Raw genomic sequence first — 134995 nt, 5'->3', positions numbered from 1 at the left:
GCTAGTGAAACCACTTGATGGAGAGGAGCACGCAAGACAATTCATGAACTAGATTTCAGGGCTTGAACTAGATGATACTTATGGCCCCTCTGCACGCTATGGATTCAACAGTATATCCAGAGCCACAGAATCATTTAGAGGAGGAATCAAATCAATGCTCACCAACCAGATGTGTTTTCTAAATCATCATCATTAGTTATTGAGTGCTTAATTATATGCCAGGCACTCTGCTACATAATAGAGCTGTATTATTGAATTCTCACACCCTAAGAAATAGAAAATTTTTTTCTATTTTAACGGATGAGGAAACTGAAGCTTAAGGGAGCTAAGTAAATGACATTCACAGCAAAAATACTGTAGAAACAGAACTTAAGCCAAGACTTTCTGATTGATCCCAAAGTCCGTGATCTTAATCACTACACCGTCCTTTGATCTGTGACGCTTATGGCATTGCACCATGAGACCAAGCATACCAGTGGCCAACTCCTACCTAGCCCCAGAGAGGGAATTTAAGGATGCACAGATGTTCTAGATTGTTTTAGAAATTTTCATTTGATTGTCACCAGCCAAATGAACCTTAAACCTTCAAATTTCTCACACTGAAGGATTAGTGAAAATACAAATCTTGGTTGAGGTTCTGGAATCAGAGAACCCAGAAAACAGGGGGGAAGGGATGAAAATAGAGGCATTCAAAGAAAGTTTTTCCACTGTATGTCCACTAAACTGTGAATCCTTTTCCCACCCTATTCCCAGGAAACTGGGTGATTTAATCTCTCAATAAACTGACGGCCCAAATGAAACACTCAAAGATACTGATATTTGGGTGTCCCCCAACAATATCACCCAATCCCCCTTCAATAAAGTCACCAGTGCATGAGTCTCAGTCATGCGTGCAGCACTGCTGATCAGTTTTTAGGGTGTCACTTTAAGATATGAATAAACAACCAAGAATCTCGACATTTCAGGAAAGTCTTCTGTACGAAAAAGATGGAAAGACAACAGAGAGAGCAGAATAAAACAAGCAAACAAATAAACAAACAAACAAAACCCCCAAAACTAGTATCTTCCAAGAAAAAAAGAAACAGAGAAACTATAAAAAAGAAAAATCAGAGAAAAAAGAAAGAGCTCCTAGAAATTTAAAAGATTATACTTACCCCCAAATTTTATGGAAGATTTGAAAAATAAAGTTAAGGAAATTTTCTAGAAAATATAACCTATCTATGAAGTCTAATAGCTAGGGGTGTTTCAGAATATTAAAACAGAAAATTGAGAGGAGGAAATTATTAAAGAAATATTTTTCTAAATTCTCATAACTCAAAAACATGAGTCTCCAGATTGGTAGGGCCAAAGGCTAAACTTCATGAATAAAAAGATCCCCACAGAAATAGTATATTATCATGAAATATAAGAATATTAGGCATACGGAGAAGATATTAAAAAGCTCCAGAGGGAAAACAAGCAAAAACATATTGCATTGAAAGGATTTAGGATCAGAATTGCATTGGTCTTCTAAATAGCCAAGCTAGAAAATAATGCAGGAATGCTTTCAAAACTCACAGGGGAAAATGATGGTCATATCATAATAATAGGAACTCTGGCTACTATTCCTAGCATCTTGCAGTGCTAGGAAGTAGGGAAGTGCTGGGGACGGGAGGCGGGGGGCGATCTACAATTTAAAGCTGTTAAAGGGACAAAGGAGACAACTGAAAGAGTTCCTAATGACCGGAGCTAGAACAATCTTAACAACAACATAAATAAAGTAGTACCGGATTATAACCCAAAGTAGATAAGGTATCTATGACTCCATACTGATATAATACATAATGGAATCAATACATACGTGGGGGAGGAGAGACAAATCTTCTTCACAGAAGAATTCCAAGTCATGTATGTAGATACACCCTCCTCAAGGAGGTGAAGCAAAACTCCCTTCCTCAAGTGTGGGCTGGACACAGTGATTTTCTCCCAAAAAAATACAGTACGGAGAGGGAGAAAAAAAGACCAACTTAACAGTGGAGAACCCTGGCAAACACTGCCTCAGGCAGGCAATCAAGATCATCGTCAACAGAGATAAGTCACGTTGATAGGATGCAAGATGTGAGATAAACGGCGCTTTACCTCTGCAGTCTCCTCCCAAGAACCCACAACCTAAGTCTACTTATGAGAAAAACATCAGACACAGCCCAACTGAGGGGCGTTCTACAAAGTATCTGCCGAGTGTTTTCTCAAAACTTCAAGGTCATCAAAAATAAGAAAGGTCTAAAAAACTTACAGCTAAGAGGAGCCTATGGAGACATGGTAACTAAATGCAATGTGGTATCCTGAATGGGATCCTGGAAGACAAAAAGGCCATTAGGTAAAAACTAAGGAAACTTTTGGACTTTGGTTAATAATAATTATCAATGTTCATTCACTAATTGTAACAAATACACCACACTAATGGAAGATGTTAACAATGGGGAAAACTAGGTATTGGTTATATGGGAACTCTCTGTATTAGCAAAACAATTTTTCTATAAATCTAAGCCTGTTCTAAAATACATAAAGTTTATTATTAAAGAAGTACATATATGTTTATTTTAGAAATGAAAATGCTACTAGTAATTTGGTATCTGGAAGGGGTCACACACTGGAAAAAAGAGACTAAGATTTGCTGTCTTCTCTTCCTAAGATGGGATCAGTGGACAGGCTTCAGGGAATTCACAAACATCCTAATATTGGATGGTTAATTTGTATCATTGTATTAAAGCATAGTATTCTTCAGGGAGGGGCAATAGCATTCCTAGATTCTCCATGTGGTTGCCACCTTTTTTTTCTATGTATGGCGTTTGCCTCTGGAGAAGCTGCTCTCCCTCTTTCCCAGTCAACAAAGTGCAGTTGGCATTGATTTTATTTGTGGTGATTGGCTCAAGGATGGACAGGTGACCCAAACAAAGCCAAGGATACACAGTCTTGTCACATTTACTAGAACTTTTGAGAAATAGGGACTCTCTCTGTTTTCCGCTGGTCTTTGAACTGTGAGGACATGAGCCTGAAGCCAATGTTACTCATCGTACAGCCAATGGGTGAAGGCTGCCTGATAAGAGAACCAATCAGGCAGAAGGCAAGTGGAGACATAGAGAAACCATGATTTGAGTCCCTGAATCAAGGCACATCAATGTGCCAGTAAATTCCCTTTAGGGCTTCAGCAATTTGTGTTGAGTCTTTTGTCATTTGGAATCAAAAGACCCCAAGTCTAAACCTAGAAGGACCTCTACATAGTGGTAATTTGGCTGGATGACTAAAGTTTTCCCAGTCTTAAGAGTTTACACTATTATCTGATCCAACCACGTGCCTCACCAAACACTTCACCCCAGCTAGTGTCTGCCACCTATTATATCCTAGGCATGTGGGAACTCTGCTAGGCTCTGGGCTCTGGGAGTAAAGACAAATAAGATTTGTCTTACCCTTAAGGACCTGATAGGTTCATAGATTTTACCCTTAAGGACCTGATAGGTTCATAGATTTTACCCTTAAGGACCTGATAGGTTCATCTTTAGGCAGAGGTGCTATTATCAGGTCCCATTCTACAGATAAGACCACAGAGGATAAAAGTCTTTTAAGTAATAGAAAGAAAATAGAATACATGTTTCCTGATAAAGGGGTCTTTCTGGTAGCCAGTAATTCCTCTCTGGTTAACTATAATCCCACTCATTCATTATTATTTCTTCATTTCGTCATCATTATAGCAGGGGTCAGCAAACTATGGCCCATTATCCATTTTTATAAATAAAGTCTTATGGCAACACAGCCATGCCCATTTGTTTACTTCTTGTCTATGGCTGCTTTCACACAGCAATGGCAGAGTTGAGTAAATGCAACAGATACTGTATGGTCCACACAGCCAAAAATGTTTACTATCTGGTCTTAACAATAAAATATTGTCAGCCTCTGAACTATATATTGAGTTCTTGCAATGTGCCAGGCTGCAGTGTTACACCAGCCATTCTTGTCCTCAATAAGCTCATGGGCTAGTGTTTCCTAGTGAGAGACAAGCAAGTTAACAGGCAATAAAACACATTTTGATAAGATGTGACAGGGAAAGGATGGAACACTATGGGAGTGTTAGGAAAAGATTCCTAGCCCAGTCTTAAAGGTGGAAGAAAAGAGTCAAGGACACTCTCTAAGTCTAGACCTAAAGGACATTGGAGAGGATTGGGGTGGGGTAGAAAGAATTTCAGGCAGAGGGAGGAGCCTATAAAATTCATTGGTGATAGCCGCAAGGCATTTCAGACTAACTGAAGAATTTCAGCTTTTCAGGTGTTTATTACATTATTAAAACTATTTAAAAGTGTATATTATAGTATTTAAAAATAAAAGCAGAACTTAAATGTTCTCTCCAAAAAAAAAAGTTAAAAAAATAAAACAGGGCTATGTGTAGACTAACAATGAGACCTTGTAGGGATCCAAGGATTTTGATTGGTGCATGTGTGTGTGTGTGTGTGTGTGTGTGTGTGTGTGTGTGTGTGTGGATTTCAATATGGCTGGACTTGAAATCAGGAGGAAGAAATGGAAGTGCCAAGTGAGGAGGCTGGAACACTGGCTGGGGTCAGATCACCAAGGGCCTGAAAAGCCACATGAAGGAGTATGGGCACCATCCTGAGGGCAAAAACCCATCTTTTTCTCTTTTTTTCTTTTAAATTGAAGTATAGCTGATTGCTATCTTTTGTGTATGATAATTGAACCTGAAAGTAAAACTTATTAAAAAAAAAGAATTTTACAATTGGGAGCATTTTCAAGAACTGACTAGTTGTAAGATCTTTAAATCTCCTCCAGCTTGTACAGCTTATGATTCTTGAGATCAGGAAATGGCTTTAGCCTGAGAAGGGGACTATTTTATGGGTTCTCTTAGTAGGAGAAGGGTAGCCTCTCCTGCTTATTGTCAACCATGAGGATCCACTCAGCAAGCTTCCTCTCACCCAGTGACCCTTGCATCAGCTTCCTTACTATCTATGATTTCCTGTGGGATGGGAAATCAGGCTGCCTGGATTTCATCTTGACCCCATACCAGCTGTGTGGCTATGAGCAATTTACTTAACCTCTCTGTGCACAATTACCCCTCTATAAAATGGAGTTAATAGTACCTACATGTTGGATTGCTGTTGAGTACTAAATGAGATGGTCCATGGAAAGCATTTAGCAGCGTACCAGGCAAATAATGAACACCCAACAAATGTTAATTATACAAGTAGCTGCTATTCAGGTAGTGTTGAAGGAGCACAGAAGGCAGAATGACCTGTTGCAGTGGATATCTTGTCATTGCCTGCTCAACATCCCTTCCTTTGTAGAATCATCCCTTCCTTTGTGGAATCAACCCTTCCTTTGCGGAACCAACCATTCCTCAATTTGTGTGGATCCAGTCCAGCATCTGAGTGGGTGGGTATAGCCAATCATTTTAACCCACTCCTTTGTAGGGACTAGTACAAGGCAAAGAAAATAGACCAGTTTACCTTGAGAAGCTAATTCAATCAGAGATGTGGAGATTCATGAATCTTGGAAAAGAAAGGCAAGTGAAAGATCATTAATTTACCATCCTTTCAAAGCCTGATACATGTGGCCAAGCGTCTGCTTGCCTACTTGCTTCCAAGTAGTCCATTCTACCTCCATACAGCCCTAGTTATTAGGAAAATGGAAAGGAATTAACATTCATTAAACTGCAGCTATGTGCTAAGTACTGCGTTGTTCACATATATCCCCAACCACAAACCTGTAAAGAAGTATTATCTTTTACACTACTTATGCAAGGAAAGAGAGATAGGAAACGTTAAAAAATTAACTCACAATATAGCTTTTGTTGTCTAGTATATTAGCTAGAGCTTCTTTGAGGACAAGGACAGAGGGTCACTCATATTACCCCAGAGAAGAGGGGACTCCTGACAAGGGCACTCATGGTCTGGAATGCCTACCCTATCAAGAACCTCCAAGACATCACCTGCTCTGCTCTTCTCTCAGGTGTCTCTTTCTGCTCAACTCTGAACCTCTCCCCATGACCAGTTTCCTCATGACTTCAGCTTGTTCCTGGTCCACATCACACACCCCAGACCCAAGCCCTCTCTGCGACCCTCAGTTCAGCTCTCTGAGTTGGTTGACTCATTCTCTCCGTTATAAATTCCACAGCCCTGAAAGAGAACTCCAGTTCCTCCATTTCTCATTTCCCATGACAGGCCTTAGGTTGTAGTTCACTGGCAGGTCTGTGGTTGGCACCCTAGGATCATGAGAAGAAAGACCCCACTGTGCAGAATACAATCATTCCATTTGCAATTTGAGCGATGAGGGCTATGAATGGGGTACAGTCCCTCAGAACTGGCTGGGGTGAAGCAGCAATGACTAAGAACTCTAACACAGATAAGAATTCGTATGTTTGTCACCAAAATAGTCAGCTGAATCACTTAGGAATTCATTCAAATGTGGGCAACAGAGAATCCAATTCACAGAAGCCTAAACTTAAAGGGTTTGTTTTTTCCTCTCATAACAAGACATCTGGGTGTAGGCAACCCACAGATTCAAAATTATCAAGGACCCAGGCTCTTTTCTTTCTGTTCTCTCTTATTCATCTGTCACAACATGGTCACAGTAGAGTTGATGTACCACTGAACGTCAGGTTCATTTTTGGGAAGGGGAAAGGAGAGTCAGAGGGTTCTCACGTCATTGTTCCGTGACTTTCATTGAGGAAGGAAAGACCTTCTAAGCAGTCTTCCTCTTATAATGTATTATCCAGAACAAGGCTACCAACCAGTTCTCAAATCCAACCTATGAGAAGTGTATGACTGGTTTAGACAAATCAGGGACATCCCCTGAGCCTGGGGTAGGGACTTAGGGTCTCTGAGATCAAGGGACACAGTAAGCTCATTTCCTGAAAAAGTAGTAGAGTTCTATTAGGAAAAGGAAAGGCTGTTAGTTGAGCAATGAACAGCAACTTCTCTAACAGAACACTCCTCCATGACAAGAGACCTGTATATGCAGCCCCTGCAGCTGGCCCATTGCTTCCAGTAGATAACATGTTCTTTTTGAGTCAATGAATGAATGAATGAATGAATGAATGAATATTTTGACTCATGAAAGAGAGAAACTCATACAAAGTAGAAAGAAGACCACAGTGGCTGTCAGGAGATACAAATATTTCAAAAATCTCTGTGAGACCTTGTCTCACCTCTCTGAACCTCAACTTATTCATCTGTAAAATAAGATTGAATAATCCATTCACCATAAAGTTGATTTGCGGATGAAATGAGACTACTTATGGGTAAGTTGTTTGAAATCATAAAGAATTAGGAAATATTGTTTCAACTTACAAGCAACGGAAACAAAGATAGGAGGAAACTGGCCCGAGTCAACAGGACTTAGAAATCATTCTTACAAGGGAGACCTCCACAAATAGAAAAGGAGAAATGGAGCCTGGCTGGGTACTCATTCTGATCACTTCAAAAAGTCATTGTTACGTTGATTTTGCCCTCTGAAGATGAAAGATGGTTTCCATCTGAATAATATGGGAAGTGCTTGTATGTTGGAAACCCAACGCTTATTTTCTGGCAAGTCCAGAACTTGGGTTGAGAAATTGAAAGTGGGCACATTAGATGTAAGAAAGAAAAAGTACAGCATCCAGCTCCCCCGGGGATTTCCTAGTTGGTCCAAATCTAGTGAAATCACTACTTCCAGGTTACACTGCGTTGTGGAACCACAGATGCATATAGCTGGCTGCCTGTGGCAACTGAGCTCCATTTGATTCCATAGAGCTTAGAGGTAGTTGTTTTTACAAATATTTCAGCTAACTTCAGGCACATGCTGAAGGAGCACGCCCCACCTCATGGTGTCAGATTCCGCCACCAGACTTGATTTGGCCAGTGTGTGTGGGCAGAAGTGTCATGGGTCACCTGCAGGTGGAAGCCTATAAGAATTGGTGTACAATTCACTACTTTCCCTCGCCTGAAAGGGCAACTGGCTCCAAACAGTGAAAGCTCCACAAGCCTGAGTCCCAGGGTGAGAATCACATCAAGCAGGAACCCCTCTCCCAATGACCCTCCATGGAAGCAAGCAGAAACAAGACGGTATTGTTCTAAACCACTAAATTGTCTCACTGCAGCATAATGTCATGTACCCTAAGGCCACCGCAGTGGTATGGAAACAGCAACAAGGAGGGGTTAAAAACATTCTTTGAAGTGAGCCAGTCCAGGATTGGAGGCACTGACACTTACTAGTCCCATGGCCTAACTCTCTACACCCCCTTAACCTTGCTCACGTTCGTCTATCAGCCTAGATTGGTGGTCTCAGATCTGGCTGCACCTTCAAATCACAGGAGGAATTTCAAATACATATCCAGGTTCTACACCAGACATTGTGATTTCATTGGTCTGGCGGGGGGGGGGTGGCTAAGCATCGGTATTTTTTTAAGCCAAATGCACAGCTAGGTTAGAGAGCTACTTGTCTAGAATTCCTTAATGTTATTTAACTGGTTCACCCTTTAACACTCAGACTGAATCTTCTCCAAAAAGTCTTCCTGAATCCAAAGTTCCCACTTGAGCTCCAGTAGCAACCTGGGCACGTGTGATCTCTGTAATTAGAACATCACATAAGATTATCCATTTCCACATCTACTTTCCAAACAGAATGTGACCTCCCAGAACACAGGGACTGTACTAAAATCTTCCTGTAGCCCCAACACCTAGATCCTGGCATCATGCTATATATCAAGGTATATATGCAATAAATGCTTATTTATTTAAACAGAGAAAATACCACTTGATTAAAACTAAGAAATGAATGGCAACCTCTGAGAAAACAGCTTTAATAGAATTTGGAAGAAATGACAACCGTTCTAAATTGAGAAGTGAATGTTAAAAGTTATTTGATGATGTTGTCTTGTCAAGAGAAATAGAAAGGCAGATGATGGTGGTCAAGAGAATGGGTCACTTTTAGGAAGGGGAAAAAGCCAATTTTGTAGCATTGGGAATGATATCTTTTAAAAGGAAAAGTGTGTTTCAACAGAAAAGTATAATTTTTGTTAGTCAAGGATTCAGAAATATGAGAAGGAGGAGGAGAAAAGAGCACAGGTCTACAAAATGGCAAAAATGGTTATTTCTATGTGGTGAGGTTTGGGTGATATTTTTTTCTCTTCCAGCAGGTGCTCAATAGGTACTTCTCTGTGTGAGTGAATATGTATATTTTTTCACAGGTGCAGAGTTGAGTTCATTGTACAGTTTAAGGCACAATATCATCTCAGGTCTGTTAAGCCTTCTCATATTTTCCCTTATATCTCCACATTTACCCCAATTTTTCTTTAATGTATTGTGTGTCATTGGATATATAAGTATCCTTGAAAGATGCATAGTATTGCTTTGTATACTTTGTTTCAAACTCACAAAATGTTTTGTTATAGATCTCATTCTGCTTCCTTGTTTACTCAACCCTGTATTCTTGAGCTCTGTGTTACCATATGTACATTTATCTTATAGTTTCTAACTGCTGCATAATATACCACTGTAGGCATATCCCCTATTATAGTCATCCGTTCTCTTAATGATGAACACCTAGTTTACCTCCAACTCCCGGCTAACACTAAAAACATTTCAATGAACAACCTCATACATGTACTGACATGGACCTGAGAAAGAGTTTTTTAGGGGTAGGTATCCAGACAAGGGATTGTTAAATTATAGGCTAGTCGCACACTTAATTTCAACACATACTGCCAAACCTCTCTCCAGCACAACTGCAGTTTTACTCCTACCAGATGTGCATGTGAATTTTGTTTCCCCACATCTGTGCTAACAATACAATCCTTCTATAATTTTTCCATGCTGATAGATGTAATGTGCTACTTTGTTCCCTTTGGATTTCTTTGATTACTAGTGAGTTTAACCATCTCTTCACTTACTGTAACTGTGTTTCCCCTTCAGTGTGCTGACTTCTCTTATCTTTGCCCATTTTTCTAATTGTTTCCTTTCTCTCTCTCTCAGTGTGTGTGTGTGTGTGTGTGTGTGTGTGTGTGCGCACGCGCATTGTCATCTTTGAACATTACAAGTGATTCCTTCTGCTCCATCATCCCTCTGCCAACTTTGTCGACTGAATATGTCATTGAACTGAAAACCTTAATAATGATATATTAAAACCCATCAAGCTTTATCCTCATGGCTTCTACCTTGAGAAGGTCTTATTTAAGAGTTCTTTTTCCACTCTAAAATTACTATAATATTTGCCTATATGTTTTTTCTATTAACTGTATAGTTTTACGTTTGAAATTGGTCTTTAATTCCTCTGGAGTTCACCATATATATGGTATGAGGTAGGGATTCAACATTATCTTTTCTATATAGTAAGCTAGTTTTCTCACTACTTCTGCTAAATGTCCATTCTTTCTTCAATGATTGGTGATGCCATCTCTATCATAAGCTATGTAGAATATTAGACAAATAGGTAAATATGTGTGAATGTGTTTGTGTTCTATGCTGTTTACTCTGATGCACTGGGGTTTCTTGTTCTTGTTGTTGGTGGTGTTGTACATTCTTTTTTATATCAGCTTTGTATCAGGACTTAATATTAAGAAGGGTGACTCTAAACTCTCCCACTTCCTTCGGTCTTATTAAAAAAATTTTTTTAACTATTTTATATTTTATACTTCCATGAAAATTCTAGATTCAATGGTTGAGTACTAAAAATGATCCTGTTAAGGTGGGTGGTGGGCAAAATGGGTAAAAGTGGTCAGAAGTCCAAACTTCCAGGTATAAGATAAATCAGTTCTGAGGATGTAATGCACAACATGGTGACCAAATTTAACAATATTGTATAGCTGAAAGTTGCTAAAAGAGTAAATCTTAAGAGTTCTCATCACAAGAAATAAATTCTAACAATGTAAGGTGATGCATATTAACTTAACTTATTGTGGTAACCATTTCACGATATATACAAATATCTAATCATCATGTTGTACATTTAAAACTAATACAATACTATCTGTTAATTGTATCCCAATAAAATTGGAGGAAAAAAAGATCCTGTTAGAGTTTTATTGATAAGCTTGAATGACCTGATTGATTAAGGAAGAAATGATATCTTAATAAATATTAAGTCATTCAGTCCATGAACGTAGTACATCAGGTTTTCTTGTGTTCCACGACAGAGTTTAAAATTTTTCTTCATACAGGTTTTGTGCATCCTTGATTAGGTTAATGACTACATTATACTTTATATACCTAATGTGATTTATATCTTATATTTTCTAGACAATTATTGCTGAGATAGGAATTGCTGTTGGCATCTTAGCTACTTTCTATTTTGCATTCAATTAACATGGTTTACTTTTTTTTTAATTTATGAAACAAAAGGGGGAAAAAGAACACACATGAAAAGTATGGCTTTGTAGGAATGAGGCTATTTCTTCTTCTATATCAGGAAGAGTGACACAAGAAAGGTCAAAGAAATAGGGAAATGTAGTGGATTAATTGAGGGAAGTTGATTAGTTCATTCCTCAAATAGAAATAATCCTGATGGGTTCGAACTTCATCCCTTGAAGAAAGAAAATACCTTTCTGTTAGAAAAACCCAGGTCAGTCATTGTGTATCAAGGAGTTACTGGGGCAACAACCCTTTTCAAGAAGAGTTGCATAATACAAGAACTGAACAACTGAAACTTTAGAGCAAAAAAGAAAACTAAGATCAGAATGAAACCTAAACAATACCTCTTCACCTACCTCCTCATCTATAAAACGAGGAGACTGTACTAAACGATATCCAAACTTCCTTCTACTTCAAGTCTCTGAAAATATTCCTTTCAGAAAATGAAACTTGGGAGTGAAAAAATAATTTTAAGTGCAAATTAATCTCCTCAATTGACTTTCCTATTCTATTGTTTTTTCTGGCAAAGAGACTTTGAGAAGAGTTATACTTTCTTTTTTTTTAATTTAATTTTATTTCTTTTTTTATACAGCAGGTTCTCACTAGTCATCAATTTTATACACATCAGTGTATACATGTCAATCCTAATCACCCAATTCATCACACCCCCACCCCCACCCCCCCGCCACTTTCCCCCTTTGGTGTCCATACGTTTGTTCTCTACATCTGTGTCTCAATTTCTGCCCTGCAAACTGGTTTCTCTGTACCATTTTTCTAGGTTCCACATATATGTGTTAATATATGATATCTGTTTTTCTCTTTCTGACTTACTTCACTCTGTATGACAGTCTCTAGATCCATCCATGTCTCAACAAATGACCCAATTTCGTTCTTTTTTATGGCTGAGTAATATTCCATTGTATATATGTACCACATCTTCTTTATCCATTCAACTGTCGATGGGCATTTAGGTTGCTTCCACGACCTGGCTATTGTAGCGCTGCAATGAACATTGGGGTGCATGTGTCTTTTTTTATTTTTGGCTGTGTTGGGTCTTCGTTGTGGTGCGTGGGCTTCTCGTTGTAGTGGTTTCTCTTGTTGCGGAGTATGGGCTCTAGGTGCATGGGCTTCAGTAGTTGTGGCACACAGGCTTAGTTGCTCCGTGGCATGTGGGATCTTCCCAGACTAGGGCTTGAAACCATGTCCCCTGCATTGGCAGGTGGATCCTTAACCCCTGGGTCACCAGGGAAGTCCCAACATGTGTCTTTTTGAATTATGGTTTTCTCTGGGTATATGCCCAGTAGTGGGATTGCTGGATCATATGGTAATTCTATTTTTAGTTTTTTAAGGAACCTCCATACTGTTCTCCATAGTGGCTGTATCAATTTACATTCCCACCAACAGTGCAAGAGGGTTCCCTTTGAGAAGAGTTATTCTTTATGGGAAACTCAAGAGGAATAAGTTTAGTACATGTGACTGCACAGAGACAATTTGAGAATGGATGCTTGGGGAGAGAACTGGATTATTTTTATTGCTGTCATTGAGGCTGGTTACTGAACTGGCTCCTTCCCTTTCATCAGCTCTACCCCCACTCTAATACTGAAGCGCTTTTCAACAGGGTCTATGTATTTTAAGAGTTTTCTAGCTTGGGAAGAGAAGAGGCAGATGGAGAAGTGAAACCTCTGGAGTTGCATTGTTGAAGAAAGCTTGTTCTTTCAGACCCTTTCCTGCCAAATTTTACTCAACGTTCCTCTTTTGTGAGGTAAGACTTTTTTTTCCTTCATATTCAAATAAAAAAATATTTGTGACAAAATACAAAACCCATCACTGGAGTATCTTGAATAACAGGTATATTTTTTCACTTAGATGAGCTCCATGCCTCCACCGATACAGCAGGTCCAATACCCTTACCAACATCTCCAGTGTAACTTGGAAAAAAACCAAAGTTATGCTTTTGAAGAACAGTAAATCTTAAATCAAATGACCATCTCAAAATGCAAAAATATGGTTTAGAAATAGGTGGAGATACAAATAAATTATTAAAAACAAATGCAAGACTATTGCTAGTAATAACACAAAACTGAAAATAACCTGAGTGGAACATGCCATTGAAATGAAGAGTTAGACTGAATCATCCACATAAAGATTCAGCAACCATTTACAGGAATGTTACAGGTGTATCCTTATTGATGTAAAATGATCTCCATGATAGAAGTGAGGAAAATGACTCATGATTGAGTGTGACAATGGAGATACAAATGGTTATGCACAGTCTTAACCCATTTTCTAAGAAGAAACACACACATACAGAGACACAAGCCTGAAGTGATATAAAAGATGTTAACAATGCCCTCCTCTGAGCAGAGGGAACAGGCGATTTTTGGTTCCTTTTCCCTTCATAATCTATATTTTCAAATTTTGTGTAACTATTAGCTTATATTCTTGTATTAAAGCAAAAGATTCAAAAAGAAAGAAAACAAACCAAAGACAAGTGAGTACTGGAGACACATGGCCCAGTCTCAGCATGTCACAAGCCTAATAGAAAAGTCAGAGTAAATCACCAAACTTTGTTCACGCCTCAGTTTCCTTACCTGTAAAGTAGGAAGAGCTGTCTTCCTCTGGCACAGAGTTTTTGTGATATCAAAACATCCTCCCACAAACAATTAGTAATAAGTTAAACATACGTTTGCTGTGAGGCTCAGCAATTCCACTCTTAGGTATTTACCCAAGAGAAATGAAAACACGTCCACACAAAGACTTATGCATAAATGCCCACAGCATTATTCTCAGTAGCCAAAAACTGAAATATTCATATATTCTAAAATTCTAAAATGCTAATCATCAATAAAATAAAAAAGAATAAACTACCAATACGTGCAACATGAATCTCAAAAATATTATGCCCGGTGAAAAATCTAGACTGAAAAAAAAGAAAAACCATGTGACAGACAGCAGAGACAGCAGCTCAGTAGATCAGTAATTGATCAGTTGAGGCTGGAAGTATGGGGAGGGGACAGGTATTGCCTGCACAGAGGTACAGGGGAACTCACTGGTGTGATGGAAGTGTCTGCATCTTGAATGTGGTGGTGTTTACGTAATTGTATGCAGTTGCCAATATGATATATGCTTAAGATGAGTGCATCTTATTGTATGTAAATTACACCTCAATAAAGCACACAGCAGAACTTAAGAAAAAACACTATCCAATACAGTATGTGAAAATCTATTATGAAATGTAAACCTCTATAGAAATAAAGGAATTTTTCTTAACGGCACTTCTATTAAAACTAAACAAAGTACAAAGAAACAACGTTGGAATGCATTCAGCTGATGAAAATTTCCCTTTGATAAACGGCGGAGTGTATATAAGCAAAGAGAAAAAAGAATTGCTATCTGTTCCTTTGATTTCTTTTAGCTGTGTTAAACTTTACATAACAGTTCAAGGGAAAACATATATCCTATAAATTACTTTAATACTGTTCTCTGCTAAATACATAGTTGGAAAGTAGAGGGAAGAAAGGAGAGTAAGAAAAAACTTCCTCAGCTTCAGCCCCAAATCCTGCCATTGGAAACCTAGCAAAACAGCTATATTAAATATTTGGAAAACCTTCAAGTCCACACTTTGCATTTCTAATGATACTTTGGAGAAACTAAGTCTGAGAATTGTTCATTCCTTGCCTAAAGACACATGCCAACAGGTGGTAGAGCTAGACTTTACTGGCGGGTTAGAGCGTGGACACCGGGTTACCACCTCACCTCAAACAAACGCTCCCAATAAAAATACAGTAAGAGCCAACGCGGGAATGGTGAGAGGTCTGGGAGGAGGAAGTTCTTTGGAAATAAGAAGTGGGAAAGGTGGGGTGGCTACATAAGGACAAGAAGCCCAAAGGGGAAATAGCAAGGTGCTGGAAGTCACATCCTCTTTCACAGCTGTGGCCTAGCTGGCCTCTGATGCCCCTTACCATGGCATGGGGGAAGGGTACCCTCATGACACAGTCTGGACTGTGCCTAGGGTGACCGTCCAGTGTGTCTCAGTCATGGGGTGGGCATTCATGTGCTGAGGGCTCCCTGAATCTCTGGGTTGAAAAGAAGCAGATACACGCTGTTTTACATGTTGTATCTAATGTGCCTTTTGCCTCCTTTCCCAGGTTTCTGGGCTTCTAATATAAAAACACACTGAACCCAGCCAGGCGTTCCATCTATGAAGAAGGTGGTATGAAGGAGCTGAGGAAGCCACAGAGTTTTACATCCTCTTTACACCATTCTATTTCTGGGATGCTTTTTGAAGATAATTTGCATTAATTTAATATTAGCATTATTACAAAGCAATGCGTGATCATTAGGTATCTCTCTTTCCTTTATTTCCTACAAAGGAGAACAGGACAAGTAGCTTATGATCCCACCACTAACTGATAGTGTTGTGCTGTAGATCCTGCCAATCATAATCACCCAGAGCATATATATGCCCTGGTGACCAGCTTTTATCAGTTACCACACCATGAACATGTTTCATAGTCTCAAATTTTAATTTAAGCCCTCTTTTATGCATATTTTTTAATGTCTTCAGGATTGGCTGTACACTGTAAGGATATGTCATAATTCATTTAAATAAGTCTCCTTTACTGGATAGTTAGGTAATCCCTCCAAATTTTTAGCTATGAGAAATAGCACTTTAAGAACATGATTTATGAAGTATATTTTTTACTTTAATAAATAGAATAATTATTTGTACTATTTACATACATAGTCTTCCATGGCAATGTTAAAGTTACCATTTTCTTCAAACGCCCCTCAAAATAATACAATTTGCCTTCCTATTTTTTAAGAAAAATATTGAAATTGGATCTAATCAAGCATTTGGCTCTAACTTCCAGTTTATAGGGAATGAAACAATCTGAAAAGCCCACAATGTGAGACATCTCACAGAACAAGCCATCTAGTTTTTCAACAGGTCAGAGGCATGAAAAAGGGAGAAGTCACTGTTCTAGATGACAAGAAACTTAAAAGACAAAACAACAAAATGTAACCTAAGGGTCTTACTTGAATATATATTGGTTTGAATCACTCAATTATAAACAGGTACTTGAGAGAGATCATTAAAGAAATATGCACTGATTTTAAAGAGTTACCACTAATATCTTAGGTGCAATAATGGTAATTACACACAAAGTTTATTTTATATTTTAGAGATGTACACTGAAATACTTAATAAGTAAATGGTCATCATTTTAAAAAGTATCCTTGTCCCTAAAAATGTCTAGAACTAAGAGCAAAGAAATGGAAATTACAAAAATGAGTCAAATGTCAATCAGGGGATTGAAAAATATGACAAATAAAATAACTGAAATAAAACCTAGATGGATGGGCTCAATATTAGAGTGGAGATAACAGAGGAGAGAAGGAGAGAACTTGATGACAGATTAATTTACCCAATATGAGTAACAGAGAGAAAATAGATTGAAAAATAATTCTCTAAGAATCTGAGAAAGCCTCAAACAAGGGAAATTAAAAAATAATTCCACACCAAGAAAAATCATGGTCAAATTTCTGAAATTACAAAGAAAAAAATCTTGAAAGCAGCTAGAGAGGTATGATGTTTATTTATGGAGAAACACCAATTTTAGTGACAGAATTTATCATCTGACAGCATGGAGGCCCAAAAAAGTGGTACAATATTTTGAAGTGATAAAAGAAAACAGCTGTCAAACATGAATTCTGTGTCTGCCAAAAATACTTCCAGGACCAAGGGGGAAAATAAAGACAGTCTCAGATGAAAGAGAATCTGTTGCTAGGAGACCTACCCTAAAAGGATAACTTACAAAGTTGTCTAAACAAAAAGGAAGTAATAAATGAAGGTATATTAGAATATCAGAGAAAGGAAAGATGATAAGCAAAAATACTGGTGAATACAACAGGCTTCACTTCTTCTGTTGTTTTACAAATCATGTTTAAGGTTGAACAAAATTTATAACACTATCTGCTGTTGTTCTTAACTTACATAGAGGAAATATTTCAGACAATTATATTAGAAAAGAAGAAGGTTAAGGAAGTTCAAGTTTGTACACTCAAACTGGTAAAATAATGACACAAGTAGACTGTGATAAGTTATGCACGCATAATGCAATACATAGAGAAATCACTAAAACGCTATACAAAGAGACACACTCAGAAACACTATAGAGAATTATCACTACTGAACCCCTCCCTCCCCATGGCCTGAGTGAGCAAGAGTGCCCGAATCAGCCGCTGCTTTAACCCCTTCTTGTCTAGGTGGGGAACACACGTCTGTGGGAGACCTACATGCAGAGGCGGGGCCAAAACCAAAGCTGAACCTCAGGAGCCGTGTGAACAAAGACGAGAAAGGGAAATCTCTCCCAGCAGCCTCAGGAGCAGCAGATTAAATCTTCACAGTCAACTTGATGTACCCTGCATCTGAGGAATACCTGAATAGACAACGAATCATCCCAATATCGATGCAGTGGACTTTGGGAGCAACAGTAGACTTGGGTTTGCTCTCTGTGACTGATTTCTTCCTGATTTTTATGTCTCTCATAGTTTGGTTTTTAGCATGTGTTACCATTGGTGGATTTGTTTATTGGTTTGGTTGCTCTCTTTTTAATTTTTTTTTTAATAAATAAAAAAATTTTTTTCTAACTCATTTTTTTCCTTCTTTTTTCTCCCTTTCCTTCTGAGCTGTGTGGCTGACAGGGTCTTGGTGCTCCAGCTTGAGCCTTTGAGGTGGGAGAGCTGAGTTCAGAACATTGGATCACCAGACACCTTCTGGCTCCATGTAATATCAATCAGTGAGAGCTCTCTCAGAGATCTCCATCTAAACGCTAAGACGAGCTCCACCCAACGGCCAGCAAGCTCCAGTGCTGGATGCCCCATGCTAAACAATTAGTGAGACAGGAACACAACGCCACTAACTAGCAGAGAGGCTGCCTAAAATCATACTAAGTTCACAGACACCCCAAAAGACACCACCGGATGTAGCCCTGCCCACCAGAAAGACAAGATTCAGCCCCACCCACCAGAACACAGGCACCAGTCCCCTCGCCCAGGAAGCCTACACAAGCCACTGAACCAACCTCAACAACTGGGGGCAGACACCAAAAACAATGGGAACTAGGAACCTGCAGCCTGCTTAAAAGAGACACCAAACACATCAAGTTAAACGGAATGAGAAGACAGAGAATTATGCAGCAGATGAAGGGGAAAGGTAAAAACCCCCCAGACCAAGCAAATGAAGAGGAAATAGGCAGTCTACCTGAAACAGAATTCAGAGTAATGAAAGTAAAGATGAAACAAAATCTTGGAAATGGAATGGAGAAATACAAGAAAGGTTTAACAGGGACCTAGAAGAACTAAAGAGCAAACAAGCAATGATGAACAACACAATAAATGAAATTAAAAATTCTCTAGAAGGAATCAATAGCAGAATAACTGAAGCAGAAGAACAGATAAATGACCTGGAAGATAAAAGAGTGGAAATAACTACCGCACAGTGGAATAAAGAAAAAAGAATGAAAAGAATTGAGGACAGTCTCAGAGACTTCTGGGACAACATTATACACATCAACATTTGAATTATATGGGTCCCAGAAGAAGAAGAGAAAAAGAAAATGTCTGAGAAAGTATTTGAACAGATTACAGTTGAAATTTCCCTAACATGGGAAAGAAATAGTCAGGCAAGTCCAGGAAGCACAGAGAGTCCCAGGTGGGATAAACCCAAGGAGCAACATGACAAGACATATATCAGTCAAACTATCAAAAATTAAATACAAAGAAAAAATATTAAAAGCAGCAAGGGAAAAATAACATGCAAGGGACTCCCCATAATGTTAACAGCTGATCTTTCAGCAGAAACTCTGCAAGCCAGAAGGGAGTGGCAGGACATATTTATAGTGATGAAAGGGAAAACCTACAACCAAGATTACTGTACCCAACAAGGATCTCATTCAGATTCAATGGAGAAATTAAAACCTTTACACACAAGCAAAAGCTAAGAGAATTCAGCACCACCAAACCAGCTTTTAAACAAATGCTAAAGGAACTTCTCTAGGCAGGAAATATAAGAGAAGGAAAAGACCTACAATAACACACACAAAAAAACATTTAGGAAAGTGGTAATAGGAACATACATTTCAATAATTACCTTAAATATAAATGGATTAAATTTTACAACCAAAAGACATAGACTGGCTGAATGGATCCCAAAGCAAGACCAGTATATATGCTGTCTACAAGAGACCTACTTCAGACCTAGGGACACATACAGACTGAAAGTGAGGGGTTGAAAAAAGATATTCCATGCAAATGGAAATCAAAAGAAACCTGGAGTAGCAATTCTCACATCAGACAAAATAGACTTGAAAATAAACACAATTACAAGAGATAAAGATGGACACTACATAATAATCAAGGGATCAATCCAAGAAGAAGATATAACAATTGTATATATTTATGGACCCAACATAGGAGCAACAAAGTACATAAGGCAAAACCTAACAGCCATATAAGGGGAAATCAACAGTACCAACATAATAGTAGGGGACTTTAATGCCCCACTTTCACCAATGGACAGATCATCCAAAATGAAAATAAATAAGGAAACACAAGCTTTAAATGACACACTAGACAAGAAAGACTTAACTGATATTTATAGGATATTCCATCCAAAACAACAGAATACACTTTCTTCAAAGGTGCTCATGGAACATTCTCTAGGATAAATCATATCTTGGGTCACAAATCGAGCCTTGGCAAATTTAAGAAAATTAAAATCATATCAAGTATCTTTTCAGAACAAACACTATGAGAATAGATATCAATTACAGGAAAAAATGTAAAAAACACAAAAACATGGAGGCTAAACAATACACTAATAAATAACCAAGAGATCCCTGCAAAAATCAAAGAGGAAATCAAAAAATACCTAGAAACAAATGACAATGAAAACACGATGACCAAAAACCTATGGGATGCAGCAAAAGCAGTTCTAAGAAGGATGTTTATAGCAATACATTCCTACCTCAGGAAACAAGAAAATCTCAAACAACCTAACCTTACACCTAAGGTAATTAGAGAAAGAAGAACAAAAAAAAAAAACCTAAAGTTAGCAGAAAGAAAGAAATCAAAAAGATCAGATCAGAAATAAGTGACAAAAGAAATGTGGGAAACAACAGCAAAGATAAATAAAACTAAAAGCTGGTTTTTGAGAAGATAAAAAAATTAATAAACCATTAGCCAGACTCATCAAGAAAAAAAGAGAGAAGACTCAAATCAACAGAATTAGAAACAAAAAAGTAACAACTGACACTGCAGAAATACAAAGGATCATGAGAGATTACTACAAGTAACTATGTGCAAATAAAATGGATAACCTGGAAGAATTGGACACATTCTTAGAAAAGCACAACCTTCTGAGAATGAGCCAGGAAGAAACAGAAAATATAAACAGAACAATCACAAGCACTGAAATTGAATCTGTGATTAAAAATCTTCCAAAACAAAAGGCCAGGACCAGATGGCTTCACAGGTGAATTCCATCAAACATTTAGAGAAGAGCAAACACCCATACTTCTCAAAATCTACCAAAACACAGCAGAGGTAGGAACACTCCCAAACTCATTCTACAAGGCCACCATTACCCTGATACCAAAACCACAAAATGATGTCACAAAAGAAAAAAACTACAGGCCAATATCACTGATGAACACAGGTACAAAAATCCTCAACAAAATACTAGCAAACAGAATTCAACAGCATATTAAAAGGATCATACACCATAATCAAGTGGGGTTTAATCCCAGGAATGCAATGATTCTTCACTATATGCAAATCAATCAATGTGATACACCATATAAGCAAATTGAAGGATAAAAACCATATGATAATCTCAATAGAAGCAGAAAAAGCTTTCAAAAAATTCAACACCCATTTACAATAAAAACTCTCCAGAAAGTAGGCATAGAGGGAATTTACCTCAACATAATAAAGACCATATATGACAAACCCACAGCAAACATCATACTCAACTGTGAAAAACTGAAATCATTTCCTCTAAGATCAGGAACAAGACAAGGTTGTCCACTTTCAACAAGTGGGCAACAAGGCAACAAGGTTGCCCACTTTCAACACTATTATTCAACATAGTTTTGGAAGTTGTAGCCACAGAAATCAGAGAAGAAAAGAAATAAAAGGAATCCAAATCAGAAAAGAAGAAGTAAAACTGTCGCTCTTTGCAGATGACATGATACTATAGACAGAGAATCCTAAAGATGCTACCAGAAAACTACTAGAGCTAATCAATGAATTTGGTAAAGTAGCAGGATACAAAATTAATGAACAGAAATCTCTTGCATTCCTATACACTAATGATGAAAGATCAGAAAGAGAAATTAAGGAAACACTCCCATTTACCACTTCAACAAAAACAATAAAGCACCTAGGAATAAACCTACTGAGGGAGACAAAAGACCTGTATGCAGAAAACTATAAGACACTGATGAAAGAAATTAAAGATGATACCAACAGATGGAGAGATATACCATTTTCTTGGATTGGAAGAATCAATAGTGTGAAAATGACTATACTACCCAAAGCAATCTACAGATTCAATGCAATCCCTATCAAATTACAAATGGCAATTTGTACAAAACGAGAACAAAAATTTCACTTTGTATGGAAACACAAATGATGCCGAATAGCCAAAGCAATCTTGAGAAAGAAAAACGAAGTTGGAGGAATCAGTCTCCTGGACTTCAGACTATACTACAAAGCTACAGTAATCAAGACAGTATGGTACTGGCACAAAAACAAAAATATAGGTCAATGGAACAGGATAGAATGCCCAGAGAAACACCAACGCACATATGGTCACCTTATCTTTGATAAAGGGGGCAAGAATATACAACGGAGAAAAGACAGCCTCTTCAATAAGTGTTGCTGGGAAAACTGGACAGGTTCATGTAAAACATTAAAATTAGAAAACTTCCTAACACCATACACAAAAATAAACTCAAAATGGATTAAAGACCTAAATGTAAGGCCAGACACTATAAAACTCTTAGAGGAAAACATAGGCAGTACATTCTATGACATAAATCCCAACAATATACGTTTTGACCCACCTCCTAGAGAAATGGAAATAAAAACAAAAATAAACAAATGGGACCTAATGAAACTTCAAGGCTTTTGCAGAGCAAACGAAACCATAAACAAAGCAAAAAGAGAGCCCTCAGAATGGGAGAAAATATTTGTGAATGAAGCAACTCACAAAGGATTAATCTCCAAAATATAAAAGCAGCTCATGCAGCTCAATATCAAAAAAACAAGAAACCCAATCCAAGAACGGGCAAAAGACATAAGCAGGCATTTCTCCAAAGAAGATATACAGATTGCCAACAAACACATGAAAGGATGCTCAACATCACTAATCATTAGAGAAATGCAAGTCAAAACTACAATGAGATATCACCTCACAGCAGTCAGAATGGCCATCATCAAAAAATCTACAAACAATAAATGCTGGAGAAGGTGTGGAGAAAAGGGAATACCCTTGCACTTTTGGTGGGAATGTAAATTAATAGAGTCACTATGGAGAACAGTATGGAGGTTCCTGCAAAAACTAAAAATAGAATTGCCATATGACTCAGGAATCCCACTACGAGGCATATTCCCTGAGAAAACCATAATTCAGAAAGAGTCATGTACCACAATGTTCATCGACAGATGAATGGATAAAGAAGATGTGGCACATATATACAATGGAATATTAGTCAGCCATAAAAAGAGACGAAATTGAGTTATTTGTAGCGAGGTGGATGGACCTAGAGTCTGTCATACAGAGTCAGAAAGAGAAAAACAAATACCGTATGCTAACACATATATATGGAATCTAAAAAACAAAAAAATGGTTCTCATGAACCTAAGGGCAGGACAGCACTAAAGATGCAGATGTAGAGAATGGATGTGAGGACATGGGGAGGGGGAAGGGCAAGCTGAGATGAAATGAGAGTGGCTTGGACATGTATACACTACCAAATGTAAAATAGATAGCTAATGGGAAGCAGCCGCATAGCACAGGGAAATCAGGTCAGTGCTTTGTGACCACCTAGAAGGGTGGGATAGGGAGGGTAGGAGGGAGACACAAGGGGGAAGGCATATGGGGATATATAGTCACATATAGCTGATTCACTTTGTTATACTGTAGAAACTAACACAACATTGTAAAGCAATTATACTCCAATAAAGATGTTAAAAAAAGAAAGAAAGAAAAAAACACTATAGATAAATCAATTCTAAAAAATGTTCAAGTAAGCCACAGAAGGCAAGAAAAAGAAAATAGAAAGAGGGCTCTCTTGGTGGCACAGTGGTTAAGAATCCACCTGCCAATGCAGGGGACATGGTCGAGCCCTGGTCCGGGAAGATCCTACATGCTGCGGAGCAACTAAACCCGTGTGCCACATCTACTAAGCCTGTTTTCTAGAGCTGACGAGCCACAACTACTGAAGCCCGCATGCCTAGACCCCGTGCTCCACAACAAGAGAAGCCACCACAATGAGAACCCTGTGCACCACAACAGAGAGTATCCCACAGTCGCTGCAACTAGAGAAAGCCCACAGCCAGCAACCAAGACCCAACACAGCCAAAAATAAAATAAATAAATTTATTAAAATAAAAAAAGAAAAACAAAGAATTGGAAAACAAATATAAAATGGGAGATTTAAACAATTTTGTAGCCTGTGGAAGGAAAAACACATTCACAGACAGATGGACAAAATGAAAAGGCAGAGGACTTTGTACCAGATGAAGGAACAAGATAAAACCCCAGAAAAACAACGAAATGAAGTGGAGATAGGCAACCTTTCAGAAAAAGAATTCAGAATAATGATAGTGAAGATGATCCAGGACCTCGGAAAACGAGTGGAGGCAAAGATCACAAAGATGCAAGAAATGTTTAACAAAGACCTAGAAGGATTAAAGAACAAACAAACAGAGATGAACAATACAATTACTGAAATGAAAACTATACTAGAATGAATCAATAGCAGAATAACTGAGGCAGAAGAACGGATAAGTGACGTGGAAGACAGAATGGCAGAATTCACTGTTGTGTAACAGAATAAAGAAAAAAGAATGAAAGGAAATGAAGATAGCCTAAGAGACCTCTGGGAAAACATTAAACGCAAGAACATTCACATTATAGGGGTCCCAGAAGGAGAAGAGAGAGAGAAAGACCAGAGAAAATATTTCAAGAGATTATAGTTGAAAATATCCCTAACATGGGAAAGGAAATAGCCACCCAAGTCCAAGAAGCACAGAGAGTCCCAGGCAGGATAAACACAAGGAGAACCATACTGAGATACATAGTAATCAAACTGACAAAAATAAAGACAAAAAAAATTATAAAAGCTACAAGGGAAAAATGGCAAATAACATACAAGAGAACTCCCATAAGATTAACAGCTGATTTCTCAACATAAACTCTGCAAGCAAGAAGGGAGTAGCATGACATATTTAAAGTAATGAAAGGGAAGAACCTACAACCAAGATTAGTCTACCTGGCATGGACCTCATTCAGTTTCACCAGAGAAAACAAAAGCTTTATAGACAAGCAAAAGCTAAGAGAATTCACCACCACCAAACCAGCTCTACAATAAATGCTAAAGGAACTTCTCTAAGTGGGAAACACAAGAGAAGAAAAAGATCTACAAAGCAAACCCATAAAAATTAAGAAAATCGTCATAGGAACATACATATAGATAATTACCTTAAACATGAATGGATTAAATGCTTCAACCAAAAGACACAGGCTTGCTGAATGGATACAGAAACAAGACCCATATATATGCTGTGTACAAGAGACCCACTTCAGACCTAGGGACACATACAAATTGAAAGTGAGGGAATGGAAAAAGATCTTCCATGCAAATGGAAATCAAAAGAAGGCTGGAGTAGCAATACTCATATCAGATAAAATAGAATTTAAAATAAAGAATGTTTCAAGAGACAAGGAAGGACACTACATAATGATTAAGGGATCAATCCAAGAAGAAGATATAACAATTACAAATCTATATGCACCCAACATAGGAGCACCTCAATACATAAGGCAACTCCTAACAGCTCTAAAAGAGAAGATCAACAGTAACACAGTAATAGTGGGGGACTTTAACACATAAATTACACCAATGGACAGATCATCCAGACAGAAAATTAATAACGAAACACAAGCTTTAAATGACACAATAGACCAGATAGATTTAATTGATATTTATAGGACATTCCATCCAAAAACAGCAGATTACACTTTCTTCTCAAGTGCACACAGAACATTCTCCAGGATAGATCACATCTTGGGTCAGAAATCAAGCCTTGGTAAATTTAAGAAAATTGAAATCATATCAAGCATCTTTTCCAACAACAACACTATGAGATTAGAAATCAATTGCAGGGAAAAAAACGTAAAAAACACAAACACATGGAGGCCAAACAACATGTTACTAAAAAACCAAGAGATCACTGAAGAAATCAAAGAAGAAATCAAAAAATACCTAGAGACAAATGACAATGAAAACACAATGATCCAAAACCTATGGGATGCAGCAAAAAACAGTTCTATGAGGGAAATTTATAGCAATACAATCCTACCTCAAGAAACAAAAATCCCAAATAAACAATCTAACCTTACACCTAAAGGAACTAGAGAAAGGAGAATAAACAAAACACAAAGTTAGTAGAAGGAAAGAAATCATAAAAATCAGAGCAGAAATAAATGAAATAGAAACAAAGAAAACAATAACAAAGATCAATAAAACTAAAAGCTGGCTCTTTGAGAAGATAAGCAAAATTGATAAACCTTTAGCCAGACTCATCAAGAAAAAGAGGGAGAGGACTCAAATCAATAAAGTCAGCAATGAAAAATAAGAAGTTACAACAGACATGGCAGAAATACAAAGCATCATGAGTCTACTACAAGCAACTCTATGCCAATAAAATGGACAACCTGGAAGAAATGGACAAACACTTAGAAAGGTATAACCTTCCAAGACTGAACCAGGAAGAAATAGAAAATATGAACAGACCAATCAAAAGCACTGAAATTGAAACTGTGATTAAAAATCTTCCAACAAAGCAAAGTCCAGGACCAGATGGCTTCACAGGTGAATTCTATGAAACATTTAGAGAAGAGCTAACACCCATCCTTATCAAACTCTTCCAAAAAAATTGCAGAGGAAGGGACATTCCCAAACTCACTCTATGAGGCCACCATCATCCTGATACCAAAACCAGACAAAGACACTACAAAAAAAGAAAACTACAGACCAATATCACTGATGAATATAGATGCAAAAATCCTCAAAAAAAATACTAGCAAACAGAATCCAACAACACGTTAAAAGGATCATACACCATGATCAAGTGTATGGTTTACCCCAAGGATGCAAGAATTCTACAATATATGCAAATCAATCAATGTGACACACCATATTAACAAACTGAAGAATAAAAACCATATGATCATCTCAATAGATGGAGAAAAAGCTTTTGACAAAATTCAACACCAATTTAAGATAAAAATTCTCCAGAAAGTGGGCATAGAGGGAACCTTTCCTCTAGGATAAGGAACAAGACAAGGATGTCCACTCTCGCCACAATTATTCAACATAATTTTGGAAGTTATAGCCAGGACAATCAGAGGAGAAAAAGAAATAAAAGGAATACAAATTGGAAAAGAAGTAAAACTGTCAATGTTTGCAGATCACATTATACTAAACATAGAGAATCCTAAAAATGCCACCAGAAAACTACTAGAGCTAATCATTGTATTTGGTAAAGTTGCAGGATACAAAATTAATGCACAGAAATCTCTTGTATTCCTATACACTAATAATGAAAGATCAGAAAGAGAAATTAAGGAAACAATCTCATTCACCAGTGCAACAAAAAGAATAAAATGCCTAGGAATAAACCTACCTAAGGAGGTAAAAGACCTGTACTCAGAAAATTATAAGACATATGAAAGAAATCAAAGATGACACAAACAGATGGAGAGATATACCATGTTCTTGGATTGGAAGAATCAATATTGTGAAAATGACTATACTACCCAAAGCAATCTACAGATTCAATGCAATCCCTATCAAATTACCAGTGGCATTTTGTACAGAACTAGAACAAAAAGTCTTAAAATTTGTATGGAGACACAAGAGACCCTGAATAGCCAAAGCTGTCTTGAGGGAAAAAAATGGAGCTGGAGGAATCAGACTTCCTGACTTGAGACGATGCTACAGTAATCAAAACAATATAGTACTAGCACAAAAACAGAAATATAGATCAATGGAACAGGATAGAAAGCCCAGAGATAAACCCATGCACCTATGGTCAACTAATCTATGACAAAGGAGACAAGGATATACAATGGAGAAAAGACAGTCTCTTCAATAAGTGGTGCTGGGAAAACTGGACAGCTGCATGTAAAAGAATGAAATTAGAACACTCCCTAACACCATACACAAAAATAAACTCAAAATGGATTCGAGACCTAAATATCAGACTGGACGGAAGAACACTCTTTGACATAAATCACAGCAAGATCTTTTTTGATCCACCTCCTAGAGTAATGGAAATAAAAACAAAAATAAACAAATGGGACCTAATGAAACTTAAAACTTTTGCAAAGCAAAGGAAACTACAATCAAGACAAAAAGACAACCCTCAAAATGGTAGAAAATATTTGCAAACGAATCAATGGACAAAGGATTAATCTCCAAAATATATAAACAGTTCATGCAGCTCAATATTAAAAAAACAAACAACCCAATCCAAAAGTGGGCAGAAGACCTAAATAGACATTTCTCCAAAGAAGACATACAGGTGGCCAAGAAGCACATGAAAAGCTGCTCAACATCACTAATTATTAGAGAAATGCAAATCAAAACTACAATGAGGTATCGCCTCACACCAGTTAGAATGGGCATCATCAGAAAATGTACAAACAACAAATGCTGGAGAGGGTGTGGAGAAAGGGGAACCTTCTTGCACTGTAGGTGGGAATGTAAATTGATACAGCCACTATGGAGAACAGTATGGAGGTTCCTTAAAAAATTAAAAATAGAATTACCATACGACCCAGCAATCCCAATACTGGGCATATACCCAGAGAAAACCATCATTCAAAAAGACACATGCACCCCAATGTTCATTGCAGCACTATTTACAATATCCAGGTCATGGAAGCAACCTAAATGCCCATCGACAGATGAATGGATAAAGAAGTTGTGGTACATATATAGAATGGAATATTACTCAGCCATAAAAAGGAACGAAATTGGGTCATTTGTTGAGAGGTGGATGGATCTAGATACTGTCATACAGAGTGAAGTAAGTCAGAAAGAGAAAAACAAATATATTAATGCATATATATGGAACCTACAGAAATGTTAGAGATGAACCAGTTTGCAGGGCAGAAATAGAGACACAGATGTAGAGAACAAACGTATGGACACCAATGGGGTAGCGGGTAGGTGGTAGGGGGGTTGGTGGTGGGATGAATTGGGAGATTGGGATTGACATGTATACACTAATATGTATAAAATAGATAACTAATAAGAACCTGCTGTATAAAAAATAAATAAAATAAAATTTGAAAGCAAAGGGAGACAGGCTTTAACATATCAATAATTACATTAAGTGAAAACGGTCTAAATACATATTTTTAAGAAGAAAGATGGGAAGAGTGGATTAAAAAACATGACCAATTTATACGTTGTCTACACTTCAAATATACAAATATAAGCAGTTTGAAAATAAAAGGATAGAAAAATACACTGTTATGGGCTGAATTATATTGCCCCAAGTCAATGCTGATGTTCTAATCTGCAGTATCTCATAATATAACGGTACTTGGAGATAGGGCCTTTAAAAAGAAACCTAAGTTAAGAGGATCATTTGGATTGGCCCTAATCCAATATGGCTGGTGTCCCTAAAGAAGAGTGAGTTAGAACAAAAAATACACAGATGGATGACCAAGTGAAGACACAGTGAGACTTTGCAGCCATCTATAATCAAAAGAGAGAGGCCTCAGAAATAAACAAACATGCTACTACTGGGTCCCAGACTTCTAGCCTCCAGGATTGTTAGAAAATAAAGTTCTATTTTTTTAGCCCCCCAGTCTATATTTTGTTTTAGCAGCCCTAGCCAACGAATATAGATACCAAGCAAATACCAATCTAAACATTAATCAAAGAAAGCATGTGTTGTTTTAACACCATCACATAAAGTAGACTTCAGACCAAAGAATATTACCAGACACGAAAAAGAACATTATATAAAGATAAAAGGGCCAGCCCAGAAAGACACAGTAATCCTAAATGCATATGCATCAAACAGCAGAGCTGCAAAATATATGAAGCAAAAACTGACTGAACATAAAGAAGTAGAATATTTCACAATTATAGTTGGAGACTTCAACACCACCTCTCAATAACTGAAAGAATAACTAGACATAAACTCATCAAGGATACAGAAAAATTCAACAACACTATCAGCCAACAGGATGTAATCAACATTTATAAAACCCATAAATAGCAGAATACACATTCTCATCAAGTTACTACAAAACACATTTCAAGACAGACTATATCCTAAGCCATAAAACAAACTTCAACACATTTAAAATAATGGAAATCATATAGAGTATGTTCTCTACTCACAGTGGAATCAAACCAGAAATCAATAATAAAAAGATAACGGGAAAATTTTCAACCACTTCAAAAATAAACAACAGACTTCTAAATAAACCATGGATCAAAGAAGAAGCATCAAAGAAATTAAAAAATATATTGAGCTGAATAAAAATTATGTCAGAATTTGTGGGACACAGCTAAAGCAACATGAAGAGGGAAATTTATAGAAATTTTATGCATACGTTAGAAAACAGGAAAAAACTCAAATTAGTAATCTAAGCTCTAAACTCAAGAACGTAGAAAAAGATGAGAAAAGGAAACCCAAAGGAAGCAAAAGAAACCCAAGCCAAAAGAAGGAAGACAATAATAAAGATAGGAATTGAAATCAATGAAATTTAAAACAGAAAAACAATAGAGGAGATCAAGGAAACAAAGAGCTGGTTTTTTGAAAGGTCAACAAAATTGAAAAACCTCTAGCAAGACCAACCAAAAAAATAACAGAAAAGAAACAAATTGCCAATAACATAAATGAAACAAGGGCTATCACTATAGGCCCTGTAGCCACGAAAATGATAATAAGAACAAACTAAGAATAACTTTACAGAGATAAACAGATAAACTTGACATTAGATGAAATGGACAAATTCCTCAAAAAACACAAACTATCACAACTCACACAATTTGGAATAGATAATTTGAATAACTCTACAACTATTACGGAAATTGAATTCATAATTTTAAAATGCCTCCAAGGGACTTCCCTGGTGGCTCAGTGGTTAAGAATCTGCCTGCCAATGCAGAGGACATGGGTTCGATCCCTGGTCTGGGAAGATCCCACATGCTGCAGAGCAACTAAGCCTGAGCGCCACAACTACTGAGCCCACGTTCAACAATTACTGAAGCTCATGCCCCTACAGCCCATGCTCCGCAACAAGAGAAGCCACCACAATGAGAAGCCTGCACATCACTACGAAGAGCAGCCCCTGCTTGCCACAACTAGAGAAAGCCTGCGTGCAGCAACGAAGACCCAACGCAGCCAAAAATAAATAAATAATTAATTAAATATTTATTTATTTATTTAAAAAAATGCGGGCTTCCCTGGTGGCGCAGTGGTTGAGAATCTGCCTGCTAATGCAGGGGACACGGGTTCGAGCCCTGGTGTGGGAAGATCCCACATGCCTTGGAGCAGCTAGGCCCATGAGCCACAACTACTGAGCCTGCGTGTCTGGAGCCTGTGCTCCACAACAAGAGATGCCGCGATAGTGAGAGGCCCCCGCACTGCAATGAAGAGTGGCCCCCGCTTGCCACAACTGGAGAAAGCCCTCACACAGAAACGAAGACCCAACACAGCCAAAAGTAAAATAAAATAAATAAATAAATAAAAGAAATGCATTCCATTAAAAAACAAATACCTACAAAAGATTTACAGGCACAGATGATTTCACTGGAGAATTCTACCAAACACTTAGAAGAGAATTAACATCAATTCTACATGATCTCTTCCAAAAAATGAAAGAGGAGGGAACATTCCCAATTCATTTCATGAAATTGGTATTACCCTGATACCAAAACCAGGTAATGACTACAAAAAGGAAACCACACTCAAGAGTACAGATACACAAATCCTTCATAAAATATTAGAAAATACAATTCAGCAACATATAAAAGGAATTACACATTATTACCAAATGGGGTTAATTTCAAGGGTGCAAGTCTGATTCAACATTAAAAAATCAATGAATGTAATCTACCAGATCAATAGGCTAAAGAAAAAAACTCATAAAATCACATCAATTGATCCAGAAAAAGCACTGGATAAAATTCAACACCCATGTGTGAATAAAGCTCTCAGACGTGTAGGAAGAGAGGAGAAATTTCTCAACTAATAAAAAGCATGTACAAAAGAAAAAAAAATCCCTACAAATAGAGTCATACTAAAGGGAAAAGGCTGAATTTTCCCCACTAAGATTGGGAAGGAGGGAAGAATGCCTACTCTCTCCATACTTATGCTACATAGACCTAAAGTTCTATCCAGGTCAATAAGGCAAGACAAGGAAACAAATGATATACAGATCAGAAAGGAAGAATTAAAACTGTCCCTGAGAACCCTCTTGCACTGTTGGTAGGAATGTAAATTGATACAGCCACTATGGAGAACAGTATGGAGGTTCCTTAAAAAACTGAAAATAGAACTACCATACAACCCAGCAATCCCACTACTGGGCATATACCCTGAGAAAATCATAATTTAAAAAGAGTCAAGGGGCTTCCCTGGTGGCGCAGTGGTTGGGAGTCCGCCTGCCGATGCAGGGGACACGGGTTCGTGCCCCGGTCTGGGAGGATCCCACATGCCGCGGAGCGGCTGGGCCCGTGAGCCATGGCCGCTGAGCCTGCGCGTCCGGAGCCTGTCCTCCGCAACGGGAGAGGCCACAACAGTGAGAGGCCCTGCGTAACGCATAAAAAAAAAAAAAAAAAAAAAAAAAAAAAAGAGTCATGTACCACAATGTTCATTGCAGCTCTATTTACAATAGCCAGGACATGGAAACAACCTAAGTGTCCATCAACAGATGAATGGATAAAGAAGATGTGGCACATATATACAATGGAATATTACTCAGCCATAAAAAGAAATGAAATTGAGTTATGTGTAGTGAGGTTGATGGACAAACAGTCTGTCATATGGAGTGAAATAAGTCAGAAAGAGAAAAACAAATACTGTATGCTAACACATATATATGGAATCTAAAAAAAAAAAAAAAGTCATGAAGAACCTAGGCTCAGGACAGGAATAAAGACACAGATGTAGAGAATGGACTTGAGGACACGGGGAGGGGGAAGGGTAAGCTGGGACGAAGTGAGAGAGTGGCATGGACATATATACACTACCAAATGTAAAACAGATAGCTAGTGGGAAGCAGCCACATAGCACAGGGAAATCAGCTTGGTGCTTTGTGACCATTTAGAGGGGTGGGGTAGGGAGGGTAGGAGTTAGATGCAAGAGTGAGGGGACATGGGGATATATGTATACATATAGCTGATTCATTTTGTTATACTGTAGAAACTAACACAACAGTGTAAAACAATTATACTCCAATAAAGATGTTAAAAAAACAAACAAAAAAAAACCTGTCCCTATTTGTAGATAACATGATTGATTATCTATGTAGAAAATCGCAAGGAATCTTAAAAAAAAAAACCTCCTAGAACTCCTAGAACTCATAAGTGAGTTCAGCAAAGATGCAAAATACAAGATAAATATACAAAAATTGTTTTTATTTCTATACACTATTTTATTTCTATTTACTAGCAAGGAACACAGAGACACCAAAATTTAAAATATACCAGTTAAAATTGCTCAAAAAAGAGAAATAGGTGCAAATCTAACTAATATATATGTGTGTATATGTATGTGTATATATATATATATATGACTTGTATGCTGAAAAACTACAAAATGCAGAGGAAAGTGATCAAAGAAGATTTTAATATATTGAGAAATACACTGTGTTAATGAGTTGGACAACATAGTAAAGATGTCAATTCTCCTTCCCCAAATTGATATATAGGTTTAATACAATTCTTATCAAAATCTCAGTAATATGTTTGTAAAAATGAAGATTATTCTCAAATTTACATGGAAAGGAACTAGAATAGTTGAAAAGATTTTGGAAAAGTAGAATAAAGTGGGAGGAATTAGTCTACCCAATCTCAAGATTAATTACATATCTACAAGATTAATTACATAGCAAGATTGTGCAGTATGGACAGAGGGATACAAACACAGACCATTGGGACCAAATAGAGAACTCAGATATCTGATTAGGGGTTAATGTCCAAAAAATATAAAGAACATATAATAACTCAAAAGCAAAAAAACCAAATTTTTAAATGGGCAGAGGATCTGAATAGACATTTTTTCAAAGACATCCAAATGGCCAACAACTACAGCAAAAGAAGATTAACATTACTAATCATCAGGATAATGCAAATCAAAGCCACAATGTGATATCACCTCACACCTGTGAGAATGGCTGTTACCAAAAAGATAAGAAATAACAAGTGTTGGAGAGGAGGTGGAGAAAAGGAAAACCTCGAGCACTGTTGGTGGGAATATAAATTGGTATGGCCACTATGGAAAAATGTATGGAGGGTCCTCAAAAAAATTAAAAATAATAAAACTAACATATGATCTAGCAATTCTACTCTGGAAATTTATTTGAAGAAAAATGAAAACACCAATTTGAAAAGATGCTGTTCACTGCAGCATTATTTTCAATAGCCAAATATGGAAAAACCCAAGTCCATCGATGGAGGAATGTATAAGAAAATGTGATATATATCTACATATAACTGTGATATATACTACACACACACACACACACACACACACACACACACACATGCACACGCACACACACACAAACACACTGGAATACTATTCAGCCACAAAAAAGAATGAAATCTTGCCATTTGCAACAATACGGATGGACTTTGAAGGCATTATGCTAAGTGAAATATGTCAGAGAATGACAACGTATGATCTCACTTCTATGTGGAATTAAACAACAACAAAAACAACAAGCCAAGCTCACAGATACAGAGAACAGATTGGTGGTTGCCAGATGTGGAGGATGGGGGACAGGAGAAATGGGTGAAAGTACAAAAGCTACAAACTTCCAGTTATAAAATAATTAAGTCATGGGGATGGAATGTACAGCATGGTGACTATAGTTAATAACACTGTACAGTTTATTTGAAAATTCCTAACAGAGTAGATCCTAAAAGTCCTCATCACAAGAAGAAAATTATTTTCTAACTGTATATGCTGATGGATGTTAACTGGACTTATTGTGCTGATCATTTTGCAATATATACAAATATTGAGTCATTATGTTGCACTCCTGAAATTAATATAATGTCATATGTCAAGTATACCTCAATAAAAACAAATAGAGGACCTAGAAATAGACCCACACAAATATGTTCAGTGGAGTTTTTAACAATGGAGTAAGTGCAATTCAGTGGAGGAAAGATAGGCTTTTCAACAAATGGTGCTGGAGCAATTGGATATCCATAGGCAAAAAAATGAACTTTGCCCTAACGTCACACCTTATACAAAAATTAATCCTGGGGATGCAGCTGTGGGAGTGGAAAGGAGGTGATGGATTACAGAGACAATGAGGGGATATAATCCACAGGTTGGACTAATTGTTTACAGGGGATGGATTAAGAGCTTTAGGCAGGAGTGAAGCAAGAGGGAAGAATCCAGGATGAACTTGGTTGTTGGACTAGAAGTTATTTGGGAGAGTGGGGCTAAAAGATGATATGTCCAGATCTGGACATAGAAAGCTCCAGCTGCCTATAAGATATCCTGGTGGAAAAGCCCAGTCAACAGTTCACAACTGGGCCTAAAGCTCAGGAAAGACATATGGCTGTACTAGAGATCTGGGGGTCGCCAGTAAATAGGGAGAGGATAACAAGAAAAAGGCAAGCAGTGGATTGAGTCCTGGGAACATTAACACTTAGGGAGATAGAGAAAGAGGATCCAGCCACAGGTAGTAAGAACAAATGCAGAAGGATAGGAAGAAAATCAGGATAAATGGTACCACTTCCTGAGAGCAAAAGGGAAGAGAGAGTTGTAAGAAGCATGGCTTGGTCAGTGGGGTCAAATGCTACAAAGAAGTCAAATATGATAAGAATTGAGAAATAGCCACTGCACTAACATTGAACTTTTGCTTGATGGCTTCAATGGAGGAGTAGAGCCAGAAACCAGTTGCATTAATTTAAGGAGTAAATGGGAGGCAGGGAAGTGGACATTTGGGACAGAAAAGTTTGGCTCAGATATAAAGGAAAGAGGAAGGGGAGTAGCTAGAGATTGTGAAGGCATTAAACAGTCAAGGGAAAGTTGTTAGGGGGCATTGTTTGTTGTGCTCACAGGCAGAGGGGACGATTCCAATAGAAAGCAGAAGGCTGGAGATATAGATGAGACTGGAATGCACATATATCAAGATACCTTATAAAATTCTCACAGTCATGGCTTTTGTTCAAAGCCTGAACTAGGTGCTTTTCCACTAAGATCAGAAACAAGGTAAGGATACCCCTCTTCTTTTCAACATCATACTGGACATTCAAGCTAATGCAAAAGGACAAGAAAAGGAAATAAAAGGTATACAGATTCAGAAGAAAAGCAAAACCCTTTGTTCACATGACATGATAGCCCATATAGAAAATTCCACAGAAGTGACCAAAAAAAATCATGAAACTAATAAGCGATTAAATCAAGATTGCAGGATACAAGGTTAATATCCAAAGTCTATTGTTTTCCCAAATAACAGCAATGAAAAATTAGAACTTGAAATTAAAAACATAATACCATTTATATTAGCGCACGTGAAAAAATACTTAGGCTTAAACCTAACAAAATATGTTAAGATCAATATGAGGAAGTCTACAATATTCTGATGAAAGAAATCAAAATTGGGCTTCCCTGGTGGCGCAGTGGTTGGGAGTCCGCCTGCCGATGCAGGGGACATGGGTTCGTGCCCCGGTCCGAGAGGATCCCGCATGCCGTGGAGCCGCTGGGACCATGGGCCATGGCTGCTGAACCTGCGCGTCCGGAGCCTGTGCTCTGCAATGGGAGACGCCATGGCAGTGAGAGGCCCGCGTGCCACAAAAAAAAAAAAAAAAAAAAAAAAAAAAAAAAAAAGAAATCAAAATTAAATAAATGGAGAGCTAGTCCATGCTCATGGATCAGGAAGCTCAATATTATTAAGATGTCAGTTCCTCCCAACTTCATCTGTAGACTCGATGCAATTTCAATAAAAATCCCAGAAAGTTATTTTATGAATAATAACAAACTGATTCCAAAGTATATATGGAAATGCAAAAGACTCAGAATAAGTCAACACACTATTGAAGAACAAAGTCAGAAGATTGATACTACCCAACTTCAAGGTTTATTATAAAGCTACAGCAATCAAGACAGTATGCTACTGGCCAGAGAATAGAAAAATAAATCAATGGGACAGAATAGAGAGCCAAGAATGAGAACCACACAAATAAAGTAAAATTCTATTTGACAAAGGAGCAAAGATAATTCAATGGAGAAATGATTGTTTTTTCGATAAATGGTGCTGGACTAACTGGATATCTACCTCAAAAAAATGAATCTACATGCAGACCTTATAACCTCCACAAAAATTAACTCAAAATGGGTCATACTCCCAAATGTAAAACACCAAACTATAAAACTCCTAGATTATAACATAGGAGAAAATCTAGATGACGTTGGATAGGGGAATGGCTTTTTAGGTACAACACCAAAGACATGACCCATGAAAGAAAAAAATGAGAAGTTGCACTTCATTAAAATTAAAAACTCCTACTCTGTGAAAGACACTGTCAAGAGGATGAGAAGACAAGCCACAGATTGGGAGAAAATACTTGCAAAAAAACATATCTGATACAGGACTGTTACGTAAAATATACCACGAACTTAATACTCAGCAATAAGAAAATGAACAACCTGATTTAAAAAATGGTCAAAAGACCTAAATAGACACCTCACCAAAGAAGATATACAGATGGTAAATAAACATATGAAAACATGCTCAACATCATATGTTATTGGGGAATGCTAATTAAAATGAGACACCACAGCATACCTATTAGAATGGTTATAATCCAACACCAATTGCTGGTAAGGATGTGAAACAACAGGAACTCTCATTCATTGCTGACGGGAATAAAAAATGGTATAGCTATTTTGGAAGACAGTTTAGTAATTTCTTACAAAACTAAACAAACTCTCACCATACAATCCATCAATCGCGCTCATGAATGTTTACAGCAGTTTTATTCACAGTTGCCAAAACTTGGAAGCCACCAAAATATCTTTCAATAGGTCAATGAACAAACAAACTGAGGTACATTTAAACTATAAAATATTATTCCACAATAAAAAGAAATGAGCTATGAAGCCACAAAAAGAAACAGAGGAACCTTGAATGCATATTGGTAAGTGAAAGAAGTCGACCTGAAAAGCCTACGTGTTGTATAATTCCAGCCACATGAAGTCTCAGAAAAGGTAAAACTATGGAGTCAAAGGTCAGTGGTTGTCGCAGGTTTGGGGGGGGAGGAAGGAATGAATAGGTGGAGCATAGAGCAGTAAATAGGGCAATAAAACTATTCTGCATGATACTGTAATGGTGGACACGTGTAATGATACATTTGTCAAAACCTGTAGCATGCAACTCACAAAGTGTGAACTGCAATTTAAACTATGGACTCCAGTTGATAATGATGTGGCAATGCTGGTTCATCAATTGTACCAAATGTACCACGCTTGCGAGAGATGTGGATGGTGGGGGAGGCTGTGTATTGTGGGGAGAGGAAGGCGGCCATATGGGAACTCTCTGTACTTTCCGCTCAATTTTGCTGTGACCCTGACACTGCTCTAAAAAATAAAGTCTATTGAGAAATATGCGAAACATTCATCATCCAAGTATCTTGTTTAGGCTCCTGCAGGTGCAGGAACCGCCAGACAGAGCATACCCCATGTCAGCAGTTGAGAACACAAAACAGAGAAGGTTACCTTAGAGCACTTCCTCAGAGGCCAAAGGGGACTTTCTTCTTTGCTTATTTTTACAACTGGTGGAAGAAAACATTTAGTTCCTCGGAGGCCCAGGGACAGTCAAACGAGGCAGCTGTGGGCCGGCTTTCCGAGAAGCCTTACAAAAGCATGGCAGCATCCAGACTTCCTGTTCCCAGGGCTGCCATCAACATCATGCCATTGCCAAGGAAGCCAGATGGAGGACAGATCAGATGGCACCCGGCGTCGTGCCCTTTCCCTACCTGGTCGTTCACCTGCCCCAGCCCACTGTTGATGTGTTCCTGTTTTGGTTGTATCTTTTAAGCTTTTCCAGAGCGCTTGTCACACACAACAAGAAAACATGCTGTCACATTCCCTCTCCAACTCTCTCTAGGTCAGTGGTTCTCAACCTAGGCTACACATTGAAATCATCTGGGGAGGCTGAAAAGGCTAACACTACCTGGGCCCCACCTGCTGAGATCCTAATTTGATTGGTGTGGAAATGGGTTCCCACGTGATTCTAATTTGCAGTCAAGGTTGTAAATTACTAGTCTCAGCGGGTCTGTGGGGCTTACACAGACTCCTACACTCCACCCAGTCATAGGAAGGGGGTTGTTTCTGGTTTCAGAGACATTCTTCCATGCCCCATCCCATCCCCAGCACACACAAGAAGGCTCTAGGAAACATTCTTTCAGTCGATGTATTCACTAATCGTCATGGATATGTATTGAGCACATACTATGTGTAAGCTAGATGCTGGGAAACTACATACACTTCCCTCAAAGAGCTCAGTATAAGAACATCATCAACCTAAAGACCTCTTATACAAAGGATTAAGTTCTAGGGTCACTATCTAAGGTGACAGTTTGTAGAGATTCAATTTGACAAGTCTCTGCCCTGGCTCAGGGCTCTGTCAGCCAGAAGGAGGAGGAGGCCTCTTTTTAATTCACCCAAGGTACCACACATGCTAGCTGGGGTGCTGGCCTCATGCAGAAGGACCTGAGTCAGGCACTAGCACCATGCCTGGTGCATGGGAGGTACTCTGTATTATTCATTGAGCGACTACAATGGGCTGCACAGAAGCGTTCATAAGAGGGATTAATTCTGTCTACAGGGATGAGGTTGAGAAAGTATGAAGAGGTAACAGTTGAACTGAACGTTGAGGAATGGCATGCCTGGTGGGGAGACAGGAGACAAGCATCCCCCCAAGATGGGTTGAACTACGGAGTGGAGAGTGGGTATCTGAGGCATTTATATCTGCTGGAGCACTGCATGGAGGGGCTGCATGAAGCAAGCAGACAAGGGAGAAGTTGTGAAGGGCTTATGATGGAGTAGGGACTTGTACCTACTGGGGAGCAGTGGGAGGATTTTCATCTCACATGTAGCACAATCAGACCTTGGTTTCTTCGATTACACTGGTAGCCACGTGGAAAAGAACGTAACCAAAGACTCCGACTCAGAGTTGCAAAGGCCCTTAGGAGCCTTGAGAATTCCCAAGGGAAATTTAAAGTTAGATCCCCAGGAATTCTCAGGATTCGACTCTTCCTCCCTCAGCCTCCATACACCCTGCTCACACTCTACACCAAGGCTACTAAAGGCTCCATCTGGGTTTTTGTTGGCTATTAGTACCTTTGCAGTGGGTGCAGCAATGGCTTTGTCTATACTTCTTCAGATGATCTGATGTGATCAAGAGTCAAAGAAGAAACAGTCTTGAGAGGATTTGTATCCTGAGACTGCCCCCATCAAAGCTGTTCACAACCAACTGACAGAAGACCTCGACCAGCGGGAGAACAAATGATAAATTTTGACGAGTATTCCATTCCTCCTAGAGAGCGCTAGGAATCTTGAAGAAACACTTCTGCACAACCAGAGAGAAAATATGCTACCCTACATTTCTTAGGGTGTTTTAGGGACTCAAGAGTGAGCAATTTCTTTTACCCTCAAAAGCCCATCAGATACCCACACAGTCTAAATATAAAGTTGTCATGTTCATTTCATGAAATTTACTGCTCACATAAGTAGAAATGGAGGATTATTGCATGCTCTTCTTTCTACATATTCTTTCATGAATTCTGAATGTTTTTGTTGAAATGTAAAATAATTTTTAGTAACTTATCTTCTGTAATTTAAACCAACAAAAAATAAACTCCTAGGGCCCACCTCTCTTACTGAATCAGAATCTCTAGGAGCAGAGCCCAGGGATCTGTATTCTAAGGAGCTCCCAGTTGATCTAACTCATTGCCTCCCTGACTTCAGGCATCTACATAACCTTTGCCATATTCACAGTGCCCTTTTGCTATTGTTCACTCAAGTTGTTTTAGGTCAACTTTAAAATTGTATTCATCCTAAATAATATCCATTAAATCACAGTTTTGATGCATCGTGTTCAACAAATGTACATTAAAACACCTAACTATTTAAAAAATCCATTGTGGACTAGCTGAAGGCAGCCCCTGCTCCACCCCACTAATTCAAAGCTGTAAGTTTAGGAAGAGTGGGTTCAGCTGCGTCCGGGCCCATGTGATTCAAACTTTGGAGTCTCTTCTTCCAGGACCCCTCTTCCTAGGCATGGGTGCCCTCACACAGCCCTGTGGAAAGCCCCTCACTGCCAGGATGCACCCCTGTCCTTCCCCTCAGGTACCCTCTCCTGTCGCTCCAACCAAACTGGCTTTTTATATCTGAACTTTGGACGGTATCACTACAGCACGTTAATAAATGTTAAAATAAAATTTGCAGGTTCAACCCCTAGTAGCAAAAGTGCTTTGTTTTCCAAGAATGGGATTCTTCTCAAACGGATATGTTCATACAGCCCTTTGCAACAGCACCTAAAAACGGCACCCGTTTCTCCAGCTTCATTTCTTTTCAATCTTCCTCACTCACTCTGCCTCAGCCACACTGGCTTTTTTAGTCCTTGGAACACACCATACTTTCTCCCTCTTAACACACAAGCTTATTCCTACCTCAGGGCCTCTGCATTTGCTGGATTTCTTCACGTCACTGCCACCTACACATTCTTTCGGTTTCAACTCAAACGTCACTGCTTTCCCAGAGGCAGCTCCTGACCAACTCAGCAAAAGTTACACCAATTCCCCACAAGCGCTCCCCTCCAGGCATCCTCTATCACACCAGTTTTCAACCAAGGGTATTATTGCCTCTCAGGAGACGTTGGTAACGTCTACAGACATTTGCAGTTGTCACTACCTGGTGGGCACAAGTGTTCTCTAGTGAGTAGAGGCCGGGGATGATGATAACCAATCATATAATGCACAGTACAGCCCCCTACCACAAAGGGTTATCTGGCCCCAAATGCCATGTTTGAGAAGTTCAGCTCTACCGGTGTATATCTTTTTTTCCTTATCATTACCAGCACCAGAATTGATGGTGTGGGGTTTTCTTTCCTACTGAATTGGAGCTCCTTGGGAACTGGAGTTCAGCGCTGTTCTCTGTTCCACCCACAGCACCTAGAGGAATGTCAGGCACACCTGACTCTCAAATCTTGCCCCATTTGCCCTTGTCCTGAGAGTCCACAGCAAGTTGAAGATGGCTGGCCTTGACTAAATGATGAGAATAAGAAAACAAGTCAATTTCCAAAATGAAAACAAAAATGTGTTTTATTAATGAGTGTACGTACAAATCAAGCTCATGATGAGGAGTCCCTCACACTTGCATGTACTCACAAAATTATCTTCACAGCCATCAGTGAAAGATTGGTTCCTCTACTTTTAAAGATGTGCAGAATTTCCTAAGTTCAAATATATAGCTTTAATTATACCAGTGTCCTAAATCCCAAGATCGACTATAGACAATGAAATCTCGATGGTCTCAAAAGATCAAAAACAAAAGTAAATTCATTATATAAAATTGGCACTTTTACAGAAAAGAATTTAATAATAATTTACCCAATATTAACCAATTTATTATTTACCCAATATTACCAATTTAATAATTTTACCAATTTACCAAATATTACCAATTTAATAATAATTTACCCAATATTAACTTTTCAAAAACAGAAACATTATTCAGAAAAATAATAAAAGGTACCATATAGCAAGAGACTTATGAATGCAACACTGTTGAAATTATTTACTGAGCACTGATGCTAGATCTATCACTACCAACTCCACATACACACAAAAGAAAACTTTGCATTTCTGTAGTGTTTTTCACTTTTATTTTTCTCACAAAGAATATGTCATTGGAATTACCACTATACACCAATGTGTTTGGAAATAATTCTGAGGTGTAAAAAAAAATTAGCACAACATTGTAAATCATCTCTACTTCATTAAAAAATATATTAAAAACTTAGGCATAAAGAATGATTTATCCTAATGTCATTCAATGTTACTGGTAAGAGTTAGGATTAGAACTCAGGTCCTATCTCTAATTCTGTGTACCATCTGCTTTCTCCCAGGCTCCCCATCTTGTTTCACAGAACGCTACTGGGTATGCCAGTAGTCATGGTGCTCAGGGATTTTAAACAAATTTTGGAAATGCTGGATTGAATAAAGTTGATCAAATTCCCATAACCTGTAATGTGTCATCACAAAACTCCAGGAAGGATATGGAGAATAGAGCACGCATCAAAAAATTCAAAGCCCCACAAGCCACAAAGCAGGTAACAAACGTGAGCCTGCAGGCAAGGCAAGGGCTGGGGGGGGGGGGGGGGGGGGGGGGGCTGAGGGATGTGGTGCCATCTAGTGGGGCCCTGGCTGCATAGGGATGCAGTCCGATGTTGTTAGCTCTTTCAAGAGAAGTTATACATCTTGACATTAATTTGAAATCACTATGGTTATGCATATTGTCTTGAATTTTAAAAAAAAATCCCTGTAGTTGGAACATAATTTTTTAAACTAGATAAGTCTGGTCCCACTTGTGAAAACTAGTATACAATGTTTAGCAATCTTCTTTGCCCCATAACCTTTATTCAGAGGTCCTATTAATTTCCCAGAACTCCGCAGAAGTGTCAAAAACATTACCTTCAAAAACAAGCATCCAGCCCTCATGGACCACTTTGGTGTGAGTAGCTCTGAACACCTCCCAAACAACTCAAGCATGAGTTGTTTCAGGGTTTACTCAAATTGAAATTAATTTCCAGTCTTGTTAACTGTTCATGTAGAAATGCTCCTAGTGACTAAAAATATCTTTACCGTTAGCCTTTCTCTAATTTTTCTGGAAAAACCAAAAATTTAATTGAGCTGTGAAAAAGATATAACACAGGAATTGATTCAATATGAAAAAGACCCTTTATCCTTCCAAAACAATTTTAAAAATCAAAGTGGTTTGAGGACAACTTAGCATTTCGGTTGAAACTGGTAACACTCTCAAACAACACTATTATATTTGCAAACTAGCTTTTCTAAGTCAGAAAGCCTCTTTTACTACTCCCTCCCCCTCTTTTTTCCTTTTATTTCCACCCTGCCTCATTCTAAAAATTACATCAGAGAGTCTGCCAGTTGTCTACATAAGTGCCTAGAACTGTGGCACCAATGTAGCCAAAACAGCATAAATCATATGGCAATTGATTTTCTTCCCCTGGTGTCTCCATGGTCCACTCACTATGCCAGCTTCTTCTAACTGCTAAAATACCCATCCTGGGCCCAGGGAAAGCACTTCTATTTCCAGAGCCCTGAGAAACCAGATATACCTATAATGGCAAAATCACATTCACTTCTATTTTCCCATTGTGTAAATAAAAACCTGTACGCTCCCGTGATTTGAAATCTTTGGGGGCCCTAATGAATATAACATTTGAAGTGGCTTGATTAAAAAAAATTACAATCATGAAATGCTTCCAAGTTAAGTCCTTTAAGTCCCAAATTGGATTTGTTGATTCTAAGTGGTATTCAGCTCTTCTTGACAGCTTTGGTAACTGAGGTAGTAGTGTTTATTCTGTCTCCCCAAGGAGAATTCTTGATAGAAAACAGGATTCATAGGGTCTAAAGAGAATGTACAATTCTAAGGAATAAATTTCATGTTTTGGAGAGAGCTCTGCAATGACCAGAAAGATTGAGCCAGTTTTAGTATAAAAAATTAGGACAATGTTACAGAGGTTGACGGTACACAGATGAGCTAGACTCACTCTACCTAATATCACCGACTGGTTGGAATGCCATGGGAAACTGACGGAAAAATTGTCCTGCTTCATGAAAGGACTCTGGCACAGTGATATCTGGTCACTGTCTTCCACAGTCAAGGGCATAACGCCTTAGAAGGCCACTGGATCCATGACTTAATGAAGGTCATCAATAATGTAGATATTGTCTTCTGCTCGGACAGGCTTCAGAGCTGCATTTTTCAAAGCTCCAATGTGAGAGTCCCTCAACGGAATCACACTACAGAAAGAATAACATGAGTAAGAGAAAAGCAGACCACTTTTCAAGTATGAGCAGTACACTTGTTTATGTTCAAGCAAGATTGGGTATTTGCATTTCCCAGAACCCCATTCACACAGCCTATGAAATAAATACAAGCTTTCAGAGTTGTGAATATGAAATTTCAGGAAAGTGTTTAATAAGCAGGTAGAAAACCTCAGCAGTAGTTTCTAAAACCTCAGACTGGTCTCCTTCTAGAGTCTCATGTAATAGAATACAAAAATTGAAAATCTAGGGACTTCCTTGATGGTCCAGTGGTAAAGAATCTGCCTTCCAATGCAGGGGATGCAGGTTCGATCCCTGGTCGGGGAACTAGGATTGCACATGCCATGGGGCAACTAAGCCTGTGTGCCAGAACTACTGAGCATGCAGGCCTCAGTGAGAGAGACCTCATGCTGCAAACTACAAAGCCCACACACTCTGGAGCCCATGTGCCACAACTAGAGAGAGAAAACCCATACACCACAACTAGAGAGAAGCCCATGCACTGCAACAAAAGATGCCACATGCCTCAAAGAAGATCCCATGTGTCACAACTAAGACCCGATGCAGCCAAATAAATATCTTTAAAAAAAACAAAGAAAGAAAATCTAAGAAGACAAACATCAGACATCAAATTGAAGTACTAAACCAGTATACATATTCTCAAAGATGGCTTGGAAATGGTTTGGCTAGTGTTTTTCCAGCTGTGAACTGTGACCCTTTAGAGAGGGTTATTAAATCTATTTAGTGCTCTATATCCTGTTTTTAAGATAAATATATATAAGTATACAAAATATCAGAGCATACTGGTATAGTTAAATAGTATTGTTTCATCAAAGTGTATACTAGATCATGGAGTCAAAAATCTTACCATGCCTTAATGGTCAAAATCAGAAAGCCATGGGTTAAATGACTTTTATAACACATATGCTCACACATCAATATGAATAGGTCATTTGTGGAGTTTTGATATTGCTACTCTTTTATAATTTGTAGTGTATATAGTTACTATTTTTTATTAGTTAAGCCTACCCAGAAATGATATGAAATGTACTGCATCTTCATTCAGCTCTGATCTTTAAATGGATTAGTCACACATGTATGGAAACCATTTAGGTGTCAGCAGCTCAAAATGAGTCAATGTGATATAGGTGCACCAAAAATAAATTCATGGGGAAATGCTCATTTTTGGTTTTGTTTTGCTTTGCTTTGCTGTATTATACAGTATTTCCTACAATAAATATTTTCTTTTCTAATTAGGTGACAAAAAGTGAAACTTTAAAAAAATGTTAACAGCAAAAGGACAAAAATAAACTAAAAGGATGCTATCTTTCATGCTTTTCTGCCTGTAGGGAGTATTTTTTTTCTTCCATTCCTGGAAGCAGATAGTCAAAAATTTCTATAAGTATGGGTTTTGGACTCTAAGAGACATAAGATTGAGTCTTTTACCTGCTGTGCGGTGTGACCTTGGATGTTACTTAACATCTCTAAACCTGTTTTCCAATCTGTAGACTAAGAATAATAATAGTGCCTATGAAGGGTTTACAGGTTCACTGCTGTGAAGGGCATGACTCCAATGATAAAAGCCAATGTTTATGGAACACTTGCAATATGTTTGGCATAGTTCAAGGCATGTTCTGTGGATTGGCTCATATGATTAACTCAGACATAGGAAACACTATGTAATAACATCCAATGAAAGAGAACTAGGAATAACATCTGGCAGCTTAAGAGGGATGGATTTGGAATCGAAGAAAGACCTGTTTAAAGCCCAAGCTGGACAATCACAGAAAGACAGACCAAATGAAAAGGCACAGGACCATGTCCCAGATGAAGGAACAAAATAAAACCCTGGAAAAACAACTAAATGAAGTGGAGATAGGCAACCTTCCAGAAAAAGAATTCAGAATAATGATAGTGAAGGTGATCCACGACCTCAGAAAAAGAATGGAGGCAAAGGTAAAGAAGATGCAACAGATGTTTACCAAAGGCCTAGAAGAATTAAAGAACAAACAAACAGAGATGAATAATACAATAATTGTAATGAAAAATACACTAGAAGGAATCAATAGCAGAATAACTGATGCAGAAGAACGGATAAGTGACCTGGAAGACAGAATGGTAGAAATCACTGCCACAGAACAGAATAAAGAAAAAAGAATGAAAAGAAATGAAGACAGCCTAAGAGATTCTCTGGGACAACATTAAATGCAACAGCATTTGGATTATAGTGGTCCCAGAAGGAGAAGAGAGAGAGAAAGGACAAGAGAAAATACTTGAAGAGATTATAATCGAAAACTTCCATAACATGGGAAAGGAAATAGCCACCCAAGTCCAGGAAGTGCAGCAAGCCCCATACAGGATAAACCCAAGGAGAAACACACCAAGATACATAGTAATGAAATTGGCAAAAATTAAAGACAAAGAAAAATTATTGAAAGCCACAAGGGAAAAATGACAAATAACATACAAGGGAACTCCCATAAGGTTAACAGCTGATTTCTCAACAGAAACACTGCAAGCCAGAAGGGAGTGGCATGATATATTTAAAGTGATGAAACGGAAGACCTACAACCAAGAATACTCTACCCGGCAAGGATCTCATTTAGATTTGATGGAGAAATCAAAAGCTTTACAGACAAGCAAAAGCTAAAAGAATTCAGCAACACCAAACCAGCTCTACAACAAATGCTAAAGGTACTTCTCTAATTGGGAAACACAAGAGAATGAAAGGACCTACAAAAACAAACTCAAAACAATTAAGAAAATGGTCATAGGAACATACATATTGATAATCATCTTAAATGTGAATGGATTAAATGCTCCAACCAAAAGACACAGGCTCGCTGAATGAATACAAAAACAAGACCCATATATATGTTGTCTACAAGAGATCTACTTCAGACCTAGGGACACATACAGACTGAAAGTGAGGGGATGGAAAAAGATATTCCATGCAAATGGAAATCAAAAGAAAGCTGGAGTAGCAATACTCATATCAGATAAAATAGACTTTAAAATAAAGAATGTTACAAGACACAGGGAAGGACACTACCTAATGATCAAGGGATCAATCCAAGAAGAAGATACAACAATTATAAATATATATGCACCCAACATAGGAGCACCTCAATATGTAAGGCAAATGCTGACAGCTATAAAAGAGGAAATTGACAGTAACACAATAATAGTGGGTGACTTTAACACCTCACTTACACCAATGGACAGAACATCCAGACAGAAAATTAATAAGGAAACACAAGCTTTAAATGACACAATAGACCAGATAGATTTAATTGATGTTTATAGGACATTCCATCCAAAAACACCACATTACACTTTCTCCTCAAGTGCACATGGAACATTCTCCAGGATAGATCATATCTTGGGTCACAAATTAAGCCTCAGTAAATTTAAAGAAATTGAAAGTGTATCAAGCATCTTTTCCAACCACAACACTATGATATTAGAAATAAATTACAGGAAAAAAATGTAAAAAACACAAACACATGGAAGCTAAACAATATGCTACTAAATAACCAAGAGATCACTGAAGAAATCAAAGCAGAAATCAAAAAATACCTAGACACAAATGACAACACAAACATGATATCCAAAATCTATGGGATGCAGCAAAAGCAGTTCTAAGAGGAAAGTTTATAGCAATACAACCCTACCTCAAGAAACAAGAAAAATCTCAAATAAACAATTAAACTTACATCTAAAGGAACTTGAAAAAGAAGAACAAACAAAACCCAAAGTTAGTAGAAGGAAAGAAATCATAAACATTAGAGCAGAAAAAAATGAAATAGAAACAAAGGAAAAAATAACAAAGATCAATAAAACTAAAAGTTGGTTCTCTGAGAAGATAAATAAACCTTTAGGCAAGCTCATCAAGAAAAAGAGGGAAAGGACTGAAATCAATAAAATTAGAAAAGAAAAAGGAGAAGTTACAACAGACACCGCAGAAATACAAAGCATCATAAGAAACTACTACAACAAACTCTATGCCAATAAAATGGATAACCTGGAAGAAATGAACAAATCCTTAGAAAGGTATAACCTTCCAAGACTTAACCTGGAAGAAATAGAAAATATGAACAGACCAATCACAAGTAATGAAGTTGAAACTGTGATTAAAAACCTTCCAACAAACAGAAGTCCAGGACCACATGGCTTCACAGGTGAATTCCATCAAACATTTAGAGAAGAGCTAACACCCATTCTTCTCAAAATCTTCCAAAAAAATTGCAGAGGAAGGAACACTCACAAACTCATTCTATGAGGCCACCATCACCCTGATACCAAAACCAGACAAAGACACTACAAAAAAAGAAAATTACAGACCAATATCACTGATGAATATAGATGCAAAAATCCTCAATAAAATACTAGCAAACAGAATGCAACAGCACATTAAAAGGATCATACACCATGATCACATGGGATTTATCCCAGGAATGCAAGGATTCTTCAATATATGTAAATCAATCAATGGGATACACCACATTAACAAACTGCAGAATAAGAACCATGTGATCATCTCAATAGACGCAGAAAGAGCTTCTGACAAAATTCAACACCTGTGTATGATAAAAACCCTCTAGAAAGTGGGCATAGAGAGAAGGTACCTCAACATAATAAAGGCCATATACCACAAACCCACAGCAACATCATTCTCAATGGTGAAAAACTGAAAGCATTTCCTCTAAGATCAGGAATAAGACAAGGATGTCCAGTCTCGCCACTATTATTCAACATAGTTTTGGAAGTCTTAGCCACAGCAATCAGAGAAGAAAAAGAAATAAGAGGAATACGAATTGGAAAAGAAGAAGTAAAACTGTCACTGTTGGCAGATGACATGATACTATACATAGAAAATCCTAAAGATGCAAAGTAATCCTTACCAAATTACCAATGGCAATTTTTAAAGAACAAGAAAACTACTAGAGCTAACCAATGAATTTGGTAAAGTTGCAGGAAACAAAATTAATGCAAAGAAATCTATTGCATTCCTATACACTAACCACAAAAGATCAGAAAGAGAAATTAAGGAAACAATCCCATTCACCATTGCAACAAAAAGAATAAAATACCTAGGAATAAACCTGCATAAGAAGGTAAAAGACCTGTACTCAGAAAACTGTAAGACATTGATGAAAGAAATCAAAGATGACACAAACAGATGGAGAGATATACCATGTTCTTGGATTGGAAGAATCAATATTGTGAAAATGACTATACTACCCAAAGCAATCTACAGATTCAGTGTAATACTTATCAAATTACCAATGTCATTTTTTACAGAAGTAGAACAAAAAATCTTGAAATTTGTATGGAGACACAAAAGACTCCAAATAGCCAAAGCAATCTTGAGGAAAAAAAAAAAAAAAAAAAAAAACAGATCTGGAATCAGACTCCCTGACTTCAGACTATACTACAAAGCTATAGTAATCAAGACAATATGGTCCTGGCACAAAAACAGAAATTTAGATCAATGGAACAGGATAGAAAGCCCAGAGATAATAAACTCATGCACCTATGGTCAACTAATCTATGACAAAGGAGACAAGGATATACAATGAAGAAAAGACTGTCTCTTCAATAAGTGGTGCTTGGAAAACTGGACAGCTACATGTAAAAGAATGAAATTAGAACACTGCCTAACACCTACACAAAAATAAACTCAAAATGGATTAAAGACCTAAATGTAAGACCGGACACTATAAAACTCTTAGAGGGAAACATAGGAAGAACATTCTTTGACATAAATCACAGCAAGATCTTTTCTCACCCACCTTCTAGAGTAATGGAAATAAAAACAAAAATAAACAAATGGCACCTAATGAAACTTAAAAGCTTTTGCACAGCAAAAGAAAGTATAAACATGATGAAAAGACAACCCTCAGAATGAGATAAATATTTGCAGACGAATCAACGGACACAGAATTAATCTCCAAAATATATAAACGGCTCATGTACCTCAATACCTAAAAAACAAACAACCCAATCCAAAAGTGGGCAGAAGACCTAGATAGACATTTCTCCAAAGAAGACATACAGATGGCCAGGAAGCACTTGAAAAGCTGCTCAATATCACTAATTATTAGAGAAATGCAAATCAAAACTACAATGAGGTATCACCTCATACCAGTTAGAACGGCCATCATCAGAAAATCTACATTACCATATGGCCCAGCAATTCCACTACTGGGCATATACCCAGAGAAAATCATCATTGAAAAAGACACGTGCACCCCAATATTCATTGCAGTGCTATTTACAATAGCCAGGTCATGGAAGCAACCTAAATGCCCATCGACAGATGAATGGATAAAGAAGATGTGGTACATATAGAGAATGGAATATTACTCAGCCATAAAAAGGAATGAAACTGGGTCATTTTTAGAGACGTGGATGGACTTAGAGACTGTCATACAGTGTGAAGTAAGTCAGAAAGAGAAAAACAAATATCGTATATTAATGCATATATGTGGAATCTAGAAAAATGGTATAGATGAACCAGTTTGCAAGGCAAAAATACAGACACAGATGTAGAGAACAAACATATGGACACCAAGGGGGGAAAGTGGGGGTGGGGAGGGATGAATTGGGAGATTGGGATTAACATATATTCACCAATATGTATAAAATAGATAACTAATAAAAACCTGCTGTATAGCACAGGGAACTCCACTTCGCTGTACAGTAGAAACTAACACAACATTATAAAACAACTATATCTCAAAAAAAAAAAAAAAAAGTCCAAGCTGGACCAAATGAAGCAGGCTATTTGGATTTGGAAGTAGGCAGAGGTTTCCTACCATTACAGACAGGTGTTTGGGGAAATGACTACATGAATGCATATAAAGAGGATTTCACTTTCCCTGGGCAGTGGGGTAGATTTGCAAAAAATTCAAATGCTATGAGGCCCAACAACTAATGTAAAGGAACAGAGCAGGCTGGGTATATTACAATGGGGATGGTGGGAAGGGTGGGGAGCTGGAAGTACGTGCCTCAGCCTGTGCCTTTGTATGTCTTCAGCCTGGAGTCATCTTCCTCCAGATCTTTGCAGAACTGCCTTCTGCTCTGTTGGGGCTCACTCACATAGCCTATTGCCTTGCTCTGTATTCCCCATGGCATTTCTCTGCAAGTTCTAAAAATACCCTGCTTATTCATTTATACATTTCTGTCTGTTTTGTCCATCTCTTTGGAATTTAGTAGGCATTCAATAAACACTCAATAAACAAAGCCCTGAATGAAATCAAATAACAAACCAAACAACCCATTCAAATGTCCCATCAAACAAAATCTGCAATTTAGTTCTCTTGCTCTAGCGGTCAGGTTTGAGGTACTGTTTCTGGAGCAGTTCTGGCGCAATTCCAGGGAAATACAGAGATGCTAAAAATACCACTGGAAGGTTGGACGGCAATGGAGGTGTCCTATATACTAGATTTTTCAGGATCCAGAGTAGAAAATGGAGAGTTCAGAAGGAAAAGAGAGGGAGAGAGAAATTATCCTTATTTTTACTAGAGTAAGAATATCAAAAAGCATTGACACAAACTTTCAACCTTACCGTAGTAGCTCCACCTTGCTACTCAGGCAAAAATATCCTAAATTGGGGAAGAAGTGAGAGAAAATTAAACATGTAAGACACAGAGTTCATGAGATTTCTTTTCCAAACAAGTACATTATTACTGTTATTACTTTGATATGAACAAAATCTGTACAGACCTCAGAAGCTGAAAAAATTAATTTACAAGAAAATATTTTTAAAAAGAAGGGGAAAAAAACCAATCTGGACCCTCGCCTGATAACTCCAGGTAACTTTTTTTGAATCTGTAGGAGCCAAATAAGCCCCTTAGTATAAAGTATCTCATGTTTACTAATAGTTTAGTGTATTCACCCACACATCCCAACTTACTTTAATGCAATTATATTTCACTGTAAAAAAAATGGGGGATTGTGTTTCTTCCATAGGTGACAGGTTTTACACACACGCACACTGGTGGAAGGAGACCAGGAGGCCCTGGATGGCTGCCTTGTGAACCCCTTTGTTCTACTCTTAGCCCTGAAATCATGTATCCCTCTCAATGTCCCATTTGCTTCTTCTGTTAAGTGGGTGTTGTAACACCCTCAACAATTTCACCCCCTATAGCGCCAAAACTTGGTTCTTGAGGGAAGGGGGAAAGGAGGAGTGAACACATCTTATATATTATAATGGTTTGCTGCCTTCCAAACCCCAACTCTACCCAATCATCACTTATTTCTCCATATTTAATTTCTCCTATGGAGAATTTAAATATCATGTTTCTCTGTATGGGACAATAATTTTAAGATAAAGAAAAAATAAAAAAAGAACAAGGTAAAAACCAAGGAAGTTATGTGAAATTCAAATCATGTGGTGTGTAGGGCTACAGGTAGTTTGGCTCAAGAAAACTCCCGCAGGCACAGTCCTGAGGTGACTTACTTTTGCTAATCATGAAAACCAAAAATGTGAGCAATGATACCAAGGCAGCAACACAGACTCCAATGTAGACTCCCTCATTGGTGCTCATCCATGGATCTTGTGCCAGCGTCACAAGCTAAGGAAACATCAGCAGATCAAAAAAAAAAAAATCTTCTTAGAATTATGGGTAGAAAACATTTCTGAAAATAATGTACACAGACACACTTATCTTTATTGGCCTTTGGCTAGTTCCGGATCATGAGGGGAAGACCAAATGATTTAAAGTTATAACCATGTGGTGAAATTCTAAGACAATTTAGAATTCAAAATGTATTTGGGGATGGTAGAAGTGTTTTTATCTCTTGCTTGTGGTGGTATTTACAGAGGTGTATACATTTGTCAAAACTCAAACTGTACACTTCAAATCAGTGTGCTTTATTATATGTAAATTATACCTATTTTTAAAAATTAATAAGCTATTTTCATAAATAATCCTCTTATGATATTAAAAAAGAAAACAACAATTTTTGTTCCTATATAAGTTGACGTGGTGGTGTTATCTCAAGCTATGTGAATGTGTTCAATTATTAAAATTGGCCCTTGATTACAAAACTTTTTTTTAACTAGAATTCAAGATTCCATCTACGTATTTATAAATGGACTTGAAAGTAGATGCTCATATACGTGGCCCTGCTTAACAATTAAAATGTTGCACAACTGGAAAGAAATACAACTTTATTTAAATCTCCTAGTATGGTTCGCAAGGGATCATCACCTCCCAGAATGAAACCGAAATACGCCATGCATCCTGTTCAGCCCCTTTACATAACTTAACTCTAATCCTAAAGAGGCCCCATGGGGTAGGTATTTTAACAGAAAGGAAGTGAAGATCAGAGAAAAAGATTAAGTCTCAAATCTCTTCCTGCATAAGAGCTTAATCTCTGGAGTCAAAATTCCAGCTCTTTTACTTAGTTGCTGTGTGACCCTAGACATGTTATTTATCCTCTCTGAACCTCTGTTTCTCTGTCTCTCAAATGCAGGTTAAATAGGGTTCTTGGGAAAGATAATTTAGGTACTTCCTGATCAACACTATGAGGAACACAAAGGATGGTGACTTACAACATGAGCTGTCCTTGCTTAAAGGGGGAACAGCCAGTGTCTTGGGAGGGAAAAGCTGTGTAATTACCTTACTTGTGGGGGGTAAAGTGGTTACATGGAACATGGAGTTACAGGAAGCAGGCTTTGCTTCCTTTTTAAAAATATTATGTTACATGAAAACTGCAGTTTCATTTTAGAATGTGCAGCTAAGCATAAAGAAAGGAAAACAAAAATCAACCATAATCCCAACATCTAGAAACAGCCACTATTACCATTTTTCATTACATACTCTTCTAGAATTTTATCCTAGTGTTTTTCTTAACGGAAGCAGTTACTATATTCAATATATACTACAGTATATACACTACACACACACAGATACACACACACACACACACACATACACACACACACACATACACACACACACACACACACACACACACACACACATACACACATTTTTTGGTCATGCTGCACGGCATTCGGGATCTTAGCTCCCCAACCAGGGATCGAACCAGCACCCGCTTCATTGGAAGCGCAGAGCCTTATTAACCACTGGACCGCCAGGGAAGTCCCTACACTATTTTAAAAGTTAGTTTTTTCATTTAACAATCAACACTGTCTTCTCATGTCAGTAAATGCACTGCAGTGACAACATGCTTAATGGCAATAAGTGGGCATGCTTAACTGACTAAGTAATTAATCCCTTATTATTGAACATTTAGGTTGTTTATAACATTTTCATGAGTATAAATAACAGCAAGGAACATCTTTTCTTATACATCTTCACGTATTTGTTCAATTCTCTCCCTAATATGGAGTTCAGGAAGTTGATTTACTGGGTCGAAATATATGCTGCTTGGTTTCAGGATACCTGGGAGACACCTTGACATCTTCAGAGTCAAGACACAAAAAGCCCACGATTTTGCCTGTTGTGAACTTGCTTCTACTTGCTGCTAAACATACCTGTCCTGCCGGTAACTGAGGTAAAGAACAATCTCATCGTTCAGAATGTTTGTTTCTTTTTTTCTTAATCCAGCTATAACAATATAACAGTCATTTACATTGTGGCAGTTCTGCTATTTAACAGGCATATACAAATTCAGCACATATCCATCAGATCGATCAGTGCCCATACCATAAGAGTTGTTAAAATCTTCAATATCATTCCTATGTACTGGTGCTCTCGTTGTCACTAAGGTATGTAACATAAGGCCGTTTGACCTCACACTAAATAACCCCACTTTGCCTGAGCTTGAATTTCACTTACAATGGCTATGCTGCAACTTCTCACCAATTGTGATCAGGATGACGCTCATACCTGAAGCTCTTTAGGTTTGTTGGTTCGAAGAATTATTTGCACATGGTAAAAGGAAAGTTGGTTCACCCAAGGGAGCCGAAAGTAAAGGACCTATTGATAAATTCTTCTAACTTAGAAAGATGAGGTTTTGATGAACATTATAAGAATAAAGTCCCTAAGATTTTTCTCAATCTAACTGTGGAAAAAGTATGACAACATCCTACAGAATCACAAATTTTTTCAAGATGTTAGGACCTTAATAAGTCATCATATGGGGAGGTTTATGCATAGAAAGACTCAGAAGTGGCCTCAAAATTTCTATATAGGAGGACAATTGGGCTGGAAAAGGATATTAGGGGGCCTATGTTTAAGCAAGCACACTTTCATTTATATAATACTTTTAGTTGGGATGGCCCCCATTCCACCACATCAATTCAAAGCGCGTTACTTCTCTAACGATCACTGAAGCCGTCCTTGGTATGTAACGTTAATGCACGATCCTTGAATTAATTCACTCGTTTTTTCTAATTTTCTGGGCAGGAGAAAGTCTGTAGTGTGTGTGTGTGTGTGTGTGTGTGTGTGTGTGTGTGTGTGTGTGTGGAGAGAGAGAGTAAAATATCACTTTTCAGGTATTTCTGACAACTAGTGCATCTATATAAACTTTTTAAGTTAATTAAAGCATCCCTATTTAAGAGTCAAATTCTTTTCTTCCTTTATTTGAAATGTGTGGACTAGTCTTACAATAACAATCTCTAAATGTAACTTGCTTCCAGGGAGACATACAAGTGAACCTGGCTAATAAAGTAGGAAGGAATATGCTTACAGTTTGATTGTTATGCCAAAGGGCATCTGGAGACTGGGTCACAGTGCCATACCCATCTGCTCAACAAGAAGGAAAATGAATTAGAAAGACAAAAAGTATTGAATTTTCACTGCAAACACCAAATATATTCACATTGCCTTCTGGTAATGAATGAAAAGTTGAATAATCATATAGCTAAATGCTGTAGGCTTGCAAGAGTTATACCAAGTTACTAACATTTATTAATTTAACCTGTAAGGTTGTGCTTCTTAAACAGTTTTGTCATGGACCCTTCCAAAATGAACCCTTTTTTTTTCTCTCTGTGGAAAAAAATGCACGTACACAGAAAGTTTACCTACAATTTTAGAGGAGCCATAGTGGCCCATTATCAGAACTAGGTTAAAAATTGCCACTTAAATTTATGTAATTAATATTTTCATGACAGCTAAGAAGCTGCCAGTGAGGACGCTCAGAGGCCATTGCACATCCAAAGAGCAGAACCACCCCGTTCAAAATAGTTGTTACATTGGTTTTATATTCAAGATGTGTGTGAAATGTACTACGATATCTGAAATAGGTGGCATCCAACTCCTACATTATATGCCACAGTGCCTAGACATTGTTGCAGAAGTGCTTTAGAAAATACGTTATATCAGCCCCAAGGCCAAAGTATCTTATACTACCTAAAACCCCAATATAAAAGGATATCATGCCTTAAAGTTTTGAATATCCAAATTTTAATAGTGTTTAAAAAATCTCGTTTGTCATACAGAATATATACTGTTGGCCCTCCTAAGCAACTATAGGTCAAATACAGGTTTCTCTTTTTACTGACCACTTTACATCCTTATACCAATTTTTTAAACCCCATTTTATAGATGAGGAAACAGATCTGAAATGGTTAAAGTTTCCAACTCTAGTAAAAGACAATAGCCTCAGCTCATAACCACCACACACATTGCATTCCCATTCGGTGAAAATACTGCAGGTCTTACGAATTCCCTAACTACTGACAAAGTTATAAAAATGTCACTGTCTGGGCTTCCCTGGTGGCGCAGTGGTTGAGAGTCCGCCTGCCGATGCAGGGGACGTGGGTTCGTGCCCCGGTCCGGGAGGATCCCACATGCCGCGGAGCGGCTGGACCCGTGAGCCATGGCCGCTGAGCCTGCGCATCCGGAGCCTGTGCTCCGCAACGGGAGAGGCCACAACAGTGAGAGGCCCACGTACCGCAAAAAAAAAAAAAAAAAAAAAAAAAAAGTCACTGTCCAGTGGCAATGAAACTGGACTAACTATATCCCCCCAAATTTTTATACTTTACATTACTGTGTCTACATTTTATTCATTCCGACACTACTTCTTAGAGAGCCAAAGACAATATCTACAGTCTAGGCTCTGTGTATGACTTGTGTTATAACCTTAAGTAAGTACTTCAGGTACAGAATGGGTGATGTTGCAAAACAGCATAAAAAATAAATAAATAAAAACAACATGGAGTTGAGTCAGATAAAACTTGACTTCAGTGCTGACAAGGTCCCTTGGCAATGTGACCTTGATCAGGTCCTTTGCATATACATTTATGTATGTGTGTATGTATATGTATATATTTATATTTCTAGCTGGGGTAACCTTGAACTACAAGTTGTTGATAGCACTTGTCTGTCTCATAAAGTTGTCACATTAGAAGATGCACTAAACACCATATTAGACAAATATCAGCTATTACTATTATGTTATAATGAAAGGAGCAATAGGGGGAGGAACACAGTGCAATGGACTTTCCAAACATCATGTCCTTCCTTCCTCACAAACACGCAAAATGAGGAATGCAACAACTGCCCATGGGCACGCAGCTAGTAACTGGCAGTTGAATTGGAAGCTATCAATCCCCAAAGCAGAACTAAAGAGCCTCCCCAGTCTGGCAATGGCAGTAAGGAAGGTCTGCCCTGAAAGAATTAAATGAGGTAATATATGACAGTTTGCTGGCACATCCATCTGTCAAAAGGTGGGTAGCAGGCCATATGATGCCCAAACTTCCTTCCAGATTAACATTCTTTGCTTTGTGAGGCTTTAACCCACGGAATTCTGACTGGGGCACTGTAAGGATTTGGCTGGACAGCCTCACAGACACTGACAAGATGGCAGCAGTCACAGAAGTCATGAGGACACAGCTGCTCCAATGTCTGTTCCATTCTGGAAAGCTCTACCCTGATCAGGTTTTAGTGACATATTTTAGAGAACGATTCTCCACTCCTACTTTCTTCTTCCTCATCACATAAAAGTGTGGGTTGCAGCTGCTCCTACTGCTGTTACTTTGTATTTTGATCTACTTTCACTTTGTTTCTGTGCCCGGAAACAGTTCACACTAAGGAGTCCACTTTCAAAACCAAATGTCACCATTAGCTAATCCCAAGTGAATTGGTCCCTCTCTGAGTTTCACTTTGGCTCCATTTTAAACTAACCAGCTTGCAGGAATGACTGGCAAAAGGTAGGCCATACTGGGGGTCCACTACAGACTGGCAACTCCTGAGCACGATGACATGTGCACGAGGAGTCTTGCAAAGCTTGACCTTGTTTGGATGTATCACAGGCACAAGGACACATAAGCTAGCTCTGCATTACAAAGGGGTTCTGCATGTGGCACTCCCCAAATTTACCACCATAGGTAACAGAGGTGGCTGGTAAAGGTGACAGGACTCAGCATCACCTTTCTCCATCACAGGAAAGACAGGTCAATCTTACATCTCAAAAGAATATGTACCTACCCAAATTGGGGAGAGTGGGGAAGACTTTTTTAATTATTAATTAAATTAATATTTAATTCCTTGAGGTCCCTTTAAGGTGACAGTATTGTCCAATGTCTGAGTCTTGGTAATGAGCCTCAAAGCAATGTTCCTGGTACCTTGGCTCCTTCTGCAGTGGGGTGGAATAGCAGAATCTCAGCGGGGCATGCCTCTTTGGTGCCAGTGTCATGTGTCCTCAACCGATCTCAAAGTGTCCATGTGAAATGAAAACTTGACAAGGCAGAAGGGGAGCCTCCTGGCTCTACATAGCCTCTGGGTCTTAGAGGAAGCATAAACACAGGTGACCAGTTTGGTCCGGACCAGCGTAGTTTGGATTTAAGTGTTTTAAGGCTCTGGCCCAAGGGAGTAAGCCCAATACTAAGTTTGAAGTCAAAGCTGGTTCATTTAATTTAGAAAAATACTGATATGCATGTGGATGTTCCCAAATCATATAAGCTGTCTATGCCGCTCAGTGGTATGTATTCTGGACATAAGTAATAGTCATAATTGCCACTAAATCTATCACTTACCTTTTAACTGTGTCCCAAGATCTTTATCTCATTTAATCCTTGCAAGAATTCTACAAAATCAGTAACATTCCATCCATTTTACAAAGGATAAAAACTGATTCAAAGAGGGTAAGACGTCTGTTCAAGTCGCATAGCTGACTGGAGTAGCCAGTGTTGGCAATCAAGGCAGATCTGTCTTATTCCAGAATATGTGTTCTTAACAATGTGCCGATGTTCATCAAAATTTGAAAGCTCCCAGGTGTTCAGGAAAGAAACGGAAGTTACCTGCTGAGCAAGAGTGCGATGGGGAGCCGGTTATATTTGTTTCTTGCTGTGTGGTGGGCTGGGTTTCCGCTCTCTGCGTAGTAGAAGATAAAGAAGCTACTGGAATGACAAGAATGGAAGAATGGTGTTCAATTTGTGGAGGAAAATTTCCACCCCCAAGAAAAATAAAAAACAAAACTAAAATCAGGAGTTACCCTTTGACTCTTTCTTAGAAAGTATTCAAGGATGGCCTTCAGGCAGTATACTGCCACATAGGTATTTCATTATCATGAATAAATCTGATCTAGAGAATGATCTGGAGAGCTTATCAATAGACAGAATTATTTCATTTTTTATACTCCTAGGATCCCCCTGGCCTACAACAGTGCATCTTATGTAGGACACCCAATTAAACTTTTATTCATACCAACGACGTTGCACTTTTGTGGACCAGGGCCTTGAGGTGGGCACTAATCCACTCTCCCCGCTTCACAAGAACCCCAATCTGGTTTTCCTCACCTTATTCAAGTTCCTAATTATCCATCTGCTCATCTTTCCAGGGAGATGCACACACTGACCAGCATGGAAAACATACTGAGAATATTTAATTCCTTGAGGTCCCTTTAAGGTGACAGTACTGTCCAATGTCTGAGTTTTGGTAATAAGCCTCAAAGCAATGTTCCTGGTACCTTGGCTCCTTCTGCAGTTGTGTTTTGGTCACTCTTTTTATAAGACTGATTTCCTGTGTTATCTGATTCATCTTCCATTTCTCACCAAAAAGCTTCACCAAGAGTTCTCAGGGTTATGTTTCCTTTTCCTTTCTTGAAATCTCTTCTTTATTTTCTATCAGACATTTCACTTTACCTGAGAGTTGACCACTTGCCTCTTAATAATATCTTTATATCCCTTCCTCTTAGAGCACCACAGAAAATCAGAGCAAGTTAGTGGTGCTGGCTGGACAAGAGTTCCCAAACCTGGGCTTTCCTCATTGCCTCTCACTGTTCTTTCTATTTCCACTCCCCCACCATGGTCTTCACATTTCAACATCATCTCTTCTCTTGTTTTGAACTGTCTTTTGTTTTTGGTGGGGTTTGTTTGTTTGTTTCTGCTTTCCTCTAATGCTCAAATCTGTAACAGGATGTGGCTCTCTTTAGGAACTATAGGAATTAAGAACAGGATGAATCAGAAAGTCAGATGATCAGTGTCTTCAGTCAACTTAAATCCATGCAAAAGACCTCTTGAGCTTAACTTCATCTGCTAGTTTGGGTCTTTGTGGTCATCTTTCTTTTCTCCTCTGCTCCTACAACTTTATATCCAACCAGTGCATGAATATTTTAGGCAACTAGCATGGACGGGGCACAGAGCACAGAGAGGGAATGGACGTAAAGATAAATTCCCCTGCCCTGGATCTGCTCCAGTGTTCACCTCCGTTCTATACTGTAAAGTTCAACTCTAAACTCAAACTCTTTAGGAAACTATCAGGATGCCTATGAGACTCAACTAATACTATCCCCCAGGAGGTCACATAAACCAACACTTTCCTTCTGAAACTCTGCTTTAAACAAAGGCCGTAACTTACACATGTTCACCAAACAAGGAGCACTAAGCCACCCGCCTCTGCAGGCACAAACTATTAAGAAGCTAAATCAATATTGAGAAAGTCAACAGATGCTCTAGTGTGTTCGCTGCCTGGAACAAAACTATTTTTCTTACAGTTTCATGGCTCTAAAATCCCAGTTTTAACCTAAAGACATCTCTTTAAAACTCAGTTCAAAGTCCAATCCGTCAGATCCCTCCTGGTTGAATACAGACATGGTCCAACGGGAATGAAGGGAAATCGATATGTTCCATCAGACTTTTTCGGCTAAAAGGTTGTGACATTTGTGTTACTCCTCAGGATCCAGAGCCACTTTAAAGTGCCAAAGGGTTGTGGAGGCTTTGAGAACCTCCACTAAAAATTTACATTTTTAATCCGAAAAATAGAAAGTTTGAACCTAAACATGTCCTCAGAATGGCAAGCTATTTCCCCAGCTTTAAGTCAAATTATTCTCCACTTGTATTAACCTAAACTTTAATCTAACATAAAGTTGAACTATGAACTATGTAGCCAGAATTGAAAAAACAAACGTGTGCACTCTAAATCCCGTAAGTCCTTAAATCTGATGTTTACTTTGTCATCAGTATAAATAGCATTGCTCTGCTACATAGACAAATTAAAGGATGCCAGAAGCAAAACTGTGTAAGTCACTGACACCCTGAAAAGACAGGGTAATTGTATGAAGGCTTTTCCAGTGAGAATGCCAGATCAGGACAAATTCATCCAAACATAAGCTCTCTGTTCATAATAGAAGGCAGCAAAGGCCCAACATTCAGATTAAAGGGGACAATCTTGACTCAGCCATTTTCTATTCGTATAACTGTCAGCACTGAACTTAGACTCTGTGCCTCGGTCCTCACAAATGTAAACTAGGATTGAATCACACCTACAAGGCGTAGGATTGTCATAAGAATGAAGTGGCTCTATTTACAATAGCCAGGACATGGAAACAACCTAAGCGCCCATCATCGGATGAATGGATAAAGAAGATGTGGCACATATACACAATGGAATATTACTCAGCCTTAAAAAGAAATGAAATTGAGCTATTTGTAATGAGATGGATAGACCTAGAGTCTGTCATACAGAGTGAAGTAAGTCAGAAAGAAAAAGACAAATACCGTATGCTAACACATATATATGGAATTTAAGGGAAAAAAATGTCATGAAGAACCTAGGGGTAAGATAGGAATAAAGACGCAGACCTACTGGAGAACGGACTTGAGGGTATGGGGAGGGGGAGGGGTGAGTTTTGACAGGGCGAGAGAGAGTCATGGACATATACACACTAACAAACGTAGTAAGGTAGATAGCTGGGGGGAAGCAGCCGCAAGGCACAGGGATATTAGCTCGGTGCTTTGTGACAGCCTGGAAGGGTGGGATGGGGAGAGTGGGAGGGAGGGAGACGCAAGAGGGAAGACATATGGGAACATATGTATATGTATAGCTGATTCACTTTGTTATAAAGCAGAAACTAACACACCATTGTAAAGCAATTATACCCCAATAAAGATGTTTAAAAAAAAAAACATTGTAAACAAAAAAAAAAAAAAAAAAAGAATGAAGTGGCTTAATACTTGTAAAGCAGTTAGCGTGGTTCTAGAGTAAACATTAACTTCACTGAAATCTTATACTCAAGTGTTGGGTGAGACTTCAGAATGGATTAAATGATCTCTATTCAGAGCTCCTTGTAAGGACAGAATCTCGTTCACCTGACCCTGTTCTGGCATTCCCTATTTTTCCTCATAAGTCTGTGTTCAACTGGGCCAAATCCCCACCATCCTCCTTAGATGTCCAAGATCAGTGGTCTGGCTTTTTTATTTCTATTTTTTTTTTTTTTTTTTTGCTATTAATGAATTCCTTTGAGAATCTGATAAAAAGCTATAGGGTCCCCTCACTCTGAAGATGCTTACACATACAAAAGGTGAATATAACATGGGACGGAGGCTCACAGATTCTGTGAAGCCAGGTTTGGAAGTCTGTTCAAATCCTTACCCCAGATTGCACTTCTGCCTTAACACAACACCCTGGATGGTCTATATCCTCCCTTTTAAAGCCTTCTGGGCTCAGAAGCACATCTGTTTACCTGGCTGGAGGTTCTCTGTGGGTGCTGGCACTGGGAGAGCAGAGGTAGAGGCCCTCGTTGTTGTTGGAGCAGTGGTGACCATCGTTGTTGGTAGAGCAGTAGTGGTCGTCATTGGTGGTGGAGTAGTAGTAGTGGTAGTTGGTGGAGTAGTAATGGTGATCGTTGTTGATGGAGTAGTATTAGTGGTGGTAGTTGGTGGTGGAGTATTAGTGGTGGTAGTTGGTGGAGTGGTAGTAGTAGTAGTCGTGGTAGTTGGTGGAGTAGTAGTAGCGGTGATCATTGGTGGAGTAATAGTGGTCATTACTGTTGTCGTAGGTGGAGCTAGAAATCAACATGAAAGCAAGGATTCATCAAGCAGCAGGAAACAAGAGTCGTGTGCTGGGCCTGTGCACCAACACAACCACTGGGACTGTCCCCAGGCAGAAGTGAGCACTTATCTCTCATGAACTCAGAGTTCTCCTCATTGGTCAACTAGAATATGTGACTGAGGAGGGAGTGAAGACATGTTCACAACAAGGAAACAGCTGCATTGAAAGGAGTATATATGGGGAGGTTTGGATATAAAAAAATGACACCTGGGATTTGTATCGAAGCCCTTTGAAAAGACTAGTCCCGCATATCAGATTTATGTATCTTCATAAATGTCAGTGAGGTAGGGAAAAAAGTCTAGAGCCCGAAGCCATGTTTGTCCTCAGTGGCGTGTGACTAGGACCTAAAGAGTAGTTCCCAAGAACCAGAATATTAACCAAACAAATAGCATTCCGTTCAGTCAGTCCTAAGGGTACCCTCCCAACAGACCTGCCTCCTAAATGTGGATTAATTCACACCATTATCAAACGCTAGATAACACAGATGCCTTGTGCATTTGGTTTGAAGGTGGACTAGACCTTTTAAGGTTCCTTCCTTCCTAAGGGATAATAACAAAAGGTAATGACTTTGTCTCTTTCCAGAGTCAGAAATGGTATAGGACTCCAAACCACTTACTGAAGTCCTCAGAGCTACCCAGAGAAAGAACTGCAACTAGGATTAACCCAAAACACAGTGCCTGGCACAAAAGCAGAAATTGTAGGATTGAATCAAGAATGTGTACTTTTTTCTCACCAGGCATCTTTTTTGCCCACAAGAAGTATTCTTAAATTTCAACTCTACTAATTATAAATTAGAAGCTCAAATCTCTTGAATAGGAGACAATTGGTGTGAAAACTCTTTTGAGGGATTGAAGTCAATTTAATTTGGAAACTAACTAATTTTTACCTTAAAGAAGAAAAACGTTTTTTTCAACAAATATTTAGGAGTGTCTATTATGTACAAGGCATTAGTAAATGTTTTAGGCTTTGGGGGTCCTGTGATCTCAGTGGTAATTGCTCAACTCTGTCAGTGTGAAAACAGCCATAGACAGTATACAAACTAATGGGTGTGGCTGTGTTCCAATAAAACTTTATTTATAAAACTGTTGGTGAGCCTGTTTTATAATCTGATCTGGTCCTAGGGCTACAGTTTGCTGACCCTGCTCTAACAGTGTAGTTAGAGGTTTTTAAGAAGAGTGCAATTCAATCCCCTCCCTTCAGTTTGAGATCAAATCTAGAGAAAAAAGGAAGCAAGCAAAAAAGTCTGATCAAAGGCTATAAAAAGGAAGAAACCTAATTGGCTTGTTTAACTAATGTGTCTTCCTCAGTGGTAAGTATTTTCTGAGGAAGAATCTAGGAAACTAAGGGTAGAGGAGCTGCTGAGGAAGAGCCCTAACGGAAGGTTGAAAAGTAAGCTGATTCTGTGAAAAGGGCAAGAAAACTTAAGCAAAAAATTGGATTGGAGGCAGAGTCACTTTGGCTCAGTTACGGACCCGTTTCCCACTGGACAGAGCAGTGGCTTTGTAAATATTCATCTATTAAAGAATTTCCAAGCCCTCTAAAAGTCCCCTACTGGGACCTCCCTGGTGGTGCAGTGGTTAAGAATCCACCTGCCAATGCAGGGGACAAGGGTTCGAGCTCTGGTCTGGGAAGATCCCACATGCCGCCGAGCAACTAAGCCGGTGCGCTACAACTACTGAGCCTGCGCTCTAGAGCCTGCACGCCACAACTACTGAGCCCGTAAGCCACAACTACTGAAGCCTGCATGCCTAGAGCCCGTGCTCCGCAACAAGAGAAGCCACCGCAATGAGAAGCCCACGCACTGCGATTAAGAGCAGCCCCACTCTCTGCAACTAGAGAAAGCCCGTGCGCAGCAACAAAGACCCGACACAGCCAAAAATAAATAAATTAAAACAAAACAAAAAGAAACAAAAAAGTCCCCTACTAATTTCTTTCTCTATCCTTTTTAAAAAATATTCAGCCAGACCAATCAGATAATTTCACAACTCCAAGAATAATCTCTTCTCCACACGTTGCCTCGTCACATGTCTACAGCGCCAGCCTCTTTTGGCGTCCTTAAATTGCCTCCTACATATAGGTTCCCCAGAGTCAGCTATTTGCTGCATCAGAATTGACCTTATTTTACCTGCCTTTATAAAGGACACAAGCCAAGTACAAAAGTTGGGAGATTGCAATATCAAGTTCATTTAAATCAAAAAAGAGTCATAGCTTATGAAGGCCACAGGTATTGGATTCTGTTGTCAATAGAAGACTTTAGTGGGAGAAGATTCATTAGGAAAGAGCATCAGAAACCAGGAAATCCTGAAGAACCTGCTCCTTTCATCAAATGGCAAGAAAAATTAGGATGTCTACATCAAGATGGAAAAATGTAAACTTCCCAGATTTTTGGATTTTATGAAATTCTTAAAATCAACAGGTGAACGTTATTGAGATGCAAATGTTTTCATACTGCAATAAAGCCATTTTATTTTTTCAACAGTCAATTTAGTGATATGGTGTGAAATATGCTTCAAAAAATCCAAGAAAGGACAGAGGGAGGGGGTGAAACTATATAGGCTTATACAATGTATATGCAACAAGACTGAATCGATGATTGTTAAAGCCAAATGATACATCTACTTGACAGGACCTTATATTACCTATTTTATATGTATGAATTCTCTATAAGTCTTAAAATGTTAAGACAGGACACTTGAGAATTCTTCTAAGACATAACCTCAGAGAAAAGGGCAGTTCTTCAAGTGGAATAAATTTACCTCCATAAAAATGTTCACTATATTTCACTGTGGAACAGTGAATGCTTTTTCATGAACCAACTAGCATTTTTGAAGCACTGCTTTAGGAGATAGTTTGCTGACTGGGAAGATCTCTAGATTATGGTCTTGAATCAAGGTTAGTCTTTTTTTTAATTAATTTAGTTTTTATTTGATCTATTTTTGACTGTGTTGGGTCTTAACACTTCATTCTACACAAATAGAAGTTACTCTATTCCAAAAGTTATTAGAAAACAAGATTATAGGAACCTCCTCTTTCCCTAATAAAGGAAGACAGTTAATATCAAACAGAAAACTCTTATCTCTGGGAACCCACAGGAAGTAATCAAAGGAAGGAGGAAGACAAGCTCACCTGGCTTTATACTCAAGTCTAGGGTGATTTTTATATCATTGAACCACCCTCTCTTCTCAACACGGCAACAATACAAGCCACTGTCAGCCTGGGTTGCATTCTCTATGGTCAAAGACACATCCCCTTCGCCAATGTTTCCGTTTAGCTTATAACGTTTGTCCTTCTGAAAGGTGACACTGTATCCATTAGTCCAGATAATGTCACTTCCGCAGTGAGTTAAAGGACATGCCCCTTGGCCCCAGCACATGCTCGTGACTTCTCCACCATAGGTGCAGGGTAGCCTGACAGACTGACCCTCCACTCCAGTCACTCGTGGGTAAGACGTTACACCATCTGTAAATAAAGAGAAACCTGAGCATGAGGTCTCAATATTTTAACTTTAATTTCATTCTCATTTTTTTTTCTTTATATAGCTTCTTTGGTTTGTAATCATCTGACTATATCTTGAGTTTTAAAATTTAGTATAAGCATTTTTCTATGTTAACATATTCTTTAGCAGCGTTACTATTTACTAGATATATTTGTAGATAAAACATCATATAAACGTTTTTCTGTATTCAGGATTATTTCCTAATAGGAAAAGACTTCCAAGAAAGAAAGTATCGGGATAAAAGGCAGAAATATATTCAGTCTCTTGGTGAATATGACCAAATTTCTTTCCAAAAGGTTTGAAACAAATGATACTCCAGTAATGCATGAGTGTGTGTGTACTTCATCCTGTGTTTGACAGGTATCTGCTTATTTAATAGGTAATACATACATGCGGCTTTTCCTCTCCCTTAGATTCAATCACTGTCTCAGTTGAAATCTGTTTTAAAAAGTCTATTGCATTTAAAGTTTTGATTTTCAATTTTTGTTGCAATTTTAAAAATTGCTATTGCAAATAAAGTCACCTCACAACCCCTCTCTTAATTTAAAAAAAAAAAAATCAGAACTAATGTTTTACTTAAAGCAGCATTGACTAGAAGGCAGAAGCCTAGTAAACTCTTTAGAAATCAGTTCTTAGAAAAAAGGGTTTATAATAGTTTCAGGAGGAACTGAGGCTTATCATGCTTTACGATCAATCCAAAAAATTTAAGCAGGGATCCTTTCTCGTGAGTTGATGACAGCCCTGCAATGCAGGTGGTAAGGTCCACTTACCCAGGTGAAACCAAAAAGTCGGAGAATATTCGATCAAATACTAAATTTTGCCTCTTAAAAACAAAGAGGCAGGAAAACTCTCTCCTGTGGCAGTGGCTTAAAAAACCCTGAATTGCCAAATGCAGTCTGGGTGGTCCTTGAAAGAAATCTGAGATTCAACAGTTAATCATAGTTAGGACTGAGCTGTGAGTTTGGGAAATGCTCTGGGAATAAAACACTCATTGTTACATAAATTAAGAGTCTATATTTTTCACTGGAATTCTGATAATATTTAATTTTGCTTAATGTCATTTTTGGACTACAAAGGTAATACATGCTAATTATAAAAATTTAAGTTTTAGAAGTATAATTTAAAAATGTACTTTCCTCACATTCCCACCTCTAGAGATTGTTTTTAAAACTTAAGATATGTCTATTTCTAAACTTTTTCCCTATCTCACAGAATGTTTTGAATTAACATATTTTTCTTTTTAAATTTTTTTTTTGGCCACACCGGGAGGCATGTGGGATCTTAGTTCCCCAACCAGGGATCAAACCCTAGCCCCCTGCTTTGCAGTCACGGAATCTTAATCACTGGACTGCCAGGAAAGTTAAAATATTTTGTTTTTAAAAGAAATAGTTGCACATGGTTAAAAAAAATCAAACGGCACAAAATGGTACAATAAAGCACTCGTCTCCTTCCCACCCTATCCCCTTTTCTTCTTCCCGTCCCCTTCCACACTGTGATAACAACTGTTACTCTTTGCTACATACACTTGAGTAGTTCATGCATACACAACCATCTACCTACTCCTTTCTTTGGTTTCAACACAAATGGCAGCACATGTCATCCTCTACTGCATCATGCCTTGTTCACCTACCCATAGATTTTGTAATTCTTAGCACGTATGCAATTTCTTTGGTTTAAGGTGTCACCCTGGTTCTTTGGTCACTAGTTGACCCCATTACCTTCCAACAAACCCCAAGAACACCTACCCTCCCCCACCACACCCACACACACCCCATACTCCCCCTTCCTCAGCACTTCCAAAGAACAGCCCACCTATTCACTTACCTGTCAGAAGGAGTATGAGGCCCAGGATGGCTACCCACGGATGCATGATGGTATCGGCCTGAAGGAAAGACAGAGCACGCTGGTTGGTGTGCCCCCAAACCAGATGGTATCAGAACGAGTCTTAATTCTCAGATTGCAACTTCTCCTTTCACCCTGATGGGGGGAATCACATAAGACTACCTGCTGGAAACAAGACCATGCAAAGGCTTCAGGTCTGCTGGCTCCAGGTGACTGAGGGCTCTGCCCCTTCCAACAGAAAGGCAAAGGTGTCCTCTGAAGCAGTCCCCTCTTCCCCAGCTCCTTTCCTATACTTGGAGTCCAAACTGACTCCAGGTGCTGACAGAGGAGATAAGGGAGCAAACAGGAAGGAAACCAGAGGCCGGCTTAGCCAAGGACACCAGAGCAAAGACCAGACTTCCCGTGGCAAAGGTGCACTTACCCTTTGCCTCGAAGATGAGAGTCAGCTGGCCTTCTGGAGAGGGCAGGGGACTTCCTTCCTGCTCTGTGGCCACAACGGCTAGTCTCCAGCCTCAGTCAAATTGTCAAGTGCCCACTGATATAAAAACGCACAACATGAGAGTTGTGAGTTTCACTTTTCTTTGGGGACTTACTGAGGACCGTCTTTGGCCCAGGAGACTGCCTTTCAGAGAGTTCTGAGGAACCTCTCCCAAGAGACAGAGGTGGAGAGATAAGCATATATATGATTTTGGAGAAGTACAATCAGGCACACATCTCGGTAGAAGGTCGCCGCTGGTCACAAGGAACAGATATCTCAGTTAATGACTAGTGCTTTTCTAAGTACGGGAAGATGAAAGAAATTTGGATTCATAAAATTTTCTCCTGAAAACATCTAACTATCTGAAGGCCTGTTCAACCAGTTTTCCCAGAGCACAGAGTGCCATTCCTGATCACTGCCCTGAACTCCTTTCCCTGAACATTGAACATCAGGGACTACAGTGGCTAGTGACTTAACTCTTACAGAATCAGATGGAGAGTGACACCGTTTAGCTGGAGTGCCCCCTCATGGTTATAAATTCAATCATTATTTGGGAGGCAATTCAGGACCATTTTATCCCACAGTGCTAAGAATACTCTTTCCTCAGTCAGGCCAGGATTCTGTTGATCCTCAGTTTGCTATTATTGGACTAGGCATGGCTAATAGTAGCTAAAAGTCTCTGGACCACCTGTCTTACTAGTCTGCTATGGTCCAGGCAAAGATTCCCTCTTGTTGCTTCTTCCCATATCGAGAGTTACACTATTACAATCTTGAGTTCATAAAGAAATATATATATGTGTGTGTCAATCATTTCAAGTTGCCTAGTCATCATTTTTATCAGAGGTTCAGTCACACGTTTGGTAATGCAAGAAACAACAACCTTGTAAAATACGCAGAATACAAATAATATAGCTAGTAGCATTAACAGGGTCATAGGTAAATATTTAAGCCAAGAGCTTCCATTAGGTGCGGTCCAGTATATTCCCAGCTCATCTGACTCAGTCTCTCCTCTACCAATCGCTATCTTAAAAGTAATGAAATATTGGTGTTGTTCATAAGGCACCCGGCCTAATTTCCTAGTGTTATTAGGCTGACTATCCTTAGTTTAACTGTTCCCAATATAAGGGAGCTTTTAAACTTAAATGGCATAAATAGTCTGGTGATAGTCATATAAATCCACCCCATAACTGAACATAACTCCTAATAAATGGGAAGTTATATTCTTTGACTGAAATTTAGCTTGTTCTTATTGAGCTTGAGTAACTTTAAAAGAAAATTCATATGTATAGCCATGGTCAGAGCAAGTACCGTTGATTGGCCAAGTGAGAGGGTCCCATCTAGTAATATCAATATAGCTCAAACAGAACTATAACTTCTTTCTTCTAAAATAAATTTCCTAAGGGCCATCCAATTAGAACCTTGGAGAGGAGAAATTCACCAAGGTAACCCAGAAATATTGGATGTAGGTAATTGACCAGAAACCCAACAATTGGATTAATTTCTAAACTCTGTGTAGGATTTATGCCCATGATAGAGAAACATGGATTTATGCAAAAGTCCAAGAAATTATTATAAAGAATTATATAATTATATTCATATTTCTATAATTTTAATTGTATGATATTATTATCTAATGTAATTATTATATTGAAAACATGATAAATAATCATATGGGTCAGGTCTGGCATCTAGGAAGAGCCATCTACTTCTGATGTTGTCGTCTTCTTGTCTTGGTGTGAGTGCAGTTTCTCCTCTGTTTGAGCATTGTTTTAAGGTGAGTTTGAGGTCAGCAGTTCTCTCTATAGGCCAGTCCAGTGCAGGGGCCCTTTCTAAGTGGAAAATATGAATCCAAAAGTCAATTTCCTTCAGTCTTTCTGTGCATGAGCTAGTTAAGGGTGCCTGATAAGGGTCCTTCCATCTAGGTTGGAGAAAATCCTTTAAATGATGCCTTTTCCAATATGCATAATCTTCTGGTTATAGTTCATGGGGCATCTGATCTTCATCCAAAGATAGATTACTGTGATAGGCTTCAGAAACAAACTTAGAGTGTCCTTTTAATAATTCAGTTAAACTTTACAATAATGTAACGTTAACAACAGGGGGCTATCTGGTAAGTGAGTCTTAGGCAGTAAATACAGACCTCAGTTAACAACACTAGAATTTAATATCCACTGAAACATAATTTTTCTCTCAAAAATTACCCTGATTTCTATCAAATATAGCCAAATTAAGAGTAATTTGTTTGCAAAAATAAGTCTGGTTTCAATAAACTTGGCCTGATTATTTACATAAGTGTAACTGATCATACGGGCTTTTTTTTAAAATTGGCTTTGCTGGAACTTTTTATAAAGAATCTCAGATTGAATTTTTTAAAGGCTTCTCAAGGCCAGAAAAGCCATCCCATGGGCTTGCCATCAGATCCCACCTACAATATCTACAGATTTGGGTGAATTCCTCTCTTCTCAAGGTCCCAAAATATCTTCAGATTCCTGCATCTATCAGGAGGTGGCCTCCCTTATTCACTTGATAAGGCTGCTAGTAACATAAGGGTTTACAGTTTTGGAGGAATCAGGTAGAAAGAAAAGATATATGTTTCAGTTCTGCTTACGAAGGTATCATTTACCAAATTACTGTAAGTCATAATTAGCTTAAAGGGAAAGGTTTCCTTATATCTGGAAAACAGATTAAAAGGCAGTAATATTTCAGAAAAAAAATTATAACCATATTGATCAGTTCACTGAGTCTTATGTAATTTTCGATCTTTTGTTAACAGTTTTATGAAGAGTTTTACAAGCCTGTGCTTGTCAAAAGTCCTTTCTATGAATTTTCCTTAAGATGAAACATTTTTGCAAAGACATCAGAATCAAACAATAACTGTCTATGAATGACAAAGATTTTAAAAGGCATGGTTAAAGATCTGATTGCAAAAACTACGATGAGCTATCACCTCACAGCAGTCAAAATGGCTATCATCAAAAAATCCACAAACAATAAATGCTGGAGAGGGTGTGGAGAGACGGGAACCCTCCTACACTGTTGGTGGGAATGTAAATCGGTACAGCCACCATGCAGACCAGTATGGAGGTTCCTTAAAAAACTAAAAATACAGTTACCGTATGACCCTACAATCCCACTCTTGGGCATATATCTGGAGAAAAACATGGTCCGAAAGGATACATGCACCCCCAATGTTCATTGCAGCACTGTTTACAATAATAAAGACATGGAAGCAACCTAAACGTCCATTGACAGAGGAATGGATAAAGAAGATGTGGTACATACATACAATGGAATATTACTCAGCCATTAAAAAGAACGAAATAGTGCCATTTGCAGCAACATGGATGGACCTAGAGATTGTCATACTGAGTGAGGTAAGTCAGACAGAGAAAGAGAAATATCATATGATATCGCTTATATGCAACTCTAAAAAGAAATGATACAAATGAAAGTATTTACAAAACAGAAACAAACTCAGACATAGAGAACAAACTTATGGTTACCTGGGAGAAGGGTGGAGGGAAGGGATAGTTAGGGAGTTAGGGATTGACATGTACACACTGCTATATTTAAAAAGGATAACCAACAAGGACCTACTGTATAGCACAAGGAACTCTGCTCAATGTTACGTGGCAGCCTGGAGGGGAGTTTGGGGGAGAACGGATGCAGGTATATGTATGGCTGAGTTGCTTTGCTGTGCACCTGAAACCATCACAACATTGTTAATCGGCTTTACCCCAATATAAAATAAAAAGTTAAAAAAAAAAGATCTGATTGTGATGCAATTGGCAAAGAAATTTGTTTCATAACATTTTAAGATAATAATCAATTATGACTGATAGCATTTTACTAAGATATACCAGGTTTTTAGGAATTCCAATAATTTCTAGAATATCTATATTAATAACATTTCCCCCTAAAATATAGCCTAAGAATGTTTATCACAATTCATTTGAAATGCTTCCCATGTAATTTAACATACCAAATAAGCCTAATTAGTTTAATATTTCTCTGTTAAGGAGAGAAAACAATTCCCTTGAGGTATTCCAGGGCCTTTTGGAAAGCCTCAAAGTTAGCTAGAGGTCAAATATAAACTTCAATTAGAATGTGATCTTTGGGAAGTTTGCCAAAAATATCAAAAGACTTTAAAACACTTGGCATCATAGGTCACTGTGAAACAATACTCATTCACTTGATCAGGAGACAATAAAAGATTTCAAAGGCAAATACAGAAAGTTATTACAAATTACTTAAAACATAAAGAAAATTTACAGTCTGTTATAAAAAGCAGATCAATATTCTAAGAAAACACTCCCCTCTTAATACAGAAAAAAACAAAATCAGGTTTTGTACCATTTTACCTTTAATACTGAAATTCATTTGCTCAGTTAAATTTATTCTAATCTTAGTTCTGACCATACAAAAAAACTCGCCTCTAAAGTTTCTTATTTTTTCTCTCAAACCTTCTAAAATTTTCTATACCCATATTAATTTGTCTCTTCTTTCCCATTTAGAAATAACTAGCATTAGGACAAAATTATTTTCTTTTTCCTTAACAAAATACATTTCTATTTCTTACACCTTCTTTTTTCTTGCATACAAAGATGTTTTCCATATTAACTTAGTAGTCTAATTACATATATTAATTAGAATGCTCAACTTTTAAAAACCTTAATTTGTAGTGAAAACTAAGAAGTAAGCAATTAGGAACTGTCTTTTACATTAGCATTCTATAGATTGGCAAACTTTAAATACTACTTATAATTTCTAAGAAACATGTGATTTCTTAAAGAAAATGTCTCCAAATGTATGTGGCACCAAATATGTTTATTAATAGTCCTAAATCTCTTTAATTTCTCTGCAAAATGATGCCTATGTTCAGTAATTAATGTTCCAGTTACCTTATTTTATTTGGGAAGGACATCAATATTTAATAAATTTCCATCATTTAACTTATTTTAGCAAAATTCTAAAGTTTCAAGTTACCAAATATTTTCAAGTAGACTATTTTCAAGTAGACATTCCTAAAACATAATTATTTCTAAAGAGTTTACCTAAAAGTTCTTATCTCACTTACATTTAATAGACTTATAAAAAATTTCATCATACCAAGTTATTTTTCTTGCTGATAGATATAAGAACTTATTCTAGTAAATCTAGGTACAATAAAAGTATTATATTTATGTTGATGGCTCTAAAGACATGTCTATATTAATTAAACCAACAAGCTCTAACTTTTATAACAAATATTAATTTAATACTGAATATTTCCCAGTTCACATGAACCTAAAATTCATCTGGGCTAGTTTATTATATATTTCTGAGAACTTATATAAGCACTTAATTTCCTTTAAGTCAATTAAATAGAGCTCATTTACAAATTAGTTTTGGTAATACTCTCCAGAGGTAGAGACCTATCATATCTATAAGGCACACACAGACATGTAGCTTCATCTTAAAAACTTAGTCACAAATCAGTTATTACAATATAAAACTCACTAGTTTTTAAATAACAGTTGGAATAAGTTGTTTACTTGCTGGTATTTTAAAAAGCCTTTCCCCCTTTTTTCTCAGTTCCAGGAATTGAAGATGGTCTAGATAAGATAATGGATCCTGAGAGCGCTGCTAGAACATTTACATCTCAAGGCACAGGGAGAGAAATGCAAGGTTCTCCTAGAAGGACTTGTTCCCTTAGAGTCAGAATTCTTTAAAGATGTAGGCTGACATTCTGAAGCCCCTATTTTAGGAAAGACCTTAGGCCAGCTTCCCACCTAATCACGCAGTCCAGACTGCTCCAGTCTCTTTCAGCCAAAGTCCTCCAATATCTTTCAACTGGGTGGGGGTGGGGACAATTAGGGGCAGGTACTTATTATACACCACCAAATAAAACTCAGGATCATCCACCGATTATCAGGAGATCTGAGAACCAGAAAGGCCTACTCAAATTCATCAGGAGACGCTGAGGGGGCAGACAGACAGAAGGGCAATGGGTCCTGCTGGTACCAAGGGCTCTGGGTCCTAAGCTCAGGCAAAGGACAGAAGTCTGCTCTGCATCCCTTCATGGTCCTCAAAACTGTCAACTGAAACAAAAATGTACAATGTGCCCGTGAGTTTCTGTTTTATTTGGGGACTTAATGAGGACCAGGAGACAAGCCTCTCAGAGAGCTCTGAGGAACTGCTCCAAAGGAGGTGGCCTTGGGGGGAGGGGAGGTCAGCATGTTTGTGATTTTGGAGCCGTGCAGTCAAGCAGATGTCTCGGTAGAAGGTTGCTAGTCACAAGGGACAGCTATTTCAGTTAATGATTTTAGTGCTTTTCTAAGGTCGGAAAGATGAAAAAAATTTTGGATTCATAAAATTTTCTCTTAAAGATATCTATCTGAAGGCCTGTTCTGCCAGTCTCCACAAAGCATAGAGTGCCTCATTCCTGATCTCTGCTCCAAACTCCTTTCAGGGTGTGTTGAAGGTCAGCGACTGTAGTGGCTACTGACTCAATTCTTGTAGAGCCAGGTGGGGAGCGACATTCTTTAGATGACACAAGAATTAAGCAAAAATGCAAACCATTATACCTCACCATTCATGCTACAGGATGCAATGTCGCAGACCACATCTTACTGAGTGATATCTGGAGAATGTTTCAGGAAGCAGAGTCTGGACTAGACTTGGGTTCAGATCCCAGCTCTGCCACTTACAAAGCTGGGTATCCCTGTGGGTTATGGAGTTCCTCCAAGCCTTGATTTCTTCCTTTGGAAAATAGCACTAAAAATACTTGCTCTATCTCCCTCAGAGACTGTTCTTTATGAGCAAAAGGGCTGTGGGAGAACTTAAACTAAACTTAAATAGGCGCTAATACTAGCTAAGGTTTTTGGAGAATATACTGTGTAGCAGCCTCTGTGTCAAGCGCCCACATGAATTTAATCTTCACAGAACCCCTTAGGCAGGGGCTGTTATTAACCCCATTCATGGAAGAGGAAGCTGAGGCTTCCAGAGGTTAGATGAGCCTAGATTCCAGATGAGGGCTTCTGACTTTTGCTCTTAATCATTAAACCATACAAACAAGTATAAGCCTGGCTAGTGTTTCATTAACTCTCCTTCTGGTCTAAAGATTCACTAATTTCCTCTCAGGGAGGCACTGGTGCTCCGTTTCTAGGCTTCTCGCAGCTCATGACAGGCTTCCTGGAGAAGCTGACGATGACCTTGGCATCCTGTGGTCATGGGTCCTGTACTGCCCAGAAATGTGAACCCTGCTCTCTAGCATCCTCTGAACTCGGAAGAGGCCTAAAGCCTGATGCTGTAAACTGGAGGCCCAAAGACTATATCTGGCCTGCAGAAGTACTTTGTACACAGTGTTTAAAATTTTATTTCTTAATTAATAGCCAAAATTAAAAATCCAGAGAGCTCACGTGAGAACTCAGCTTTTTGTGTTTTGTGAAATAAAATGAGACGTCAGGGCTTCCCTGGTGGCACAGTGGTTGAGAGTCCGCCTGCCGATGCAGGGGACACGGGTTCGTGCCCCAGTCCGGGAAGATCCCACATGCCACGGAGCGGCTGGGCCCGTGAGCCATGGCCGCTGAGCCTGCACGTCTGGAGCCTGTGCTGCGCAACGGGAGAGGCCACAACAGTGAGAGGCCTGCGTACTGCAAAAAAAAAAAAAAAAAAAAAAGATGGCAACACACGGCCTGTACCACACTTTCACCTTAGCGCATGCCCTCTCCAGCTTGCCCCTGCACCAGCCCTGCCTGGGGGTGCTTCAGTCTCTCAAGAAGGCCTTGGTTGGAGGAGGCCCCTGCCTTAGACCTTCCTCCACCTACTTGAATACAAGCCCCCTCCTGTTGCTGGGCCTTCACACAGGCTGCCCCCTGAACTATTTGCTGAAAATCACCTCTTTCATAAAACCAAGAGGTATGACCATATGTCTTTAATAGGCCTCCTAGCTTTACGATGCCATGCACTTGAATTCAACTAGGTAACAAGAGGCATTCTCCCAAGGAATAAGCATATTTCTGGATACCTGCTTTCATCTTGTTCTCTGCCTTTATACACTTGGAGGGGACACTACTGACCCCACTTCAATCACCACCGAAGGTCCGGGGGAAAAATTCTGAAATGCCTCATGCAAAAATAGGTCACGCCTTATTCATTTGGGAGACAAAACATTTTATGGCTACTTTTGTTACACTCTCAGACTTGGCCAAAGCCCAGTAGATCAGTGATAAAAATTTTCTAATTTAATTCAATTCTACCACACTTATTATTAATATACTGAGGCTAACAGGGCATGATTCAACACACCAAGGATGAAAAAAATCCAGAATTGTGCAATCAGGCAGAGACACAGGTAAGTAAGCACCTAATAAAATTGAGCAGAATGATGTAAACGATAAATATATAATCAGACTCTGTCACTCCTCAACTTACAACCCTCCTATGTTTCTTTCAGGAAAAAAAAAATCTAACTCCTTACCCAGATTTACAAAGCCCCAGTGATCTGGCCCTTGCCAACATCTCAGATTTCTTCTACCGCTCTCTCCCTGCCCACAGGGCTCCAGCCACATGGGTTTTCTTCAAATGTATCCTTACTTTAGGACCAGTGCTTCTGCCTAGATCCCCATTCCTTCACCCCATCATTTTCGGATTTCTTCCCTTCATTCTGATTCCTGCTTAAGTGTCACTTTCTCAGACATTCGTCAGGTCCCTCTATCTAAAGTAGCCAACCAGTGACTGTTTCAGTTCTCTACACTTATTACCTTGTTTCCTGTGATATATATTGTATACATGTGTGTATGTATGTGTGTGTGTGTGTGTGTGTGTGTGTGTGTGTGTATGTGTGCGCATGAGTTCCATCTCTCTTCCCTCTTGTACGGTGACATCCAATAGAACTGTCTGTGATGCTGGAGTTATTCTATATGGGTGTCGTGCAAGCACTTGTAATGTGGCCAGTACAACAAAGGAATTAATTTTTTTTCCATTTAACTTGATTTACCTTTAAGTTTAAATAGCCAAACATGGCTACTGTGTTGGACAGCACTCAACACTAGACCATAAACCCTTTCAAGGCAGGCCTCCCCCTTCCATTCTCTGCTCTATCCCTGAAAACTTTTTAGGGACCCAATAGGTATCGACTGAATAAATTATGGAAGCGCAAAGGCACGGGGAGAGACCGTTCAATGACTGAGGGGGTGAGAGGGAGGAATGGGAGGAAATCTCTTTAAAAAGTGACATGTGAGCTTCACAGCTGGAGAATGGGGAAGGGGCAGAGGGTGTTTTAAGTGGAGGAAATGGTGAGCGAGCGCCAAGATGGGGACACAGAACCAAGGCTCTGAGATGTGAATTAACTGTACAATTCCATAGGATTGGATTTTCTGACAAGCCCATCTCCCACGAGAGCCCCCACTATGTCCTAAAGGCTCCCAAACAGCACAATGGATTTTTTTGTTTTTTAATTTGAGCTACTCAACCTCCATCAATCGCTACTCTTTAGAGTAATTTTGTGACCCTTAGAAAGATACATCCCAGTTGAGGCACAGGCTCAGGCAGCAAACATGAATTTCCAGCTGCTTACTCCACAGGAAAACGAGCCCCAATGCGGCACAGTGGGGTGATGGGGTCAGGCTCACCTCTGAGAAGGAATGCTGGGGCTCTTAGGGTGAGAAGCATGAGGACCTGTCAGGAGGCTATTGTAGTATTTCAGGAGAGAGGAGGGGAGAGCAGCTCAGGCTCTGGACGTTTCAAAACAGCAGGATTTCCTGCAGGGTGTGGAGTAGCAGCCTAAAGATGACTGCAAGCGATTTTGGCCTGAGCAACTGGAAAGACTGGAGGTGCCACCAGCTGAGACAGGGGAAGCTGTGTGGAACACAGTTTGGAAGGAAACACTGTGGATTTTGGACATGTTGAGTTTGAGATTTCTCAGACACCCAAGTGGAGACTGTTAAGAGTCCAGGAGAGGGGTCTGGGCTCAAGGTACATATTTGAGAGTCATCGGCATAGAAATGGGATTTTAAAGCCGTGAACCAGAGCTGATGCTCAGGGAATGCCCTCGGCTTAGGGACTAGGTCCTGGGGCCTTCTACAAAAGGTGGAGGTGGAAGAGGCACCAACACACACACAGAAGCAAACCAAGGAAGCAGGAGGAAAAGTAAAAAGTAAATGGGATCCTTGTGCAGCCAAATAAAGCAAGTGCATTAACAAAGAGGCAATGATCACGAATCAAACGTTGCAAAGGCAAAAGGGATGAGATGTGCCTATAGGACAGAGCAACAGGGAAATCATTAATGACCTTGATCAAAGCAGTTTCGGTGAAGAGCAGCTCAATGATTGTTCACTTTCCCTATGTATGTTACATCTCAGGAAAAAGGTTTAATGGAACGTGAAAGTCAAAAGAGAATTAAAGATTGAAGACAGGGAACTCTTTCAAGGTGTTTTGCATCCAAAAAATAATAATAATAAGGAAGGGGAAGTTTGGAAGTAGGGTCAAGAGAAAGTTTTCTTAAGATGGTAAAAATAACAGCATGTTTGTATTATCTGGAGATGACTCAGGGGAAGAAGAAGTATAGATTTGGGAGAGGTAAAATGTGTGGAGCAATAGAGGGACAGAATTCATAGTCCAATTAGGGAATGCTGCTTTGACATGACCAGGGATAGAACATCGGACTTGGGACTCAAGCATGACCATGTGGAAGCACTGAGCTGCCACTGGATGTAGGGGTCACGAAACCAAGACCAGCCCAAGCAGCCCACGCTCTCCAGCTACCTGCAGCTGCCGGCTATGGGGGCAAAGCCACATCTGAGGATAGCTATTTTTTAAACCTTCTCCAGTATCTAAATAATCCAATCAATTATCTTCCCCACCTTCAAGCATTTAATGGTTCGCCAAGGCCAAATTCCAAACTCTAAAAGCTGCCCACCTTCCCAAACTGGCCACACCCTTCTACGCCAAGCCTCACAAAACTCCAACCAAGTCAAACTTTTGTACTTGCTAATCTTTGCAAGGTCAAGTTTCTAACACATACAAGAATACTACCAAATCTGCAAAAGTCAGAAGCCAATACTAGGCTCCTCCTTCACATTTTACACATATTTTAAATGTACAAATCACAGACATCGATGAACAAAACTGCTAATATAGCTGTGCTCCAGACACACATACTCCTATTTCCATGATATTGTATAGCACCCATCTAACAGATGAGAGGCTCCGCAAATGGATGCATTGACTCTAAGTCACACAGCTTTCTTTCTTTCTTTTTTTTTTTTTGGCCCTGCCACGTGGCATGCAGGATCTTAGTTCCCTGACAAGGGATCGACTCCATGTCCCCTGCAGTGGAAGCTCGGAGTGCTAACCACTAGACCGCCAGGGAATTCCCCACACAGCTTTCAAGAGACCCTCAATAAGTATGTCTTCCTCCAAAGGTACCACTCCATTCTGCTGAGGTTTCTTTTTCCCCTCTGCTCCCCTCAGTGATGTCGCCCAGGAAAAGCTTCAACAATTCCGATGTGTAAGTCCATGATTCCATTTAAATGAGAACCTATCTCCCAAGAAACCCAAATCTATTTTATATGAGTTACCCCAATTTCTATTGGCTCAGTCATCATTGTCCTAAGACCCCATATAATACCGAGAAAGTTCAAGCAGCAAAGTTCCAGTTTTCTCTTCAGCATAAGTTTCCAGAGGATTTACTTACCAGTGAGTTAGGAGGTCGTTTTCCAGCTCCTCTGGTGGTCTGTCACTGATTCCTTCTCTTTTCTCTTTACGGATAAAGATGGAATTCTAGTCCTTATCTCTTAGCCACACCTTTACATAAGAATGTTGGGAAGTATCTTTAAAAGTCAAGCTTCTCCATTCTGTCAGTCTTTTTGCTGGATTTGATCCACTTGCTAAATAGATTACCAGGAGATCTTAGTGAGCTGGAATAGTATTTGTTCTCTGCTAGGCTGCTTTTATTTTTTATTGAAGTATATTTGATATACAATATTATATAAGTTACAGGTGTACAATGCACTGATTCACAATTTTTAAAGGTTATAATCCATTTAGAGTCCTTATAAAATATTGGCTACATTCCCTGTGTTGTACAATATATACTTGTAGCTTATTTTATACCTAATAGTTTATACCTCTTAATCTCCTGTCCCTATATTGCCCCTCCCCCTTTCCCTTTCTCCACTGGTAACTACTAGTTTGTTCTCTATATTTGTGAGTCTGTTTCCTTTTTGGTTGTATTGACTAGTCTGTTTTATTTTTTAGATTCCACATATAAGTGATATAATACAGTATTTGTCTTTCTCTGTCTGACCTATTTCACTTAGGATAATACCCTCCAAGTCCATCCATGTTGGTGCAAATGGCAAAATTTTATTACTTTTTATGTCTGAGTAGTATTCCATTGTGTGTGTGCGTATACGTATATATATATATATATATATATATATATATATATATATATATATATCAGCACACACACCATATCTTCTTTATCCATTCATCTGCTGATGGACACTTAGGTTGCTTCCATATCTTGGCAACTGTAAATAATGTTGCTATGAATATGGTGGTGCATGTTATCTTTTTGAATCATTGTTTTTGTTTTTTTTTTCAGATTTATACTAAGGAGTGGAATTGCTGGGTCATATGGTAGTTCTATTTTTAGTTTTTTAGAAACCTCCATACTGTTTTCCACAGAGGCTGCACCAATTTACATTCCCACCAACAGTGTATGAGGGTTCTCTTTTCTCCACATCCTCACCAACATTTTTTGTTATTGTTGCTCTTTTTGACAATAGCCATTCTGATAGGTGTGAGGTGATACCTCATTGTCGTTTTGACTTGCATTTCCCTGATAATAAGCAATGTTGAACATCTTTTCATGTGCCTATTGGGCAACTGCATGTACTCTTTGGAAAAATGTCTATTCAGGTTTTTTGCCCATTTTTTTTTTCTTTTTTTTTTTCTTGCGGTACGCAGGCCTCTCACTGTTGTGGCCTCTCCCGTTGCAGAGCACAGGCTCTGGACGCGCAGGCTCAGCGGCCATGGCTCACGGGCCCAGCCGCTCCGTGGCATGTGGGATCTTCCCAAACCGGGGCACGAACCCCTGTCCCCTGCGTCGGCAGGCGGACTCTCAACCACTGCGCCACCAGGGAAGCCCTGCCCATTTTTTAATATGGCTGTTTTTCTGATGTTGAGTTGTTTATATATTTTCGATATTAACCCCTTATTGGTCATATAATTTGCAAATATTTTCTCCCATTCACTATGTTGTCTTTTTGTTTTGTAATGGTTTCCTTTGCTGTGCAAAAGCTTTTAAGTTTAATTAGTTCCCATTTGTTTATTTTTGCTTTTATTTCTGTTGCCTTAGGAGCAGATGCAAGAAAATATTGCTATGTTTTATGTCAAAGTGTTCTGCCCATGTGTTCCTCTGGGACTTTTATGGTTTCCCGTCTTACACTGAGGTCTTTAACCCACTTTATTTTTGCATGTGGTGTTAAAGAATATTCTAATTTCATTCTTTGACATGTAGCTGTCCAGTTTTCCCAGCACCACTTATCGAAGACTGTCTTTCCTCCATTGTATATTCTTACCTCCTTTGTCATAGATTAATTGACCATAAGTGTGTGGATTTATTTCTGGGCTCTCTAGTCTCTTCCATTGATCTATGTGTCTATTTTTGAGCCAGTACCATAGTGTTTTGATTACTGTAGCTTTGTAGTATAGTCTGAAGTCAGGGAATGTGATTCCTCCACCTCTGTTCTTCTTTCTCAAGACTGTTTTGGCAATTTGGGGTCTTTCATATTTCCATATAAATTTTTAAATTGTTTCTAGTTCTTTGAAAGCTGCCATTGGTATTTTGGTAGGGATTGTATTGAATCTGTAGATTGCATTGGGTAGTATGATCATTTTAACAATATTAATTCTTCCAATCCAAGAACACAGTATAACTTTCCATCTGTGTCATCTTCAGTAGTTTTCCAAGTACAAGTCTTTCACCTCCTTAGGCAGTTTTATTCCTAGGTATTTTTAGTATTTTTGATGTAGGATGTTTTCAAAAGATTCAATACAGGTCTTAATTTGGGGTTGGACTCTAGGCCTGAAAAGTCATATGGACTTTGAGACTGTTTATACATGAAGGGACCTTTAACTACCTGGAGCCAAACCCCTTGAGTTATATGTGAATAAACTGAGAACCAAAGAGAGGAACAGAGAAAAAGACACTTAGAAGTCACTCAGGGCAGTTGCAAAAGTGAAAGCCAGGTTCTTCTCCCTCAACAAACATTATTTCACCAAATATTTATCGAGCACACCATACTAAGCAATGGAACATTCTAAGTAGACAAAGAAAACCCAGAGTCTCTACCCTTGAAAGTTTAGGAAAACAAGTCACCACCTTCAGTAAGAATGAAGTCATCATAGAAAACAAATTTAGGGTTACCAAAGGGGAAAGTGAGGGGATAAATTAGGAGTATCGGATTAACAGATACACACTACTATATATAAAATAGATAAGAAACAAGGATTTACTGTACAGCACAGGAAACTATATTCATTATCTTGTAATAACCTATAATGGAAAATAATCTGAAATATACACACACACACATACAATATATATATATATATATATATATATATATATATATATATATATATATACAGAATCAGTTTGCTGTACACCTGAAACTAACACAACATTGTAAATCAACTATACTTCAATTTAAAAAAAAGAATGGAGTCGAGCTACACTGTGCCCCAATACAATTTATATACCATGATATAAACTGTATATCAGCTATTAATACCATGTCCATTGATGCTTGGGGTTTTGAAGTTGTGAGTGACAAGGATGCCAGAAAATGGAATGTGAGCTGAGCTCCTGCTCACACAGCTAGAGGGCAGTGCCTTGTGTAAAGCAGAACATCTCCCCAAGAACTTATGAGATGATGGGTCCTTTTTCTTCCTTCCCAAAACCAAAACAATGCTTTCTACTTAAAAACATTGACAATAGATTTGTTTTGGGATGAAAACTTTCAGTTTTAGCCAGTGTGCCTTGCTGCAATAACACGTGATTGTGAGCCATTTCCTCTACATCCATTTTAGGGAAGATGGGTGGATCAGAAAAACATAATAGCATTGGGCTTTTATCAGACAGGGTTAGGGGAATTTTCTAAAGGACTCAGCAGTCTCCCAAACCAAGACCACTGCATGACTTGGGCACTAGTTGAACTCCTGTGCTAGTAGCAATTATTCAAAATGTATGCTGAGCTCTGTCAAAACCTTTGTCAAGGCACCCTGTTGGTGGTGAGCATCGGGACTTAACACAATGTTGACAGAACCCTCTGCTTGTTAACTATCTATGTTGATAAAGAATGTCAAATTTTTATTGGGACACTCACGTGGAACTATTTCCAAGAAATAGTAAGTGAAAAAAACAGTTCTATCTCGTGGGAACCCATTTTTGTAAAACACTGTGACAGAGTGACAGTGTATGTATATGCATATGTACCTGTATGGAAAAGTCACAGCAAAGATGTATGTGGATACCCATCAGACTATTCAGTGTCCTCTGTGGTAGGGAAACATGCTGAGGCAAGGGGGACTTTCAGTTGAATGCTATATATTTATGTATCATTTGAGCATTTTACAACAAGAATGTACCAATGTACTGCTTATATAATACACGTAAAGGGTTTTGACTAAAGAAAACAAAAACACGTCCCCAAACTGCAGGTTCTTACAAAAGTGGAAGTCTTTTACATTTGTGTAACATATTTTTCACAGCCTAATTACAACCATCCTTTTCTTGATCCCAGATAGACAAAAAAAAAAGCAATTTAAGTTGCCTAAAGCAACATTCAGACATCACCAAGCCTCCAGAAAGGTGAACGATTATAAAATAATGTTTTAATAAATATACAAGGGCTTACACTGCAAATCACATGTTTTTCTACAAAGTAGGAAATACATTGGGTCACTATATGCTTTTTGGAGGTCCGCTGTTGGAATCCATGTCACCTGCATCACTTAATTCATTCACCCAATTAATATTTATTGAGCATCTGCTATGTGCCAGGCTATCCTTATTCAATGAGAGTCAGCTGGAATTTTACAGAGCTAAATTAAAGAAGTGGTGAAGACAAGGATAGTATTTTCAGGAAAAAGAAAAAGAAATCACCAAAAACTGCTTTTCTGCATCACTCAGAATCTAGTATGCAGGTCTGCCAAAGCTTATTGCCTTTTATTATAATCATTTGCTTGGCCATCATGCTGTCCTGATGGACTCTGACTTCCTTGAAGGAAAAATAAATCTTTGTAGTATCTGTGGTGCCTGTATTGTGGCTTGAGTCTGTAGTACAGCAGGCATACATTCATTCATTCAATCCATCTACAAATATTTATTTGGCACCCACTACAGGTCAAGCGTTGCACTAGGTCCTTAAGATACAAGATAAGTGACAGTTACTTTCCAGTTGAGGGTTGGGGGAGACAAATCACAAAAATGTAAACAATTAGAATTTCAGATTCAAACAAACTACGTAGGGAATAAACTAGAATAGAGATGGGCAGGTTGGCACTTTTGATAGGGTGTTCAGGGAAAGCTCTTAGATGATATTTAAGATGATATTTCTCAAAGATGAGAAAGGCAGCTCTGCAAACAGTCTGAAAGAAGCATTCTAAACAGAGGGACACAAGTTCACTAAAAAAGGTGCTGGAACCAGAAAGAACTTGGTCTGTTCTAGAAGCAGAAAGGAAACCAGTGTTGATGAAACAACAAAAAAAGGAGGGGTTGGTGAGATCAGAAGAAAGTTCAGGCCCTGGTGGAGCTGTTGAAAGGTTTTAAATAACAGAGTATTTGAACCTGGTTGATGAGTTTTAAAAAAGAAAAAGAAAATACTTAGGCTGCTGTGTGAGGAGAACAAACTGTTAGGAAAGCAAAAGTGGAACTGGATGGATGGAATGGAGGGAGGGGAGTAGGGAGGGAGGAAATAAATGAGTGAATAAATATTAAATGTGACTACAAAGGAATAAGGCCTACGAGAGTCACTTGGCCTAGTTATTTTAGCTTAAACTGATTCTTAAGTCAAATTTCAAAAACCAAAACCAAATTACTTTGAGTGAAAGGAACACTGTTGAAATAAATTGCTTTCTAAAATGACTGCCTTGAGAAAGATAATATGCATTTAGTAATACACTGACTGGTATATTTGTTCAAAAATATACTACTGTTCTGAGGGAGACACAAGAAGGAAGAGATATGGGAACATATGTTTATGTATAACTGATTCACTTTGTTATAAAGCAGAAACTAACACACCATTGTAAAGCAATTATACTCCAATAAAGATGTTAAAAATATATATATATATATACTACTCTTCTATTGTCATGATACTTCAAATACAATCACATCTTTTGACACAGCATTTCCATATCCAGAATCATATACATTGGAAGTACACAAATGCACATAGGTTTTTGAATAAAGGATGTTCCTTGCAGCCTTATTTGAAATGGGGGGCGGAAAAAACCCAACTAAACATCTATGCATGCAAAAGTGATTTAATAGGTTACGCACATTTGTTCTACTTAATACTACATAGCTATCTAAGTAAAGGCTGTTGTCCCATTCTGACATGGAGCGATGGTCTTCTATAAGCAGTGGAAGAAATTACCGTGTGCGTGTGTGTGTGTGTGTGTGTGTGTGTGTGTGTGTCTGTATATGAGAGAAAAAATAGAGAACGGCCCAGAACTTTGCTAATTCTAGAGCCAATAGCGACATGTGGCTGTTGAGCACTTAAAATGTGACTAGTCAGAATGGAGATGTGCTCTAAATGGAAAACACTCACTGGATTGTGAAGACTTAAAATGAAAAACAACAACAACACTGTATTTCTACTGGACAGTACTGGCCTAGAAGGACTGTTCCTGGGGAGTAGGACTGGGGAGAAATTTTGATAGAGAGGACACAGAATAGGGACTTTCACCTTGAATTTAAACTCTATTTTTCAAAAAGCACTTAATTTAAAAATTTAAAAGCCAGTAGTAGGAATCCAAGCAAAATTTGTAGTTTAGTTAATAGTCACGTGCCAATGTTAAGATCTTAGTTTTGACAAATGGTACCATGGTTATATAAGCTGTTAACTGAAAAAACTGCTGAATACAGGAACTCTTTGTACTATCATTGCAATTTTTCGGCAAATCTCAAATTGTTTCAAAATAAAAACCTAAAAAAAAAATGGGAAACAAGCACTCTAACAAGATGTATTTTCTGCTTAGAGATTCTTACTCAGAGTCTCAACGTACTGTAAAGCAATTGGCTCCAAGTCAGCTTGCCCACCCAGAGTTCCTTGTAAACACATTTACTTGAAATAAGGCAGCTAGGATAACTAAATGTCATATTCCTTAGTTCTCACCTGAAATTCCATCTATTCAAAAACTCCTTTCTTCCCTGGTGGTTAGAAGCTGTCTGGTTGCTGCTTAGCTACCAGGAATTTTTGTTGGAGTAGGAGGCTTGCTGGAGAGAACAGGAAAGGCATCACCTCTCTGAGGACTTCACTGAGACCTGGGCAGCTGGCAGCTTTCAAAGCCCCTCACCATTGGCTCCTTGCTTCAGCCCTCAGATTAAGGTCAAGAGATTTTTGCTAAGATCTTGTGGTGAACTTTGGGATAAAGAAATGAATAAAAAATCTACATTATTAGTATGGCAACCTTCACCTATATTTTTACAGTTGTTACTTTTTACTTAAGGGTTTCCAGAATAAAAACTAAATTCTGCATGCAAGCGAACAGGAATGGCAAGTAAAACTGGGTAATAAAATTTAAAACAGATTCAATACAGATATATGGATATAAGGATATTTCAGAACTGACCAAAAGAAGATAACACTGCATTGGAGTGTGAAATATTTCTATTTTACACAAACTAGGTGTAAAATGCATGAAAAAGTACAATTTCAAAATGTAGAAATTACAAAGGACATGTCAACTTATCATGAAGCAGGTTGTTAAGTATAGACTATAAAGCTATAATAAAATATTTTCCAAAGGTGACCCATCCACAAAACAATTATATTAAAATAATGTGGGTATTTAAACAGATGTCCCAGTGCCACCACCACACCTGAATAGCTGAAATAACTTTTTTTTTCTTTAAACATCACTGCTTTCTCTGGAAAAAGAGTCACACCATAAGCAGAAGGAGTTTGACTAAGAATTTACAAAAGAAAACTACTACTAATAAAAGAGTGACTTGGAATGACCTTTATAATTAGTCAATACAACTGAAAAAAAAGATAGAGGATCTAGAATCCTGAAACTCGTATTGCTCCACTGCATAGGTTTTCCACTGAAAATAGGCCAAAATCTGAGCCCTCCTGAAGCTTGAGAACCCTCCAACCAAGTGTTCCAGCTGCGCCTCTCCTTTTTCCCACTTCCCAACTGAGCCCCAGAAAAGGATGACAAAAATCTTAAAAATTACAGCACGAAGGGCATCTCTACTTACCTCTAGAAAGACTTTCTCAGTAGAAATCTGGACAGAAAATTAATTTGTATTCAGTTTTTTTTTAATTCAAGCTTAAATGAGAATTAAATTTATATGGGACTAGGCATGAAGGGATGGCCCCAAATAAATTAATGACAGGTTAAACCACTTGGAATTTCTGCCTGGGGAATTCTAACACTAGAAGTGATAGGCAGTTAAAACACGGTAAGACCTTAATTTTTCAGTTTGAAGAGATCAAGGAGCCTCTTCTTGTACTGTGGGTCTCTATGGCAGAGCTCTGGGAGAAAAATCCTAAACACTTCTAAGAGCAAACCACACATTCAATCTTTTTACATTGTTTTTAATTAAGTGACCACTTGCCATCGCCCAGACCCTCTGGGGTAGCTTGATAGTTTGTTACCCTTTCTGCCATCTTCTGTATTACAAATAATTGATGTAGAGTGGATCCCACCCTGAAAACCAGGGTTCCAATCTCTGCTGGAACACTGTAGACACGTCTAGAGTGCTGGCGCACTCTACTGCCCACCTTGACCTTGAACTTAACTTATCCAAGTCTTAATTTCTTTCTATGAGGAGGAGGGTGGACAGGAAAACATTGCTACAGTATTTAAATCTATTTTTTATTACAAAAAATGGATAAAATAATTCAAATTATAGAAGCACATAAAAGTAAAAAGTGAAACTATCTTTTGACTATTTGCCCTTGTGGAATAACCATATTAATTTGGGAATATTCTTCTGGATTATTTAAAGGCAAAAAAAATTAGCATTAACTATATATACTATTCTAGAACTCTTTTTTCTTTTGACTTAGCAATATAGATTTCTCCTTTGACAAGTAACACAAGGTCTGTGAGAGTCGGGATCTTGTCTGTTTCCTTAACTGCTATATTTCTAGGAACTAAAACAGTGTCTGGCACAAAGCAGTCGACAAAAAATGTTCACTGAAAGAATGACTGACTGAATGAAATCATCCTTCCTGTCAGATCAATCAGAAGTTCTGTGGGGTCAGGGATGTGTCTATTTGGTCTCTCTCTATGATCCCAGCACCAGAGAACCTGGCACAGAGTAAGCACTTAATATTTGTTGAATTAGCAAAACAGCTCAATGATGAAACCACCTAATTTTTTTTACTTGTGCCAGTGTGCTGACATACCACAATAACCAATCATTCCCCAACTGATGGAAAACATCTCTCGCAAACACCATTGCAATGATCGCCCTTTTATATATATTCTTGTGTAAAGATTTTTGCAGAATAAGAATCCCTTTTGTGGGGGAATCATTAATCTGGTTCATATGTTTTCTGTGGTCCCTTCCCTCTAGAATTTCATAAATTTAAAACACTTAATTTTTCAGCTTGTTTAAAAGCTACTGCCTGGAACTTTGCAAACTGTTCTCCCTGTAGAAAGCCAGTGCTTCCCAATACTGCCCAGATGCAGCCCAAACACTGCAACAGACAGGCTGCCTGCATCCTTGGTGACCAACATCTCCTGCATGCAACGCAGTAGCAGCTCAGTCATCACCTGGGGAAGGCAGTTTTCAGGCAGCGACAGGTCCCTATTGTTGATTCATTCAGCAGAAAGGGGGAAAAAAGACAATAACACACTTCCAAGGGCCTGAGAGGGAAAGGATGCTGAGAAGAGCAGATGCTGGACAAGAGCAGAAAAGGGAACTTAGGAGTATTTTCGAGTTCCCCAACAAGTGAAGCTCTGTCTGAGCTCTCCAATGGAAAAGTCTTCCCAGAAATCTACCTTTCTGCTTCTTTAATTTTTTCACTCCCAAGATATTTAGTAAGTTTCTATCCGTATTATGTGTCAGAGCTGTGCCAAGACTGGGGAGGAAGCAAATAGGCAAGATAGACCTACTCTCTACCATCTTGGAACTGAAGCTTAAGGGCCATTGTCTTTCCATCAGGGGATCTGACAGGGACAAATACATATGGCTGGAGCCCTTTACCTACTTTCCACCAGGAAACAGAATTTGTGTCCCAGTCACTACTTCTTCTTTTGTGAGAAACACAGCTCAAGTTCTCTCCATGAATGGAGAAGTTGGTCAGAGATCTTTCCCTCTGAGTGCACCCCCAAGCAAAACCTGTCAACACACACTAAGCATACTTCCTCTTTCTCCAGGAGCACCTGCCACACCACAGGCCTTGCTGGGCAGTCTTCTTAACTTAAGCCAAGGAGAGCTGTGCACTGGCACTTACTGTCACAGAGTCAACATTCAAAGAAGCATCAACCTTGAGACTCAAAGGGAACCTTCAAGACCATCTACTCCTACTCCAATAGTTTCCAAACCTGCCACGGTTCACAGAGCTCTTTGAGAATCGGCGGCCCCTTTAGACTTCCTGTACCGAAAAAGACACGCACGTATCTCAGCACATAATTTCCCCTGTATTTTCAGAAGCTTCACGGACACACCATATAACTGAATATCTGGAATTCCAGAGACCCCATATTAAGAATTCCTACTCTCTATAAAAGCCCATTTGAGCTCTAATGCCCTGATTAGCAGCCTCCGAGTTGGGTGGCGGGAACACAGAGGAAATGTTGTGCCTGTCTAAGTACAATGCTGGTCCCAGTTCAGTCCTCGGGTGAGCTACTTATCTTTAGAACATGGAAAAACTCTGCTCGGTGGCCGAGGACAGAACCTCTAAAACCAGTCAGGTGAGCCATCTCATAGTTTTCAAAGAAGATAACACCAAACCCCAAAAGGAAGTGGTGAATCTGGTGGCGTTGAAAGACAACAGCCCAGGGGTTGTCAGGACTGCTGCCCACTGCTGATGGAGCAGTAATACTTGTATGGATCCTCCATTTCATATACATTCTCCTCAATGATATAGATGTTTTCCTCTGGATGTGTCCTCTCTCCTGCTGTATTTGCTAACCCCGAGGGAGGGAGGTTGGCCAAAGTGATGAGGCTGTGGAAATAAAGTGATGCAGTTGAGTTAAGCATCCCAGGCAACATGGAATAGAGTTAAAAGAATGGGCTTTGCTGAAGAGATAGCCACCAAGGCAGTATATGATCCTTGATCAGGTCCTGACTAGGCAGGGGAAACATAAAATAGTAATGAAAATAGTCTGGGGAATAACTGCACAAATTCAAATTAATCTGAATTTTCTTAGGTATAAAAATGTCATTGTGTTATCTAAGAGAATGTCCTTATTCTGAGGAAGTGCAGACTGAAGTGTTTAGGTGAAATGTCAAGATGTCTGAAACACCTTTACAAGTGGTTCAGAAAAAAAAATATGTATGTAAATAGAGAAACTGATAAAGCAAATGTGACAAAATATTAAACGACACGCTTAGGTGAAGGGTTCTACTGTTCCTTGCACTATTATTTCAATTATTATGTCAGCTTGAACAATTTCAAAAAGTAAAAGAAATGAATGTGTTATGGATCCAATGAGACTTGAGTTCGAATTCTGCCTCTGTTGCTTTCCACCCATGTGATCTTGGGTAAGTTGGATTTGCTTTTTTCATTTATTCATTCAAGAACTATTTAACGTGTTTATACTGTTCTACGCATCAAGAGATGCAACAGTGAACAAAACACAAAAATCCCCTAGAGGCTGTATATTAGTAAACTTTAGTGTCTCAGGGTCCTCCTCTATAAAATGGGAATAAGTACTCTATCTCACAGGGCTGCTGTAAGGAACGTTTATTCATTCAACCCTCAAATATCAAATGCATACTAAGAATTAGGTGTGTGCTAGGAGATACAGTTGTTAATGTGGCAGACAAGTTCCTAATTTTCTATGGAGTTTACATTTATAGGTGGAGATGAACATTAACCAAATAATTTCATAAAGAATGAATTATTGCATGTAAATATTACCTATTGATATTACCACATTTCAAGTTTCAGTTCTAATAAAGAATACTGACACAGAAAATATAAAGCCATTGATAATTAAATATTTTATTTGATCTTATTTGACTTTTTTACTGCAGACTATTTTGTCTTCATAACTATACGATCTAGATTTAGTCTAAAATTATTAGTGGTTTAGAGAATATGCAGTGGACAGAATCACTTTTTTCTTGAAAGTTTTTAGAACAATACCTATGGTTAGGCCTCATCCCCAAAGATTCTGATTTATTTGCTCTGGGGTTGACAATAGTATGCTTAAGTGCCCTGGATGATTCTAATAGGCAATCAGAGTTAAGAAGAGCTGGGCTGGGTTGTAAAAGCCCTGAGAGTAGATTCTGAGTTTCTTGTTCATGTCTATAAACCAGTGGCCACCCAGAACCCGGATGTAGTAAGTACTCAATCAGCTGAAGGGTCAGTTCACTGAAAAAGCCCTTTAATCAGAAATATATAAGCATTTCCTATCAATGGGAGACAAATTCTCTACCTTAACTTTAGGACTAAAGAAGCTAGAGGGATTAGGGATCAAGAATAAAACCGAGCAGCATGTTAAATTTGCATTTCATAAATCTAGGCCTAAAGCAAAAAGGAAGTAGTAAAACTTTAGATCCCAAAGTCTCAGGGCAGGACTTCTAAGAGCAAAGATCAAAGCCCAAATTAGAGTAGGAATATCCAAGATTCCCACCTTCCACTACTGCACGCATTATTCTTACCTTAAATTTTGTATCTTCTCTTTGCTATCAGAATACCCTAGGTAAAAAGGCGAAGAAAAGTCAATTTAAAATGCTTTCATAAAGTAAATGAGATAAATAAAATGAGCTAACTGGAGGCAAAGATTGTTTAGGGAAGTCTGGTCTACCTATTAGATTGAATTAAATCAAACCACTGATATGCGTCTTGATTTATTACATAAACTATGCTGAAAGTAATGAAGGTGCATTTTTCATATTTAACAAATGTAGGGAGCGCCCACTACGTGTCTGGTAGTACGCTAAGCACCAGGGACACAAAGGTGAACTATAAGCCCTGACATCATGAAACTTGTCTTCTAGTGAGAGAGGCATTTAAGAAAAAAAAAGTAAGTGGGAAAAATAAAATAATTTCAAATTGTGATGTAATAGAAAGAAAAGTATTGCAGCAAAATGGATGGGCCTAGAGATTATCATACTGAGTGAAGTAAATCAAAGACAAATATTATATGATGTCACACATGTGACATCTAAAAAATAATACAAATGGATTTATTTATAAAACAGGAACAGACACAGAAAACAAACTTATGGTTACCAAAGGGAAGGGGGGGTAGGGATAAATTAGGGGTTTGGGAATAACAGATACACACCACTATAAATAAAATAGATAAACAACAAGGATTTACTGTATAGCAAGGGAGCTATACTCAATTTTTTTTTTTTTGGGGTACGCGGGCCTCTCACTGCTGTGGCCTCTCCTGTTGCGGAGCACAGGCTCCGGACGTGCAGGCTCAGTGGCCATGGCTCACGGGCCCAGCTGCTCCGCGGCATATGGGATCTTCCCGGACCAGGGCACGAACCCGTGTCCCCTGCATCAGCAGGTGGACCGTCAACCACTGCGCCACCAGGGAAGCCCTCAATAGCTTATAATAAACTATAATGGAAAAGAATCTGAAAAAATATATATATATATTTTATATATATATAACTGAAATCACTTTGCTGTATACCTGAAACTAACACAATATTGTAAATCAACTGTATTTCAATTTAAAAAGAAAACAACAACGCACTGGAATAGATAATCAAGAAGTTAATCAGGAAAGAATTCTCAGAAGAAATGATCTTTAAGCTCAGTTCTGAAAGAAGAGAATGAGTCAGCCAAATGAAAAGCCGGGGTGAGCATTCTGGATCGAGTAAAGCCCTGGAAAAGATAGTAGTGAGTGGCTGAAACTGAAAGCATGGCTGGAATAAGAGAGTGGCACACGGTAAGGTCTGAGAGGGAGGCTGGGCTAGATACTATAGGACCTTGTAAGTCATAATCAGGAGTTTGGATTTTATTCTAAGACATAGGAAATAACTGAAGGCCAGAAATATGATCTGACTGGGTTTGGCTGCTGTGTGGAGAATGAATTAAAAGGAGGTATGAAAAAATGAGGAGGTAAATAGAGAACTGCCTCAGAGTAAGGTGGTGAAACAGAGATGCAGAATTACGAAAGGATTTTAGATATTTGGAGAAAGTGCAGGAAAGTGAAGTTGGATTGTGTACTAGGAGTGATGAAAGAGGGGATTCAAGGATGGCTTCTGGCTCTCTGGCTTAAGCAACCAGATGTATGATAATGAAACACTATGATGAAGAAGATCAGGGAGGGGGAGGTTGGGTTCTAAAAAGGTGGAATATAGACTCTAGAGCTCCTTTCTTGACACAATGTGGGACACATCTAAGTGGAGATAACAACTGGACAGCTGGCCAATCAGTATCAACACCTTTGAGTGCTGGAGAGAGAAATTAAGGATGACATTTAAGTCTATGGGAATATAGGTCATCATCAGCCAGAGGGCATGGAGAGAGGAAAAGGGCCAGCCCTGGGGAATCACAACATCTAAAGATCATGCTGAAGAAGAGAAAATAACAAAAATGACTGAAAGGTGTGGCTAGTGAAGACACTGGTGTTTCAGAAGCCAAGAGAAGGAAGACTTTTTAGAATGAGTGAGAATCAACTTAGTTATTGCTGAAAGACGTACTACAGTGGAGACAGAGGTATCTACAGGATTTAGCAAAATGGAGGTCACTGGTGAGCTTGACTGAAACTATTTCCATGGCACTTCAGGTGTAGAAGCTAAATTGGGAGGGGGCGTGGTTAAAGAGTGTGGAGGGGTGAGAGGTAGGAACAACTCATCTGAGAAATACGGCTGTAAAGGAGAGCAGAGAAATGGGAGTCACTGGAGAGAAATGTGTGAACTAGGCCATATTTTTATACTAATAAAAATAGCATAAACAGGAATGGAGAGAGAGATGATTCTGGAGAAAGTGATCAAAGGAAGAATGAAGTCTTGGCTGAGGCAAAGTGGTTGAAACAGGCTTTTAATACTTCATCAGTGCAGTGAGAGGTGAGGGAGATTTGAGCATCAATGAAGTATGTGATGCTCATCTCAGACAGTGCACTAGAAACATACAGGATTGCTGGGCATTACTGAGTACCAATTTATGGCTTTGATGTCATGACTTAAAAACCTATCACCTTGGTTGTATGATTTTCTCCAGCAACTTCTAGGGAAAAGACTGCAGATTGAATACAACTTTCCCATCTATTCTTCCATGTAGTCATGTTTTGGGAGTAATCATATGTGTGCACAAAACATGACTTCTCCCACTCCTCATCACCCTGCTTGCATACCCTCTACACAAACCAGAACAGTCCAGGCCTCGGCAAAACTCAAAAAGTGGGTGTGGTCATTGCTCCTTATCAACCTGTAGACTCCATATTCATGTGGTCAATTTCCAAACTCCACTGCTATCTCTCCATAAACCCAGGTAAGTGGGGGTGAGTAGCTTCTTGCTCTCAGCAATCCATTTACCATTAATGGCAGAGTAACAAAATGGTGAGCAAGACAGCCCCAGTTTCAAATCCTCTATCAATTAACTGTGTAGCTTTGGGCAAGTTACTTAACCTTTTAGCACACTGGTTCTCCAACTGGTACATGAGAATAATATTAGTACCTTTCTCAACAGGGTAGTTATGAGGATTTAATGCACATAAAGCACTTGGCAGCTTCAAGCCACACAGGATGAGCAACTCATCCCAGTTTTCCCTGGACTGTTCCAGTTTTAGCACTGAAAACCCACACATTAGGAACCTCCTTCAATCCTGGGAAAATTTGGAATGGTTTGTAACCCTACACATAGTTGATGTTTATGTATTAGTAAGAAAGGCTGATAAAATAATAGTGGTATAAGGCCTTGGTCTCTGCACCAAAGAGAAGAGAATATATCACAGTTATAAAAGTATGTGAGGCTTTCGGGGTGATGGAAGTGTTTGGGCATTGATTGCGGTGATGGTTTCCTGGGTGAAACCATCTATTGAAATTCATCAAGTTGAACACACTTTAAATATACAGTTTATTGCAGATAAATCATACTTAATTTTTTTTAATAAAGATAAGTAACTTAGAAATAAAATATGTGTGCTGAGTGTCACAATGGAGGAAAATACAAACGCTGCGACTCTGGGCATGACCCAGTGTTAAAGGAACCTGCTACCCCTCTTTAAAGAACCATGCCTGAGAAATAAGATAGAAAAATGCACAGAAGAAAGTGATTGTCGTTGTTGTGCTTCCTAATAAAACTGGACATGTTCATGAATTAAAAAGGTTTATTTTCTTAACAAAAGATAAAAAAACAGGTACTAGAATCAACCTGCTTGAATTTGAATTCCAGCTTTGCCACTTACTGATTCTGAAACCTTGAGAAAACCTTGAAAGCTTACTGTCTCTAAACGTTATTCTCCTCTGCTATGAGAATAGGAATAACAGTGCTATCTACCTTATATGAGATGGTGACAATAATAAATATAAAACATGCCTGTTACATGGTAAGCACTGAATAAAAATGAGCTATTATTATTGTTGAGGTTTGGAAGGACTAAAGAGTATTTATTCTAATCACCTGTAGGTATAAATATAAACTAATAGTTCTATCTTAGGCTTGTGTTGGTTCCTATATTAACAGTTCCTTATCAGATGGAGAGAGAAGCACCATCAAATGACTTACATTTGAGAATTAAAGCACCAGAGATAAGAACGAGAGCCAGCCCAGCAGAAACCCCTGCTCCGATGTAGAGGCCTATTCTGGTGGTGGCGCCCATGTCTTGTAACTCATTAGCCAGTGTGGATATTTCCTATGGAAACACAAACAGAATTGCAGCAAATGACCAGAAATCCATTGTCTGCCCAGCCAGTCTCATGACTTATGCATGGGACCATCCCTTTCACAGTATCTCAGGAATGCAGGGACCTTGAAATGACTCATGATCTGTCCCCTTCTAGACAAGCCTCAAACCACCCAAAGAAAGGGATTAGCTGAATCTTTGGTGTTAGCAAGGGAATAAGAGGTGCCTGTCTGTGCTGTGGGTGGAGAAGCAGCCTTAGTAAATGGACTCCCCTTTCCTCACATAAAAAGTGGGGCCCTGTTCATTGATGATTCCCTGGTGTTCCCAGGGAGTTTCAGAGTGGTCTAAATTTGGTGTCTTGCCATGAAACCCCAACTTTCACAGAAAGACAGTGATTTAAAAGCTAGGAATTTGCAGCCAGACTGTCTTGGGTTCAAATCCCAGTTCTGTCACCAAAGAGCTGTGTCATCAGGAAGAGCTGTGTAGAGTTATCAGGAAAATTAAGTGACGAAAACCAGAAAATGCTTGGCACAGAGCCTGGTACAGGATAAATCTCAATCAGTGGTAGCTATTATTGCTATTGCTCTAATTAATTAGATATTTTGTTAACTCAGTCACAGCGAACATACTGCTTCTAAAATTTCACTTCATGTTCCTCCTTTAAAAAGAGTAATGGTAAACACTTTTAAAACAACGTCAAGGAATTAAGTCTTCCATTTATTCAACAGACATTTACTGCAGGAGTGCACCGTGCAAGGTCACTTGCAGTAAGCACTGTGGGCACACAGAGGTACTGAAAAGGCAGACCTGGATTGCAAAGAAGACAGGACAAACAAAAAATGCTTGACACTGAGTCAGAGATTGAGTTAAATGAATGCAGACCCCTGGATACGTCCTCAAAGAATTTTCCAGTCACTGCTATCAGGTTGTTCTCTAATGCAGTGGTCCCCAACCTTTTTGGCGTTTCAAGGAAGACAATTGTTCCACAGACGGGGGTTGGGGGGGATGGAGGGGGGATGCTTCAGGCGGTAACACGAGCGATGGGGAGCGATGGGGAGCGGCAGATGAAGCTTCGCTTGCTCGCCCGCTGCTCACCTCCTGCTGTGCAGCCCAGTTCCTAACAGGCCGCAGACCAGTACCAGTCCACGGCCCGGGGATTGGAGACCTCTGTTTTAGTGGTTTTCCCTTTTACTCTGAGAAGGTGGGAGACACTAAAACGGTGGTCGATTAAAATACTGCTTTATTTTTAGTTAGATACCTAAGTTCTTGGGTTAGAATATTCTTGCCTGGTGTCTTATCATAAATAAATAAATTTAAACAAACAATCTTTGTCATTAGGGTTGCAATGGAAGCAAGGAGAAACATACTCTGGGGTGATGGAGGGTGTCCGAACCCTCCACAGTGATATACAACTGTAAAATTTGAGAATAAGGACAAAATGCTAATGCTTCTTCCTTTTGGTTTTCCAGCACCTACTATGTGACAGGCACTTTACATGCATCACCCCACTCCATCCTTACAACAGGACTTGCAGTTACAACAGTTATCAGCAACATGTTACAGCCAAGGAACCTGAAGCCAAGGGAGATTAAGGCATTTTCCCCCAAGGAATGAGTGGGCAGGAAGGAAGTCTAAAGCCATACTTTTTTTCCTCTGAGTTAAGCATAAGGTCAGCTCACACACACAGTTACTCACTGTTTGATTTTTATCATGGAGGGTCTCCAGTGTCTGTGTCTCTGCCACAAAGAAGAAAAATAGCCAGTAGAACAGTTAAGAATGCTTTCTTTTATATGAGTTTTTTTAAAATCTTAAAAGCTACCTATAATCCTATTTGAAATTAATTCTACTCCATTATCTTCACAATAATTAACTGAGAGACAAACAAAACTTACTGGACACTTACAAATCAACTTCAGGATGACCACATTTTTTTCGTCCAGATGATGTACCCAACTACTTATGTTCTATGAATTGGAGACTTCTTCCAGGAAAACCTATTTTGAATATGTGGTTTGTTGTGTCCTCAGGGCCCTAAAGAGGTCTTCAAAATTCCAACAACACTGATCACACAGAGGCAGGCATTATAATTAGACTTTTTTTAGATCAAATAACTGTTCTCTAATATTTATTTTGTTCATTTTTTTAATTGAAGTATAGTTGATTTACAATGTTGTGTTAGTTTCAGGTGTACAGCAAAGTGATTCAGAATATATATATATATTCTTTTTCAGATTCTTTTCCCTGATAGGTTATTACAAAATATTGAGTATAGTTTCCTGTGCTATACAGTAGGTCCTTGTTAATTATCTGTTTTACATATAGTAGTGTGTATATGTTAATCCCCAACTCTTAATTTATCCCTCCCTTCTCCTTCCCCTTTGGTAACCATACGTTTGTTTTCTATGTCTGTAGGTCTATTTCTGTTTTGTAAATAAGTTCGTATGTATCATTTTTTTTAGATTCCACATATAAGTGATATCATATGATATTTGCCTTTCTCTGTCTGGCTTACTTCACTTAGTATGATCATCTCAAAGTCCATCCATGTTGCTGCAAATGGCATTATTTCATCCTTTTTTATGACTGAGTAATATTCCATTGTACAAATGTCCATCAACAGATGAATGGATAAAGAAGATGTGGCATGGTTAGAAATTGAAAGGTAACAAAAGTTAATTTTCTTTAAAAAAAATTTAACATTTACTCATTAAGAGTAAGACAGGGTATTTTGTTCCCTAAAAAATTGAAAATAATAATAACTGTAACTATAATTTACCATGAACAGGCATTGTACTAAATTCTTCAAGGGAAGTATCTCATTTAGCATTCAAAACAACTATCTTAAAGTAGGGACTATTAGTCCCATTACAGAGATGAAGAAGCTGAGAATTAGGAAGCTAAGTGACTTACCCAAATTCACACAGCTTAGTGAATAACAGAAATGGCCTTCCAATTTACGTCCATGTGGCTTTAAGCACACACTCTTAACTGTGCTGCCTCCAGCAAGGCTCATCTCGGCACTGTGATGATGAAGCCTCCACACTGCCCAGCTGCCAGCTCACCTTCTTTCCTTTTTATTCATTTAGTTAGTCATCTGCCTATCCATTCGATGAACATGTACTACACCCCCACTCTATGCCAGGCACAGGGGACAGGGAAAGAACAGTGAACAAGATGCGCACAGGCCCTGACCTTGTAAACACTGCATTCTAAAAACCAATAAGTTGTCAGCTTTGGGAAGATTAAGCATGCCAACGTATTTTTCTGTGTGAGTCAGAGGATCTGAAACTTTCTAAATGTCAAGGTCACTTTCTGGAAGCTTAGAAGTCTAAACCTTTTAATGTAGAACTGGTTTACAGACTCTGATTTTAATATTATAAAAGCATATTCTCAGCCTAAAGTTTAAAAAAAAAAAAGGAAAGGAAAGAGATTATCTTCCACTTACCTTAGCTCCTATTTCCCAAAAGGAATTTAAAAACCACACTGGTGGAACTACTAAGTAAACATGTATCTTAACCACACACAACATTTTCTAGTGTAAATCCAGTTTCTGCTTCCCTATAGTTACTTTTCTTGGCCTAAATGGTAAGACTGTCTAACTTTTTTTGATCAAATTTTTTTAAATCAATTTTCCATTTGATTTTCATAGTTTGGAGCCATTGCCTTTCTTTAAGTATTTTCTCAGGCCTTTGAAAAGCTCAGAGATTGTAGCTACTCTGCCTATATTCTCAGATGCAAAAGATGGCTCCATTTCTGTTGCCCTAAAGGGAAGGAACAAACAAGTAAAAACTGAAAGGAAGGACACTTCTGGTTATGGTATAGACACTTCTAAAAAAACACGCACTGTGTTGTGAGGAAGCTACCTCTCCATCTCAGAAGGTGGGTAACCATACAGCAAATGCCAACTTGGGAGTGACGTTGTAAAGAACCTTGAAACATGAGATGGGAAAGTGGGATCCTTCAAGTCTCTTCTAGGTCTACAGTTGTAGAATTCTTTAAAATATAACAATGGCATATGATGAACACATGTATGATTTGATTAGCCCACTACGTGGGCGATCATCTGTTTCCACCATATTTAATTTCCTCACTAATTTCATAAGAGATGTTGGCTACCAGTGACTAAAGAACCACCAAAGATTCAACCTCTAGAGAGCTGATGTTAATATCTATAATAATAATTAATATTTGAGTGCTTTCTCTGGGCCAGGCACTATGCTGAGTGCTTTACATACATGATCACATCAGTCTTTACAACAATCTTATGACCTAGGCACTGGAATTACCCTCATTGTAGAGGTAAGGAAATTGAGCCTCACAGAGTTTGAGCAACATAACTGAGTTCATGAAACTAATACAAAAAGCTGACATTAGAACCCATCCTGCCTGTCACTGACATACTTAACCACAATCTCATTCTGCCTCTGAATCTTACCGATAATGACAATAACTAACATGTATTGAGTAGGTACCAGGATCAGACACTGCGCTAAGCACTTAGACACGCTTCCTTATTTAAATCTGAGATTTATGAGATTAGGATTTGGAATCTACCTATTATTAACCTCATTTTACAGAATGAAAGACTGAGCTCCAGAGAGTTTAGGGAGACCAGGACTCTGACAGGAAATATTTAAGATTAACCTCCCTGATCAACGTGACCTGAGGTCTGCTCTTTCGACCCTATCTTCTCTTCCAAAGCAGCAGGGAAAAGTCCTTGTTGAATTAGTTGAAGAATTTAGCTGCTCCTTCTGAGGTCAAAATCTGAGGAAGATGACGGACTTTATTCCCGTTAGAAGGGATTCTTGAAATCACCTAATCCAGATTACACCAAACATGGACTGGGGTCAGTTCATGAAAACATCACCAGTCCAGGAGTAAATCAGAAAATAATAAGGACAGCGTAATGAGTTTTTCATTAGATTAAACTTATTTAATTTAAAAGTGTCCTTTTTTTTTTTAATGCAGGGGTGGCAATAGTAGAAATTTTCTTTCCTTGTTTGGCAAAATACATAGCTCATCAAAATTCTTTTTTGGGGGTTGGGAATTATACTGGGTGGTGAGATCCAAAAGTCTCTGAACCCGTACCTCAGACAGAAGAGGAAGTTGCTTTCCAGAGAAGCGAAAGGCTTTGGCCCAGGTCTGAGGGCTACTCCTGACTAATCTAGAACCCTAACCCAGGGCTCCTTTTTCCCAGCACAAATTTACTTCCACCACCTCCCTCACCTCAAACACTATCTTGGGTGCACAGTTTGAGAAAACTCAAACTGTTTTCTCATGTTTTCCCCATATTCAAAATCCTCTTAACTCAGAAACCAACTAAAGGCTTCCTCCTAGACCCCATATGTAATTACCTGAGCCAGGTCCCTCGGTGGTGAGCGTCCTTGGAAAGGCTGTAGTGATGTCCCTCCATGGAGTCCCAGCAGGGGTGACCTTGGCTAAAGACAGAAACCAACGTAAGGATGAGGCCTCTCTGAGAGCAGAGAGCTTGTTGCAGGGAATCAAAGGGGCAGCAGAAATAACTGTAAACACAACAAAAGAAGAGAAACACACGCTCAACTTCCAAACCTACCTGAACACACCTTCGTTGAGAGTGTATGACAATCCAAACGTCTGACAGAGGTGTGTTACAGTCATCATTATCACAGTCTGATTGTTAATAATGGAACTTACAGCCACAGTAAATGTTTTTCATCAAACACCTCATAAAATCCTTCCAGTGGCCTATAGGGTAGGCAGTATCATATTTTACAGAGGAGGAGGTCACAGAGTTTAAATAACTTGCCCAAGATTACACAGCTGGTAAGAAGCAGTGTCAGATTTGAACTTAGCTCCATCAGCCACTAAGTACATGCTCTATAAATGTTAAAACATGCAAGCACACGTGCCCCCTCTCCCTGACACATGCAGAGTCCAGTGGTTCTCAATCCTGGCTGCACATGGGGGAGAATCATCAGGGGTAGACTTTGTAAAACCCCCGCACTCAGGCTCTACCTCCAGAGATGGTGATTTTTCTGGTTGTGGGGTGGAGCCCAAGCATCTGTGGGAGTTAAAAGGTTCCCCAGGTGATTTTAATGACCGCTCAGGTACTCAGACCTCTGATCTAGGCCTTTCCTCCATTCTCTAGATCCTGGCCATGAGGTTCAAAATAGATGGAGGGAATTAAACATGGCTGGGCAATGCTGGTGGGGCCTGTTAAACTTCAGGTCTTAGGGGCCCAACCTGAGGGCTTTAATTGGGAAGACCAGAGGTGAGACCAATCAGTGTATTTAATATGATCCACAGGCAAATGTCATTCAGAAAGAAAGTATGCAAAGGTCCACTCACCTGGTTTGATGACCAACTCCAGGTTTGATTTTTGATCATTCATTAGGCCTGGGAATTGGATCCGGCAGCAATAGGTCCCACTGTCAGCTAAAGTCACATTCTTTATGGTCAAGGTCACGTCTCCTTCGTGGAAATTCCTCTTTAGTAGGTATCTGCTGGATGTCCAATAGTTCAAGTTCCTTCCATCAGTGCTGAGTACCAAACTGTGACATTGAAACAAAGGGCAGGGTCCCTTGCCCCAACACACAGGCACGAGATCCTCAGGGGTGGGTGGAGAGTAGGCGCAGGGCAGATCAGCATCCTGACCCACCTCAGACATGTATACTCCTTCCAAAGACCCTGCGTGAAGAGGGAAGGAGAGCAATGAGGGAGGCTGCTCCATTTCAAGAAAACTGCAAGCAATGCCTTGCAGAATAAAGAGGAAACCACTACTGCTATCCTGTTTGGAGGACAGTTCACTACAGCAATGATTCTCAGACTTGAGGGGCACTGGAATCTCCAGGAAGCCTTGTTCAAACACAGACGGCTGGGCTCAACCATCAGAGTTTAGAGTTAATCAATCTGATTAAATATTAATCGGAGCTCCTAATTTAATAGTTTGGCGGGGGGTGGGGGGGGGCAAAAATTGTATTTCTAACAAGTTCCCAGGACATGCTGATATGGCTGGTCTCAAAACCTCCCTTTGAAAACCAGTGCCCCAGGAGAGAACTGTGGCCGGTCCTGTGAACACCAAAGGGCAGTGCTGATGGAAACAGACAATCAGACAATGAATGGGTAATTGTCGGCCAGGAAAAGAGCTCACCCATCTGGGCTAGTTGTCTGTTCACTAACACAGGGCAGTTATCCTAACACACATCTCTTTTGCTTTTCAAGCACCAGGCACATAATAAATAAAAACCCTTGGCTGAATAAGAAGTTAGTGTATGGCTGTTCTGAGGTTGAAAATTAATTTATATATATATGTACACACATATATTCAAACAGCATGAAAAGTATATGAAAACTCTACGCCCTCTCCCTGCTCTTTTCCATTTCCCAGCTCCCTTTCCCAGAGTCTATTCATTAAGAAGCATTCATGTACTCCCACTCCCCTGCAACACACACACACACACACACACACACACACACACACACACACACACACAGAGAAGTCCAATATACCCATTATTCTGCTCTTTGCTTTCTTCAATTCACCTTATGACTTACAGACATCTCATATCATTATGTTTCGTCAGCATCACTGTTTGTATCATGGATATATCATAATTTCTTTACCCACTACCCTACTGGTGGACATTTAGGTTGCTTCCAAACTTTTGCTCTTGCTAGCATTATGATGACCATCCTTGCATCTTCATCTTGCACCACCCAATTCCAAAAATCCAGACTTACTTGTAAGTAGTAGCAGCAAGAACAGGACACAGTCAAAGGAAAAATGTGAAAACATGGGTTCTGAAGAAGAAAAGGCAAAGAATGGCTCTGTTTAGGTGCCGTTTTAATTCTCCAGCTGAACTGGGTACTTCCTGGAACTGTCTCTCCTCCCCAGTCACAGGAGCAGTGGCCACTCTCCCAACTGCAGGCCCAGCACACCAGATGTCTGATGACCAATCACTCCTCTATTAACACTGTCAAGTCTATGATGACAGCGAAGGAAACCCCGCTTCTCTCCTATGCTAGACCACACACATCCTGTGAGGACTCTGACATTTATTCTGTCCGCATCAACAAAGAGGAAGCAATAATCAGAGGAAGAAAAGGGTTACTTCCTCAAGTGTCTCTTGGCAAGTAGAGTGAGCCCTCTACTGTCTCCGGTGAAATAATATATAGTCCTCTGTTTGAAATGGACAGTATTTATTGGAAACACAGGTAGAAATGTATCACTCATGCATTCATTCAGTCAAGTCAGTCAACTGGTGAGTCCTGTGACCAATGTTTATGAAGCACCTACTATGTGTCAGGCACTGGACTAGGAGGTGGGAAATACCACCATGAATGGCCTATTCCTTATACTCATGTTTAGGTGCCCTTTCCGCTCCAGTCATGAGCCTAATTCTTAGCCTTTGCTCTAACACGAATTGGGCTATGTCATATAACCTTGTTAGGTCTGCCTCCTCATTTATAAAGTTTATAAAATGAGAAAATTGTGCTAGGTGATATATGCACAGCTCCCTGCTCTAATATTCTGACTTTGACCTGAACTTCCAAACTCTTCCACTTAGGAAAAATGCGTTCCTTTCTGCAATGCTTCTTTCCCCCTCCTGTGGGGGGAACTGAGGGGACCTCAATGTTCTATTTCCTCTCATATACACAAGATATCCCCTCTCCTCCCACCCCACAGGCTTCGAGCATTAACTGTCAGAAAGTGTTGAGTTCCAGCCACACTCTCCATCACTGAGGTAACATCTCAGACCCAAACAATCTCAGCCCTGGGAGAGTAACTTTTGTCTGGAAACCTTAAAAGCCAATGGTTATTTACAAAAGGGAAGTGAGATCACGATGAAATAGTTTCTGAAAACCCTGTGGTCTTTCTCTGTCTTCTCTGCCTGAATTTCCTTGTCATTCACTTTATATATTTATTTTTTTTCTAGTTGCGGTGAGCGGGGGCTACTCTTCGTTGTGGTGCACGGGCTTCTCGTTGCGGTGGCTTCTCTTGTTGCAGAGCACAGGCTCTAGGTGCACGGGCTTCAGTAGTTGTAGCACGTGGGCTCAGTAGTTGTGGCTCGCGGGCTCTAGAGCGCAGGCTCAGTAGGTGTGGCGCATGGGCTTAGTTGCTCCACGGCATGTGGGATCTTCCCGGACCAGGGTTCGAACCCGTGTCACCTGCATTGGCAGGCGGCTTCTTAACCACTGCGCCACCAGGGAAGTCCTTGTAATTCACTTTAAACCTTATTAAATGCATGTAATATAAATATCCAGCTTGTTCTATGTGTGTACTTCCATAGTGCCACAGAGCTAGCAGTTACTCAAGAGATCATGTTCAATTTCTTCATTGTATATATAAGGGAAACTGAGACCTGAAAAGATTGATTTGCCCAAAGGTACATGATTGGTCATTTCAAATAAGAACATGAGTCCCCTAAGCTCCAGATTTTTTCCATTATAAACCATGTTTCATGAATTTCATATCTGCCCTTAATGGGTCTGCCCACATATCTAAAAACAACCAACAAATGCCCATATTCAAGTGTAAGGCAGACTTGATTAAACACGGGGTCAGAGGTTAGATTTACTAACAGCATGACTTCAAGCAACACTCTTAAAAGTTTTAGCCATCAGATTTTGTGTTCTGATTTTTGTTTTTTGGTTTTTTTAAATTATTACTCTGTTTTCTGTTCATCTCTAGAATTGCTACTGGGTCCAACTTTATAAAACATTAACAATGTATTAATTCATTGAAGTCTAGACATGAAGGAGCCTAGAAATCTACTCTAACCCCTTTCTTTTATTCTGTGTATAAAGGACTGTTTCTGAACATTGTCATGTTCATTTAACTTTTGTTTCTTGTTTTTTTAAAACTGTTTAGGTAATACATCCAAATGGCTAAAGTTTAAAGCAATATAAAAAGCTTACATTAAGAAGCCTTATTCCCACCCCTCCAAGTCCACTAATTTCCCCAACCCAACCTATAGGTTTCTATTGTCATGTCTTTTGTGTATCCTCCCAATGCAAACACAAGAAAATAAAATATATATTCTTATTCCTTCCTTTCTTAAGCAAAAGAGCATACCATACATACATTTTGCACCTTGCATTTTCTATTTACTATTTTATATAAAAATTTTCTGACATATTGGGCTTCCCTGGTGGCGCAGTGGTTGAGAGTCCGCTTGCCGATGCAGGGGACACGGGTTCGTGCCCCCGTTCAGGAGGATCCCGCATGCCGCGGAGCGGCTGGGCCCGTGAGCCATGGCCGCTGAGCCTGGGCGTCCGGAGCCTGTGTTCCGCAGCGGGAGAGGCCGCAACGGTGAGAGGCCCGCGTACCGCCAAAAAAAAAAAAAAAAATTTTCTGACATATCAAAAGCAGAGAATAGTACATACTCCCAATACACAAATTTAAAATCATCAGACTTTCATTTTAAAACAAATCCCAGATGTCATGTTATTTCACCCTTACAGACTTCAGTGTGCATCTTGTTTTCAAAAAATTGACACTCTCTATATAACCATAATACCATTATCACACAAGACATAATTAATAATGATGTTTTAGCAGCACCTGACTCTTCAGTCCATAATCGAATTCCCCTGATTATCTCAAAATTGTCCTTTTATTATAGGTTTAAGTCCAGACCTAAACAGCTCCCTACATTGCATTTGGTTGTTATGACACTCAAGTCTCTTTTGATTGAGGACAGTCTTCCCTCCTTTCCCCCTGCCATTGACTAGTTGTACAAACCAACTGTCCTGTGCACTGTTCCATTTTCTGGGTTTGTCTGTTTCCTTGTGGCATCATTTAAAGTATTCCTCTTTTCTTTGTATTTCCTATAAATGAAGCTTAGCTCTAGAGGTTTGGTTAGATTCAGGTTCCACTTTTTGGCAAGAATACACAGCTGGTGCTATTCCATCACAGTTGTCTGGTTGCCCCACATCTAGAGATGCTAAGATTGATCAGCTTGCAGCTTTCTTTTTCAGCTTCACATTCTATTCCGAGCACCTCTCCATTTCAGCTCATATAGAACGTCCTCGTTCTTTATTATGGCTACATAGATCCCATTGGGTGAAAACACTGGGTGAAAATAACAAAGTGATCATTCCCTTGAAAAGAATACTTCATGTCTCAATTTATTTGTAAAGATGATCATAAAAGACCCGTCAAGGTCTGTGATTCTTTAATTATGTGCAAAAGAAGTTTGCTTTTTAAAAGGAGCCCTTGAATGTATTTTTGGTAAAGAAGTCTTTTGTATTGTAGTTAATTAGTTTCTAAATTCTGCTTAGAAAGTCATATCATGAATTTTCTTAAGGGACAGTTGAGTGTTGGCTATAATTATGTGGAGGGATAACTACAAAAAAACTATTGCATATGATACTACTATAGAAATTGTTTTGCTTTTCTCCCTTCATCAGCAGGAAAAGGGAGAGAAAATCTCAGACTCCTTAAAGATAGCCTCCAAACACCAAATGGAAACACTGGAATTATGTGTAATTAGAATTACACATTTATAGATAACTAAGGGGCCACTTGACAAAATTCATAAAATGGAAGTGAGAGAATTTTACTCAGGAGACAGGAAAGCATGGGCGATACAGATGGGATCACCTGGAAAAACTCAATCCAATTAGAATCTACCCTGTACAATGGGGGAGCCGCAGTGGAATGGATATGGGGGAGACAATAACGCCCACTAAAGCTGGAATCCTATATGTACTTAATTTGAATAAAAAATCCTCTCATTTAAATCACAGCATCTCAGTTAGGTTCCATGTATCATTAGTCCCAAAATTTTGCAAAGGTAGACACTGGGGTTGGATATAAAGGGTAAGAAGTTAAGCAATTCTGAGCTCAGTCTTGACCTACAGATTACAGCTAGCCATGTGACTTTGGTTAAGAGTGCTTGTAACCTTGTGTGCCTGTACAGTACTTGAAAACTGTTTTTATTATTATACAAGTCATAGTCACTGTAGAAAATTCTGAAAAATAAAATAAGAATAAAAATAAATAAAATAAAGGTCAGATCCCACTACCATGAAATACCCACTATCACCAAAACAGGTCTCCTTTCAGATATTTTTCTATAAATCTCTCTATATATACAATGTGTTAATGCCAGTGCCTCTGGTGGGTATATCTCTAGAAAGAAAGTCTTACTCATGGATGATTGTGAACATCATGAACTCAGTGGGATCCAGGAGAAGGTACAAAACATTTCTTTACACACCCCAAGTCTTTTTATTTTTATTTTACTTTTATTTGTGTGGTCTCAGTGCTCTCATTTGCATCAAGTTGCTTTCAGCATTGCCCTCTGCACTGGGTCCCAGCACTGAGAGGGCTACTTCATCCCTATGGAAAACTCCAGGTTCTCAGGGTCACTTACAAGATGAATAAATTTCTCCCTTGCTACTGCCCATCTCTCACAGCATGGTCTTGGTGTTCTTATGCCAACAAAGACTTCTTCTCTCACCAAAAACCCTATACTTTACTTATGTTGCAGATGACAGAAAACCCAACTCAAACTAGCTTAAACTACAGATGTATTGACTGACATTATTGAAAAGTCTAGCTTCAGGCAAGATTTGGTTCAGTGGCCCCAGTGAGGACAGCAGGGACCTGGTTTCTGGCTGTCCTGGCATTGGCACCTTCTGCAGATTCCACACAGTGTCCTTCTCCTGTCCCTGCAGAGCATATATCTGCACACCAAGAACATCTCTTGGCCACTCCCACACAAGCCCACAGATGCACACCCCCTCAAACACCCATGCTGGGTTACAGACTTATTCCTGAACAATCTGTGTCCATAGGTTCAGAAAGGACTAATTGGGTGAGCCCTGGGTCACATCCCCAATCTCATGCTCTGAAAGTGAGAGAAAGGTGGTTTCCCCAAAGAAAAAGTATGGTGCATTTTAGAAGGAGAAATGGATGCTGGGCAGCAGAAGCAAATATCCAGTACAGACCCCCTCCCAGAAAGGGAAGGGGTGGGGAGATGGGGAAAGAAAACTTGCCCCTCCGAATATGGATGGTTCTTTTTCTTACAAAAATGACATTTTACTAATACGGTGCTTTTTTTTTTTTTTTTTTTTGCGGTACGCAGGCCTCTCACTGCTGTGGCCTCTCCCGTTGCGGAGCACAGGCTCCGGACGAGCAGGCTCAGCGGCCATGGCTCAGGGGCCCAGCCGCTCCGCGGCATGTGGGATCTTCCTGGACCGGGGCACGAACCCGTATCCCCCGTAACGGCAGGCGGATGCTCTACCACTGCGCCACCAGGGAAGCTAATAGGGTGCTTTTAACTTACAAGGACGCCCTCTTCACAACCCTGGGGGTGATGCCAAGGAGCTCTCGTGTCTTTAGAGAGTCTTTATATTGAGTAACTCTGGATGAGTGCCAGAGAGATTAAGCTTGAGGCCACACTCAAACCAAGGCCAGAGCCAGCTCAGTGCTGCCCCTGCTCATGTAATCAAACCTTTCAGAGTGGAGGACATGGGAGGGGTGTGAAATAACTTACCCTTGATAACTCATCGAGGCTCCCAGTGACGAAACTGAAAAGGGTGAGAACCATCAAGAAAATTCTGTTGAGCTATGTGTGAGTCACTGTGGGAACTCCTATCGGCGGTCTCACCTTGAAAATGGCAGTCCCACTGTCTCCTCCAGGGCGACGCTGGTGGGGGAGCTGTGAGTGGTCACTCATCCCAAGCATGTTCTCCTGTATGGCAATTCTTTGTGTTTAATTAGTTTTTTGCTCCAGGTTCAGATACTGAAGCTAATCATCCTCGGTTTGACGGACGTACTCCTCATCAATCCCAGTGAGGTCCCTCTCTTATTTTACTTCATTTTACTATTTCCCCACTTTGTCCTTGACGCACATTCTCATTTCTCTCGTCTCACGGCTATCTGCTTTACCCGAGAATGTTAAGCAGTTTTCCAAAGTGTTTATTCCAGCTTACATTCTGACAGTGAGAAGAACTCTTACGATGCCCCCCACATCTTTGCCGGTATCAGGACTGTCACACTTTTTAATTTTTTCCTATATGAGTGTATGATGATGTCACAATATGGTTTTAAGGTTAAACTACTGTTTAATGGAAAATGGCACAGATGTACAGAACATTGCATACTTAAATTTATAGTTTACCAATACTTGGAAAGCAAACACTCAAGTAACCAGGACCCAAAACAAAAAATAAAACATGGCCTATCTCCTCAAGTCCCTCTGACCCCCACTCCAAGACCACATGTCCCTTCCTGATCACAAAGCCTTCCCCCTGTCCTACAGGCAATCACTATTCTAAATTTTGCAATAATTGCTTCCTTTTTTTAAAATAGTTTTACCATCTAGGTAATGCATCCTAAAGTTACATATATAATTCTGTTTGTTTTTGAACATCATATAGTGAAATCAAATTGTCTATAGGCTTTTGTGTTTTGTTTATTTTACTTAACAGTGTATTTGTGAGATCCATTCATGCTGCTTTGTATCCCTGTGGGTTGTTTTTATTACTGAATAGTTTTCCTGGGACTGGCTATGCCTCAAATTGTTTATTTCCAGGTGAACGTTTCTTCTTCTGTTTCAGTTTTCATGAACAATGCCATCCTGGACATTCTCATACATGGATTCAGGTGGACACATATAGGAGTTTCTCTGGAGCATATTTCTGACAGTGCAATTACTGGGTCAGAGGGTATACATATTTTGAGCCTTATTACATAATGACTGCTTCCAAGACATCTACCAGCAGAGTATAAGTTTCTCTTATTCCACATCCTCCTTAACACTTAGTATTGCCAGACTTTTTTTTTAGCCAAACTGGTATAGGATATGATGGCCTCTCACTACAGCTTTACTTTGCATTTTCCTCATTGCTAACAAGGTTAATGAGCACCTTTTCTTTTGTTTGTGAACCATTTGGATTTGGGGAAGGGGAGGAGTGCAAATGTTTGAGTCTTTTGCCCATTTTTCTGTTGGGTTTCTCAGTTTTTCTTATTGCTGTATATGAATAATTTATATACTCGGGATACCAGTCCTCTGCTGGTTTAATCTGTCATATTTTCTCCCACTTCGTTGCTTTTCACTTATTTATGGTATGTTTTCTTGAACACAATTTCTTAATTCAAATGTAGTAAAATGTACTAGCCTTTTCTTTGGTGGGTTGTACTTTTTGTATTTTATTTAAGAAGACTTCTCTTACCCAGAGATTATGAAGATATTCACCTACATTAGCTTTAAGGCTTTATAGTTTTTTCTTTCACTGTTGGCCTTTAATTTTCCCATAATTGATTTTTGTATATTTTGTCAATTGAAAATTCCAGCATTTTCCCATTACTTTGTAATGCCATCTCTGTTATATTTCAAAAATCATACAGGCATGGATCTATTTTTTGGCTTTCTAGTCTGTTCCAATAGTATATTTTCCTATCTTTCTTGTCAGTATAATACATCGTTTTAATTATTGCAGCTTTACGGGAAACGGTGATGTCATGCAGGGCAAATCCTCCCCTTAGTTCTTTTATCAAGGGTATCTTGGGACTTCCCTGGTGGTCCAGTGGTTAAGACTCTGCACTTCTACTGCAGGGGTCGTGAGTTTGATCCCTGGTTGGGAAACTAGGATACCATGTGTTGAGTGGCATGGCCAAAAAAAGGGTATCTTGGCTCTCTGGGTCCTTTGTACCTCCCAAAGGGAAGGGTATAGGCTGAGTCCATATTTGTGTCTCTGTCTCTCCATACTCAAATTGGAAAAATATATTAAAAACTATTTTATGGATGAGGAAATTGAGACTCAAAAATGTAACTTGCTGAACAAGTTACATTTGTTGAACAAGTGAGGGTACTCACTCACCATCCCAGTCCCATAAAAAGAGCTGGGGAATGTTCCCTCTTTTTCTATTCCCTGAGTCTGTATAAGATTTTTTTTTTTCCTAACAGTGCTTGGTAGAACTTGTCAGCAAAGCTATTTGAACTTGAAGTTTTCTTTCTGAGAAGATTTTGACAACTTTTTCTTTTTTTAATCATCAGAAAGCTATTCAAGTTTCCTACTCTTAAAACCTTGGTAATTTTGTAAGAATTTGTCCAATTTATCTAAATTTTCAAATTTGTTGGTATAAAGTTATTCATAATATTTTATTATTTCTGTCTATAAAATCTGTAGTAATATCCCTTTTTCATTTCTGCTATTATTTGTGGCTTCCTTTTTTTTTTAACCACTCTCCCCTTTAAGTAGTAGTGAGTCAGAACCCCTCAGGCTTATGAACCACTTAAGCCTTTCAGATACCCCCTCAGCCCTTCCAGATCAGATGTTTCTGCACAGATGATTCTGAGTATGTTGCCTGGGGACAAACAAGTTTCAGAAAGAATCAGCATGGGCCTTCTCTTTCATTCCCAACATTAAATGGTACCTACCCTATACTATGGGTCCATAATTATCATAGTTAAGCAAATCGAGTGTCATGGAGGTTAATAGGTCAAACTAAGGCGAAACTACTAGTAAACACAGGAGCCCAAATTCTACCACGCATTACTCTTTTTCTGTTTCTTTTCTTTTAAATCTGAGTTTTAACAGCCATTTACTAGCCCAAGTGTCCTCGGTGTGTAGCAAGTTACATTTTTGAGTCTCAATTTCCTCATCCATAAAATATTTTTTAATATATTTTTCCAATTTGGGTATGGAGAGACAGAGAGACACAAATGTGGACTCAGCCTATACCCAGCAAGTTCTGTTATATATAGAATGTATTTCCACATCAGTACTCTCATTCTTAATGGCTCGTAACGATGGTATTCATAGATCTTCAGGTTTCTTGAATGACTGAATAATTGTGAAAATCAATAAAGACCCCAAAGGCATCTTTCCTTATAGTTATGATACAATGCATTCCTAGCCAGCCACATCACCCCACCTGACACCCATCCTTTCAATGTCTTCCCTTACTCCAAACCTAGAGCAGGGGCAGGGAACCAGCAGCTTCACAGAACTTGGTGCTAAGCAGATATGAGAAGCGTCTTACTGTCCTCATGTACTCAGAACTAACCAACAGTGCCTGAGGTCTTCCTCAGGTCTTGTCCAGGCAGTCCTGGGAGAAAAGCTCTAACCAAAAATCTCTTATTTGCAACATAGTACTGGTTATTTTGACAAATTTACACCCTATTCTCTCCATCAGAAAAGAGTCTGTAGGCCACAGTCAGACACAAGCAGCAAGTCTCACTTGTTGAATCAAAAGCTCAGTATTACAAGCAGCACCTGTGAGTTTCTCCACCTTAATCTCCTCCTCTGCCACCTGGCTGCAGCTTCTAAACTTGAGGTAAGACTGCCACTTACTGTTAGACTCATTGCATTACAGTTTGAAACCAGTTCCTAAATCTTTGATTCTAAATGCCAAATGCAAAAGACTTAGCAGGGAAGGTACCAGTTAACCTTTGAAAGCTTACTAACTACCAGAAATAAGGTTTAGTGCTTTGTAGCCATAATCTCACTTAGGCCCTAGAACAAACCTATAATTTTTATTTTGTGGTTATTAAGTGGTTTTGTGAAAACACTCGAGGGTTTAGAATCCAATCACCTAGATTAGAACCTCTGGCCGAATTCATTTGGCTGCCTGTTTTTTGTACAGTCCACAGGCTAAGAATTATTTTAACATATTTAAATGATTGGGAAGAAAATCAAAATAATAATATTTCATAATATGAAAATTATTTAAATTCAGGTTTCAATGTCCATATCTAAAACTGGAACACAGCCGTGCTCATTTGTTTACATATTTTCTATGGCTGCCTTTGTACCATATAAGAGAGTACTTATAATGCCTAAAATATTTACTAACTGGCTCTTTACGGAAAAAGTTTGTTGACTCCTGACCTAGATTCTAATGTGGAAACACCACCTGAGCAAACCACAAAACTGACCCCCACTTTCATAAAGTGGGGGTGATATCTACTAAGAGGGAGTTTTAGGAAGTTTAGTGCTATACGCACAGCATCTCCTTAAGATAGCAGCAGAATTCTAACAAAAATGCTTTAAAATGTTCAAAGGGAGCTCATAATCTGTCTACAAATCTCCTTCCTCAGTCCAGTATCATGTAGTGTATAAGAGTATGGATTTTAGGGGCTTCCCTCCCTGGTGGCACAGTGGTTGAGAGTCCGCCTGCTGATGCAAGGGACACGGGTTCGTGCCCCGGTCTGGGAAGATCCCACATGCCACGGAGCGGCTGGGCCCGTGAGCCATGGCCGCTGAGCCTGCGTGTCCAGGCTCCACAACGGGAGAGGCCACAACAGTGAGAGGCCCGCATACTGCAAAAAAAAAAGAGTATGGATTTTAGGGTCAAAACATCAGATTCCACTCGACTCCATTTATTACCTATGATTTATTAACTATATGATGCAGTAGAGAGGTGACAGAGTATGAAGGTTGAGTGCTTAGGCTTTGAAACTAGAATGTTTCAATCCAGGCTTTGCCACTCACTAGCTTGGTGACCTTGGGTAAATGACACCTCTCTGAGCCTCTGCTTCCTCATCTGTAACATAGGTGTAAGAATCATAATGATTTCAATGGGTTGTTTTGAGGATAAAAATGGGTTTTTGTACATAAAGTGATTAGAACAGTGCCAACAAAGTGCTAGCAGGCTGCCTCAAAATATGCTACGACGGCATACTGAACTAAGAAATGGCCAATGCAAGAGGGACACTCTGACCCCCACTTTCTGTTTCCCCCAAAGCAAAAAATAAACCTCTCCCATGAAAGGTGCACTCCCTGCAGTAAAGGTAAAAGGACACCCTTATTGCCTGGGAGAAGGAATTTCAGCCAAGAAGCCTATACAAACCTTGTTACTTCTTTAATTTACTACCCCAAGCCCAAATTGTTTAGATTCGTCACTAATTGAGCACCCAAAACCTAAGTTTCTTTGTCCTGTCAATTCCTCAGAAATTCAGTGTTTGTCTAAAGAGTATATATGCTTTGGCTACTTCTTAGGTCCCATTTCTATGAGACCTCCCTGTATAAGAATTAAAATGTCTCTTCTGTTAATTTGTCTTGCGTCAATTTTATTATTAGTCCAACCACAAGAACTCGAGAGGGGTGGAGGGGGAAATTTCTCTCTCTCCAACACTTCCCGTCAGATTTAGGATATAACAAACTCCTTCCCTTGGCCTTCTAAGTCCTGTAACCTGACCTCCATCTGCTTCTCTAGCTCCAGCCTCCTTCCTCCCTATGCTGCGGCCATAATAGCCTTTTCCCCCAAATCATGCCAACTTTTAGTTGTCTCATGAGACACTTGCACTTGCTGTTTCCTGTGACCTCAGGACCCAGGACACGTCTTTTCTCTCAAATACAACACAGCACAGTTGAAATGGCCTTCCAACACCCTTAACAACTGTGAACATAGAAACATAACTTGAAAAGAGAAGATAATGTGGACAAGGCATTTTGAGCAGGAAATAGGAATATAATTGGAAGCAAGATTCTTCTGTTATAATGGCTGAATGGTTAAAGCAAGAACTTATACCTTCAAAAATTAACCTATTTGTTTTCCTGTTTATCTTTCTTCCATTTTCCTTCCCACTCCTCATACCCCCAGCAACTAAACCAGTATCAAGAATAGAGAGGAACACAATATCCACTAAATGAATGCAAGGAATAAATAAACTTAAAGGGAGGGGTGGACCTCCTCCCCCCGCACACTGACATGCTGGGGTCTGTCAGATTCTTACAGAATCTGCCCCCAGCTGAATGGCCCAGTTGGAATCAGGTGTGCCACCCCTAACTCCTCCCTCCGAACTGGTTAATTAGCCTTTCACCTTTTTTTTTTTTTCGTTTTTGAGAGACAACTCCCAGAGAGTGGTATAGAAAGACCTAACACTTGGGAATCGTTAGCAGCCATGTTCTGCACCCGTACCATCAAAGAATTCGGTTTGTAGAGAATGAAGCTAACAGAAAAGCCAGAAAGGAGAGACAGAGGGTTCTGGATCAGGTTTGAGTCCCAGTTGCCCTAGAGACCCTCCCAGTCCTTCATGGTTTGGATGTTTAACTTATGTAACACAGTATCAACAAATTCATCTTTTGCTTAAACTAGTTCAATAGAGAGTACTGACTAATGTAATCCTCCTTTATCCTACTGCATAGTAGAGTCATATACAGATTTCTTAAAACCAATACCAGGGCCCCTGCCCAGAACAATGAAACCAGAATCCTGGTGGTCTGGGGCCCAGGCATTGGTAATCTCAAGAGTTGCCCAGGTTATTCTTCCAGATATTTCACTTTGAGGAATCAATCTATCAGGAATATTCATTATGACCAGGTGTGCAGAGATTATTTTCATCCTCATAGGCTGAATCTCTATATAAACTTTGAAATTTGTAACAACTATCAGACCACTAGTGCTCCTTCAACCCATTATAATACCAGGAGTTCACGTCAGAATTCTTTATAGAGTTTATGCCAGGTCCCACCCACAGACCTACAAGATTGGGTTCTCCCAAGATCAGAATTTAAGATTCCACGTGAAATTTTAGTCTCTTAATCCTTCTCTCCAACAAACACACATTATATACAAATGATGTCATGACTCTCTTAAGGATGTGATAATGTGATTCAGTTAGTTTTTTCCATGCAACGAATTGTAAGGCAGCCAAAAATTGGTTTTGTACCTCTTAGCCCAGCACCCTCCTCAAGGTTGTAAAAAGATTGAGGTCTCCTTTACAAAGGAGATTCCTTTGGAGAGTCGCTCAAGTGTTGAGCAATGTCTACCTTGCCCCACCACTGGGAGATGAGGGGGTTCCCCTCCCCCTTTAATTTAAGCTTGAGAGAGCCTGGACAGTGTCTCCTGAAGTCTCTGGAGTCCAAAAATCTATACCAAACACATATCAGGAAAAAACAAAGGAGACTTGCCAACTAAGTGCCTAATAGAGGGGTTGTCTACTTGGAAACAGCCTACACTCCCCAGATTTTTAAAGAAAAGGATGCATGAATGTTTCACATATAGAACTGGCCTGTGGCCACTTTAAACTGGACTTTGCCAGCTTATCTGGCAAAAGGCCTTATTATCAGTGATTCTTAATCTTGAGCCTGCATGGGAATCACCTGAGGGCTCTTTAAACCACAGTTTGTTGAGCCCCACCCCTAGAGTTCGATTTAAGATGTCTGGGGTGCACCTGAGAATTTGCATTTCTAACCAGTCCCCAAGTGATACCAATGCTGCTGGTCCAGGACTACGCTTTGAGAACTACTGGCCTTTATTACGAGAAAGGCTGGCAGCCACCCTCAGATACAAGGCAGACTCTCCATCAAGATTTTGCCGGAAGAGAGGCTGGAGAACAGAAAAGAGAAGGTGCAGAAATGAAATCTCAGTGCTCAAAACAGGTTGACTTCTTATTCACGTGGTGAAGTCTCATCAGTGGGGGTGGGGATGGGGACTGGGAGAGGGTGGAGTTAATGAAAGGAGGGCCTAGTCTTCACGCTTTCAAGGACCCGAAATGATTGAACTTTTGCCATCTTCAAGTGGCTTCCAAAGTTTTCCTGGGTGTGACCATCAAACCAGCAGATAAGAAGAGAAATTTTTATGGGGCAGGCCTGGAGTTTTACACCACATTCCACTGGTAAGAACTCAGTTACGTGGCCTCACAGAGATGCAAGAGGAATGGGGGGAACATAGTCCCTAGCAGGGCAGCGTATCTCAGGCGAGCAAGAATCTCTGGTGGACCTCCAGCAGTCTCTGCCACCAAAGCCCCTTCCCAGGGCAGGCTTCCAGCCTTAAGCAAGTCTGAGTTTAGGAAATGTATAGGTAATTACAGACATTTTAATTATTAAAATGAATGTGACTAAAAGTGATCAAAGGACTTCTTAGTGACTGTAAAAAAGCTCTGGGACCCATCCAGGATAGGGACAAGAGGCTGAGACAGAGTGTTGCAGGAGCAGCCCAGAGGAAAAATAAACTGCTGTTTTATAACTCTCCAGGGTTCCTCTCTTTTAACATGTTACACTATTCTTTTTTTAGAGATTAACCAAACTTTTAAGTGAAATAAATCTAAGGATTTCATAATTTCATATTTATAAAGTTTGATATCCTTTATTATCTATCATTCTTAAAGCAAATGACAAATCTACTTTTCAGGGATGAAAACCTACTATTACTGAGGATATCTTCAAAGTTTACTGCAACTCCGAAAACAGGGATGTTCCACACAATAGAGGCAAACACTGCTTTTATTAAGGTGATTACGCTTAATGTAGGCGTACTCATTTACCTAGGCTTGCCATAAAGTGAAATGACATAAACTGCCTGTGACGCCTAACAATTGAGAAAGTTGGAGAGTCAAGCTGCTTGCAAGACTTCTAGTGCTCTCTCTTTTGAGGCTCTCTAAAAGTGAATTCACTAATATATATGCTATTTACTGAAACGAAAAAAAAAAGAAGAAAAAGAAACATCCTTCACGGTCTTTCATTCATTTCGTCAATTAGGACACACAAAGCAGCGTCTTTCTCTATAATCTGATCTCTCCTATGACCTGAATTTTCTCTTTGTTGTTCATCCTGTCCAGCACAGTTGTTGCTATCATCAGCATCCATTGGTTCAGTTTTTACTCTCAGCCCTGCTTCCGAATGGGGCAAATCATCAGGCAAAGAAGCCAAGCAATTCTGAATCATCTCAATGACTCGTTCCAGATGCTTCTGAAATCTCTCAGCTGTCTCAAGGCGTTGACGTTTCTGCACCTCCATCATGACTCTCAAGGTCTCTCTTGCTTGGTGGGGTCGGTATTCATTTATGAGATGATGCACATGTACAAAAAGCAGCTTAAGATCTTCTAGCTTCTCTTCTCGTTTTATACTCCCAGGGCTCCTTATCAAGATATCTAAGAGGTCTAAGAAATTAATAAGGATAGACATATTGAGTTTTCTCAGTTCTTTCTTGTGATCAAACTGCATAGGATGAAGCCGTTCGATACCCTGACTTTCTAAAGGGCGGATGATAAGATCATCACACTGGAACTGGTTGCCGAACATCATATAACTGTCCTTTATTGGAGGTGGAGGCTTAGGAGCGAGGCCTTCCTGAATATTTTCATCTGTATACTCCTTGATGTACTGCATCGGAGGGGGTGGGAGGGCGCTTACTTGCTGTGGCTCACCCATTGTGGAAGATCAAGAACCTACAGAAATGGACCATCAGACAAAATATAAGAAAAAAAAAAAAAATCACACACACACACAGAAATAGACCAAAGATTGAGAGTGGAGCTACAGAACAAACCTGTCACATTCAGCGACTAATGACAGAACATTTTACTTTTTCTCCCCTGGCAGTTTGGCACCCAGGACAAAATGATCTCCCCAGTCTCTAAAACTAACATTTACAACAGGGAAAGGCTGCATCCTTTTCTAATTAGCAATATATACTCAATCATCGTATTTTTCCTGCTCTACTTAATACTTTCATTGGCACAAAAAATATACTGTAGTATACACTTGACCCCTGAGCAACACAGGTCTGAACTTTCACGGGTCCACTTACATGTGGATTTTTTTCAATAGTAAATACTAGAGTACTACAAGATCCATGGTTGGTTGAATCCTCAGATGCAGAACCGCAAATATGAAGGAACTGCAGATACGGAAGGTCAATTCTAAGTTATACTCAGATTTTCAACTGCACAGAGGGTGGGTGCCCCTAACCTCCCGGCTGTTCAAGGATCAACTGTATTTTCATCTATAAATTAAATCATCTGGATTCCACACCCCTCACCAGTTATGCCTCATTTCTCTACCCTCCCTACAGCCAAACTACACATGCTGTCTTCCCATCTCACGTTACAATCACTCGTTTTATATTATAGATTGATCTTCAACAGCAAACACTTATAACTAAGGAACACTCTGACAAAATTAAAATTACTATATTCCAGACAAACTCACATCATCTGAGCTTCTGTGATCCAATTCCATTCCCTTTTTTCCTACAATATACTCTACAATTTTTTATAGACTCATTAACTTTTCTACATCTACTACAGAAATTTCAAATTCAACTATACCTTCAATAGCCACAATAACTTCCATCTACTCCATTTGAAGCTTAGGTATATCATAAAATGAGAATATCCCGAGTGCGCACTTAGATGGATCTTACCAGATTTTCAAGATATAACATAACATCATCCAACATGAGGGATAGCAAGTAATATACTGGAGGCAGTTTTATACTTGGAATTTGTGAGGTAATAAGGACAGCTGTGGGGCAGCCCTGAGTTTCCACCAACCCACAGCAGTGAACTGGCTGCTGCTGAGAATCAGTCTGTCAGTGGCCATGGGCATGATGAGTTACTCTAACTGTATCAACCCACACTTCACTGCTTTACTAGCCTTCTGCATATTCATTTTTGTCACTATCCGATCTGGCGTCAACCTCCGACCTCCACAAAAACTGCTCATCACGGCCATCAACAACCACCACATGACCAAATCCAATGGACATTTTTCTAAGCTGATCTTAATCTCTCAGCAGCATTTTCTTCCTTTTCAACACACTCCCCTTCTCCCTCAGCTTCTGTGATGCTACATTTACGTCTTCCTCCTACCACACTGGCCGCTGCCTCTCAGTCTCCTTTACTGCCCCTCCTTCTCTAGCCAAATTTTAATGCTGGCATGCCTCAGAGACTCACAAACTCAAAACCCAAAGGGAAAAGGCAGGCAACATAAAGAGTGAAGTAGAACTGAGCATCTCCAAGCCAGACCTCAAAGCCTCCAGCCACTAGCATTCATGTGCGAATGAAGATTCATTGTTCCTTGGTCTTGAGTTTTCAAGTAAGGGCAAAAAAATCCAGATTTTTATGTGAAATTTCCCAATTTTTAAAAATACTGGCAATTAATTGCAGAAATTGTCAAATACTGTGAGGTCAAAAAATATTTATCTCCAACAATCTTTGTGGTCTGCTGGCCACTAGTTTTAGGCCTCTGTTTTATGTTCTCCCTGGGATGATCTCAGTCAATTCCGTAGCTTTTAATACCATTTCTATCCGTGGTTCTCAACCAGGTGTCATTTTGCCAACCAGAAGATATATGCAAGGTCTGGAGACACCTTTAGTTGCCACAACCAGGGAGGGGGTGCTACTGGCTTCTAATGAGTAAAGGCTGGGGATGCTATAAACATACAATGCACAGCAACAAAGAATTATCCAGCCCAAAATGTCAATAGATTGTGCCAAAGTGGAGAAACCCTGGTCTATATTTATGACTCTTGACTTTTTTTTTTAATTTAAGTATACTTGATTTACAATATTGTGTTAGTTTCAGGTGTACAGCAAAGTGATTCAGTTATTTTTTTCAGATTATATTCCATTATAGGTTATTACAAGATATTGAATATAATTCCCTGTGCTATACAGTAAATCCTTGCTGCTTACCTATTTTATGTATAGTAGCTTGTCCGTTAATCCCATACTCCTAATTTGCCCCTCTCTCTCTCCCTCTCCCCTTTGGCAACCATAAGTTTGTTTTCCGTCTGTGAGTCTGTTTTGTACATAGACTCGTTTGTATTATTTTTAGATTCCACATATAAGTGATATAGTATTTGTCTTTCTTTTCTTGACTCTTGACTTTTTATCTCCAGTCCAGACTGCGTCTGGGCTGCTCCTGGATGTCTCACAGGGCATTCAAACTTAAAAAAAAAAGAAAGTTCTTTTGAGTCCATCTACCATAAATACACACACCCTAAACCTGTTCGTCTCATAGCTTCTACTCTTTCCTGTTTCAGTAAAATGTCCCCATTATCCACCTAGTATTTCAAGCCAGAAACCTAAAGGTTATCTTAATCCTCCTTTTTTACCAATCTCCTCTCCTCACCATCACTGCCAAATTTATCAAGTCCCAAAACTTCGCTATCTCACGATCTCAAGTTCATCAGTTCTGATCAAGACACCATTCTCTCTTACCTGGAATACAATGGCTTCCCAGGGATCTTTTTGATTTCACTACAGTTCTTCTATATAATAGCCAGCCTAATTCTCATACCGCATTCCTTCTCCCTTATATCCTAGCATATTGTCTTCTAGTATTTGTTGGTAGCTCCATTCATTTCAAGAAGGCTTCAAATCAATGGGAATTTGGAAGTAGGTATAAACATCTTTAATGTTTATTTACTCTTTCAAATATTTACTGTTTGTCTAATATATGACAATGATGATTATAATGACACTCAAGATAACACTTGAGTACATAGTATGTGCCAGACACTGTGCTAAATACTTTTCTCATGGTTGCGAGAAATCTGAGAAAAGAAGGGTGCTCTTTCCATTTCAGAGATGAGATCACCGTGGCTCACAAAAGTTGATCCACTTGCGTAAAGTCACAGAGTAAAGGAAGGAGCCAGAGCCTAAAGATCTCAAACGCTACATCATACTATCTTTCAAGGATAAACATGGTCTCCATCCTTGCGTTGCTTACAATCTATAAAGGAAAACAGACAAATAGCTAACTACATGTTTTAAGGTTACTACAAGAGACCAACAGATCTGACTACCAAAGATAAATCTAAAAATTCCATATAGGAAAATATATCATAAGCAAAATTAAAAGACAATCCCATTTTTCTGGGAGAAGAATGCCTGCAAGCTAACAAGGGCAAATATTAGAAATTTAATTTTGATTTTTAAAAAACATTTTCTGATTCCATCCCCACAAGAAAAGCACTCAGCAGTTGCCTGTCGTATTCACAACTCTACCTCCAGCGCCTTAAACAATGCCTAGAAGGTGCTAAATCCTCAATAAAGATCCACTGAAAGAGGTATTTTTTAAACCTATATATTTTTAAAAAATAATAGAAAAATAGGCAAAAGATGATGAGAAAAATGCAAATGCTCAATAGAGGCAGGAAAATATTCAGACAAACACACTGTTAAACGCAAATTTTAAAAAGGATTCTTTTCATCTAACAGAGTATCAAGATTTCACATACTACATCATCTGACAAATGTTAGAACACCTTCTATGTGGCAGGCCCTGGATTCCAGCACAGGTCACACTCTCCTTCCTCTCAGTTTCTTCAGAGTGGCCATCCCAATTTTAGAAGCAGGCTCTTAGCTCCTCTGGCCCTGCAGGGAAGCCTACTGCGGTGGAGAGCATCCATTCCCCTCAGCTCTCACAGAAGCCACCATGACAGCCACCATATAACACTCTCAGGTGGCAGGCCAGTACCGCCAAGAGAATATGGGGAATCCTCAGACACAACTGACAGGAAAGGAAACGAATATATTTATTTGGAATTTGACCTGACAGTATCAAAACTTTTAATGCTGATATTCTTTGACCCAACAATTCTTTTTTTTTAATTTTTATTTTATACTGGAGTATAGTTGATCAACAATGTTGTGTGACCCAACAATTCTATTTCTAGAAATTTTTCCTACAAAAATATTGGTACAAGTACACAAAAGTGTGTTTAAGGATGTTTAACACAGCATTGTTTGAAAAGAGCAGGAAAAGCTGGAAACAGCCCATAACTTCATCAATATGAGGGCTGGATAAAATGTCTATATATACACACAACACAGCCATTAAAAAAAAAAGGGGTGAAAGTGCATGGGATGGAGGGTTATAAATACTGTGTACCATTTCATTTATTTACAACACACTTACGAGTTGCAAATAGTTATAATCAACTTTTTAAAACTTCCAAAAACATCAATTCAGACTTATAGAAAAGCTATATGAATAGTATAAAGAATATTCCATATTCTTCACTCAGATTCTCCAAATGTTAACATTTTCCCTCATTTGCCTTATTGGTCTCTCATCTCTGTGCCCGCAAATACTTCAGTGGGTATCCCCCCAAATAAGAATGTTCTCTTATAACCACATAATTACCAAAATCAGAGAATTAGCAATGATCTGGTACTTCAAAATAAATTTCAGACAGCCCAGGTTTCACCCCACTCAAGCCTTTTTAGATTGGAAGCCCAGTTTTGTGCCTCCCAGCACCATGTGTAATCCTCTACTTTAGCTGCCAATCCCCAAAGGGCAAGTAAGTGACAGGTACCATTGTTTCACATCCTCTCTTAATCTTTAAACCAATTCTATGAGTTAAGTAGTATTTTCAATTTCATTTTAGAGATGAGGATCCCAAGTCTGTCTCACCAAGGGGAAGTGTCTGCAACCAGATCAAAAGGCTAGTAAATGGCACAGCAGGAATTCTTAACCTTGGTTCTTGTACACAGTACAAGTTCCCTTAAATCAGTAAACTATGAAGCATCTAACAGTACAAAAGGAAACTGACGTATTACAGAAATCCTGTTTATCTCCCTATCACTTCTCTAGACTAAACTTGTCAAAGGCGATGGAGGTTTTTAGTAAAACAAGCGCCAGGCATCATAGCTGGTTATCAGACTCAAGATCCACCTTCTAGTGTTTGTTCCGTTCTGCGGTATTTCACCAAAAAAAGAAAGGTATTCTAGGGTCCCATCCCCAGACTTTTGACTCGTTTTGTCTACTGTGAATGGGGCCGCTGGTATGTTGTTTTTAAAACCTCTCCAGATGATCTAATGATTAGGCTTGGCATCTACCTCCTTCCCCGCCTCCCATTAATTCTTCTGATTTCAGGACTGCTCCCTGAGGAGGAAGAGCAAGGCTGGTTATCCCGTAAGGCTGGAGAGGCCAAAGGACTCGCCGAGGCCACCCACCTTAGCAAACCAGCCGCGAGAGACTAGAACTGAGGTCTGTCAACCTCCGGCCGGGCTCGGCCTCCCCATTCGAAAGAAGCCCAGAGCTCGCCGCAAGGAAGGCACCTTCCGCCGAGCGGTTCACCCCGGGGCTCAGCGAGCAGCGGTGAGGCCGCGCTCCCCGAGGGACGCGGGAAAGGAAAGCGGGCGAGCGTACGCCGCACCAGGCCTCCCCCATTCCCAGCCCGCCCGGAGGAAGTCGCGGGGTCCGGAAGAAGAAATGCACACTGAACGGAGCACCAAACCGTCGCCGCCCACTCACCTCAGCCCCGGGTTTACACTGGTAGCTGCCTTCTCCACCGCCGCCGAGACTCAACTTCCAACCTCCTCTTCCAGGAAGAAGCCTCTGATGCTGTGCCTTGATTGGCTGAAATAGCTGTCCTTTAACCGAGGCTCTAGGCCCGCCTCTGACCGATGGCTTGCTATTGCGCCTGCGCACGGCACCCCCCCCCCCCACCCCCTCACCGACCGCGAGCAGCCTGCCGCCTTCTGGCAATTTGGCTGCGGCTGCGGCTTTTGCAGCCGCGATTTCTGTACTTTGTATCAATAAAAGCAGCAGCTGGTAGCTCGTTCCTTTCTTTTTCTTTTTTTTTTTTTCAACGCTTAAAATTGAGGCATCCATACGTCTTACGTAAACGTTAGACAATACAGTAAGCAGATATTTTTAGAAATGATATCGACTGTAGCCCACTGTCAAAAATAACATTAAAAAATATGAGGTTGGATTCTATACGCTGTTTAAGTATTTTGTAATCTGGAAATACTTGTGAACATGATTGAGAATCAATAATATATTCTTAATTTGCATTTTTTTTACCATCTATTCACTTTTATTTTCATTTACGAATTCAGATTCTATTTCCAGGCAACAAATTACAAGTGTAAAAAAAAAAAGTACACTTAATTCTTTTGGAGGTTATTTTCATAAGAAATGTTACACATTTCTAAATTTATGGGAATCTTCCAAGAGCATGTTGCGCTTACAAAAATAAGATTGTTATTCTGATAAATGTTCTCAACTTTAACTCTTTAAGATTATTTGATTTTTTTTTAAACTAATTACGGAGAGTTCCCAAACATACAGGAAAGTAGAGAGAATAGTGTATTCATCACCCAACTTCAACAATTGTCTACCGATAGACATTATTTCAGTTCATCAAGCATTTCTAAAAAGTAAGGACTCGTTTTGTTTGTTCGTGGAACCAGAGAACCATTGTCTCATTTTAAAATAAATTAATAAGTATTTAATATCATCAAAATCAAGTCAGTATTTGTATACCAATTATCTGAGGATCCGATAACGTCCACCCCTTTGTAACTGGATGATGTATCATTTAATTATCCTTTACTCTATAGTTTCCTTCCTCCACCTCAATCCCCACCCCCCACCATCAGTTTATTTGTTGAAGAAATCTGTTCACTTTTGAGCATACCCTAATCAGGCTTTTCTCCCTTCACTGAGACCAATGTGACCTACACTGTGACCTCCAGTGGGCATTCTTAGTACTCATCCTATTCTACTCTCAGCAGCATTTGGCACATTTGATCTTCTGAATTGCCCCAGGACTCAGTTATCAGTTCTTAGTGGGATGTCATCCAGGTGAAAATATCCAGATGCTATCCAGGCCCTGGAAACACCCTCTCCTTTGCATTCAGACCCTCTTATCCCACATCTTTATTCAATTGCAAAGGCTCAAATCTAAAGGTTCACCTTTACTCTTCTTTCTCTCGTACTCCATTCAAAACTACCATACCGGCCTTTTGTATTACTTCTATTTGGGAATAAGTAAAAGTCCTAAATATAATTAATTTTCACCATCTCCACTGCCTCAGTCCTGGTCCATGCCACCATAATCTCCCCTGGATTTATGAAATAGGCTAGTTTCCTTGCTTCCACTTTTGTCCTTCCTTAGCCTATTTACCACACTGTCTTAAAATATAAGAGATCTGAACAACCCAATCAAAAAAGGGGTGGAAGACCTAAATAGACATTTCTCCAAAGAACACATACAGATGGCCAAGAAGCACTTGAAAAGATGCTCAACATCACTAACTATTAGAGAAATGCAAATCAAAACTACAGTGCGGTACAACCTCACACTGGTCAGAATGGCCATCACCAAAAAAATCTACAAACAGTATATGCTGGAGAGGGTGTGGAGAAAAGGGAACCCTCTTACACTGTTGGTGGGAAGGCAAATTGATAAAGCCACTATGGAGAACACTATGGAGGTTCCTTAAAAAACTAAAAATAGAATCACCATATGACCCAGCAAACCCACTCCTGGGCATATACCCTGAGAAAACCATAATTCAAAAACACACATGCACCCCAATGTTCATTGCAGCACTATTTACAATAGCCAGGACATGGAAGCAACATAAATGTCCACTGACAGATGAATGGATAAAGAAGATGTGGTACATATTATAGAATGTAATATTACTCAGGGTAATTTGTAGAGACATGGATGGACCTAGAGACTGTCATAGAGAGTGAAGTAAGTCAGAAAGAGAAGAACAAATATTGTATAATAACGCATATACGTGGAATCTAGAAAAATGGTACAGATGAACCTATTCGCAAAGCAGAAGTAGAGACACAGATGTAGAGAACAAAAGTATGGACACCATGGAGGGAAAGGTGGGGTGGGATGAATTGGGAGATTAGGATCGACATATACACACTACTATGTGTAAAATAGATAACTAATGAGAACCTAACAGTACAGGGAACTCTACTCAATGCTCTGTGGTGACCTAAATGGGAAGGAAATCCAAAAAAAAGGTGATACATGTATACATATAGCTGATTCACTTCACTGTACAGCAGAAACTTACATAACACTGTAAAGCAACTATACCCCAATTAAAAAAAAATCTAACCACTCTATTCAAAGTTCTCCAAGGTTTTCCATCACATTTATAATAAAATCTAGTGTCCTCACCATGGCCTATATAAGGCACTACAAAATCTAGTCCTTAGCTACTTCTCCAATAATAATATTTCCTACCACTTTTTTCCCTGCTCAGTCTTCTCCAGCTGCAGGATTTCTTTCCCTCGAAATTTTCAAGCCTACTGCTGCCTTAGACCCATTGCATTTGCCTGGAACTCTGTTTCCACGGATATTCACATGCCTCACCTCCTCACTTCATACAGGTCTCTGGTCAAATGTGACCTTGTCAAAGAGGTCTTCTGTTGTCACTCTATATAAAGTGGCATGCCCCAGTCATTCTCTTGGGGAATGCCCCCAATCCCCTTACTATGCATTCTCCTTCCTTCATAGAACGTGTTATCATCTGATATCATATTATGTAGTTGATTTATTTTCATTGTCTTTCTTCCCCATTAAAATACAAGATTCATGAGAAGAGGGCCTTTGTTTCATTCACTGCTACATCCTCAGCACCTAGAACAGTACCTGAAATTGGCAAGTACTCCATGTACATCTATTGAATAAGTAACAAAATGAATACTGAATAATCATCATTTTCAAATGAATTCACAGTGTGACATTGATGGATAAACCAGGGTATATTTAGCCAAAACCATTGTGTGAAATTATCTTCCCAACTTTGCTATTGTGAATACATTGGATGAGCATCCTGGTTCCTGGTGCACGTGCATATGTTTGTAATTTTCTCCTTGATATAAATTTCTAGAAATGGAATTTTGGACCCAAATTTTCAGTGTTTTAGTTAGTGGCAGGATCAAGGCTAGAATTTGGGACTCTTGACTCTCAGTCTAGTGTTCTTTACAATAAACTACAAATGAATAATGGTATGAAATTCACATCATGGGAGGGACTAGTGAAAATATGGTGTATAATAAACATTTGTTTAGGTGGCTATACTTCCGGAATCTGAATAGGAAGTTTATTCCTTAAAGATGCCTTCCCTAGGGACTTCTCTAGCAGTCCAGTGGTTAAGACTCCACGCTTCCACTGCAGGGAGCACAGGTTCGATCCCTGGTTGAGGAACTAAGATCCTACATCCCATGTGCTGCGTGGCGTGGCCAAAAAAAAAAAAAGATGTCTTCTCTAGTTTAACAAGGACTACATCCATTCAACAAATCTTTATTGCATCTGCTGTGCCAAAGGCTGCCCTAGATGGTAAAAATGACAGACAAAAGCCTTGCCTTCTAATGGAGAGACACAGACAACAACATGCAAGCAAATAAGAATTTCAAATAGTGATAAGGGCTATCGGGAGAAAAATAATACACAATAATGCGGTAGGTAGGTGGGTTGGCAGGTAGCTTCTTTCTTTTTTTTATTTATTTATTTATTTATTTATTTTTTTTTTAGCTTCTTTCTAGAAGGTGATCAAGGTAGCCTCTTCTAGGAGCTGTCTTTGGAGCTAAGACATGAGAAGGAGTCGACTGTGCAAATATCTTGGAGACAGCTAGTGCAAAGAGTCTGAGGCTGCCATGATCCTCCTGAGTTAGAGAGACAGGAAGGGAGCCTGTGTGCTCCACAACTAACAAGCAAAGGGAGAGTGGGAGGAGATGAGGGGGCAGTAACAGGCAGGAATACATGATAACTAGCATCTTGCCTGTTTTAGGAGCTTGGCACATTATAGAGAACATCATTTTTATCACTTGATCCTAAGTGGCAAGCAGAAATAGTCACCTTGTCGATTTTTTTAAGGTTAGGTTTATTGAGGTATAGGTTACATACAGTAAAATTAACTTCAAGTGAACAGTTCAATGAGTTTTGATTAATATATACTGTCATCTAACCACCACCACCAGAATTAAGATATAGAATATTTGCCTCACCCCAAGCAATTCCTTTTGTGCCCCCTTAGTATTCAATCCCCGCCCTCACCCCTACCCCTTGGTAACCACTGATCTGATTTCTGTTTACATAGTTTTGCCTTTTCCAGAATGTCATATAAATGGAATCATGCAGTATGTAGACTTTTGTGTCTGGCTTCTTTCACTTAGCATAAATGTTTTGAGGTCCATCAGCATTGTTGTGTGTATTAATAGTTTGTTCCTTTTTACACTGAAGGAGGATTCCATTGTATGGATGCACCATAATTCTTTTATTTATTCACCAGTTGATGGACATTTCAGCTGTTTCCAGTCTTATAAACATTCAGATACATATCCTTTATGGACATAAGATTTTCATTTTTTTTTTCGAGTTACTGCAAAGGGATTGCAAGTCCTTATAATAGGTATATGTTTCACTACATAAGAAAGTGTCAAGCAGTTTTCTAAAGAGGCTATATCATTTTTCATTTCTACCAGCAAACTGTAAGAGTTGCAGTTGCTCTGTACCCTCCTCTGCAATTTTCCTTTTTGCGATTCTAATGGCTATGTAGTGGTTTTAATTTGCATTTCTATAGTATTGAGTATCTTTTTTGTACTTATTTGCCATACATATCTTTTCTTGGTGAACTCTCTGTTCAAAGTTTTTGCCCATTTTTTAATTGGCTTGTTTGTTGTTTTTACTGTTGAGTTGTAAGAGCACACACACACACACACACACACACAGGACAAACACACATACACACACAGGACAAAAGTCCCTTATCAGATATGTGTTTTGTTATTTACATTTATTTTCTTGCAAGCTGTGGCTAATCTTTTCATTTTCTTATCAGTGTCTTTCAAAGAGCAGAGCTTTTTAGTTTTGATGAAGTCCTAGTTATAAATTGTTTTTTTTTTATGGGTCATGCTTTTTGTGTCCTATCCAAGGTCACAAAGATTTTTTTCCCTTGTGTTTTCTTCTAGAAGATTTTTTTTAGCATGCAAAAGTCCAAATGTTCCAGCACATTTACCCTATTGATTTTTTTGGTCTTACTGTTTGTCATTGGTAGACAGCTTCATAAATAATAATCTCTGAACTCTTATTAGTAAATTACATTGTGTCTCTGCTTGTTAAAAAGCCCAGACAGAAAAACAATGGAAGCTAGCTAATTAAATTGTTCATCTCCAGCCTCTGCTTATTCCTGTCAAAAGACTTATCAGCTCATCTATATTGTTTGAACAATGCACTTTGAGTGAGAATCATCTCTAATGCACTGTTCTCTGCAGTCTGCTGTGTAGTTTTAATTCCTAATCACTGTTTTCACTGTTGCTGTTGTCTCATGGGTACTAATGACCTTATCACTAATAATAATCTCAACAACCCAGACCTGTGTGCAGCAGATGGGCCAGGAGGATGTCTGTAGTTTGCTTTGCCTGCTACACCTTTCTGTAGCAGCAGGCGGCAGCAGTAACCCTGGCATTGGGGAACTAACCCCAGTTTACACTTAGTTTTATAACAGAAAGATGCGTTCCCCGCATACGAGTCCCACTGAGAAACAATGTCAGTTATCTCTTGCAGGCTGAAGAACTTTAAAAGGATGTAGAATCCTGCAAAAAAAGGCAGGTAAGCCCTTTTAATTTATTTGTTGTACCTCCCAGTGAAATAAAATGTATTTTTAAGGCAAGACAAAAAAAATTAAACAGAAAATTTTCTCTCTGTGTTTGTTTGGGGCTTCTCCCTCCCTAATGTGCAGTGTACATCTGCATTACACACTGACCAGATCTCCTCAAAGAGGCGGGTGCCTGCTCAGCCATAAACGTCACATTTTTTCTTTCTTCTGATGCTAGCAATGTAACTTCTTAAAAGAATAGTGTTCCTGGGCTTCCCTGGTGGCGCAGTGGTTGAGAGTCCGCCTGCCGATGCAGGGGACACGGGTTCGTGCCCCGGTCCGGGAGGATCCCACATGCCGCGGAGCGGCTGGGCCCGTGAGCCATGGCCGCTGAGCCTGCGCGTCCAGAGCCTGTGCTCCGCAACGGGAGAGGCCACAGCAGTGAGAGGTCTGCGTACCAAAAAAAAAAAAAAAAGAAGAATAGTGTTCTTTCCCAGCTCTGTAGAGGGTCATGGTGACTTGCTGTTCACTTTGTATGTGTTTACCTGGACCATGTATCCCTGATGAATTTTATGTAAAATATCTGTATGTCATTTTGATGTATGATCCTTTGTCTCAAAAATGTATATGACTGCCTTCGACCTCTAACAGGTGGAACGGTTCTCAGAACTTTCTGAGAATCTGCTTCCCTGGGTTACAATCCTCAGTTTGGCTCAAATTAAATTCCCTTTTTTTCTTCTTAACTTCATAGTTAATTGAATTTTTGTCGACACTATTACTGTCATTAAAGTCTACATTTACATTATATAGCTGTGCCACTATCATATGTGTTTTTGAATCATCACAAAATCTTTCCATTTTATCGACTGCTTGATTTATTTTCTAAACACTCCCCAAAAGATCTGGGCTGTATCCAACCTTTTAAATTCCATCTCAAACGTGACCTTCTTCAAAAAGTTTCTCCAAGTTCACCCAAATAAAAATTACCTCCATACCCACTCGTAGCCTCTTTTCTACACTTCCAGCACTTCTCTGCCTTATGTTGTAATTACACACCTGCTTTATTTCTGTGGCTATAGCTAGCTTCCTAACTTATCTGTGCATCAGCTCTGACAATTCCTAGCATTGCCTCACACATAGCCAGTGCTGAATATATTTTTGCTGAAAGATGGGTATTGATGGGGAGTTCTCTGGTGGCCTAGTGGTTGGAATTCCAGGCTTTCACTGCCGTGGCCCGGGTTCAACTCCTCGGTCAGGGAACTGAGATCCCCGCAAGCCGCGCAGTGTGGCAAAAAAAAAAAAAAAAAAAAAAAAAAAATGTGGAAAGATGGGTATTGAACACAATCAAAAGAAATGAGAAAATTTTCAAGTTTCCTGAATGGCAGTTGTGTACAAATATGAGCTGCTTGCTTTCAGAATCACTTCAGGGCCGGGACCAAGGTAAGGTGTGTGAGGCACTTGCCTCAGATGCAAAATTAAGGAGGGGGAGAAAATCTCAGTAAGCAAGATAAATAAATGCAATATTTAAAAAACAACAATTAAGGCAAAAAGTCCATGATGGACAAAATATTACAATTTTAAATAAAGACAGGATCAGCAGTTCACATACCACCATTTAAAAAGGAGAGGTCCTTCCATGGAACTCTGTCATTCAAAGAT

The 134995-nt window shown here is 39.1% G+C and overlaps 2 protein-coding genes across 6 annotated transcripts; both read right to left on the bottom strand.

Annotated features, from left to right (window-relative positions):
- Positions 1-44028: 44028 nt before the first annotated feature.
- On the bottom strand, positions 44029-113327 carry LOC116751403 (hepatitis A virus cellular receptor 2-like). 4 transcript variants are annotated; one of them, XM_032627237.1, is made up of 9 exons: positions 88478-92327; positions 69584-69641; positions 67390-67722; positions 63896-64216; positions 60234-60332; positions 56681-56736; positions 53478-53592; positions 52584-52620; positions 44029-44986 (listed from the first exon to the last, which is right to left on the bottom strand). In XM_032627237.1, the coding sequence occupies exons 1-9, from the start codon at positions 88487-88489 to the stop codon at positions 44884-44886; spliced, it is 1134 nt and encodes a 377-aa protein (XP_032483128.1). In that variant the 5' UTR covers positions 88490-92327; the 3' UTR covers positions 44029-44883. The 4 variants fall into 4 exon arrangements, 3 of the variants coding, with proteins under 3 accessions (XP_032483128.1, XP_032483129.1, XP_032483130.1); XR_004349245.1 differs by lacking the exons at positions 44029-44986; positions 52584-52620; positions 53478-53592; ... (3 more) ...; positions 67390-67722; positions 69584-69641 and adding exons at positions 85941-86498; positions 94153-94189; positions 98183-98309; ... (2 more) ...; positions 104628-104966; positions 106020-106580 and having other exon boundaries at positions 88478-92488; XM_032627238.1 differs by lacking the exons at positions 44029-44986; positions 52584-52620; positions 53478-53592; ... (3 more) ...; positions 67390-67722; positions 69584-69641 and adding exons at positions 94153-94189; positions 98183-98309; positions 99996-100036; ... (1 more) ...; positions 104628-104966; positions 111785-113327 and having other exon boundaries at positions 85941-92488.
- A 6973-nt stretch (positions 113328-120300) lies between these two features.
- MED7 (mediator complex subunit 7) lies at positions 120301-127326 on the bottom strand. Of its 2 annotated transcripts, none has more exons than XM_032627240.1 (2): positions 127230-127326; positions 120301-121408 (listed from the first exon to the last, which is right to left on the bottom strand). In XM_032627240.1, the coding sequence occupies exon 2, from the start codon at positions 121389-121391 to the stop codon at positions 120690-120692; it is 702 nt and encodes a 233-aa protein (XP_032483131.1). In that variant the 5' UTR covers positions 121392-121408; positions 127230-127326; the 3' UTR covers positions 120301-120689. The 2 variants fall into 2 exon arrangements, with proteins under 2 accessions (XP_032483131.1, XP_032483132.1); XM_032627241.1 differs by lacking the exon at positions 127230-127326 and adding an exon at positions 126929-127210.
- Positions 127327-134995: the final 7669 nt, after the last annotated feature.

Source organism: Phocoena sinus, chromosome 3 (assembly GCF_008692025.1).
Source record: "Phocoena sinus isolate mPhoSin1 chromosome 3, mPhoSin1.pri, whole genome shotgun sequence".
NCBI classification, from domain to species: domain Eukaryota; kingdom Metazoa; phylum Chordata; class Mammalia; order Artiodactyla; family Phocoenidae; genus Phocoena; species Phocoena sinus.
This window is presented reverse-complemented; position numbering and strand designations above follow the sequence as displayed.

Excerpts from the sequence above, each read along its gene's own strand:
- MED7 (XM_032627240.1), bottom strand. The coding sequence starts at position 121,391 with ATGGGTGAGCCACAGCAAGTAAGCGCCCTCCCACCCCCTCCGATGCAG.
- LOC116751403 (XM_032627237.1), bottom strand. Across the intron at positions 64,217-67,389 it reads AGACTTGAGTATAAAGCCAG|CTCCACCTACGACAACAGTA; the intron begins GTGAGCTTGTCT and ends GTTGATTTCTAG. Across the intron at positions 53,593-56,680 it reads TTTGGCATAACAATCAAACT|CTTGTGACGCTGGCACAAGA; the intron begins GTAAGCATATTC and ends ATGTTTCCTTAG.